General features: G+C 48.0%; 4 protein-coding genes across 4 annotated transcripts; 3 read left to right on the top strand and 1 right to left on the bottom strand.

Moving 5' to 3' along the window:
* The first annotated feature begins 6768 nt into the window (after nucleotides 1-6768).
* Nucleotides 6769-51756, top strand: CERS4 (ceramide synthase 4). Its single transcript, XM_033136773.1, has 11 exons — nucleotides 6769-6837; nucleotides 28217-28390; nucleotides 33454-33571; nucleotides 34345-34463; nucleotides 37133-37190; nucleotides 39128-39178; nucleotides 42508-42600; nucleotides 45328-45456; nucleotides 47676-47782; nucleotides 48644-48800; nucleotides 50861-51756. Exons 1-11 carry the CDS (start codon nucleotides 6782-6784, stop codon nucleotides 51047-51049), a joined length of 1251 nt encoding a protein of 416 aa, XP_032992664.1. The 5' UTR covers nucleotides 6769-6781; the 3' UTR covers nucleotides 51050-51756.
* A 7579-nt stretch (nucleotides 51757-59335) lies between these two features.
* On the top strand, nucleotides 59336-64559 carry LOC117039711 (transmembrane protein 79-like). Its single transcript, XM_033136893.1, has 3 exons — nucleotides 59336-60137; nucleotides 61746-61959; nucleotides 64336-64559. Exons 1-3 carry the CDS (start codon nucleotides 59336-59338, stop codon nucleotides 64535-64537), a joined length of 1218 nt encoding a protein of 405 aa, XP_032992784.1. The 3' UTR covers nucleotides 64538-64559.
* Nucleotides 64560-66370: 1811 nt separating this feature from the next.
* LOC117039636 (proprotein convertase subtilisin/kexin type 4-like) lies at nucleotides 66371-92043 on the bottom strand. Its single transcript, XM_033136814.1, has 14 exons — nucleotides 91867-92043; nucleotides 87648-87752; nucleotides 86312-86407; nucleotides 84385-84513; nucleotides 82441-82517; nucleotides 80268-80356; nucleotides 77513-77685; nucleotides 76117-76329; nucleotides 74692-74792; nucleotides 73350-73453; nucleotides 71115-71232; nucleotides 69382-69567; nucleotides 68488-68732; nucleotides 66371-66918 (listed from the first exon to the last, which is right to left on the bottom strand). The coding sequence occupies exons 1-14, from the start codon at nucleotides 92041-92043 to the stop codon at nucleotides 66437-66439; spliced, it is 2295 nt and encodes a 764-aa protein (XP_032992705.1). The 3' UTR covers nucleotides 66371-66436.
* A 6613-nt stretch (nucleotides 92044-98656) lies between these two features.
* On the top strand, nucleotides 98657-102342 carry GDF15 (growth differentiation factor 15). The gene is made up of 2 exons (XM_033136894.1): nucleotides 98657-98954; nucleotides 101561-102342. Exons 1-2 carry the CDS (start codon nucleotides 98657-98659, stop codon nucleotides 102340-102342), a joined length of 1080 nt encoding a protein of 359 aa, XP_032992785.1.
* The last annotated feature ends 13557 nt before the right edge of the window (nucleotides 102343-115899 follow it).

The following is a 115899-nucleotide window of genomic DNA, read 5'->3' on the forward strand; positions in this document are numbered from 1 at the left end:
GAAATCTCTCACTGCCTCCATTTCTTCCCCTTCTATTTGCCAGGAGGTGATGGGACCAGTGGCCATGATCTTAGTTTTTTTGATGTTGAGCTTCAGACCATATTTTGCGCTCTCCTCTTTCACCCTCATTAAAAGGTTCTTTAATTCCTCCTCACTTTCTGCCATCAAGGTAGTGTCATCAGCATATCTGAGGTTGTTGATATTTTTTCCGGCAATCTTAATTCCGGTTTGGGATTCATCCGGTCCAGCCTTTCGCATGATGAATTCTGCATATAAGAGCTATTGTCTTACTGATAGCAAAACAGGGGTCTTGCCCCGCAGGCATCCGAGACCTAGAGGCATCTGACAGTGCCATTGTGGGAACGGGATGCTGGGCAAAACGGGACGACTGGCCGGCTCCGAGACACCTCTGAAGTTCTTGCGAGTCACAGTGGGAGAAAAGCTCTTGCCCTTCTGCCTGCGGGCTGTTGTTTTTTTCCTGGAGGGACCAGGGAAAAAAAAAACAAGATCCAGGGCTTTCGATGCAGGAGACAGAGCCGCAGGAATCTCCAGGAGTTCCCGCCATCCTGCCAAGAGGACTCAGATGAAACGCTTCTTCTCGTTCCACCCAGCATGCCAGGAGACCTCTGCAGAAAGCTGGCAGGCCATCAGAGGGGCATCTGTATCCGTACCCCTCCCTCCTGGAAGAAGCAAGAGGGAGGTGCAAATCTTTCATTTTTCAGAGTCCCGGGAGGAACGCGCTAACCTTCTTGCAGGCAGGGGGTGGTGCCACAGGAAGAAGGGATGACAGAGGAGCCAACAGCCCCCCCCCCCCGCCCAGAAGTAGAAATAGTCTCTCCCCGCCCCTTACAATAGAGGTTCTCAAATTTATTTGGCCTACCACCCCCTTCTCAGACCAAATAAAAACCCTCCCTGGAAATCCACCTTCTTTAAGCGAACAAGGAAAGAAGCCATGAAAAATTTGCGTTGTTTTTTTCATAGAACCCTAGAGTTGGAAGGGAAACCCAGGGGTCCTGTAGCCCAACCCACTTATCAACGCAGAGAGCCATTGTGGTGTAGTGGTTAAGAGCGGTAGACTCGTAATCTGGGGAACCGGGTTCGCGTTTAATGTTTTATTATGTTTTTATGTCTGTTTGGGAACCGCCCAAAGTGGCTGGGGCAACTCATTTAGATGGGTGGGGAATAAATAAGAATATCATTATTATTATGAGAGCCGGTGTGGTGTAGTGGTTAAGAGCGGTGGACTCGTAATCTGGTGAACCGGGTTGGCGTCTTCACTCTTCCACATGCAGCTGCTGGGTGACCTTGGGCTAGTCACACTCCTCTGAAGTCTCTCGGCCCCACTCACCTCACAGAGTGTTTGTTTGTGGGGAAGGAAGGGAAAGGAGAATGTTAGCCGCTTTGAGACTCCTTCGGGTAGTGATAAAGCGGGATATCAAATCCAAACTCCTCTTCTTCTTCTTCTTCTTCCTCCTCCTCCTCCTCCTCCTCCTCCTCCTCCTCTTCTTCTTCTTCTTCTCCTCCTCCTCCTCCTCCTCTCCTTCAGTCACCCCCCCACCCCCGTTCTCAACCTGCCTTTTGATAATAATAATAATAATTTATTATTTATACCTCGCCCATCTGGCTGGGTCTCCCCATCCACCCTCCCAACAGAATATTAAAAGCACAATAGAACACCAAACATTAAAAACTTCCCTAAACAGGGCTGCCTTCAGAGGTCTTCTAAAAGTCAAATAGTTGTTTATTTCCTTGACATCTGATGGGAGGGTGCCACCACCGAGAAGGCCCTCTACCTGGTTCCCTGCAACCTCGCTTCTCGCAGGGAGGGAACCGCCAGAAGGCTCTTGGAGCTGGACCTCAGTGTCTGGGCTGGACAATGAGGATGGAGACGCTCCTTCGGGTATACTGGGCTGAAGCCTTCTCCCCCCGCTTTTCCTCCCCCCCTTTCCTTCCCAACAAGGTAGATCGCTTAGGGGGAGGGACAGTTGTTTTTTTGTTTTTTTTAAATAATATTTATTGCATTTTTTAATAAACAACAACAGCAAACAAACAAATCACATCGTAGAAACAAAACACAAAAAAATCACAATCCATATCATTGCTATTTTCCATTGTGTGGGGACTTCCCTCAGTTCCCCCCCCCTCTGAGCTGCGCTGTCCAATTATCTCCTATAGCAGGTTCCTCTTCTCTAATCTTAAATTTTAATAAAAAGAAAACCAATCAATTCTGTCCAAAAATTAAATCGTATACAGGTGAAACTCGAAAAATTAGAATATTGTGGAAAGGTTCATTTCTTTCAGCAATTCAACTTAAAAGGTGAGACTAATATATGAGATACCCTCGTGACATGCAAAGCGAGATATGTCAAGCCTTTGTTTGTTATAATTGTGACGATTATGGCGCACAGCTGATGAGAACCCCAAATTAACAATCTCAACTTTGGGGTTTTCATCAGCTGTACGCCACAATCATCACAATTATAACAAGCAAAGGCTTGACACATATCTCGCTTTGCATGTCATGAGTCTATCTCATATATTAGTTTCGCCTTTTAAGTTGAATTACTGAAAGAAATGAACCTTTCCACGATATTCTAATTTTTCGAGTTTCACCTGTATATGAGTCTATCTCATATATTAAACTCCAGTAGCTAATGAAAACAATTGCTTAAATAAATGGGCTTTTTCCACGATATTCTAATTTTTTGAGTTTCACCTGTATATGAGTCTATCTCATATATTAAACTCCAGTAGCTACCGGTAATGAAAACAATTGCTTAAATAAATGGGCTTTTCCACGATATTCTAATTTTTTGAGTTTCACCTGTATATGAGTCTATCTCATATATTAAACTCCAGTAGCTACCGGTAATGAAAACAATTGCTTAAATAAATGGGCTTTTTCCACGATATTCTAATTTTTTGAGTTTCACCTGTATATGAGTCTATCTCATATATTAAACTCCAGTAGCTACCGGTAATGAAAACAATTGCTTAAATAAATGGGCTTTTCCACGATATTCTAATTTTTCGAGTTTCACCTGTATATGAGTCTATCTCACATATTAAACTCCAGTAGCTAATGAAAACAATTGCTTACATAAATGGGCTTTTCCACGATATTCTAATTTTTCGAGTTTCACCTGTATGTTACCGGAATCCTATCTGCACTTCCGTAAAGGGTACATTATATATTGCAATACTTCTTCAAATGCTCCCTGCATTTCTTCCAGTCCTCTTTCACCTTCTCCTCTTCCTGGTCGCGGATCCTTCCAGTCATCTTGGCAAGTTCCCTGTGTTCGAACATCTTCATCTGCCAGTCGTTTATCGTAGGGATCTCCTGCCCACATAAAACAGCTGCGTTCCTCGCCACCCGCTGTTTTTGGGAAGCTCGCATCCTTCTGGGCTCTCCACCGAAACTGTGGTGCAAGGCTTTGCAGGAGGGAGGGAGGGAGGGAATTCTCCCTGGCAAACAGCGAGAGGCAACCTGTCCCAGGTGCGGCAGGGGACTCTGCAATAAATTTTGGAGTGCTGATCCGCAAGCCTGCTTCTGACTCACCCCAACCCGCAAGGGGCAAAGGCAGGCAGCCGTGAGAGAGCTCAAGAAGTGTGTATATCCCTGGAGTGCCGAAAACAGCAAGCTGGCCAGACAGAAGGGCCCAGGTTGGGTACCCAGGGTCCTTTGCACCCTTGGCAAAGCATAATAATCTATATTGTTCCCATTGGGGTGTTGATTTGTTGTTGTTGTTCAGTCGTTCAGTCGTGTCCGACTCTTTGTGACCCCATGGACCAGAGCACACCAGGCACACCTATCCTTCACTGCCTCCCGCAGTTTGGCCAAACTCATGCTAGTAGCTTCGAGAACACTGTCCAACCATCTCATCCTCTGTCGTCCCCTTCTCCTTGTGCCCTCCATCTTTCCCAACATCAGGGTCTTTTCTAGGGAGTCTTCTCTTCTCATGAGGTGGCCAAAGTACTGGAGCCTCAACTTCAGGATCTGTCCTTCTAGTGAGCACTCAGGGCCGATTTCCTTGAGAATGGATAGGTTTGATCTTCTTGCAGTCCATGGGACTCTCAAGAGTCTCCTCCAGCGCTATAATTCAAAAGCATCAATTCTTCGGCGATCAGCCTTCTTTATGGTCCAGCTCTCATTTCCATACATCACTACTGGGAAAACCATAGCTTTAACTATATGGACCTTTGTCGGCAAGGTGACGTCTTTGCTTTTTAAGATGCTGTCTAGGTTTTTCATTGCTTTTCTCCCAAGAAGCAGGCGTCTTCTAATTTCGTGATTGCTGTCACCATCTGCAGTGATCATGGAGCCCAAGAAAGTGAAATCTCTCACTGCCTCCATTTCTGGGGTGTTGATAGGTGGTGGGGAAAGGTAGTAGACGAAAGGATGTAAGGAAGAGTATGATGGAGTGTCTTTTTTTAACATGTCTAGAAAGAATGTCTGTATGTTGTGTATGTCTTGTCTGTAACATGTGAATGTATTATAAACTGTATTGATGAACAATAAAATAAAGTATTTAATGATAATAAAAATGCAGAGAATGTTTTTAAAAAAAATGTTCCCATGGTGTGCGCGGCGGACACCGATGTTCTCTGTAACCGCTGGACCAAAGCCCATCAAATTAGTACAAAGCGTAACACGGCCATCGAGGAAGGATCTGGCAAAATAAAATTTTTAAGAAACCACACCTGTCATGCCTAAAATATAGAACAAAGGCCAAAAAAAATGGCGCGCCTATTATACCTCACCAGCAAAAGGAATGAAGACTCCAACAGCATCCAATAGAAAGGCAGATGGCCCATCGACATCATCAGACCTGGCCAGAGCAACAATGCCTGTGCCCTCACCTAAAATGGCTGCCGCAGCTTCGCATGCTCCGAGGAAAAAAAAAACGGAGCAGGAGGCATGCCTGAGAGGTCGCACTGAGTAAGACCAGCTCTGAGGGGATTGTGTCGCTGGGGTGCGTGATTTTGCGACTAGGTAATTTTGGGACTGGGGTGGGGGGGAATGCTCTTTAAGGTCGCCAGTGCCCTCATCTAAAATGGCCGCCGCAGCTTCGCATGCCTGGCGTTTTTACATGCGTAGAATGTGTTCTTTTATGTAAAATGAATCCCTGGGTTATTTGTGGGGCATAGGAATTAGTTCATTCCCCCCCCAAAAAAAAAAATAGTCCGGCCCACCTTTATTTGTTATAATTGTGATGATTATGGCGTACAGCTGATGAGAACCCCAAATTAACAATCTCAACTTTTGCGGGTTTTCATCAGCTGTACGCCATAATCATCACAATTATAACAAATAAAGGCTTGACATCTCTCGCTTTGCATGTCATGAGTCTATCTCACATATTAAACTCCAGTAGCTAATGAAAACAATTGCTTACATAAATGGACTTTTCCACGATATTCTAATTTTTCGAGTTTCACCTGTATGTTAGAAGCCGCCCAGAGCGTCTGGGGCAACCCAGTTATATGGGTGGGGTACAAATATAATAAACCATCACCGTCGTGGAATAGGGCATCCCTATTTTTATCGGAGGCGTGTTGGAGGGTGTGGAACAGGATTTCTCTATTTTCATCGGAGAAGAAGAGGAAGAGTTTGGATTTGATATCCCGCTTTATCACTACCCGAAGGAGTCTCAAAGCGGCTCACATTCTCCTTTCCCTCCTTCCCCCACAACAAACACTCTATGGGGTGAGTGGGGCTGAGAGACTTCAGAGAAGTGTGACTAGCCCAAGGTCACCCAGCCGCTGCATGTGGAGGAGCGGGGAAGCGAACCCGGTTCACCAGATTACAAGTCTACCGCTCTTAACCGCTACACCACACCGGCTCTCAATGTTGGAGGGGATGACAATTCTCAGATGGCATTGTTATTATTATACAATGATTGTGATGATGATGGAAGAGGACAAGCTTCCTCAACCTCGTCCCTCCAGATATTTTGAGACTACAATTCCCATCACCCCCGACCACTGGTCCTGCTAGCTAGGGATCATGGGAGTTGTAGTCCAAAAAACATGTGGAGGGCCGAGGTTGAGGAAGCCTGGAATAGGACACCAGAGAAATGTAAGAGGGTGCCGAATAAGTCAGCAGATGGCGGGGGGAACCCTTCTGCGCCCCTCGAAAAAGGCTGCTGCCAGCCAGTGCTGTGCACACTAGGCGACATGGGCAAAAGCTAGGGGTCAGTTTGAGGCACCTTCCTGCTGAAGCAGTCTTGGTTTGCGCGTGGGCCGACAGAGAGCAAACATCTGCAGGGGTGCGAGTGCGAGTTTCGGAACACCACGTTCTCCCCATACTCTAGCAACCTTTGAGGTAGAGCTGGGGAAAGGGACCGGCAGCTGCAAAGGTCTGTAGCCTTGCACCAGAAACGAAAAAACAAAACAAAACAAAAAGAGAATGCAAGCCGTGGGTGGAGGCATTCGAGTTAATCTGATAAAACGGGATCCTTAAAGGGAAACGTCGGCCGCCCTCCCTTCCGTAATCTCATTTGCCGCTTCTCCTGCTAAGGCTGGGAACTGCAACGGAGGGAGCTGTTTTGGACCTCATAAAGCGGCTTCTGTGCAAGGTCAGAGCTCGGGGGTGGGTTCTGCGGGGGTGGGGGCTCGGCTTGAGGTCTAGGGGGGGCCAGGCGTGCGGCCCTCTGCGCCTTTCTCCCTGGTTTCCCCCCCCCCAGGGCTCCCCTCAAGCTCCGGCTCCTCCCCAGCCTGCCTCACTTTCTCCGCGAAGGTAGTTCATCGAGTGATTCACCTGCGTGGAGGGTGTCCTTCGATGGCAATGATGCTCTTGGGTTACCTGGATGAAAGATGGAGAAATTTGAGCAGCAGGTGTGTGTGTGTGTGTGTGTGTGTGTGTGTGTATGAGAGAGAGAGAGAGAGACAGAGAGAAGGAGACTGTATCTGCCAGCCAAGTTGGTGCGGCCCCCAGAAAGTTGCCCAAAACGGAATGCGGCCCTTGACAACCCATTCCTGTTGTTGTTGTTGTTGTTGTTGTTGTTGTTGTTGTTGTTGTTGTTGTTGTTGTTGTTACTGCTGCTACTGCTACTATTTCAAATCTGATTTATTGGTTTTTCCCCCAAAAAAAGAGAAAAACTTCGCAAATGTTAACAAATTTACTTTTTATCCACTGACTTCCCGACCTCTCCTTCCATGGTTTCCATATTTACCCTTCTCACGTATGTTTTAAGCTATTTATCTTAAAAGCTAACTCCGTTGCTCATATTTCAAGTCCTGCTCGAATTTTCAAATCCCTATAGGTAAAGGGTAAAGGGACCCCTGACCGTTAGGTCCAGTTGCGGACGACTCTGGGGTTGCGGCGCTCATCTCGCTTTACTGGCCGAGGGAGCCGGCGTACAGCTTCCGGATCATGTGGCCAGCATGACAAAGCCGCTTCTGGCGAACCAGAGCAGCGCACAGAAACGCCGTTTACCTTCCCGCCTGAGTGGTACCTATTTATCTACTTGCACTTTGACGTGCTTTAAAACTGCTAGGTGGGCAGGAGCTGGGACCGAGCAACGGGAGCTCACCCCGTCATTGCGGGGATTCGAACCGCCGACCTTCCGATGGGCAGGCCCTAGGCTCAGTGGTTTAACCCACAGCGCCACCCGCATACCTGGTGGTTCTTTAAATACTCAGTAACAGCTATCCAGTCCTCAATTATTATTTTTGGGGCATTTTGGTCTGCAATCTTGTGCTGTTAATCTTGCCAGTTCCGCGTACTCCATTGTTCTCAAAAGCCATTATTCCTTTGTTTTAAACCTCTCTTTCTTTCCATCTTTGGGCATACAATGTGTGTGTGTGTATGTGTGTGTGTATTAACCAACTCTTTTGGTACATCATTATCTAGAATATTATTATTATTATTATTATTATTATTACCTTGCAGGGAGTCTCAGTTTTGAACCGTTTGCTTGTGGATAGAAATGTAGCTCTCTTTGCCCACGTGGTCCCAGCGGTCTCGTAGGCAGCGTTGTTCAGTGGTTAGAATAAGCAGGCTTTTGAAAGGTTGTGCCCGCCATCTTGATTCAAAATGGCACCTGAGCTGCAAGAAGAGTGGAAGAAACTTAAAGATTATTTGAAACAACGTGAAAAGTTGGACATTTGAAGTGAAATCAGTGTATATAACAGGCGACAGCTAAACAACGTTAGGTGAAAATAGTTTATAAGAAGTTAAGAATTTGTTTTTTATGTTGGAAGTTATGGTTATGAATAAGTTGATAGAGATAAGATAAGATATTATTTGAAGATTAAGAATAATGGTGAATGATTGTTAAATGAGTTACAAAGTTACTAAAGTAAATTAGAATTGAACGCAGAAGAGAGAACGGAGGAAGTCCCCCAAATAAGATTTGAAATAAGATTATAATAAGTAGATTGGTGTGTTCCTGTGTTTTTGTAGGGTGAGAGGTATGTATTAGTTTTCATTTGATTGTTATTTGTATTGTGTGCTGTGTTTGTTTTTATATGTAGAATGTATGTTTCTTATTTGTTGTTTTTATGTGGAAATACCAGTAAATTTTATTTTTTTAAAAAACACAAAATGGCACCTGGGCAATGGCGGAAACCTGCTGCTGATCCTTGGGGGCCGTTCTGCAAATATCGATATCGTTACCCAGAATGCACCGCGAGCAAGCAACTTTCTAAAATACAGAGTTAGGCAGGCATGCACGTTTCGTTCTTTTGTTTTTAATTACTTGTATTTACTTGCTCTTATTGTGTGTTTATTGTGCGAACCGCCCTGGGGTTGAGGGTGGTGCATTTAACAATAATTAAAGCAATACTTAACGGGATAATTACAGGCTCCAGAACGCCTCATAAATTTGGTCATATGCCTTCCTGGCCTGGCTGTTGGTTCTTAGGTGCAATTCTGCAATTCAGCAATTTAAGGAGGATGTTGGCAAGCTGGAAAGTGTGCAGAGGAGGGCAACCGAAATGATCAAGGGGTCTGGAAACTAGGCCTGATGAGGAACGGTTGAAGGAGCTGGGTATGTTTAACCTGGAAAAGAGGAAACAAAATAGAAAATTCTTTCCAGTAGCACCTTAGAGACCAACTGAGTTTGTTCTTGGCATGAGCTTTCGTGTGCATGCACACTTCTTCAGATACACTGAAACAGAAGTCACCAGATCCTTAAATATAGTGAGGGAGTGGGGAGGGGTATTACTCAGAAGGGTGGTGGGAATGGGTGATCAGCTGATAGGTGTGGAAAACCTGTTGACGACTCTTAACGGCTGCAATTAGTCTAGCAGGGAAAGGCAAGGGGTTAGATGGCTAAAGATAGCTTTGTTACGTATAATGAGATAAGAATCCAATGTCTTTGTTCAGACCAGGTCTCTCCATGGTTTTAAGTTTGGTGATTAGTTGCAACTCAGCCACTTCTCTTTCCAGTCTGTTTCTGAAATTCCTTTGTATTAAGACAGCTGCTTTGAGATCTTTTATAGAATGTCCTGGGAGATTGAAGTGTTCTCCTACTGGTTTCTCTGTCTTGGGATTCCTGATATCAGATTTATGTCCATTTATCCTTTGGCGTAGGGTTTGGCCTGTTTGTCCAATATAGAGAGCTGAAGGGCACTGTTGGACACCTATCAGCTGATCACCCATTCCCACCACCCTTCTGAGTAATACCCCTCCCCACTCCCTCACTATATTTAAGGATCTGGTGACTTCTGTTTCAGTGTATCTGAAGAAGTGTGCATGCACACGAAAGCTCATACCAAGAACAAACTCAGTTGGTCTCTAAGGTGCTACTGGAAAGAATTTTCTATTTTGTTTCCACTATGGCAGACCAACACGGCTACCCACCTGTAACTGGAAAAGAGGAGACTGAGATATGAGAGCCATCTTCAAATATCTTAAGGGCTGTCACATGGAAGAGGTTGAGCAAGCTTGCTTTCTCCTGCTCTGGAGGGCAGGATTCGCACCAAGGGCTTCAAGTCACAAGACAGGAGATTCCGACTAAATGTATCGGGAAGAGTAAGAGCCGTCCAGCAGTGGAACGGTTTCCCTCGGAAGATGGTAGACTCTCCTTCCTTGGAGGTTTTTAAGCAGAGGTTGGATGGCCATCTGTCTCGGATGCTTTACTTGAGATTGCAGGGGGTTGGACTAGATGACCCTCGGGGTCCCTTCCAACTCTAAGATTCTATGATTTGCACATTCTTATCTGGGTTTTTTCCCCCATTCCTGCCTGGAGATCCCACGGATTGAGCTTGTCCAAAGCCCTGCAGTGCCTTTCTCTCTTGACTGCAGCACTAATAATAATAATAATAATAATAATAATAATATATTTATACCCCACCCATCTGGCTGAGTTTCCCCAGGCTTCCAACAGAATACAGTGGCACCTTGGTTCTCAAAGTTAATCCGCCCCGGAAGTCCGTTCCAAAACCAAATCGTTCCCAAACCAAGGCGCGCTTTCCCATAGAAAGTCATGCAAAACGGGTTAATCCGTTCCAGGCTTTTCAAAACAACCCTTATAGCAGCAATTGGACATGACTTTTACTATCTAACGGGGCCGTTGATCCATAAAACGAGAGCAATAAACAATGTACTGCAGTCACACAATCGATCAATCAATCAATCCGTAGCTGGACTGGGTTCCACACGGTCACAAAAACAAAACGAAAAAGAGCCGAAGAACCAAAAACGCAAAATAAATTGCAAAAACAGACAGATCTCAGCGTAACACTCGAAACGGAAGCGTAACACTCAAAACGGAGTACATTTGGCTTCCGAAAAAAGTTCAGAAACTGTAACGCTCACCGTATTTTTCGCTCCATAGGGTGCACCGGACCATCGGGCGCACCTTGTTTTTAGAGGAGGAAACCCAGAAAAAAATATTTTTTCTGGATTTCCTCCTCTAAAAGTCCTGTTTTTTTGAGGATCAGCTAAAAGTTTTGCAGCTTTTTTTGCAAAGGGAAAAACCCTGGTTTTTTTGAGGATCAGCTAAAAGTTTTGCAGCTTTTTTTGCAAAGGGGGAAAAGCATAGCTACTTTTGCAAAGGGGGAAAAGCAAAGAGGAAAAGCCCCGTTTTTATGGGGTTCAACTCACATTTCTGAAAAACCTTAAGGAAAGGAAGCCCTTTCTACAGTTTCCAGACAGATAATCTAATCAGCCAGTCACAGTCGCTGGGGAAACAAACAACCTCCCTGTGCAGCACATTCAACAATGGAGGCCTGGGCAAGGGGGCGGACAAAGGGAGCCGGGGACTCTTATTTCTCTCCCGATCTCTTGCTGATCAGCTGCTGAGCGGGGTCCTTTCAACACCCCCTTTTCTCTTTGTAAAATAAAAAGCACGATCCTCTTTTGGCCCCTGGGAAATTCAGCTCCAGGGACCACCATTCGCTCCATAAGACGCACAGATATTTCCCCTTACTTTTTGTTGTTGTTGTTGTTCAGTTGTTCAGTCGTGTCCGACTCTTTGTGACCCCATGGACCAGAGCACGCCAGGCACCCCTATCCTCCACTGCCTCCCGCAGTTTGGCCAAACTCATGCCAGTCGCTTCGAGAACACTGTCCAACCATCTCGTCCTCTGTCGTCCCCTCCTCCTTGTGCCCTCCATCTTCCCAACATCAGGGTCTTTTCCAGGGAGTCTTCTCTTCTCATGAGGTGGCCAAAGTACTGGACCCTCATGGTTCTTACATTCCAGGTTCCTATGCAATACTTTTCTTTACAGCACTGGACTTTCCTTCCGCTTCCAGGCATATCCGCAACTGAGCGACCTTTCGGCTTTGGCCCAGCCGCTTCATCAGCTCTGAATCTACTTGTACTTGTCCTCCGCTCTTCCCCAGTAGCATGTTGGACGCCTTCCGACCTCAGGGGCTCATCTTCCAGCGTCATAACTTTTATATGCCTGTTGTCTTTGTCCATGGAGTTTTCTTGGCAGGGATACCGGAGTGGCTTGCCAGATCCTTCTACAGGTGGATCACGTTTAGTCTAAACTCTCCGCTATGACCTGTCCATCTTGGGTGGCCCTGCATGGCATAGCTCATAGCTTCCCCGAGTTCATAGAATCATAGAATCATAGAATCATCGAGTTGGAAGAGACCACAAGGGCCATCCAGTCCAACCCCCTGCCAAGCAGGAAACACCATCAAAGCATTCCTGACAGATGGCTGTCAAGCCTCTGCTTCAAGACCTCCAAAGAAGGAGACTCCACCACACTCCTTGGCAGCAAATCCCACTGTCCAACAGCTCTTACTGTCAGGAAGTTCTTCCTAGTGTTTAGGTGGAATCTTCTTTCTTGTAGTTTGAATCCATTGCCCCGTGTCCGCTTCTCCGGAGCAGCAGAAAACAACCTTTCTCCCTCCTCTATATGACATCCTTTTATATATTTGAACATGGCTATCATATCACCCCTTAACCTTCTCTTCTCCAGGCTAAACCTACCCAGCTCCCTAAGCCGTTCCTCATAAGGCATCGTTTCCAGGCCTTTGACCATTTTGGTTGTCTTCCTCTGGACACGTTCCAGCTTGTCAGTATCCTTCTTGAACTGTGGTGCCCAGAGCTGGACACAGTATTCCAGGTGAGGTCTGACCAGAGCAGAATATAGTGGTACTATTACCTCCCTTGATCTAGATGCTATACTCCTATTGATGCAGCCCAGAATTGCATTGGTTTTTTTAGCTGCTGCACACTGTTGACTCATGTCAAGTTTGTGGTCTACCAAGACTCCTAGGTCCTTTTCACATGTACTGCTCTCAAGCCAGGTGTCACCCATCCTGTATTTGTGCCTTTCATTTTTTTTGCCCAAGTGTAGTACTTTGCATTTCTCCCTGTTAAAATTCATCTTGTTTGCTCTGGCCCAGTTCTCTAATCTGTTAAGGTCATTTTGAAGTGTGATCCTGTCCTCTGGGGTATTAGCCACCCCTCCTAATTTGGAGTTGTTCAAGCCCCTTCGCCACGACAAGGCAGTGATCCATGAAGGAGCCTTACTTTTTAGGAGGAAAAAAGTGCGTCTTGTGGAGCAAAAAATACACGGCACTTCCGGGTTTGCGGTGTTTGGGTTCCAAGTTGTTTTGAGTACCAGGACGTTTGAGGACCAAAGTACCACTGTGTTAAAGACACGGCAAAACATCTTAACATTAAAAACTTCCCTAAACAGGGTTGCCTACAATTTGGAAATGGTTTGCACGGAGATTTCCAGTGCTGGACCTGCCAGGCTAGGGCAAAATAAACAGCAAAAACAGCGTAACGCTCAAAACGGAAGCGTAACGCTCAAAACGGAGTACGTTCGGCTTCCGAAAAGCGTTTCAGAAACTGGGAACGCTTACTTCCGGATTTGCAGTGTTTGTTTTGAGTACCAGGGCGTTTAAGGACCGAAGCACGACAATATTAAAGACATGTAACATTAAAAACTTCCCTAAACAGGGTTGCCTACAATTTGGAAGTGGTTCGCATGGAGCTTTCCAGCGCTAGAATTGCCAGACTAGGGCATCCATCTCCGGTCCTCGATTTCTGGCAGCAAGTTACCCCTGTTCCTAAAATCCAAGCCCGGCGAGAGAAAAGTCCTCTGGGCTGAAACCGAATCCCCTTTTCGGTGCCCCCCCCCCCGACCCCTCGGAAGCATTAAATAGCTCTTTGCATTCACCAGACGGCGAGGTGACCTTTTCCAGGAGCCGAAAGCGCCCGATTCCACCATGAGTGCAGGCAAAGGGCCTTGTATGCATGTGTGTCAGGAGTTTCGTTTCTATAGCAACCGTCTCCCCAGGATTTCCCTGGCAACGCCAGAGAGTCGCTTGGGCCCCCGTCGGCCAGCTCGGATTTATTTATTTTCAAGCGAATCAGGAGGATTCTGATGAGAGAAATTTTACCACTGGTAGGCCTGTCCATAAGGTGATATCGGGCCATCATTCTTTTTTAAAAAATATTTTATTTGTTGAATATAAGAACTGTTGTAAGAATTTTAAGGTCTTTCATATATATGTTGTTGTTCAGTCGTTCAGATGGACCAGAGCACGCCAGGCACCCCTATCCTCCACTGCCTCTCGCAGTTTGGCCAAACTCATGTTAGTAGCTTCGAGAACACTGTCCAACTATCTCATCCTCTGTCGTCCCCTTCTCCTTGTGCCCTCCATCTTTCCCAACACCAGGGTCTTTCCCAGGGAGTCTTCTCTTCTCATGAGGTGGCCAAAGTACTGGAGCCTCAACTTCAGGATCTGTCCTTCTAGTGAGCACGCAGGGCCGATTTCCTTGAGAATGGATAGGTTTGATCTTCTTGCAGTCCATGGGACTTTCAAGAGTCTCCTCCAGCACCAGAATTCAAAAGCATCAATTCTTTGGCGATCAGCCTTCTTGATGGTCCAGCTCTCACTTCCGTACATTATTACAGGGAAAACCATAGCTTTAATTGTTATTAATTTACCAAACAAATAAGGCCACATGTCTGAAAACAGCACAGAAAGACAGGCCTCACTCCATTTTGACTCCTAGCTGGCCAAGTGTTTTCATCTGCAGGGCGGAGGTGAGAAGTCTCTGCCTGAGGATGGGCCATTTCCCTCACAAAGGACAGCCATTAGCCCTATAATCAAATACAAGCAATCAAAAACAGTGTTCCCCTACCCCCTCCCCACAAAAAAAACAGCCCCAACTATGTCCAGGTAATTGCATTAGTACTATAATCAACAACAACAAAAAATATTTCAAAAGTTGCTGCTTAAAAAAAATATAATTCCACACATTCCCATGTGCTATAGGTGGTTTAAATGCATATTCTTTCTTGGGTGCATATGTAATAAAGGAGGGCCACATTATGTTATAGTTACAGGTAGGTAGCCGTGTTGGTCTGCCATAGTCAAAACAAATTTAAAATTAAAAAATTCCTTCCAGTAGCACCTTAGAGACCAACTAAGTTTGTTCTAGGTATGAGCTTCCGTGTCCATGCACACTTCTTCAGATACACTGAAACGGAAGTCACCAGACCCTTTTATATATAGTAGGAGTGTGGGGAGGGGTACTACTCAGAAGGGGGGTGGGAATGGGGGATTGGCTGATAGGTGTGGAAAACCTGTTAACGACTGCAATCGGTCTTACAGGAAAAAGCAAGGGGCGAGATGGCTAAAGATAGCTTTGTCATGTATAATGAGACAAGAATCCAATATCTCTATTCAGACCAGGTCTCTCCATAGTTTTCAATTTAGTAATAAGTTGCAATTCAGCCACTTCTCTTTCCAGTCTATTTCTGAAATTCCTTTGTATTAAGACAGCTACTTTGAGATCTTGTATAGAACGTCCTGGGAGACTGAAGTGTTCTCCTACTGGTTTCTCTGTCTTGTGATTCCTGATATCAGATTTATGTCCATTTATCCTTTGGCGTAGGGTTTGGCCTGTTTGTCCAATATAGAGAGCTGAAGGGCACTGTTGGCATTTGATTGCATACACAATGTTGGAAGATGAGCAATTAAATAGTCCTGAGATGGTACGTTTGATGTTGTTGGGGCCAGTAATGGTGTTGTCCGGGTTTATGTGGCAGCAAAGTTGGCATCTGGGTTTATTGCAGGCTCCGGTACCAGTGTCCATGTTGGGTCCTGTTGTCGTATTATTGTAGGTGAGGAGCTGTTTAAGATTGGGTGGCTGTCTGTAGGCGATGAAAGGTCTTCCTCCAAGGTCACATATATTCTTATTAGTGACCTACAGCAATTTGCATAAACCCCTTCCAAATGTTGCTAAATTGGTTGCCACCCCCACGGCCTGCCGACAATTGGCAAGAGCCCATGGGTCCTTTGCAGAATTGAGGCCATAAAAATATTTATCCAAACAAATTCTGCGTCCGCATGCAATCTGTTTGTAGAATCTATTTCTGCCGTCTAGTTGTCAACTTCCATACCATGGTGGGTATATAATCCAAAAGTATTTGTTCCTCTGAAAATTGTAACTTTTTTGCGCATAATTGTACTTACATCGTCCAGCACTTTCTCGCGAAGCTTGGTGAATATAGGGCACTGTAAGAATATGTTTAAAAGAGACATTATCCTCATTAAATCTCCAGATAGTCCCTTTTTTTTTTTTACAAACGAGGTGGAATCCAATAGATTCTGAATATTATGTTCTGTTGCGTAAGTTGTGGTTGAAGAGCCGTCGATTCCATTGGTACTGATGCTAAAACACTTTCCTACTGTGTACGTAGCTCAGGGTTTCCCTAACTTGGGTCTCCAGCTGTTTTTTGCACTACAATCCCAATCATCCCTGCTAGCTTTCCTTTTCGGTTTCAGAAGATTTGTCCAATTGTTCCAATATGTCCGGAGGTCAAGCCTTTGGATAGGTCTAAAGGTTAGGGGTGGGGGTGGGGGAAATCTGGCTTGCTTTGAGGGAAGATGCACAACAGGAACTTCTGTGACTCATAGCTCAGCCTTCTAGTGACTAGCCTTTTGCCGAGAAGTGGAGACAGACCATAGGAAATATTCGACACGTCCCGGTATAAAAACAAGCCTAGAGCTGGCTGCAATCTACATATATAGAAAATTCTTTCCAGTAGCACCTTAGAGACCAACTGAGTTTGTTCTTGGTATGAGCTTTCGTGTGCATGCACACTTCTTCAGATACATGCACACGAAAGCTCATTTGTTGTTCTTGTTGTTCAGTCGTTCAGTCGTGTCCGACTCGTCGTGACCCCATGGACCAGAGCACGGCAGGCACGCCTATCCTTCACTGCCTCTCGCAGTTTGGCCAAACTCATGTTAGTAGCTTCGAGAACACTGTCCAACCATCTCATCCTCTGTCGTCCCCTTCTCCTTGTGCCCTCCATCTTTCCCAACATCAGGGTCTTTTCTATGGAGTCTTCTCTTCTCATGAGGTGGCCAAAGTACTGGAGCCTCAACTTCAGGATCTGTCCTTCTAGTGAGCACTCAGGGCCGATTTCCTTGAGAATGGATAGGTTTGATCTTCTTGCAGTCCATGGGACTCTCAAGAGTCTCCTCCAGCACCACAATTCAAAAGCATCAATTCTTCAGCGATCAGCCTTCTTGATGGTCCAGCTCTCACTTCATACCAAAGCTCATACCAAGAACAAACTCAGTTGGTCTCTAAGGTGCTACTGGAAAGAATTTTCTATTTTGTTTCGACTATGGCAGACCAACACGGCTACCCACCTGTAATCTACATATAGTTAGTTGCGAGTTGCACCCGTTCCCTAGCTAATTGCTTAAGCTTTTGCGAAAGTGTGGAATATGCAGAAGCATTCTAACTGCGTAGTGGGGTGTGCCGTTGATAGAGAATTGTTGTTGATTTATCTATTAAGAAATTTATGTGCTTCCCTATGATCTGGGCTGCTTTGGCACCCTAAACAATACAGAGTGTGGGTGTGGGTGGGTGGGTGGAAGTGCAAGATTAGCTGTTGCCTGAAATGAGTAAAGGATCTGCCAGTTCTGGAGAGATTATTGCGGAGATGGTTGCGTATGTCTGGGTGTTCTGGGGGTGGGAAGCAGTGGGAAGAGCTCGGGGCCTCCGTGCCTCGCTGGTGAATCAGAGATATTCAAGGAGGGGCTAACCCTGACGACTGTGCTCTCTGCCCAGTGCCAGATTTACGTGTAAGCTAAACAAGCTATGGCTTAGGGCCCCACTCTCTTGGGGGCCACCCAAAAAAATTAAACAAAAAAAAAAAACCCCACTGGATGTACATTTCCAAAATATAAGATTACACCAGGCATGTCCCAAGTCGGTTTTGGAAGCCTAATCTGGCCCACCGGTTGGCTTAAATCGAACCCTGTGGCGGTTTATTTCCTGGGGTAAAACCCTTAAAAATAAAAACACCCTCAAATACTTCAATCCTTAAAAAAAAAAGGTTTGGGGTAAAATCATAAAAAGGGTCAACAACTTTGGGTGGGCCTTTGGTCGGCCCTCACGGCCCTTCACTTCATCAAATCTGGCCCTCTTTTAAAAAAATGTTTGGGCACCACTGATGTAAGTCATGGGCCCTGCCTGCTAGCCTGCTCCCTCTAATATCACTGGTTTGCTCCTTTCTATATATAGGGTGCCTACATTCTGTATGGACTGGTCGCATTGCAACATAGGCAAATGGCTTGAGATACCTATGAGGTCCATAAATGACCATATAGCATAATCTCGACACAAAAAAACTGTGACACTTTGTTGTTGACAAAGGACAGCTGGACATACAGGTGAAGATAAAAAAATTAGAATATCGTGGAAAGGTTCGTTTCTTTCAGTAATTCAACTTAAAAGGTGAAACTAAACTAAACTCATGGCATGCAAAGCAAGAGATGCCAAGCCTTTGTTTGTTATAATTGTGATGATTGTAGCGTGCAGCTGGTGAGAACCCCAAATTAACAATCTCAACTTTGGGGTTTTCATCAGCTGCGTGCCATAACCATCACAATTATAGCAAGCAAAGGCTTGACATATCAGTTTATAGGGACGCGGGCGGCGCTGTGGGTTAAACCACAGAGCCTAGGGCTTGCTGATCAGAAGGTCTGCAGTTCGAATCCCCGCAATGACGGGGTGAGCTCCCGTTGCTCGGTCCCAGCTCCTGCCCACATAGCAGTTTGAAAGCACGTCAAAGTGCAAGTAGATAAATAGGTACCGCTCTGGCGGGAAGGTAAACGACGTTTCCGTGCGCTGCTCTGGTTCGCCAGAAGCGGCTTAGTCATGCTGGCCACATGACCCGGAAGCTGTACGCCGGCTCCCTCGGCCAGTAATGCAAGATGAGCGCCGCAACCCCAGAGTCGTCCGCAACTGGACCTAACAGTCAGGGGTCCCTTTACCTTTACCTTTAAGTACCATCTGTACTGTACAGATGGTGACAGCAGTCACGAAATTAGAAGACGCCTGCTTCTTGGGAGAAAAGCATTGACAAACCTAGACAGCATCTTAAAAAGCAGAGACATCACCTTGCCGACAAAGGTCCGTATAGTTAAAGCTATGGTTTTCCCAGTAGTGATGTACGGAAGTGAGAGCTGGACCATAAAGAAGGCTGATCGCCGAAGGATTGATGCTTTTGAATTATGGTGCTGGAGGAGACTCTTGAGAGTCCCATGGACTGCAAGAAGATCAAACTTATCCATCCTTAAAGAAATCAGCCCTGAGTGCTCACTAGAAGGACAGATCCTGAAGTTGAGGCTCCAGTACCTTGGCCACCTCATTAGAAGGGAAGACTCCCTGGAAAAGACCCTGATGTTGGGAAAGATGGAGGGCACAAGGAGAAGGGGACGACAGAGGATGAGATGGTTGGACAGTGTTCTCGAAGCTACTAACATGAGTTTGGCCAAACTGCAAGAGGCAGTGAAGGATAGGCGTGCCTGGCGTGCTCCGGTCCACGGGGTCACGGAGAGTCGGACACGACTGACCGACTGAACAACAACAACCATCTGTACATCATTTTCATAACATTTTCTTTAAGTGCACTGCATGCAGTAAAATCGATACCTTCCTTCCACAACCTTCCCCAGGATTCTAACTGAATATTATATCCAAAATCTTTAGCCCACCAACTCGATGATTCTAAGGCAGCCTCCTACAGAAGCAATTTTTTGCTCCTGGCCCCACCCTGGCTGTGGGAGAGGTCTCCGATCTAAATGACCGCAGCTGGGGAAAGATTGTTGAAGGAGATGGATCTTTGGGCAGATTTCTCTCCTGATTCTCCATCCTTTCGGTTCTCTCCTTTGCAAACCTCTCCTCCTTCCCAGACAGAGAGCGCAGCAGCCTTTGCCACCCGCAGGCCCTGCGGACGAGGCTAGAATTTATAGTGGCAAGGGAGCAAAAGAGGGAATCTGGCTGGCTGCCCCAACGAGTTGCTCTCCTTCTCTCTGGTGACAAAGGAAGGCTGAAGGGAGGGAGGGCATAGGCCCACGTCTTTGCTGCAAACAGTTTCTAGCACACAGATCTGTTTCCATGCAAACGCCCAAAGGTTTCCCAGCCGAACATGTTTGCAAAAGAAAAACCGTCCCCGCTTCTGGTGCTCACAAGACGAGCCCTGTCTGTGAGTTTCGCCAATTTCACTTCACTTTAAATTTGTGTGCCGCCTTTCCACAAGGCAAAACAAAATAAAAATGGATCCAATTTTGATCCAATTCTACAGAGGCATCATTGAAACTGTTCGCTGTAATTCTATAACAGCTTGGTACGGTACAGCCTCCAAGAGAGACAAGAAAAGGCTCCAACAAGCTGTAAGAATTGCAGAAAGGGTAATTGGTGTTAGCTTGCCTTCGATAGAGACAATTTATGCTACCCGAGTTAGGAAGAGAGCAGAGGGAATTGTAGCAGATCCTTTACATCCCGGTCATCATCTGCTTGATTCACTTCCATCTGGACGTCGCTACAGGACTTCATATACAAAATCGGCCAGGCACAAGAATAGTTTTTTCCCTTGTGCCATTAAATTGTTAAATTCGTAGTTGTATAGCTGAAGGGGAGGTAAATTATGGGTGGGGTTTCTTTGCTTCTTTGTATTGTGAGAGGAACAAGTGTCTGTATGTTTGCATTGCAATGTAGCCGAAACAAATTCCAAGTATGTTGGAAAATGTACTTGGCCAATAATAAATTATTCCTATTCCTAAAAAATAAAATAAAAAATTTCCTTCCAGTAGCACCTTAGAGACCAACTAAGTTTGTTCTTGGTATGAGCTTTCGTGTGCATGCACACTTCTTCAGATACCAAAGCAGTTGACAAGCTGAAGGAACAGCAAAACGCGCAGCCAGCATCACCACTTAATAACAGCTTGGTCCGATACGAGAAAAATCACGATAAAAACGTAACTTTGAAATTAAAAGCCTAGATCAACTAAAGCAATATTCAATAATCCGTTTGAATATAAAACAATGAAATCGAACCAGCAAGTAATAATTGAGCAGTTTACACTTAACGATTACAATATAGAATCACTAAAATATGATCGATAAAGATAACGTCAAGTCACAATGCATAAATTACCGCGAAGCGTGCAAAAAAAACCATGCCGGAAGGATCAAACTGAGAAACAAGGACACGCAGCTTGCAAAATTGATTTTTTTTAAAAGAAAATATCCCTGAACTCCTGCTATCCCTGAAATGAAGGAGCCTTGTGTCCCTTAAGAAGACACCGCGACCAGCTTGATTGCTTGACGTGCTCATGCAAATCTGAGCAACCTTCCATCGTATTCCTGAATTCGGCATTTGTACGGAGGAGGAGCGCGTTACAATAAGTTGGAGAAGTGAGGATTTCAAAGGCTGCCTGTTTTTCCCCCGGTGTGTGCGTTTTTTGGATGCAAGATAAGTCGGTTCCCCTTTAAACACGAACTGCACCCAATTTCTCCCCTCCAGCCTAATTCATTAGATGTGCGCAATGGAACTTTAGCAAGCAGGTGGTTAAGAAATGAAATTACGGGGTGCTCATGAGAAGCAAAGATTATTGTCTGTGATAAATGGAGTTAAACGTACGTCAAACTGGCACATACTTTTTGGCAGTTTAATGGGCTGTTTCCCAACTCATTGTGCCTCGCACATTTATATCTCAGAGGTCGATCAAGGTAGCCGAACCCCAAGCAGGTTGGTTTGCCTTCTCGTGAGTTGGCATCTCCTGGTGTGACTCAGAATCGTGCTCAAGGATGGGCACAATGAAAGCTCATCAGAATGGAGCCTTGGCAAGGGGTACGCAAGCATAAACGCACAAGCATTTATATCAGGGTCTTGGGTTCGAGTCCCACTCTGGGCAAGAGATTCCTGCATAGAAAGGGTTGGACTAGATGAGTCTTGGGGTCCCATCCAACTCTACAGTTCTGTGATAATGGAGCCTGAAAAATTGGGAATGTGGACACCCCTGAAGTGAGACATGGGCTGTCAATGTGCTGCAAAGTTCCGAAGATTTCAGACCTTCCAAGTGTCCTTATTTTCCAGCCACTGTGGGTGGCTTCCAGCAGAATATTAAAAACACGATAAAACATCAAACATTAAAAACTTCCCTAAACAGGGCTGCCTTCAGACGTCTTCTAAAAGTCAGAAAGTTGTGGGAGGGCGTTCTACAGGACAGGAGCCACCACCGAGAAGGCCCTCTGCCTGGTTCCCTGTAACCTCGCTTCTCGCAGGGAGGGAACCGCCAGGAGGCCCTCGGAGCTGGACTTCAGTGTCTGGGCTGGACGATGGGGAGTGGAGACGCTCCTTCAGATATACTGGGCCGTTTAGGGCTTTCAAGGTCAACACCAACACTTTGAATTGTGCTTGGAAACGTCCTGGGAGCCAATGTAGGTCTTTCAGGACCGGTGTTACATGGTCTCAGCGGCCACACCCAGTCCCCAGTCCAGCTGCCGCCCCGGTTTCTGATATGTCCTCGGAATGTCCCGCTTTTCCTTAGGAAAACATCGGAGAAATGTTGGGAGCGTGTGGAATAGGACGCCCCTATTTTCTTCGGAGAAGCGTTGGCAGGAATGTCTCTGCTTCTATTGGAGAAACGTCGGAGGGGGTGGAACAGGGTGTCCTTGTTTCCACCGGAGAAACGTCGGAGGGTGTTTTGATGGCAAGCGGGAGAAAGGGAAGCGAGTCCTGTACGCGCGTGGCCTTGCGTCAACCGATGCTCTCTGCCGAGTTCCAAAATAACGCTGGAAATTTGGAGCGAGGCCAGATGCGATGACTCAAGGCTCGGAAATCCAACTCAAAGGGAGACAGGCTGGAAACTTGATCCTCCCCCCATTCATGGAGATCAGCCTTCGCTGAGCTTTCGTGGCCCTGCCACCCACCCACCCACTCACCCTTGCCGACTGAATCACAACCGCGGGGGGAAATGTCAGGGGGTTGTGACGAGGAAAGCTTTGCTTTCCTGTCGGTGCAATTCCCAAAGAACGGAGCTGCTTGAGAGGAGCCTCACAGGCTGTTCTTTACTTTTGCATGAGTTGCTAGGCTGGGTGTTCGCTCTGAATGTAAAACAGTCGGGCTGCAGTTGCCTCTCACGCCTCTTCTTCTTTAGCGATCCCTCATAGCCAAGTAAGATTGTCTTCCACGAACACGGTTTTAAAAGTGAGTCCGTAAGCGACTGTGGAGGTCAATTCTGGATCCGCACGTCCTTCCACAGTGGGGACATAGGTTTCTGGGCGGGAGTTGGTCCCGGTGAGGGTTTGCCAAGCGTGCCTTCCTCTTAGCACGTTTCTCCCTCTCGTCCTGAGTTCGAGTGTCTGCAAAGCCCACGACACCTTTGGTAAAGGCTGTTCTCCAACTGGAGCGCTCGCAGACCAGTGTTTCCCAGTTGCCGGCGTTCTTTTTGGTCTCTAAACCTCTTTTGTTGACCACCAGCATTACGCTTTCCATTTTTAAGTTCGGAATAGAGGAGTTGCTTTGGAAGACGGTCATCAGGCATCCGCACAACATGACCAGTCCAACGAAGTTGATGTTGAAGAATCATTGCTTCGACATGGGTGATCTTTGCAGTGTTACCCCGGGTTACGCACTCGATCCGTTCCGGGTTGCGGTACGTAACGCGGGCTTGCGTATCACGAACGCACACAAAAAAACCCGGAAGTAGCACTGTTTGAGCGCTTCTGTGCATGCGCAAAGTGCGCAGAACGCTTCTGTGCATCCAGGGTTCACACGCGCTCCGGAAACACTTCTGGGTTGCGGGTGTTCGCAACTCGAATATCCGCAACATGGGGTGTGTGTAACCCAGGGTATTACTGTACACTGATATTAGTTCGCCTGTCTTCCCAAGTGATGTGTTTTTCGGAGACACCGTTGATGGAATCTTTCGAGGAGTTGGTAGATGGCGTTTATAAGTGGTCCATGTTTCACAAGCATGCAGTAAGGTTGGTGGTACAATACAGGTGAAACTCGAAAATTTAGAATATCGTGGAAAGGTTCGTTTCTTTCAGTAATTCAACTTAAAAGGTGAAACTAATATATGAGATAGATTCGTGACATGCAAAGTGAGGTGTGTCAAGCCTTTGTTTGTTATAATTCTGATGATTACGGCATGCAGCCGATGAGAACCCCAAATTAACAATTTCAACTTTGGGGTTTTCATCAGCTGCACGCCATAACCATCACAATTATAACAAGCGAAGGCTTGACCTATCTCGCTTTGCATGTCGTGAGTCTATCTCATATATTAAACTCCAGTAGCTAATGAAAACAATTGCTTACATAAATGGACTTTTCCGCGATATTCTAATTTTTCGAGTTTCACCTGTAGCTTTGTAAACAAGCATTTTCATTTCCCTGTGAATGTACGGCCAACCTCCTTTGTAGAAGTCTGTATCATGATATCGGTTCCATCTCTGCAAATTGTCCACCGTTTGCAGCTCAGGAAAGCAAGCTTCAGCCGTACCTTGGTCCTCAAACGTAATCCGTTCCAGAAGTCGGTTCGACTTCCGAAAACACTTTCAGAAACCAATGCGCGGCTTCCGGTGGGCTGCAGGAGCCTCATGCACTCAAGCAGAAGCCGCGTCAAGGCGTTCTGCTTCCAAAAAACGTTCGGAAACCGGAACACTTTCGGCGTTTGGGAGCCAAAACGTACAAGTAACAAGGCATTCGAGAACCAAGGTACGACTAAATAAAAAAAAATCCTTCCAGTAGCACCTTAGAGACCAGCTAAGTTTGTTATTGGGGACGCGGGTGGCGCTGTGGTCTAAACCACAGAGCCTAGGGCTTGCTGATCGGAAGGTCGGCGGTTCGAATCCCCGCAATGACGGGGTGAGCTCCCATTGTTCGGTTCCTGCTCCTGCCCACCTAGCAGTTCGAAAGTACGTCAAAGTGCAAGTAGATAGATAGGTACCGCTCCGGCGGGAAGGTAAACGGCGTTTCCGTGCGCTGCTCTGTTTAGCCAGAAGCGGCTTAGTCATGCTGGCCACGTGACCCAGAAGCTGTACGCCGGCTCCCTCGGCCAGCAAAGTGAGATGAGCGCCGCAACCCCAGAGTCATCCGCGACTGGACCTGATGGTCAGGGGTCCCTTTACCTTTAAATTTGTTATTGGTATGAGCTTTCGTTGCATGCACACTTCTTCAGATACCTTTGATTAGTAGCCTGTAGCATGCACACGAAAGCTCATACCAATAACAAACTTAGTTGGTCTCTAAGGTGCTACTGGACGGAATTTTTTTCATTTTGTTTTGACTACGGCAGACCAACACGGCTACCTACCTGTATCAAGGTATGACTGTACATGCTGAATTTTTTTATTTTTTGGTGTGGAGAGTGTTAAGAGATATTCAGGAGTCTTCCGGGAGTGGAAGTGACTGCAGCCGCCATTCATCTTTTCCGCCACCCCATTGATGATAAACGGAAACTTTTACCACCTCAAGGATGATAACCTGAAACAACACCAAGGTCTCAAGTTCAGTCCCCGTGTAGGGCAGCTGTATATTTCTGCATTGCAGGGGGTGGGATTAAATGATCCTCAGCGTCCCTTTAAATTCTATAATTCTGTGATTCCGTTATTCTTTTCCCAAGACTTAATAGCAACAATTCTCCCCGCTCCCGATTCTCTGTTGCAGTCTCCGTATGAAACGTTGTTTGTTGTTTCTCATGCATTGCGGCGTGTGCGTTGCAAACACGTCCGCTGGCGCCCGGAAGCCAGCTTGCAATTATAATTGCATTTAATACCGACAGGTGGGGGGGCCTTAGTTTTGTTTTCAAAGGAATAGCATTCAAATATTTAAATCTCCTGTTACAGGAGCTGGGCTTGTGTACAAACAGACTGCGGTGAAGTAAAGAACACAAGCTGTTTTTGCTATTTCAAATTATCAAGTGGGGGGGGTTGGCGGGGGGGGGGGTTGAAGATAAGAAATACATTAGCCTTTCTGCAAGGCGTTGGAAAGAGAGAGAAAGATGCATGTCTAGACAGAACCAGTGTACCATCCTTTGAAGTTGGGCTGAGGGATGCTTCTCTGAACACCAAACCTGAATTTTGCAGTTCTGGATTTCCTGATCTTGTTCCGATGGTGTTAAAAACCTCCATCGTTCCTCACCTTTTCCCGAGCGAGACTACTAAATGGCTCTTACTGCCATTCTTAAATCACCAGAAAGTTTCCCCCTGATGTTTAGTCGGTATCTCCTTTCACGTAACTCGAAGCCCTTGGTTTGAGTCCTACCTTCCAGGATCTTGCTCCATCTTCCCAAAATTTGGGAACCCCCCCTCCCAACATGTGCCAAACTGTTGCGGTTGTTTTGCAGCGGAAACCCTCCGTTCTGCAGCACCCCACAAACTGAGCAATTGGTACTCGTGCCTCGTAGCTATCACCCCAAACCCCAACATGGTCCAATTCGCTCCAAAACAGGGTCAAAGTGTGGCAACAGTTTTGCAGCCCAAACCAGATATATAGGGGAAACTCGAAAAATTAGAATATTGTGGAAAGGTTCGTTTCTTTCAGTGTTGTTGTTGTTGTTGTTGTTCAGTCGTTCAGTCGTGTCCGACTCTTCGTGACCCCATGGACCAGAGCACGCCAGGCACGCCTATCCTTCACTGCCTCCCGCAGTTTGGCCAAACTCATGTTAGTAGCTTCGAGAACACCGTCCAACCATCTCACCCTCTGTCGTCCCCTTCTCCTTGTGCCCTCCATCTTTCCCAACATCAGGGTCTTTTCCATGGAGTCTTCTCTTCTCATGAGGTGGCCAAAGTACTGGAGCCTCAACTTCAGGATCTGTCCTTCCAGTGAGCACTCAGGGCTGATTTCTTTGAGAATGGATAGGTTTGATCTTCTTGCAGTCCATGGGACTCTCAAGAGTCTCCTCCAGCACCATAATTCAAAAGCATCCATTCTTCGGCGATCGGCCTTCTTGATGGTCCAGCTCTCACTTCCGTACATTACTACTGGGAAAACCATAGCTTTAACTATACGGACCTTTGTCGGCAAGGTGATGTCTTTGCTTTTCAAGATGCTGTCTAGGTTTGTCATTGCTTTCCTCCCAAGAAGCAGGCGTCTTCTAACTTCGTGACTGCTGTCACCATCTGCAGTGATCATGGAACCCAAGAAAGTGAAATCTCTCACTGCCACCATTTCTTCCCCTTCTATTAGCCAGGAGGTGATGGGACCAGTGGCCATGATCTTAGTCTTTTTGATGTTGAGCTTCAGACCTTATTTTTCAGTAATTCAACTTAAAAGGTGAAACTAATATATGAGATAGACTCATGACATGCAAAGTGAGATGTGTCAAGCCTTTATTGGTTATAATTGTGATGATTATGGCGCACAGCTGATGTGAACCCCAAATTAACAATCTCAACTTTGGGGTTTTCATCAGCTGTGCGCCATAATCACCACAATTATAACAAGCAAAGGCTTGACATATCTCGCTTTTCATGCCATGAGTCTATCTCATATATTAAACTCCAGTAGCTAATGAAAACAATTGCTTACAGAAATGGACTTTTCCATGATATTCTAATTTTTTAAGTGTCACCTGCACAGCGGTACCTTGAGTCTCAAACACCTTGGTTCCTGGAAGTAAGTGTTCCGGTTTCCCCAAATGTTTTTCGGAAACCGAACGCCCGATGCAGCTGTCAGCTGTTGTTTCCGGGGCACCTGCACCAATCAGAAGCTGCGCCTCGGTTTCCGAACATTTCGGAAGTGAAACGGACTTCGGGAACGGATTAAGTTTGGCGCTTTTCTTTTTGCTATTTATTTTGTGTTTTTGTGGCTTTTACGGTTCATTTGTTTTTGGGACTGTGTGATTGATTGATTGATTGATTGACTGACTGACTGACTGACTGGTTGATTGTGTGACTGGGGAAATGGATAAAAGCCCCCCATCCAAACAATGACTATCATCAGTGCAGATAAGAAAAAATAATAATTTTAATCTTTATCATCTACAATACTGTGTTACTTATTTTATATTACCGTACATTGATTATTGCTTTCATTTTATGGATCAATGGTTCTCGTTCGATAGTAAAATTCATGTTAAACTGCTGTTTTAGGGCTTGTTTTTAAAAGTCTGGAACGGATTGATCCGTTTTGCGTGACTTTCTATGGGAATGCGTGCCTTGGTTTCGGAACACTTTGGTTTTTTAACAGACTACCAGAACGGATTAAGTTTGAGAACCAAGGTACCACTGTATGTGAAAATATTGACTTTCAAGTTTCCCAATGGGGTGGAGGTATGCCCTGAAGGCATTCAGGAAATATATCAATATATATATTTCCTCTGTAAAGATAAGCAGTGAACTTCGTGGCCAAATGGGGAGTTGAACCCTGCTTTCCCAGATCTGACGCTCTAACCACTACACCACGCTGCCTCGCCACCTATTTTTCCCGTTGTCTCCCTCTCACCTCGTCCTCTTTTTTCCTCTCCTGCCGCCAGGATGGTGCTACCAGTGACCGAATGGATTTGGCGCCACGAATACTGGCTCCCTCCGGGTATTACCTGGGAGGACATGAAGGAGACAGAAGAGATCAGCTACCCTCAGCCCCGACACCTCTTGCTGAGCCTGCCGTTGGCCCTCCTGCTTGTGGTGATCCGCTTCTTCTTCGAAAGGTACGTTAAATCGATGCAAGCTCTGACGAGCCTCCATGTCCAGGGGTAGCCTACCTCTAAATACTGGTTTTTGGGGGTAGAGGGAGAAAACTGGCGGCAGAATATTGTTACCTTTGCACCTTGTTTGTGACATCCAGCTGAAGGTCACTGGGGGGGAAAGGTCCCTGAATCATTTTATTAGGATAAAAAAAAGGTGAAGGTAAAGGACCCCTGACAGTTAAGTCGAGTCGCGAACAACTCTGGGGTTGCGGCGCTCATCTCGCTTTGCTGGCCGAAGGAGCCGACGTATGTCCACAGACAGATTTTCCGGGTCATGTGGCCAGCATGACTAAACCAGAGCAGCGCACGGAAACACCGTTTACCTTCCCGCCATATTGGTACCTATTTATCTACTTGCACTTTGACCTTCCCGCCAGATTGGTACCTATTCATCTACTTGCACTTTGACCTTCCCGCCAGATTGGTACCTGTTTATCTACTTGCACTTTGACCTTCCCGCCAGATTGGTACCTATTCATCTACTTGCACTTTGACCTTCCCGCCAGATTGGTACCTATTCATCTACTTGCACTTTGACCTTCCCGCCAGATTGGTACCTATTTATCTACTTGCACTTCGAACTGCTAGGTTGGCAGGAGCAGGGACCGAGCAACAGGAGCTCACCCCATCGTGGCCCATATGAACCGCCGACCTTCTGATCTAATAATAATAATTTATTTATACCTGCCCATCTGGCTGGGTTTCCCCAGCCACTCTGGGCGGCTTCCAGCCAAATATTAAAATACAGTGATTCATCAAATATTAAAAGCTTCCCTAAACAGGGCTGCCTTCAGATGTCTTCTAAAAGTCAGATAGTTGTTTATTTCCTTGACATCTGATGGGGGAGCGTTCCACAGGGCAGGCACCACCACTGAGAAGGCCCTCTGCCTGGTTCCCTGTAACCTCGCTTCTTGCAGGGAGGGAACCGCCAGAAGGCCCTCGGAGCTGGACCTCAGTGTCCGGGCCGGACAATGGGGGTGGAGACGCTCCTTCAGGTATACTGGGCTGAGGCCGTTTAGGGCTTTAAAGGTCAGCACCAACACTTTGAATTGTGCTGGGAAACGTCCTTGGAGCCAATGTAGGTCTTTCAAGACCGGTGTTATGTGGCCTTGGTGGCTGCTCCCAGGCACCCCCGCGATAAATCTGTAGGACAAGCATGGTCTACACGGGCTGGCAGTGGGTCTTTCGTCCCCCCCCCTTTTTAATTATCTTTATTGTTTTAAAATGAAGACGTTTATAGTAAAGAAAAAAGAAGAAACAAGCAAACGACAAACAAATTACAAACAAACAAACACACAAACACACTAAAAGACTATACAAAATAACTACAATATCAGAATCAGCAAGGTTAATATAACAAACATCATTTATACACCTAACAATACAATTAATTGTGATACTTATGACAAAAAAAATTAAAAACGACTTTCAATTATTCTCACTGTACTTTATCTATTAATTACCTTGAACCGTTGGATACTTTTTGTATATTTTCTTTATATATTCCTGCCAATTCTTATTTATATAATACAAGGGTCAGTCTAGTTCTGCCAAGAGGTTCCCTTTTATACCATAATTTTTTAAATATTCTTTTAAAGTTCTCCATCCCTTACAGACTGTTGGTATTGCTTGCCCCCTCATCCTTCCTGTCGCTTTTGCTAGCTGCAGGTATTCTGCCATCTTTCAGAGCACTTTTTTTAACTTCTGAAGGCCTCTGACGGAGCCCCAAAACACCCCTGCAGGAGTCCCTGTGACAAGCCCTCTTCTTCACGACCCGGTTTTTTATCTCAAGAGTTTGCAAAAGGTGAAATTACGGCTTTTGTGGGCATCCGGATTCCAAAGTGATGCTCGCAGGGATTGCAGAACCTTTGGAGCGAAAGTTTGGTTAACCGACAGCATTCCTGAACATTCCTGGCATATGCGAGGTCGTGCCACAGCTTGCTCTCTGTGACTTCCGCAAGGCACGGATAGCCAAGCGTTCCTGAACTGCTTATCTCCTCCAGCACCTTTACCTTTACCTTTGTTGTTGTTGTTGTTCAGTCGTGTCCGATTCTTCGTGACCCCATGGACCAGAGCACACCAGGCACTCCTGTCTTCCACTGCTTCCTGCAGTTTGGCCAAACTCATGTTAGTAGCTTTGAGAACACCGTCCAACCATCTCGTCCTCTGTGGTCCCCTTCTCCTTGTGCCCTCCATCGTTCCCAACATCAGGGTCTTTTCCAGGGAGTCTTTTCTTCTCATGAGGTGGCCAAAGTACTGGAGCCTCAACTTCAGGATCTGTCCTTCCAGGGAGCACTCAGGGCTGATTTCTTTAAGGATGGAGAAGTTTGATCTTCTTGCAGTCCATGGGACTCTCAAGAGTCTCCTCCAGCACCATAATTCAAAAGCATCAATTCTTCGGCGATCAGCCTTCTTTATGGCCCAGCTCTCACTTCCGTACATCACTACTGGGAAAACCATAGCTTTAACTATACGGACCTTTGTCGGCAAGGTGATGTCTTTGCTTTTTGAGATGCTGTCTAGGTTTGTCATTGCTTTTGTCCCAAGAAGCAGGCATCTTCTAATTCCGTGACTGCTGTCACCATCTGCAGTGATCATGGAGCCCAAGAAAGTGAAATCTCTCCCTGCCTCCATTTCTTCCCCTTCTATTTGCCAGGAGGTGATGGGACCAGTGGCCATGATCTTAGTTTTTTTGATGTTGAGCTTCAGACCATATTTTGCGCTCTCCTCTTTCACCCTCATTAAAAGGTTCTTTAATTCCTCCTCACTTTCTGCCATCAAGGTTGTGTCACCAGCATATCTGAGGCTGTTGATATTTCTTCCGGCAATCTTAATTCCGGTTTGGGATTCATCCAGTCCAGCCTTTCGCATGATGAATTCTGCATATAAGTTAAATAAACAGGGAGACAATATACAGCCTTGTCGTACTCCTTTCCCCAATATTGAACCAATCAGTTATTATATATCCAGTTATAACTTACACACACATACTAATTAAACACCACAAATCCCTATCGAAGTGCAGATCAAGGCAGTCTTTATCTCCCAGTTAAAACAAGTCCTCATTAAACCCTAATCTTACTAAACATTTAATACCTTTGTCTTCATTAGCTACTGGAGTTTAATATATGAGATAGACTCATGACATGCAAAGCGAGATATGTCAAGCCTTTATCTGTTATAATAGTGATGATTATGGCGTACGGCTGATGAGAACCCCAAAGTTGAAATTGTTCCTCACCTGGAGTACTGTGTCCAGTTCTGGGCACCACAGTTCAAGAAGGATACGGACAAGCTGGAAGGTGTCCAGAGGAGGGCAACCAAAATGGTCCAAGGCCTGGAAACGATGCCTTAGGAGGAACGGCTTAGGGATCTGGGTATGTTTAGCCTGGAGAAGAGAAGGTTAAGGGGACAGGATGCTAGACTTAGGTTCTCAAGGGTGGATGGGGATTGGAACCAAGTTCTCTCCAACCCAAGTCTTTCGCTCTAGATTGCCTCTGAGCATCTGCAGAGCGCCTTTTCTCTTTTGCAACTTGTGGGCGCTGGACTGGATCCATCCGGCAACCTCACACCCTCATCTTCTAAGCTGCGACAGCCTGCCTTTAGGCATTGCTAAATTGCTTCTCTGTAAGCACAGCCGGTCTCTGGGGCATCAGGGTTTAAAAGAAGAGCCAAATGAGTATTTATTGATGAGCTGGCTCCAAAAAGGTAGATCTTCGCTCTCGAGAGATAATTGCTCCATTACAGAGCGACTGCTTTACAGGCAAAAACGGGTTTCAGGAGTGAGGAATATCGAGAGTTTTCTGGAAACGGCTTTGGGCATGTGAAAGGGGACAGAATTATAGAGCTGTTAGAGACCCCAAATATCATCGCCCAACGCAGGAGTCTCAGCCAAAGTGTTATGTACTGAGCTGAATAGGATCCAAACTGCAGCAGTCTGATTGGTCCTAGAACAATAGGATTGAGATTGCAGCAGTCTGACTGGTCCCAGAACAATAGGATTGAGATTGCAGCAGTTTGACTGGTCCCAGAACAATAGGATTGAGATTGCAGCAGTCTGATTGGTCTGCAGGAGCCACCCAATCCAGCTCCAGGTGGAAGTGAATCCGCACTCTGATTGGCATACAGGAGTATCCCGGAATTAGCCAATCACGCTATTTTAATTTTTTTTATAAAAAAAAATTTGTGTGTTTTTATACTGTGAACAAGCCCTGTAATCCTCTGGCAGAGGGCAGCATTCCCGTTTAATTAACGGAACGCTGTGGTCTAAACCACCGAGCCTCTTGGGCCTGCCGATCGGAAGGTCGGCAGTTCGAATGCCCACGACGGAGTGAGCTCCCGTTGCTCGGTCCCAGCTCCTGCCAACCTAGCAGTTCGAAAGAACGCTGGCACAAGTAGATAAATAGGTACTGCTGTGGCGGGAAGGTAAACGGCGTTTCCGTGCGCTCTGGCTTCCGTCACGATGTCCCGTTGCGCCAGAAGCGCTTTAGTCCTGCTGGCCGCATGACCCGGAAAGCTGTCTGCGGACAAACGCCGGCTCCCTCGGCCTGAAAGCGAGATGAGCGCCGCAGCCCCCTAGTCACCTTTGACTGGACTTAACCGTCCAGGGGTCCTTTACCTATACTTGTGACGACAGCAAGGAAGCCTCGTTCCACCTGTAGTGGCTCCAGTGGTAAGTGGCTGACAAGCAGTGTTTGACCCCAAGTGGCCTTCTGTTCCTTTTCCTGGCATCTTGTCACCAAACCCAGGCAGAGAACAACCAGCGTGGTGTAGTGGTTAAGAGCGGTGGACTCGTAATCTGGGGAACCGTGTTCGCGTCCCCGCTCCTCCACATGCAGCTGCTGGGTGACCTTGGGCTAGTCACACTTCTCTGAAGTCTCTCAGCCCCACTCACCTCACAGAGTGTTTGTTGTGGGGGGAGGAAGGGAAAAGGAGAATGTGAGCCGCTTTGAGATTCCTTCGGGTAGTGATAAAGCGGGATATCAAATCCAAACTCCTCTTCTTCTTCTTCTTCTCCTCTGCAGGATCGTCGCTCTTCCGCTGAGCAGAAAAATGGGACTGAGGGAGAAAGTACGAAGGAAAGCTCCTCCGAACCCCGTCCTGGAAGCTTTTTACACTGCGCAAGGGAAATGCCCCAAAGAGGTGAGTGGCTCCAGAAGTCTTTGGTACTAGGTCCTGTTGCATCCTAGAGGGAGGGCTGTTTTTCTCCTGCCAGATTTGCTATTCTTCAGCCGCTAAACAAAGTGGAATGTGAATGAACCACACCAGCATTTAGGTTAAACACCTCCCCTCCGAAAAAGAGAAATAATAATAATAATAATAATAATAATAATAATAATAATAATAATTACTTATACCTCGCCCATCTGAATATTTTTCTGGTTTTCCTCTTCTAAAAGCCCTGTTTTTTTGAGGATCAGCTAAAAGTTTTGCAGCTTTTTTGCAAAGGGAAAAGCCCTGTTTTTTTGAGGATCAGCTAAAGGTTTTGCAGCTTTTTTGCAAAGGGAAAAGCCCTGGTTTTTTTGAGGATCAGCTAAAAGTTTTGCAGCTTTTTTGCAAAGGGAAAAACCCTGTTTTTTTTTTTGAGGATCAGCTAAAATTTTTGCAGCTTTTTTTTTTTTGCAAAGCTGCAAAACTTTTAGCTGATCCTCAAAAAAACCAAAGCTTTTAGAGGAGGAAAACCAGAAAAAAATCTTGTTTCCTCCTCTAAAAACGAGGTGCGCCCTATGTAGCGAGAAATGCGGTACATCTATTCCCACTGTAACAAAACTGGCAGTGATCCTCCAGAGCTGTTGAGCATTTTTTAGCAAGCAAAGGTTGAGATTTTTTTATGTTTTTTGTTTTTTTTTAGATGGGGGAGGGGAGGGTTTCCCGTGATCTACTGCGACCTACCTGTTCCCCGGCCTCTTTTTCAGGGTGAGCTCATCGGTCTGGCCAAGCAGTGCGACTTGCAGCCCAGGCAGGTGCAGAGATGGTTTCGATATCGCCGTAACCAGGACCGGCCCAGCTTGACCAAGAAGTTCTGCGAAGCCAGGTGAGGAACATCAAAACGCGCACTCTTGTCTTAGAAGGAATTGTGTTGCTCTTCTTCCACCTTGTGGCTATAAGAACTCCCGCTGCCGCTGTTGCATACAGGGGAAAAAAATCTTTACATTTTTTTGGAATACATTTCCATTTTTGGAAATGGACTTGGAAGAAGAAATACTTGGATTGTTTTTATGATATTGTGTCGGGAAAATACGGTATATCCCCATCACGGGGATTCGAACCGCTGACCTTCTCAGTGGTTCCTGCGCACAATGTCCTTACTATCTGCCAAGGCCACAATAAAAACTAGGTTGTGGGACATCGAGCACCAAGAACTCATAGAGGCTGCAGGCAAAACATGTTCCCCTCTTTATTTTCATCTTCCGTGGGCACACGAAACAAATTGTCATTATCTTGATTTTCTACTGAACCCCCCCCCCCCCCAGAAAGAAGGGCTTTTTCGTTGGCCAGGTTCAATGCAAATCCATCGAACCTCCTATGGGGAAGGTTCTCAGGCAGGGTGGAGGGCGAGAGGATTGGTCCATGCGATGACCACCAGGTGGAAAGCCTTGTTCATATGGTTTTTCACTGCAAACTTTACGACGATCTCCGCCACCAATTACTGGACCAGCTCTGTATCCCTAGAAGGAGACCAGAGCGGGAAGCCTTGCATTTCCTACTAAAGGGGACTGACCAGGAGCTTACCAAATTGGTAGCTCAATACCTGCATTTGCTCTTTTCTCTTCGTAATATTCTGCAGCCGTCTGAGTTATCAGGAGTCCCAGAGATGTGATCGTGGACAGCGGAGTCTTGCCTCTTTTTTTTCTAACATAGTCTGTGCCATTGTGAAAGTATTAATCCGCTTCTGTTTTCTATGTATGTTTGTTTGTTTGATGCCAATAAAAGGTGGATGGATGGATGGTTTAGACCACAGCGCCACCCGCATCCCTATTCTCATTCCTGTGGGAAATCAAAACCCCAAGGGTAAAGTAATTATCCGCTTTAGAAATAAACCCATATTAAAGGGCAGGGATTGGGAACTTTCCTAATCATGCCTTATTTGCATTATTATAATCATTTGGCAGTCCACTTTAAAGCGATTGCTGAAGCGTTCAGATGCTTAAAGAAAAGGGTTTTGGTAACAGACTGTTCTAGGACAGCGTTAGCAATTTTTGCATTTGGTAAGGATGAGATAAAGCACGATTGAAATGTTCCAACGTCTTGGGTCACACGGAAGCAGCACAAACTGTTCAGGAGAACATTTAGCCAAAATATGCATCTGAAGAAGTGCGCGTACACGCGAAAGCTTATACCAAGAACAAACTTAGCTGGTCTCTAAGGTGCTACTGGGACGTGGGTGGCGCTGTGGGTTAAACCACAGAGCCTAGGGCTTGCCGATCAGAAGGTCAGCGGTTCGAATCCCCGCAATGACGGGGTGAGCTCCCGTTGCTCGGTCCCTGCTCCTGCCAACCTAGCAGTTCGAAAGCACGTCAAAGCGCAAGTAGATAAATTGGTCCCGCTCCAGCGGGAAGGTAAATGGCATTTCCGTGCACTGCTCTGGTTCGCCAGAAGCGGCTTAGTCATGCTGGCCACATGACCCGGAAGCTGGACGCCAGCTCCCTCGGCCAGTAAAGCGAGATGAGCGCCGCAACCCCAGAGTCGTCCGCGACTGGGCCTAATGGTCAGGGGTCCCTTTACCTTAAAGCTACTGAAGGTAATGGGGCCCTTTCTATGTCCAGCTGTCCTTTGTCAACAACAAATTGCCGCTGTTTTTTATGTTGAATATATGCTATATGGTAATTTATGGACCTCCTAGGTATCTCAAGCCATTTGCCACTGTTGTTGTATGTAGGTTTTATTTTATATTTTAGAAATGTACATCCAGGTGTTGTTTTTTCCCTTTAATTTTTTTTTTGGGGGGGGCCCAAGGGAGTGGAGCCCTAAGGTATAGCTTGTTTAGCTTAGACCTAAATCCGGCACTGAATGAGACAAAACATGTATCTGAATTAGGAATGTGGGTGAAACTCAATTCAATGCGCATTCTAAGCCCAACCTTTTTAAATATGCACTTTCCCCCCAAAAGATATACGGACTTGAAACGCAGCCGTCTTTCCAAAATTCACGCTTCCCAGAATTTTTGCAGTGCAGATCTCCAGGCAGGTAACCTGCACAAAAGTAATTCTACTACCCTGTTTCTCCTAAAATAAGACATAGCCATAAAATAAGCCATAGCAGGATTTCTATGCATTTGCGAAATATAAGCCGTTCCCCGAAAATAAGCCATACCCCGAAAATAAGCCATAGTGACGTGGTACCTCCCATTAAAACAGCCTGGAGAGGCATGGCTATGCAGCGTACCGATGCGACGTGGTTAAAATAAGACATCCCCTGAAAATAAGCCATACTGTGTTTTGTTGAGGGGGAAAAAATATAAGACGGTGTCTTATTTTAGGAGAAACACGGTAGGAAAAAGTGTGCGTAACAAAACAAAACAAAATCCACACATTAGCCAAGTTAGCATATAAAAATGTGTCCTGTTAGACAAAACTGCTTTGTGGAATTTTGGGAGAACTCAAGTTGTATCCAGTGGACTCTTGTTTGCTTTTAGTCCGACTTTGTCCTGCTCTCGAATCCTGACCTCACACGTCTGCCCTGATTTTTCTTATTCCCTTCCAGCTGGAGGTGTACGTTTTACTACACGGCGTTTTGCACCGGTTTGGCAGTCCTTCACGACGTGAGTTCCAACAACACTACACTTTTCAGTTTCGTAGCTCCTTATACAAAAGGCAGCCTGCTGTCTCCGGTGCCCAAACTGTAGTCGGACCGCAGTGACCCGAAGCTCAGTCCAGACAGTGCCGTCACAACGCACGTGGATGCAAAAAAGGGGGAATTTCCCCCTTTCTGCGGCTTTTTTTCGGCGGGGGGGTGGTGGCCAGCGAGGAGGGGGTGTCATGCCAGTGACAACTGTGACACCCCCCTCGCTGTCCCACACCCCCCCCCCCGAAAAAAGCGGCGGAAAGGGGAAAAAGAGAAGCAGAACAGGCGCTTGGATGCGCCTGCTCTGCTTCCTTCCCCCCCCCAGCAGTTTTTTTCGGCGGGGGGTGGGCCAGCGAAGAGGGGGTGTCATGCCAGTGACAAGTGTGATACCCCCCCTCACTGTCCTGCCCCCTCACCGAAAAAAGCGGCGGAAAGGGGAAAAAGAGAAGCAGAACAGGCGCTTGGATGCCAGCGTGACACCCCCTCCTCGCTGGCCCACCCCCCCGCCGAAAAATAGCCGCTGGAAGGGGGAAAAGGCGACATGCCTCCATTCGGGGCCGCCCGGCAGGGCGGGGTGGGAGGGGCCGGCCAAAGTGTCAACCCCCTCTCCCCTGGAACTACAGGCGGCCCGCCCCCCCTTGCGACGCCCCAGAGTCCAGATAACAAAGAGGCGCTGTGAACGGGCTGCTTTTAAGAAAGAACCCGGGGGAAATTTGCGGAACTCGTGAAGGAAATTTTGTAAAAATATCTTGAAACACTAGCAGATTACAGCAGACGCTCGGGTTGCGAACACGATCCGTGCGGGAGGCGCGTTCTCAACCCGCAGTGTTCGCAACCTGAGCATGACGCAACTCGACGCTTCTGTACATGCGCAAAGCGCGATTTAGTGTTTCTGCGCATGCGCGAGCACCGACACCCGGAAGTAACCCATTCTGTTACTTCCGGATTCGGCGCGTTGTGCAACCCGAAATCGCACAACCTGAAGCGGCCGTAGCCTGAGTTATGACTGTATTAGAATAATCAGAGAAAGATAAATAAAATGAAATAAGACAGAAGGGGGAAATAAAAGCCTAAAGGGATATTTCAGTTATGCAGTCGAATAGGGGGAATTTTAACGAACCACGGAAGGTGGGGGAAGGGAAGTCGCGGATAACGAGGTGATATTAATAATGATGTATTTGTTGTAAAATTGAAAACTATAAATGGAATGTGTTGGACCCCATGGACCAGAGCACGCCAGGCACGCCTATCCTTCACTGCCCCTCGCAGTTTGGCCAATCTCATGTTAGTCGCTTCAAGAACACTGTCCAACCATCTCGTCCTCTGTCGTCCCCTTCTCCTTGTGCCCTCCATCTTTCCCAACATCAGGGTCTTTTCCAGGGAGTCTTCTCTTCTCATGAGGTGGCCAAAGTACTGGAGCCTCAACTTCAGGATCTGTCCTTCTAGTGAGCACTCAGGGCTGATTTCCTTCAGAATGGATAAGTTTGATCTTCTTGCAGTCCATGGGACTCTCAAGAGTCTCCTCCAGCACCACAATTCAAAAGCATCCATTCTTCGGCGATCAGCCTTCTTGATGGTCCAGCTCTCACTTCCATACATTACTACTGGGAAAACCATAGCTTTAACTATACGGACCTTTGTCGGCAAGGTGATGTCTTTGCTTTTTAAGATGCTGTCTAGGTTTGTCATTGCTTTTCTCCCAAGAAGCAGGCGTCTTCTAATTTCCGTACCTATAATACCCAGTAAAAAAGCTTCTGGTTTTTTAACAAATGTATATTTCAACATTTTCCTCACTTCATTATATATCATGTCCCAGTAAGCTTTTACCTTCTTGCTGCCAACCCTTTTCCTATGGGGCATGTGGGACGGTGGAGAGATGTGCAATTGTTCTTACAGGTTTTTGTCTCCTTGCAGAAACCCTGGTTCTGGGACCACCGCGAGTGTTGGGTCAGGTATCCACAGCAGGTAAGCAGCCGGGAAATTCCAACAGCAATCTGTGAGTTTTAATAATAATAATAATAATAATAATAATAATAATAATAATAATAATAATTGTCCGGATGCTACACACACAGATAAGGTGTGCGGAACGACACGAAACTGAAACCCGTTCAGCCTTTCCGAGCGTGAAATTGGCAAGAGACTTGAAACTTGGGGTTTTTTACGCCTGAGGTGCTTGAGAATATTAAGTGGCACTTGCCCAGGACTCTACAATGGGTCTAACCGTGCCAGCCTTACCAGCCCCGAGCGTGGGGCATTCTGCATGTGAGTACTGCAGAGCCTCCTTCGAAAACACAATGAAAACAATGCCTTATGAGGAACGGCTTAGGGAGCTGGGTATGTTTAGCCTAGAGAAGAGAAGGTTAAGGGGTGATATGATAGCCGTGTTCAAATATATCAAAGGATGTCATATAGAGGAGGGAGAAAGGTTGTTTTCTGCTGCTCCAGAGAAGCGGACACGGGGCAATGGATTCAAACTACAAGAAAGAAGGTTCCACCTAAACATTAGGAAGAACTTCCTGACAGTAAGACCTGTTGGACAGTGGGATTTTCTGCCAAGGAGTGTGGTGGAATCTCCTTCTTTGGAGGTTTTTAAGCCGAGGCTTGACAGCCATCTGTCAGGAATGCTTTGATGGTGTTTCCTGCTTGGCAGGGGGTTGGACTGGATGGCCCTTGGGGTCTCTTCCAACTCTAGGATTCTATGATTCTATGAAGGTGTGCGGAACGACACGAAACTGAAACCCGTTCAGCCTTTCCGAGCGTGAAATTGGCAAGAGACTTGAAACTTGGGTTTTTAACGCCCGAGGTGCTTGAGAATATTAAGGGCCACTTGCCCAGGATTCTACAATTCTACCTTGCCAGCCTTACCAGCCCCGAGCGTGGGGCATTCTGCATGCGAGTTCTGCAGAACCTCCTTCGAAAACACAGCAAGGTTCCAGTCCTCATGGTTCCGAATTAAAGGACGTAAAGAACTTGGGAAGCTGTCTTAGACTAAGCCAGGCCACCCAGCTCCGTATAGCCAGCACTGACTGCTGGCGGTTTGTGCAGGTTTCAGGCAAATCTATTATTATTATTATTAGCTACAGGTGAAACTCGAAAAATTAGAATATCGTGGAAAAGTCCATTTATGCAAGCAATTGTTTTCATTAGCTACTGGAGTTTAATATATGAGATAGACTCGTGACATGCAAAGCGAGATACGTCAAGCCTTTGCTTGTTATAATTGTGATGGTTATAGCGTACAGCTGATGAAAACCCCAAAGTTGAGATTGTTAATTTGTCACAAGAGCGCCTGGGCTAGAATTGTCTATCGGACTATCACCACGACAGCGACTCGCTTTGGGTTTTAGTAAAGCAAACAGTCCAATTTGGCAGCGCCTAAATTATATCGAGTGCCAGAACAACGGGGCCACAATAAGGAGATTTTGCCCGTGGTATGACTAATTTCCACCTTCCCATATTGACTTTCTGGCACCCTACCAGGCCAATTTACTTTCTGGTCAGGACGAAAGCTCTCTGTAATAGATTATTGTATTATCTCACAAGAGCTGATTCCCCTGATCAACGAGTTCAGAGTAATTCCAAGATCAGAAAGCGACCATTTACCAATAAGTCTGCAATGCATTTTACCCCAAAGCCAACCTCCCCCACAATCCAGACACGCCTTACGACCGATGCAGGTTACAAAAAAGTCAAATGGAACGGCCAAAGGAATGTCTTTGCAGCTAATTGGTACAAGTCCAAAGAAAGTGAGAATTGGGCACCCTATCTGAATCACATGGCAATTCCAAAATGTAGAGGCGCTTTTACTCTCGCAAGATTGAATGTCTTGCCTTTGGCTGGACTCGAGGGACGATTCCAACAGATTCCACACGAAAAATGTCCCTGTGGAGATGGCAGTCCCAAATCGGTGGCACGTGCCCTTCTGGCTTGCCCTCTTTATAAAGACTTGAGGAATTAGATTATCACCCCTATTTTATTGTCTATTCCGGGTCGCCCAGCCACGGCCACAGTGTCCTTTCTCTTGGCAGATCAAGATGAGCGGTTGACAGATAAGGTGGCAAGGTTTTTAGCTGGGGCAATCAAAATAACGTCCACTATATGACTATGGATTCGAAACCCTAAAATGTATTTTATATAACTGGCTTTTTATTGCTGTTCTTTGCATATCGTGGTGTTGCTTCGCAGGGGTGCCCAAACTTTTTTTCCAAATCGGGCCAGGTTTGATGGAAGTGAACAGGCGTGAGGGCCGACCAAAGTTGCCGAGAATTTTGAAGGCCGAATTAGGCCCCCCGAAAACAGACTTTGGGCACGCCTGCTTTGTCGCTGTGGCCGATGACTGGCACAAATAAAGTTCAATTCGTTTCTGCACTGAGAAATGCAAAATGACTGAGATTCCGGGCCCGAGGGCAGTCCCACGCAAAGCCCACGGCGGTAATCTGAAGATGAATTTTAACAGGGAGAAATGTAAAGTACTACACTTGGGCAAAAAAATGAAAGGCACAAATACAGGATGGGTGACCCCTGGCTTCAGAGCAGTACATGTGAAAAGGATCTAGGAGTCTTGGTAGACCACAAACTTGGCATGAGTCAACAGTGTGATGCAGCAGCTTAAAAAGCCAATGCGATTCTGGGCTGCATCAATAGGAGTATAGCGTCTAGATCGAGGGAAGTAATAGTGCCACTGTATTCCGCTCTGGTCAGACCTCACCTGGAATACTGTGTCCAGTTCTGGGCACCACAGTTCAAGAAGGATATTGACAAGCTGGAACGTGTCCAGAGGAGGGCAACCAAAATGGTCAAAGGCCTGGAAACAATGCCTTATGAGGAACGGCTTAGGGAGCTGGGTATGTTTAGCCTGGAGAAGAGAAGGTGAAGGGGCGATATGATAGCCATGTTCAAATATATCAAAGGATGTCATATAGAGGAGGGAGAAAGGTTGTTTTCTGCTGCTTCAGAGAAGCGGACACGGGGCAATGGATTCAAACTACAAGAAAGAAGATTCCACCTAAACATTAGGAAGAACTTCCTGACAGTAAGACAGTGGGATTTGCTGCCAAGGAGTGTGGCGGAGTCTCCTTCTTTGGAGGTCTTTAAGCGGAGGCTTGACAGCCATCTGTCAGGAATGCTTTGATGGTGTTTCCTGCTTGGCAGGAGGTTGTACTGGATGGCCTTTGGGGTCTCTTCCAACTCTAGGATTCTATAATCTATTCCTGAGATGCGTTTTCAGATTTATCGGAATAACGTTGCTTCTCTCTCTCTCCTTCCCATGCCTCTCGATTTCGGCCCCGCAGCCTCTCCTCCCCTCCATCTTCAGCTACTACATGCTGGAGCTCTCGTTTTATTGCTCGCTGGTTTTCACGCTGCCTTTCGACATCAAGCGGAAGGTGAGTGGAAGCATTGGTGGTGGTGGTGGGGGGCAGTCAGTCAAGACTCGAACAAGATAAGAACTGCCTCTCTCCCTATAAACAGTCCCAGACTCCGTGTTCATCCTCCGAGGCCCTCCTTTGTGTGCCTCCTCCATGAGAGGTCCGGAGAGCGGCAACACGAGAACGGGGCCTTCTCTGCAGTGGCTCCCCGTCTGTGGAATGCTCTCCCCAGGGAGGCTCGCCGGGCGCCTTCCTTGCCTGTCTGTAGGCACCAGGTGAAAACCTCCCCTCCCCCCCAATTAATACAGTGGACGATCGGGTTGCGGACGTAATCCGTGACGGAGGCACGTCCGCAACCCACAGCGTTCGTATCCCACTGCGGCGCATCTGCGCGCACACACAGCGTGATTTAGCACTTCTGCGCAAGCGTGAAGCGCGATTTCGCATTTCTGCGCATGCACGAAGCGTGATTTAGTGTTTCTGCACATGCACGAAGCGCGATTTAGCGTTTCTGCGCATGCACAAAGCGCGGTTTAGCGTTTCTGCGCATGCACGAAGCGCGATTTAGCGTTTCTGTGCATGCACAAAGGGCGATTTAGCGTTTCTGCGCATGCACAAAGGGCGATTTAGCGTTTCTGCGCATGCACGAAGCGCGATTTAGCACTTCTGCACATGTGCAAGCACCGAAACTCGAAGTAACCCGTGCCAGTACTTCCGGGTTCAACGTGGAGCGCAACCCGAAAAAACATAACCCGCATTGTTTGCAACCTGAGGTATGACTGTACCATATTCACTCGAACGCTCGCCTTTTCCGGCCAAATTATGTTCGCGGAAATGAAGGCACGCATTGGCACATTTATATCCGCCAGCAAATACCTTTTTTGGGGGGTGGGGTTTCAAGGAAATTAAGATGCGCATTAGATTTGATGGCGCATTAGACTTGAGTAAATAGGGCAGGTGTGGCCAAACGTGGCCCTCCAGCTGTTTTGGGACTACAATTCCCATCATCCCTGACCACTGGTCCTGTTAGCTAGGGATGATGGGAGTTGTAGTCCCAAAAAAGCTGGAGGGCCAAGTTTGGCCATGCCTGAAATAGGGTAATATTAGTAGATGAACGAATGAGCAAATTAATTTAATTTGGATATGCAGAAGGTATTGAAAATAAATTTAAGGAGCCGCAGAAAGGGGGGGGGGAAGGAAGTCAACTTTTGAAATGTCAAATCGATTGTTAAACTAATGAAATGTATAAGCTTATTTTTATTAGTATTATCTTCTGCATATACACATTCATTTAATATGCTCATTTAAATTAACTATTTTAAATATATACTCTTGTGAAACTGCAGGTTATTAGAACGATCCTGCTAACGTTTTTGCCCGTTTGCAATTTATCTGTAAATATTCAATAAACCATTTCCATTCTTTTATAAAAAAAAGTTTTGTTATTTTGATTTCTTATTCTTCCTGTAAGTTTCACCATTTCTGCATATTCCGGAATTTTATCTATCCATTCTCGCTTTGCTGGGACTTCTGCTTCTTTCCACTTTTGGACAAGTAGCATTTTTGCTGCTGTAGTAGCATCCATGAATAAATTTCTATACAATATAGGTAGCTCTGTCCCTATAATTCCCAAAAGAAAAGCCTCTGTTTGTGTACACACACACACACACACACACACGTGAAACTCGAAAAATTTGAATATCGTGGAAAGGTTCATTTCTTTCAGTAATTCAACATAAAAGGTGAAACTAATATATGAGATAGACTCATGACATGCAAAGCGAGATATGTCAAGCCTTTGCTTGTTATAATTGTGTTGATTGTGGCGTACAGCTGATGAGAACCCCAAATTAACAATTTCAACATATGGTTTTAATTTGAAATTCTCTCCTTCTTGTATCAAAATATCTTTATATTTCGGCCATTGTCTGTCCATATTTGCTCTTTTGTGGGCTTTGGCTTCTAATGGTGATATCCATCTGGGCGTTCTTCTTTCTAATAAATCTTTATATTTCAACCAAACTTTGAACAAAGATTTCCTAATTATATGCGTTTTAAAACCACTGTGTGCTTTGATCTTGTCATACCACAAATATGCATGCCAGCCAAACACATTGTCATGGCCTTCGAAATCTAATACATCAGCATTATCTAAAGTAAACCATTCTTTCAACCAACAAAAAGCAGCTGCTTCATAATAAATTCTTAAATCTGGCAGGGAGAATCCACCTCTATTTTTAGCATCAGTTAAAATCTTATATTTAATTCTTGGTTTCTTCCCCTGCCAGATAAATTTCAATAAATCTTTCTGCCACCTTTTGAAACAATCCATCTTATCAATGATTGGCAATGATTGAAACAAAAATAACATTTTTGGCAACACATTCATTTTTATCACAGAGATTCTGCCTAAAAGTGATAACTTCAATCTAGTCCAACTTTCTAAATCTCTCTTAATCTCATTCCACACTTTCTCATAATTGTCCTTATAAAGATTTAAATTTTTAGAAGTTATATTTATGCCCAGATATTTTACTTTCTTCACAAAACTAAGCCCAGTTCGAGTCTGTAGTCTTGTACACTCCTCCCTTGTCATATTCTTAGTCAATACCTTGGTTTTTGTTTTGTTCAGTTTGAAACCTGCGACTTGCCCAAATTGTTGAATTGTTTCTAGTGCATCAACGATATATCTATGTTGCGTCCTCAGCCGTTTCGTTTCTGTTTCCTCTCCCCCCGCCACTGCAGGACTTCGGCGAGCAGATTGTCCACCACGCAGCCACAATTTTCCTCATCAGCTTCTCCTACTGTGCCAACTACATCCGGATCGGCACCCTCGTCATGATCATCCATGATGCGTCTGACCTCTTCCTGGAGGTAAGCGATGCCCCTAATCCCAGAAGGAGGGAAGACCAGACTGGTGGTTCAATGCATCCAGTGCCGTATTTAGCATATGCGGCGCCAGGGTGCAAAAAAAAACAAAACTGCCCAGCGCCCCTATTTAGGGGAGGGTAGCCTAAAGTTGTTGAGCTTTTTTGGGGGGCACAACTCTCTCCCATGCCGCTGCAGAAGGAGAGTAATAATCGCCACAGAGGTCTGGGAGAGAAGCTGCGTGCCTCTTGGTGCCCTGGGCGGGCCTCTCGACGGGTTGGCTTTCTGGGGAGCGTGCGACAGGTATCTGAGGGTACCCTGAAATTTTTATAACAAGGTGAATGGCAAACCACCCAACAATCACAGCCAGTCCAAGCACCCTGTCTGGTTATGCCAACTGTTGGGTGGCGCTGTGGTCTAAACCACTGAGCCTCTTGGGCTTGCCAATCGGAAGGTTGGCGGCTCGAATCCCCGCGATGGAATAACAACAACAACAACAACAACAACAACAACAATAATAATAATAATAATAATAATAATTAATAATAATAATTTATTATTTGTACCCCACCCATCTGGCTGAGCTTCCCCAGCCACTCTGGGCGGCTCCCAAACGAATGTTAAAACAATACAGCGTTAGATACTAAAAACGTCCCTAAACAGGGCTGCCTTCAGATGTCTCTTAAAAATAGGATAGCTGCTTATTTCCTTGACATCTGATGGAAGGGCGTTCCACAGGGTGGGCGCCACTACCGAAAAGGCCCTCTGCCTGCTTCCCTGCAACCTCGCTTCTCGCAATGAGGGAACCGCCAGAAGGCCCTCGGAGCTGGACCTCAGTGTCCGGGCTGAACGATGGGGGTGGAGACGCTCCTTCAGGTATACGGGACCAAGGCCGTTTAGGGCTTTCAAGGTCAACACCAACACTTTGAATTGTGCTTGGAAACGTACTGGGAGCCAATGTAGATCTCTCAGGACCGGTGTTATGTGGTCTCGGCAGCCACTCCCAGTCACTAGTCTAGCTGCCGCATTCTGGATTAGTTGTAGTTTCCGGGTCACCTTCAAAGGCAGCCCCACGTAGAGCGCATGGCAGTAGTCCAAGCGGGAGATAACCAGAGCATGCACCACTCTGGCGAGACAGTCTGCGGCAGGGAGGGTCTCATCCTGCGTACCAGATGGAGCTGGGAGACAGCCGCCCTGGACACAGGATTAACCTGCACCTCCATGGACAGCTGTGAGTCCAAAATGACTCCCAGGCTGCGCACCTGCTCCTTTAGAGGCTCCCATTGCTCCGTCCCAGCTCCTGCCAACCCAGCAGTTAAAAAGCACACCAGGGCAAGTAGATAAATAGGTACCGCTGTGGCGGGAAGGTAAACGGTGTTTCCGTGCGGTCTGGTTTCCATCACGGTGTCCTGTTGCACCAGAAGCGGATTAGTCCCGCCGGCCACATGACCCGGAAAACTGTCTGCGGACAAACGCCGGCTCCCTCGGCCTTAAAGCAGGATGAGCGCTGCAACCCCCCCAGTCGCCTTTAACTGGACTGAACCATCCAGGGGTCCTTCACCTTTTTTTACCTTTACCTGTAGGGCGCTGTGGGTTAAACCCACAGATTTTCCGCTGTCGTTGTGTTTCGCTGTGGGGTGTAGCCGACCAAGTTCTGCTCCAGAGTAGAAATCCACGGGCCTAAGCTAAGGGACATGGGTGGCACTGTGGGTTAAACCACAGAGCCTAGGGCTTGCCGATCAGAAGGTCGGCAGTTCGAATCCCCACAACAGGGTGAGCTCCCGTTGCTTGGTCCCAGCTCCTGCCCACCTAGCAGTTCGAAAGCACGTCAAAGTGCAAGTAGATAAATAGGTACCGCTCTGGCGGGAAGGTAAACGGCGTTTCCGTGCACTGCTCTGGTTCGCCAGAAGCGGCTTAGTCATGCCGGCCACATGAACCAGAAGCTGTACGCCGGCTCCCTCGGCCAGTAAAGCGAGATGAGCGCCGCAACCCCAGAGTCGTCCGCGACTGGACCTAATGGTCAGGGTGGGGCTCTCTGGTTTCCACCCGCCCCAAAGAACACCACTGCAGTTCACTGTGATCTTTGGAGTTTGCACTTAAAACTCAGAGAAACTTTGCCGTCCAGTCACAAGCTGAACGGTAGTTGCAAAGGAAACCTCACCTGAGCATTTATTTGTGCCCCTCTGTCATTTTCCACCCCTTTCTCTCCCCGCACCCTTCTCCAGCCCACGAAGATATTCAACTATCTGAAATGGCGTCGTCTATGTGACATGCTTTTCCTCACATTCTCTGCTGTTTTCCTTTACACCCGCCTGGTTATTTTCCCCTACAAGTAAGTAAGACATCTTCAAATATCTTAAGGGCTGGAAAATGGAGAAATCTTGGTTTTCACCCTGCTCCGGTGGGTTGGACCTATCTGTTGTTGCTTCGTTTTGGTGTTTGGGGGTTTTTTTTTCCATGCCACTTAGAGACAATCCAGAATGGATAATAAAGTTTATGGAGTACGCAGAATTAGACAAGATAAGATAAAATAAGATTTCTTTATTGTCAATGAAATTGGATGCTTTCCCATAAAAAACAAAACAAAATAAAATAAAATAAAATCCTTCCAGTAGCACCTTAGAGACCAACTAAGTTTGTTCTTGGTATGAGCTTTCGTGTGCATGCACACTTCTTCAGATACACACGAAAGCTCATAGCAAGAACAAACTTTGTTGGTCTCTAAGGTGCTACAGGAAGGAATTTTGTTATTTTTTATTTTGTTTTGACTATGGCAGAGTAACACGGCTACCAACCTGTAAGTGGACTTTGAAGACACTCGAACTCAATTGCATCTCTGGGTTATTTGTGGGGCCTGCCTGGTGTTTTTACATGAGCAGAATGTGCACTTTTATTTAAAATGCATCTCTGGGTTACTTGTGGAGCATAGGAATTCGTTCATTTTTCTCCCTTCAAAATATAGTCCGCCACACACACACACACACACACCCCACAAAGTCTGAGGGACAGTGGACCGGCCCCCTGCTGAAAAAGTTTGCTGACCCCTGACTTAGACGATCAATATGTACATTTTTACGACTCGCTTGTGGTGGAAATTTCTTTTAAACTGTATTGCTGTTTTTTAATTGAGTTCAGAATAAAGGAAGGGGTCTCAGTCCTGTTTTTGTTACTAATCCATGCAATCTCCTCACAGGGTCATCTACAACACGTATTACTACTCAATGGAACTCTACCAGCCTTTCTTTGGCTATTACTTCATGAATTCCCTTTTGATGATTCTCCAACTGCTCCACATCTTCTGGTCTTTCTTAATCATCCACATGGTCTACAAGTTTCTCAAAAGCGGCACGGTAGGGACCGAAATTGGGCGAGGTTCGTGGGCGGGTGCACACGTTAAATTATACAAGTTTTAATTGTTTTTTAATTGTTTTTCATTATAGATTTTCTGCTGTCGTTGTGTTTTGCTCTGGGATGTAGAGCCGTTCCCCTCTCCCCCGCTATGCGGTTCGATTTGGAGCGCTGGCAAGGGGTATTCCTTGACCAGGGCTGGATGAACCATTGAGCAAAATAAGGTTGATACTTAGGCAGAGGGACGCGGGTGGCGCTGTGGTCTAAACCACAGAGCCTAGGGCTTGCCGGTCAGAAGGTCGGCGGTTCGAATCCCCGCAATGACGGGGTGAGCTTGGTCCCTGCTCCTGCCCACCTAGCAGTTCAAAAGCCTGTCAAAGTGCAAGTAGATAAATAGGTACCGCTCCGGCGGGAAGGTCAACGGCGTTTCCGTGCCAGTGTGGTGTAGTGGTTAAGAGTGGTAGACTCGTAATCTGGGGAACCGGGTTCGCTTCCCCACTCCTCCACATGCAGCTGCTGGGTGACCTTGGGCTAGTCACACTTCTTTGAAGTCTCTCAGCCCCACTCACCTCACAGAGTGTTTGTTGTGGGGGAGGAAGGGAAAGGAGAATGTGAGCCGCTTTGAGACTCCTTCGGGTAGGGATAAAGCGGGATACCAAATCCAAACTCTTCTTCTTCTTATGTGTCGGTGCTCTAGTTCCCCAGAAGCGGCTTAGTCCTGCTGGCCACATGACCCGGAAGCTCCCTTGGCCAATAAAGCGAGATGAGCGCCGCAACCCCAGAGTCGTCCGCGACTGGACCTGATGGCCAGGGGTCCCTTTACCTTTAAGCAAGTCGTGCCCATTATTTTCTATGTGCCTTCTCTGAGCAACAGGGGCTACAACCCTTTATAGCTTAATTACAAGTACAGTGGTACCATGGTTCTCAAACTTAATCCGTTCCGGGAGTCCATTCCAAAACCAAAGCGTTCCAAAACCTAGCCGCACTTTCCCATACAAAGCAACGCAAGACGGATTAATCGGTTCCAGACTTTTAAAAACAACCCCTAAAACAGCAATGGAACATGGATTTTACTATCTATCGAGAGCACTGATCCATAAAACGAAAGCAATAAACAATGTACTGCAGTCACACAATCAATCAGTAGCTGAACTGGGTTCCACACAGTCACAAAAACGAAAAAGAGCCGCAAAAACGAAAATGCAAAATAAGTAGCAAGGACATACAGACCTCAGCGTAACACTCAAAACAGAAGTGTGGCACGCAAATCGGAATCATAACACTCAAAACAGAGCACATTCGGCTTCTGAAGAAAGTTCGCAAACCGGAACGCTTACTTTTGGGTTTGCAGTGTTTGGATTCCAAGTTGTTTGAGTACCAAGGTGTTTGAGAATTAAGGTACCACTGTAGGCGGATTTTTTAAATTGGTTTGGTTTTTGTTAATTTTGCGGTCTTGACCTTGGTTTGTGGATTGGCTTGGCATTTGTTCTTGAAAGGAATGCAGTATATACTTTTAAAAAATAATGATTGGAGAGGTAAAGTCCTGACATGGGAAATTCCTGTGGTTCCCTTGATCCCAAGGTAAAGGTAAAGGGACAACTCTGGGGTTGCGGCGCTCATCTCGCTTTACTGGCGGAGGGAGCCAGCGTACAACTTCCGGGTCATGTGGCCAGCATGACTAAGCCGCTTCTGGCGAACCAGAGCAGTGCACGGAAACGCTGTTTACCTTCCCGCCGGAGCGGGACCTATTTATCTACTTGCACTGGCGTGCTTTCGAACTGCTGGGTTGGCAGGAGCAGGGACCGAGCAACGGGAGCTCACCCCGTCATTGCGGGGATTCGAACCGCCGACCTTCTGACCGGCAAGCCCTAGGCTCTGTGGTTTAACCCACAGCGCCACCCACGTCCCTCTGCCTAAGTATCAACCTTATTTTGCTCAATGGTTCATCCAGCCCTGGTCAAGGAATATCCCTTGCCAGCGCTCCAAATCGAACCGCACAGCGGGGGAGAGGGGAACGGGCAACCGCCGGCCGTTGAGCAAAGCTGTGTCTCTCTCCCCGCAGATGGAGAAAGATCTCCGGAGCGACTCAGAAGAAAGCGAGAAGGGCGACGACGAGGCGAGGCAGGTGAAGGAAGCCAAGAGGAATGGTGCCATCCACTCAGAGCCCAGCGGCAACTGTATCGGCAAGGAGCCCCCGCTGCAGCTCAACGGCAGGAGCCCCGCCGCCAACGGAGATGCCAAGACAAGATAACTCATGCCAGGCACCACCGACTGCCCAGCCCCTTAACCAACCCTGCCCCCTGTGTCCATGCCAGCTTGTCTTTCCTTCTTGTAGGCCCGCAAGGGCACGAACGTAGCCTCCTAGCTGAATCTCTGCTCCCTGCAGGAACAACAAACAAACGAACTAAAAGACTGTGCTTCTTTTCGCAATATTATCCTGTTGGCGACGCCGATTGCCGCGAGGTCTGGCCGGGGGTGTGTGTGTGTGTGTGAGGTTGGGTGGTATAAAAGGCAGCCTTCCCCCGTTCTATTCAGCCGGTCCTGAGTACAGCTTGGCGAGGCTGCTTGGAGCCCTGGTTGGGTGGGCGAAGGACCCATCCGGTCGCCACCCAATCGGTTGTTTTCGCCAGCCCGCTCCGGAGAGCTGGGAAGCGGGCGGGTTAAACAGCAAGGGACCCCAGCTCGTGAATCGAAAGGGGTGTTGGCTGGGAGGCGATGACGTCCTCGCGGAAGCCGGGCCGAGCCTCCATCCCGAGGGGACGCAGGTACCAAGTCCTCGGTTTGCCTGGGTTTTTTTTTTTTTGCAGCGTGTTCTGGGGTTAGCCAAGAAGGAAGAGGCAGATCGTCGCTGGTTCGCCGTTGGGACAGAGGATGCTGTCGGAAGGCCTGCGTTTTGAAGCTCCGCTCCGGGAGAGGGAGCGAGAAGGACATTGCAAAGAGATGAAAAAAACGAGACAATGAGGGGGGCTGTGTTGTTGTTGCTGCCGCCGCCGCCGCCACTGCTGCTGCTGCTGCTGCCGCTGCTTGTCTGAGCGTATGCCTGTGTTGAGCGGACCATTGGCTAATCCCAAGGAGAAAAAAGGAGTGTCAGGACTTGATCTCTTCCTGAGCACCGGTTGCGGGGGGGTGGGGGGGTGGTAGCACAGGGGAGGGGGGGTCCCCATTCCAGTGACCTAGACAGGGAGAGGGTGCACTAAATTGCTGGAACCAATAAACTCATTACAGATAAGAAAAGCAAAACAAAACAAAAAACCGCAAACCATTTGCCTCTCTCCGTTTTAATCCGCTCGCTCTCGGCGCATCCCCGTCGGAAACGCGAAGAATCTCCTCCCTCCCACACACACACACAAACACACAATCGCCACTGCAGTTTCGGCTTATGCCCTATGAGAAACGCGGCCCGCGTGTGCTCAGAGGCACTCCAGCCGTTCTCAAACGTATCCGGATTGAATCCCAGTGGGATCTAGAAAAAGCTGGTTTGGAGAGCCAGCGAAGGGTGAGGCGTATGGGTCTGGCCTGACAACACAGCCCACCGCAGGGGTTGGGCAGGGGGGGTCTTTGCTGCACAATTTCCACTGAAGGTAAGATCATGAGAAAGATGTGGCTGGATTTGCCCAAGGGAGGAGGTCCGTCTAGGTTTAAGGATGAGCAAGTTGAGATGCTGTTGGTATCCTACTCGGCTCCATCGTCTCTGACCAGTGCTGACTGAGGCTGATGTCAGAAGTCTCAACCATATCTGAAAGGCACCGGGTTCCCCAGCATACAGTTTCCAACACAGGACAGCCCAATAGGAATCCCTGCAAATAGACTGAGATGAAGACAAACAGCCCTTGTTTGTCCCCAACATATTCATTCATGGGGTAAGAGAGCTGAAATATTTTATTTTTTTCACATCTGGCAACCAATTCATCCCTTTGGTTTCAGATAGTACCATCTGGTTTTTAGATGAGTCTAAAAAAAACCGAGACGCAAATTTTCACGCCTATGGTGTCTCGTTGACCAGACGTAATGTATTTAGCGCCAACTCTGGAAATATATGCTTGATGCTGACCAGACTAAGCCTCCTGGAGCAAAACATGCGTCAGGGGGATTCGTGTGGTCAGAATTAAGTACTGCAGTACCTCAGTTGTCAAACTTGGTCCTTTCCGGAAGTCCGTTCCCAAACCAAAGCGTTCCAAAACCAAGGAGCGCTTTCCCATAGAAAGTAATGCAAAATGGATGAATCCGTTCCAGACAAACAACCCCTCAAGCAGCAGTTGAACATGGATTTTACTATCTAACGAGACCGTCGATCCGTAAAACGAAAGCAATAAACAGTGTACTGCAGTCACACAATCCATCCATGAGTAGCTGAGCTGGGTTCCACGCAGTCGCAAAAACAAAAAAGAGCCGCAACGACGAAAAGGCAAAATAAATAGCGAAAACAGACGGACCTCAGGCTAACACTCGAAACGGAAGCGCGGCACTCGAATCAGAAGCGTCACACTCAAAACGGAGCACGTTCGGCTTCCGGGGAAAGTTCACAAACCGGAACACTTACTTCCGGGTTTGCAGTGTTTGGGTTCCAAGTTGTTTGAGTACCAAGATGTTTGAGAACCAAGGTGCCACTGTAGTCTCTTCCAGAGTTAATGCTAAATACGTTACTTCTGGTCAACGTGCCACCCTAGCCACAAGAGGGCCATGAAAATTGGAATCATAGAATCATGGAGTTGGAAGAGACCCCAAGGGCCATCCAGTCCAACCCCCTGCCAAGCAGGAAACACCATCAAAGCATTCCTGACAGATGGCTGTCAAGCCTCCGCTTCAAGACCTCCAAAGAAGGAGACTCCACCACACTCCTTGTGGTCCAACAGCTCTTACTGTCAGGAAGTTCTTCCTAAGGTTTAGGTGGAATCTTCTTTCTTGTAGTTTGAATCCATTGCCCCGTGTCCGCTTCTCTGGAGCAGCAGAAAACAACCTTTCTCCCTCCTCTAGATGACATCCTTTGATATATTTGAACATGGCTATCATATCACCCCTTAACCTTCTCTTCTCCAGGCTAAACATACCCAGCTCCCTAAGCCATTCCTCATAAGGCATCGTTTCCAGGCCTTGGACCATTTTGGTTGCCCTCCTCTGGACACGCACCAGCTTGTTTCCCAGGTTTCCGAGACTCGTCTGCCTATGTTCTATCTGAAACCCAAGTGTTGTCAGATGTGAAATACGCTGGCATTATTTTCAGATGTCCTACCCGCTTCATCGGTATGTCATCTCTTAAAAAAAAAAAAAAAAGCACCAAGGTTCTCTTTACCTTTGGTCAACAGGTGGCATTTCCATAAGCAAAGCTCTGCTGGAATCGGAGTCAGGGCAGTATCAACCCCTTCCGTTCATTTCAACGGGCCTTTTACAGGAGAATGCCCTGGTGGATTGGGCCCCCAATGAGAGCTGCTATTGGGATCCTGTTCCACTTCCGGGACCAACATATATTGGGGGTTGGGGAGAGACCAGAACGGTTTGGTTAAACAAATCTAGGGACGTCCGTGCAAAAAAAAAAAAAAGTACAAGCAGCTCATTGCGAGCCGTCAAATTCCACCCGCTCCTGCATGCATGCCAGCAATCCAATATGCTGTTAAGTACTAACTACCGCTGCATGTTGGCCGCCGGACACCGCTCCATGTCAGGGAGGGAGGAGCTACCTGTTAACTCTTGGCAAAGGCATGTGTAACCAAACAATGCAAAAGTTACTGTAATTGGGGACCTGGTCAGGGAGGTTGATTCTAGAATTGGATACAGATGCCATCACCTGTCTAGCTGCTTCCTGGGTATGTTTATATATATATATATTGCGAACAGACTAATTTGTGTCTTTCCTAAAAATTACCACTGGGGGGAGCCGCCGATTTTCCATTAAGGCAAGATTAAAAAACTTTCCCCCCCTTCCACCAAGAGGACTCTGATGTCAATCTTATTAAAAGTGCACCAAATGAGGAGTCTTGCTTTTGGGGTTCCCATTGTGGCATCTGGGACGCGGATATATTCACACATATATTTAAAAACATTCTAGGCGCGATTAAAGCTAGAAACATTCTTCCATCCGGGGAACCAGACCCTCTCCGTTTATTGGCCTTTATTCAGCTCGCAACTGGTGCAGAATTGCACCAACTCTGCTTATTCAAATCATTAAAAGGTAAAGGACCCCTGGGCGGTTAAGTCCAGCCAAAGGCGACTATGGGGTCGCGGCGCTCATCTCGCTTTCAGGCCGAGGGAGCCGGCGTTTGTGAGGGTGAGAGAGAGAGAAGGAAGGAAGGAAGGGAGGGAGGGAGGGAGGGAGGGAGGGAGGGAGGGTGAGAGAGAAGGAAGGAAGGAAGGAAGGAAGTGTGTGTGTGTGTGTGTGTGTGTGAGAGAGAGAGAGAGAGAGAGAGAGAAGGAAGGAAGGAAGGAAGGAAGGAAGGAAGGAAGGAAGGAAGGAAGGAACGGCCTCGGTCCAGTATTCCTGAGGGAGCGTCTCCACCCCCATCATCCAGCCCAGACACTGAGGTCCAGCTCCGAGGGCCTTCTGGCGGTTCCCTCGCTGCGAGAAGCCAAGTTTCAGGGAACCAGGCAGAGGGCCTTCTCGGTGGTGGCGCCCGCCCTGTGGAATGCCCTCCCGTCAGATGTCAAAGAGAAAAGCAACTACCAGACTTTTAGAAAATACCTGAAGGCAGCCCTGTTTAGGGAAGCTTTTAATGTTAATAGATTATTGTATTTTAATATTCTGTTGGAAGCCGCCCAGAGTGGCTGGGGAAACCCAGCCAGATGGGCGGGGTATAAATAATAAATTATTTATTTATTTATTTATTTATTTATTATTATTAGAATATTTTATTTGTTGAATATAAGAACAACATATAATCAAAAAAGCTCATAAGGCCCAGAAGATTTGAATTAATTTACTAATTTATTCCTACTGCAGCTCACTCCTTACATCATGTATTCCAGGGGGTAGGCAACCGAAGGCCCGGGGGCCGGATGCAGCCCAATCGCCTTCTCAATCCGGCTCACGGACAGTCCGGGAATCAGCGTGTTTTTACATGAGTAGAATGTGTCCTTTTATTTAAAATGCATCTCTGGGTTATTTGTGGGGCATAGGAATTTGTTAAATTTTTTTTTTCAGAATATAGTCCGGCCCCCCACAAATTCTGATGGACAGTGGACCGGCCCCCTGCTGGAAAAGGTTGCCGACACCTGATTTATTCTGTTATCACCAGGTTGGGCATCACTTTTGCCTTTTAGGTGAAGAGTAGTTAGGTGTTGAGTAGTTCTGCTTTTTCTCTGTCACCCAATAATGTTTCTCCGCGTTCCCCACAAAGGTAAGCCTGGTTGATTTGATCCCCCCCCCACCTTGTTCCAAATCACTCACTCCTTCTTCCTCAGCGGTGGGTGGGGAGGTGGCATGTTGTGGCCAAAAACGACTTGGTCCGGCCCTGCTCTAACCACTACACCGCCCTTTCCCCCAGCCAACCAATAGCATCCTAGAGCTGCAGCCCCCAGCCAATGGATGGGAGCCCCCCAACTCTCCGAGCCAAGGAGGATGCTGCTGGGAGCCACCGAAACGAAGATGCGTCTCTCTCTCTTCCCCCCCCCCCCGCACCCCACACAGCCAAATTTAAGCCCCATTAAGAATAATGAGAGCCAGGTGTGCCAACTTGAATAAAATATTGGGGGGGGGGAGAGGAGAGCAGGTAAGCACCGCCCCACATAACTGATCACATGATGCGGCGCACGCAGGCTATTTGAATGCCAATGCCCATCAAATTTCCCCCCCCCCCAAATATTTTATTATGGGGGGGTGTTGAAGGGATGCTTGCCCCAAGGAGTTTGCTTCTATGATTAGAGCCCGGGGGGGTCAGCAAAGACATCCTTAAAGGAGCCTTTTTGAATGCCAATGCCCATCAAATTTGCCCCCCCCCCTCAAATATTTTATTGGGGGGGGTGTTGAAGGGATGCTTGCCCCAAGGAGTTTGCTTCTATGATTAGAGCCGGGGGGGGGGGTCAGCAAAGACATCCTTAAAGGAGCCTTTTCGAATGCCAATGCCCATCAAATTTGCCCCCCTTCAAATATTTTATTGGGGGGGGGGTGTTGAAGGGATCCTTGCCCCAAGGAGTTTGCTTCTATGATTAGAGCCGGGGGGGGGGCAGCAAAGACATCCTTAAAGGAGCCTTGTAGATTCGCAGAAAGGGAAGGAAACCGCCCGCCCCCCCCCAAAAAAATTGCAATTTAACCCTTGCAAGCCTCCCAGGCTGATGGCGCTGCCTCTTGCGCTCCGCCTCCCTCCCCCCCTCTTTGTGTTAACACCCCATGAATGAAGTTAGTTCCCTCCTCCCCGCCTAGCCCACCCCACTTTCCCACTCCGGGCTCCGAGCCAGAGGGGGGAAGGGGCTTTGGAATGCGTTGATAAAGGGGACCCCCCCCCCCCGCCGCCGCTTGGCGTTTGCGAGCAGCGATTGGCTGGTGGGACGGGTGGGAGGGGACGGGGGCAGGAACAGATGTGCGGGGGGGGGAGGCGGGACAGAGTTGCAAATCAGTGAAAGTTTGTAGCAGGTTTTTTTTTAAAAAAAAGTTTCTAGCGGAACCTGGATGGAGAAGCGCGCGCAGACGGGTAAAGAAAATTGGGGTGGGGGGCTCCCCGTAAAATAAGAGGTAGCGATTGGGGGGGGCAGCATGGTGAAGGAAGAGATCTCAAATAATAGGGGATAATCTGGGGGGGGGGGGAGATCTGGGGTGCCAGGAGAAGCGGTGCTGGGAAGGAATTCAGGATGGAGACGGAGAGAGATGCGCGGGGAAGGATATTTTTGGGGGGGGGCTGGGGGGGGCGTGTTGCATGGGGGAAGATGAAGCTCAGTAAAGAGGGTGGTGTTGGTAAGGTGAATTTGGGGAGGGCTGTTTGTGGAAGTAAAAACGGGGAGGGGGTACCATTGTATGATGGGGGATTTCTGGTGCGGGGGGGGCGAAAGTTGGAGAAGGAATTTATGTTGTTTTCTTAGGGGTTAAGAGGCTGAGATTTGAGGGGCTGGTATGATGGAGATAGGCTGATGGGATGGGGGGAGAATTTTTTCGGGGGGGCAGCACACAGAAAAAGAGCTCGGCTGGGAAGAGAATAATGTTGGGGGTCCTTTGAGGTTTGGGGGTTCAGTGCTCGAGGTCTGCGTGGGTCGCAGAGGTGGGGTTGATTTGGAGAGAGGCGATGTGTGGGGTGGGCTGGATCTGGGGGTGGCGGAAAATGAGGGTGCTGTCTAGCCCAGACGCTGGGGGGGTGGGGGGGTTTAAAAGCAGCAAATCAAACATGGGAGGGTTGTTCTTGGAATGGGGAGTCGGTGACAGATTTGGGGAGCGGGGGTATGTAACCCCCCCCTCCTCACTTTTGCTGTACTTTTAAGCCATCAAACAGGAGTTTTTGCCTTGTTGGGTGTGTGTGTGAGAGAGAGAGATCTCTATTTTTGGCTAGAATCCTTCCTAAATTGAAGGTGGAAGACGGCTGCATTTATGCCATAGGATTATAGTAAAAAGGGGGGGAGGGGGGACTGCTATTAGTAGGGTTGCCAGGTCTGCTTCCAAAAAATAGCGGACCACTATATTCTGCTCTGGTCAGACCTCACCTGTAATACTGTGTCCAGTTCTGGGCACCACAGTTCAAGAAGGATACTGACAAGCTGGAACGTGTCCAGAGGAGGGCAACCAAAATGGTCCAAGGCCTGGAAACGATGCCTTAGGAGGAACGGCTTAGGGAGCTGGGTATGTTTAGCCTGGAGAAGAGAAGGTTAAGGGGTGATATGATAGCCATGTTCAAATATATCAAAGGATGTCATATAAAGGAGGGTGAAAGGTTGTTTTCTGCTGCTCCAGAGAAGCAGACACGGAGCAATGGATTCAAACTGCAAGAAAGAAGATTCCACCTAAACATTAGGAAGAACTTCCTGACAGTAAGAGCTGTTCGACAGTGGGATTTGCTGCCAAGGAGTGTGGTGGAGTCTCCTTCTTTGGAGGTCTTTAAGCAGAGGCTTGACAGCCATCTGTCAGGAATGCTTTGATGGTGTTTCCTGCTTGGCAGGGGGTTGGACTGGATGGCCCTTGGGGTCTGTTCCAACTCTATCTAGGATTCTGTGATTCTAAGGGGGGGGGGTAGATTAAATTAAATTATATATTTTCTTACAAACATTTTAACACATATTAAAATACCATTTCATCATAAAGCTTTTGAATTAAAAAAAAGTCCACTATTTTGTGGGGGGGAAATAGTGAACATAATGTGAAAAAAGTGGACTGTCCACTCAAATAGTGGACACCTGGCAACCCTAGCTATTAGGCACCTGTCAATCTGGCCATTGGAGAGACGGTGGGGAGCGTCACGGAATGCTCACAAACATTTCGTGCGCCGAAAGGGCAAACTGTCCATCAGGGTGGAATGTCAGGAAACGGTAGCATCGGGGAAGAGGCCAGCCAACTACCCAAGGGTGCTAGGTGACGCCTGCCGTCTTCTTTCCAGACACCCTCGCCCGTTGCTCACCCTCCCTCCCTACAATGGCGACCACAAGGAGCCCCGTCAGCCCGCACCAGCTAAAGGAGTTCGACAGCGTCCGAGACTCCCTCGCCGACATCATCGGCCAGCTCCGTGACATCGACCCGAGCCACTTGTCCTTCTCGCCGTTCCTGGACCTCGACACCCAGATTTCCCTGGCGCCCGTCTCCGACAGCCCCGAATCGTCTCTCGAGGAGCTGCATTCTACTGAAGCAGAAGAAGAAGAAGAGGAAGAAGAGGAGGAGGAAGAAGGGATGCCCTCTCCCAGCCCTCTCCCTGGGCAAGCCTTCCCAGACCCCCTGGGTCAACCCAGTCTTCCTCCGCTGCAGGAGGCAGCACAGGCCCCAGAAGGGAGCGGCGTGGGGCAGCCCCCCATGCCTGGGGCCGACACTGCGGCCACCCGCTTGCCCAAAGAGACGTCTTTTTTGGACTCCGTCCAAGTCGTGCCACGGTGCCCCCTTCCCGATCCAGAGCAAAGGTCAGAAGGCGGCCAAACCGGGACCCTCGCACCGACCCTCGAGCGCCAGCCCTGGCCGGAAGCGGGAGACGGCTCCTGCCCGGTTTTGCGCCACGGCTCGGGGGAGCTGACCTCCTGCTCGGGGGGCAGCGGGGGTTGCCAGGCCTGCTCCGGCGAGCACATGAGAGCCGTGGCCTCGGCCTTTGTTGCCCTCCTCCTGGCTCCGTGGTTCCTCTATATAAGCTACTACTTCCTTCCGCTGCCGGACCCTGCCTGCCCGGATCTTGCAAGCCGGGTCGCCTTGGCTCTACGTTGCCTGCCGGTCGCTGGGCTGCCTATCCTCCTCGGTAAAAGATGCGTGTTTTGGGGGGTTTGGGGGAACAGAAAACAGAAGGTGCAGACCGTCCCCAAGTGTCCTCGTTTTGCAGGGACGGTCTCAGGTTTACAGAAGCCGTCCCGGTTTCCTGTTTTGATCTTGAGGACGTCCCTATTTTCATCGGGGAAATGTTGGAGGGGATAATAATAATAATAATAATAATAATAATAATAATAATAATAATACCCCGCCCAACTGGCTGGGTTTCCCCAGCCACTCTGGGCGGCTCCCAAACAGAATATTAAAAACACGGCAAAACGTCAAACATTAAAATCTCCCCTAAACAGGGCTGCCTTCAGATGTCTTCTAAAAGTCAGATAGTTGTTTATTTCCTTGACATCTGATGGGAGGGCGCCACCACCAAGAAGGCCCTCTGCCTGGTTCCCTGTAACCTCGCTTCTCGCAGGGAGGGAACCGCCAGAAGACCCTCGGAACTGGACCTCAGTGTCCAGGCTGAACGATGGGGGTGGAGACGCTCCTTCAGGTATACTGGACCGAGGCCGTTTAGGGCTTTCAAGGTCACCACCAACACTTTGAATTGTGCACAGAAACGTACACCGGTCATTCGCCAACCCAATGAGTCACGATTCTCGTCCACCCCATCACCTTTCCCTTCTCTGTTTCCATTAAGGCAGAAAGAGAAAAACCTATTCCAGCCACCTGCTGTTATTTCTGCAAACAGAGGACAGCGTGTGAGTTGCGGGGGTCCAAACACAGATATTTTCTTCCCAAGCCGAGCATTCCTGCCTTAATGGGACGTTTGGGGGAGCGGACAGAAACATTTGCAGAGTGGGCAGCTTTCAAGCCGCGATTCCTCCAAACGTTGCAAAAAGCAACGAGAGTTAATTATCTTGGAGGCCGAAAGTTCCTGGTTGCAGGCAGCACTGGCCCTACTCAGAATAGACCCATTGGAATGCATGCGCAAGGCTGGGGTTAATGCAGTCTTGTGCCACTTTGAACAGCTGAACGAACGAAAGAATGAATCTTTATTGCTAATAGCTAGGGTGGCGCTGTGGGTTAAACCACTGAGCCTAGGGCTCGCCGATCAGAAGGTCAGCAGTTCGAATCCCCGCAATGACGGGGTGAGCTCCCGTTGCTCGGTCCCTGCTCCTGCCCACCTAGCAGTTCGAAAGCACATCAAAGTGCAAGTAGATAAATAGGTACCGCTCCGGCGGGAAGGTAAATGGCGTTTTCGTGCACTGCTCTGGTTCGCCAGAAGCGGCTTAGTCATGCTGGCCACATGACCCGGAAGCTGTACGCTGGCTCCCTCGGCCTATAGAGCGAGATGAGCGCCGCAAACCCAGAGTCGTCCGCGACTGGACCTTACAGTCAGGGGTACCTTTACCTTTAACATAACATCAGTACATTGCTTTCATGTAATTTTTCTTCCAATGTATAACATGCCGTGAACTTCAAATCCCAATTCCATTAATTTCTCCCGACCTGTAAGCTGTATATTAAACCCAAAGTCTCTCGCCTAGTGTATCATTATAGTCTGAGATATTCCCATTTCACCCCGTTGCTGCTGAACTGGAAACAAAAACCCTCACCCTGCCCTCCTTCCTCCACCTGGCTGCAGGCATTGTTCTGAGAGCCTTTTCTGCCTTGTGCCTGGACAACCTCGGCCCCCTGGGAACTCGCTCCCGGCCCGTCCTGCTCCACCAGCTTTTCGTCGTGGGCTCCGTGGACCAGCTCTCCGTTTTTGCCCTCAACGTGGTGGTGACGGCGACTTTCCTCCCCCAGGAGCACCTGCGTCTCATCCCGATCCTCGTGGGGCTCTTTGCTGTTGGAAGGTGAGGTGCTGGCTCAGGGACTGCGGCCCCCTAGGCATCTCTGCCCGGCCCTTGGGACCTTTCTCGAGCCAAGGCCCTCAAATCTCCAGGCTAGGCAACCTCCGACAATCCTGCTCTACACCTTTCGTCCAGGGGTTTTACCCGACAGGGACGTACCTCTCAAAGAGTTGCTCCGTCGCTGAGATTGCAGCCCGCCCTCTAAAAACAAAACCCAAGTTCCCAGACCTCATTGTTCTGGAAGCAGTCCTGCCTTTATGAGCAACAAAGGAAGATGAATTTTGACCATCTTAGGTATGGCCTATGGCTAGTAAACACAGTGCCTTCTACAGGTGAAACTCGAAAAATTAGAATATCGTTGAAAGGTTCATTTCTTTCAGTAATTCAACTTAAAAGGTGAAACTAATATATGAGATAGACTCATGACATGCAAAGCGAGATACGTCAAGCCTTTATTTGTTATAATTGCGATGATTATGGCATACAGCTGATGAGAATCCCAAATTAACAATCTCATTATACAGGTGAAAATCAAAAAATTAGAATATCGTGGAAAGGTTCGTTTCTTTCAGTAATTCGAAACTAATATATGAGATAGACTCACGACATGCAAAGCGAGATATTTCAAGCCTTTATTTGTTATAATTGTGATGATTATGGCGTCCAGCTGATAGAGAACCCCAAATTAACAATCTCAACTTTGGGGTTTTCATCAGCTGTACACCATAATCATCACAATTATAACAAAGGCTTGACATATCTCGCTTTGCATGTCATGAGTCTATCTCATATATTAAACTCCAGTAGCTAATGAAGAGAATTGCTTACATAAATGGACTTTTCCACGATATTCTATTTTTTCGAGTTTCACCTGTAGATGTTGCTGGCTCTCATTGCCTGGGGTTGGACTAGATGACCGTTGGGGGTCCCAGCTCTACAACTCTATGGTTCTGCGAGTGGGGTAGGGTGGGAAGGAGAGGAATATGAAAACCAGCCAAGGCAAACACACAGCCAAGGCGACTTCACGGGTTAGTCAATTTCTAACCTGTGTCAGTTTTGCATTTATTTGTAAGTGCACTTATTCACTCCTGTTTCCATATTACAGGAGCAGAAGCAGCACCAAATGTTTAGAACGTATAACCCAAATACAGCCGTACTTTGGTTTTCGAATTTAATCCGTCCCGGGACAGTTCGAAAACCAAGGTGCAGCTTCCGATTGGCTGCAGGAGTGTCCTGCAGCCAATCGGAAGCCGCGCCGGACGTCCGGCTTCCGAAAATCATTCGAAAACCGGAACAGCCACTTCGGGTTTCGATCGTTCGGGAGTCAAAACGTTTGAGTTCAAAGACGTTCGGCTACCGGGGTTCCACTGTAAGCAGCCTTGTTTGATTTCGCTAATGGCGACATGCCGCGTTTAACGGATGCCGCTAATTCAGTGCTAATTTTCTACAAAAAGAGGTGCTGGAACTCACCATGAACGGCTCCATTGCTCTCTTAGAATGGCAAAGGCGCTCATCCGAAAGTTCCGGCTGGGGGGAAAAAGCCCTGAATATGAACAAACCGTTTCAGTTTATCGAAGTTCGCCGATCCGGTTCAGAAATCTCCGAACTTCTCCCGAAAGGTGCTGGGTGAACTGAACGTGAGCAAAGTTTGTTTGGGGGAGTAGCATCCTGAATGACTTCAAGTTATCCTCAAGTTCGGTTCTCTTTTTGACCCTTGGGAGCAGGGTTTCCCAAACTTGGGTCTCCAGCTGTTTGGGGACTACAACGCCCATCATCCCTAGCTAAACCACCCCTAAACCACCCCTAGTTAAACCACAGAGCCTAGGGCTTGCCGAGCAGAAGGTCGGCGGTTCGAATCCCCACGACGGGGTGAGCTCCCGTTGCTCGGTCCCAGCTCCTGCCAACCTAGCAGTTTGAAAGCACGTCAAAGTGCAAGTAGATAAATAGGTACCGCTCCAGGCGGGAAGGTAAACGGTGTTTCCGTGCGCTGCTCTGGTTCGCCAGAAGCGGCTTAGTCATGCTGGCCACATGACCCGGAAGCTGTACGCCGGCTCCCTCGGCCAGTAACATGAGATGAGCGCCGCAACCCCAGAGTCGTCCGCGACTGGACCTAGCGGTCAGGGGTCCCTTTACCTTTACCTTTACCTTTTAATCTGAATGACTTCTAGTTACCTTCGAGTTCGGTTCTCTTTTTGACCCTTTGGAGCAGGGTTTCCCAAACTTGGGTCTCCAGCTGTTTGGGGACTACAACGCCCATCATCCCTAGACAGCAAGACCAGCAGCCGTGGATGATGGGAATTGTATTCCCCAAACTACTGGAGACCCAAGTTTGGGAAACGCTGATCCAGAGGCTATTCTTCGCTCTGCTTTGCTTCGCAGGTGCTGCTACTGGGCCTGCCTGCACCTCTGCAGCAATTACCGTGGATTCGGGTTCGGCCTCTCCTTCTTCCCGACAGTCGCCATGAGCATCTACAACCTCTTCTGCCTCTACCACCTGGGCTTGGGGTTCCTGTTCGCAGCCTTGCCCGACGTCCGCAACACATCCGCTCCGACGCTCGAACTGACGATGCCCAAGAGATGAGGGACGAGATGCCTACAAAACTGTCTCCGTGCCCCCGCGCCTGGCTCACTTCTCAAGCTCCCCGCCCCCGCAAAAACCAGCAACTCTGCAACACCCCTCTTAAGTTTATGGGTCAGCTTAAAAGAGACCAGCCATCTGCTTCGAAACACGGGTTTTCTTTGCAAAAACCCCGGTGACTTTGCAAGAAAGGACTAAATTTGCAGGCAGGGTCGAATGCTCCTCCTTTAGAAAGGCAAGCGATAGTGTGTCAGAAGGAAGCTAGGCTGGAGCTTCCCCCCCTGACATGCTGAATTTCCACATGCAGGGGATTAATCGACACTTCCCGGTATGCGCAAGGTACCGTGGTATCTGCCAACTGAGCGTGGAAAGCTCAGTTGGTTTAGAGCGTGGCGCTGATAACGCCAAGGTCGCAGGTTCGATCCCCGTGTGGGGCAGCTGCGTATTCCTGCATTTCAAAGGGGTTGGACTAGATTGTCCTCAGGGTCCCTTCCAACTCTACGATCCTATGAAATTTCTCTTTGCGAAAAGGTTCCTGCATTGCAAAGGGGTTGGATCAGATGAACTTTGGGGGACACCTCCGACTCTACGCTTCTGCGATCCTATGGAACATCTGGTGTCATAAGGGGGGGGGAATGTCTTCCATAAATAAGAAGGGATTTAAATCGAGCCTCTGGGGAACGTGCAGAGAGAAGTATTTAATTTTCCGCACTCGGGTGTCCTGTATTGGTAATGGGTTGGACTCTATGACGTATGAAGTCCCCTTCCAGCGATGTGATTGTTCATAGTGCTTTTGAGTATATGCATAGTATTGCTGTCCCCCCCCCCATATTGAAAACTGGAAGACCAAGGGAAGCTCCCAAGTCAAGGTAGACCACAAACTTGACATGAGTCAACAGTGTGATGCAGCAGCGAAAAAAGCCAATCCAATTCTGGGCTGCATCAATAAGAGTATAGCATCTAGATCAAGGGAGGTAATAGTACCACTGTATTCCGCTCTGGTCAGACCTCACCTGGAATACTGTGTCCAGTTCTGGGCACCACAGTTCAAGATGGATACTGACAAGCTGGAACGTGTCCAGAGGAGGGCAACCAAAATGGTCAAAGGCCTGGAAACGATGCCTTAGGAGGAACGGCTTAGGGAGCTGGGTATGTTTAGCCTGGAGAAGAGAAGGTTAAGGGGCGATATGATAGCCATGTTCAAATATATAAAAGGATGTCATATAGAGGAGGGTGAAAGGTTGTTTTCTGCTGCTCCAGAGAAGCGGACACGGGGCAATGGATTCAAACTACAAGAAAGAAGATTCCACCTAAACATTAGGAAGAACTTCCTGACAGTGAGAGCTGTTCGGCAGTGGAATTTGCTGCCAAGGAGTGTGGTGGAGTCTCCTTCTTTGGAGGTCTTGAAGCGGAGGCTTGACAGCCATCTGTCAGGAATGCTTTGATGGTGTTTCCTGCTTGGCAGGGGGTTGGACTGGATGGCCCCTGGGGTCTCTTCCAACTCTAGGATTCTATGATTCTAAGGAAGGGTGAACCTAGAGGCTTTTTCCATTTTCAGAAAGGGGCCATCAAAGCAAGGACTTGAGGAATACTAGAAGCCTTGGCCTGCAGCAGGCAGGGACAGTAGTAAAAAAAAAAAAGTCACCGAGCATGTGCAGAGCGCAGTTCCCTTTGGTGTGCTCCAGTACGAACGATAAACGCAATAATAAACCACCCGCAAAACTTAAAAATACACAAACCGCACCCCTAAATCACAAACACACAATGCACAGGGTGAGATTGTATTGCATTCAAGAAAAATCAGGGTTTGGTGTTTTTTTTTGGGGGGGAGAGGGAGAGGGAGAGTAAAAAAAAAACAAGGCATCAATGCAGAGCCGGGTTCGAGTCCTCCAGCTTTCGTTCTCACGGGAAAGGCTTCCGCAGCGGCTCCTTTAAACATTCCTCTGCCTGGTCCAGGCACAGCGGCTCCGACCCGGGTTCGGCCCGGGCCCCTGCCCCCTTCTGCCCCTTGCCCCTCCGGGAGGCCAGGCGGTAAGCCCCGTAAAGGAGGGCGAAGACGGCGGGTCCCACGAACAGCAGGGCCGCCGCAAGCAGGAGGGGAAGGTGCCCGTGCCCCCGAGCCGCCTCCCCTCCGCGGGACGTGAAGAACGGGTGCTGCGAACAGCGGTGGGCGGGCTCTTGGAAGCTACTGAAAGGCGGGCAGGCGGTGCAGTTGTCCGCCGTGCCCCCGCGGCAGGTGTAGCAGGACGGGTGGCAGGCGGCGCAAGACCGGGCGGAGCGGGGCGTCCCGTCGGGAGCCAGGGAGGGCCGGTCGAGGGCGTAATACCTGGGGGGGCAGTAGGAGACACATCGGCGCTGGAGAGCATAGAAGAGGCCGTGGCATTCTGAAAAGAGAAAGAGAGGGTGAGCGACACAGAAGAGGCACCGGAGGGGAAGCGGAGGGCAATGGTCCCCAAGTTTTGTTTTGTTTTTTAATATCAAAAAAACCTTTATTGATTAAAACACAATACATCCAATACATTCTCACAATAACATACAATATCATTTTTATCACACACTTCCCGTTTTTCCATCCTCACACCAAACTCCCCTCTGACTTCCCTCCGTCACTCTTTCGACTTCCATTATAAACTATTTGTTCACTATTTGTACAATCTTAATTTCTATATATTTCCATAATCATCTTTAATTCTTTATATTAATTCATTGTTCTACAATTCCTTCATACCTCTTACTCCAAGCATATTAGCACTTCCTTTCTTTGAGCAATGTTTCTCCATGTACTCTTCATAACGTTTCCATTGTTCCTTCAAATTTTTATTTTGTTTGGTTTCTTATTGCTGCTGTCAGTTTTGCCATTAACAAATACTCGTTTAACTTATCCACTCATCCTTTGTTGGGACCTGTTGTGTTTTCCATTTAGCTGCTATCACCATTCTGGTGGCCGTGCTAGCATACAAAAATACACTTTTCTTTCCACTAGGTATTTGCTCCTCTAATAGACCTAGCAAATATGCCTCCCGTTTCTTTACTATTGATTTTTTCATCGTTTTTGTCATTTCTGTATGTACCATTAACCAAAAAAATTTTATATCCTCGCATAGCCAAATTTTGTTGCAACGCCCGCAGGGTTCCACGAACCCATTCCCAGGCACAGCCTCGGAAGCTGAACGCCTTATGACTCAAAACGCTCTAGCTCCCAAACGCCGCAAAGCCGGAAGCGAGTGTTCCGGTTTGCGGGCGTTCTTTGGAACCCGGAAGTTCCGGCGCCATAGCTCTCAACTTTCCCTCTTTTTTTTGCAGGAAATTCCCTTATTCCAGCGCCGTTTCCCACTGCAAAAAAAAGGGGAATGTTGACAGCTATGGCCGTTTCCCAACGCAAAAAAAGAAGGGAGGTTGACAGCTCCGACCCAGCTTCCGCAGCTTCCAGTTGGCTGCAGGAGCGCCTTGGTTTCTGAACATTTTGGAAGGAGGACGGACTTCCGGATCGGATTCCGAGGTACAGCGGTATTCAGAATTGTTGGCAACTGCCCCTCTCGAGAGACAAACGGCATGAACAGTAGCGGAGGTTTCGCAGCTTGGATTTAACTGTATTACTCATTGCACTTTTGTTCCAAACCCAGAACACTCGAGGCAAATTTGATGCACTTGATCCGGCGGCGCCAGCTTTCCAAAGTCTGATCGCCGCCAGCACCTGCTGGGCGCTGCATTTCCTGGCGGGGAAGATGTCAGGCGCACGTGGGTCCGCCGCGACCAGGCGGTTCGGACTCTCCCGCCTGTCAATCACCTGCCAAAATCTGCCTGGGGTACGGGAGATCCCTCCCGCCAAACCAAAAGAGGCCCCCCCCCATTTCCAACGGTCCATTTCTTTTGTTACTGGAATCCAGTGGCAAGGAGTTCCGCAGGCTCCGCGGCTTGCCAGCAGGGGTAAGGAGGGATGGGACGCAGCTTACCCAGGCATGCTCCATCAGCGCTCCGCATAGCACAGCTGCCCACCATCGAGGCTGCGGCTGGTCTTGCCCTCATATCTTCCTCTGTGCCGTATAGTTTTAACACGAAGCTGTCGAGGGACCCCGTGTTGTACGCATCGCCTTTGTTCTCCAACAGAAGGGACCAGACGCCCCGCGGATTTTCGTCCCAGTAGTGTGTGGACATGAAAGACCAGTCCCTGTACCCTTCGCGGCTGGTGTCGTGAGGCCTGGCGGGCAAAAGAGAGAAACCGCTAGGGCTCACAGTCGACATGAGCCAACGGTGTGATGCAGCAGCAAATAAAGCTAATGCTCTTCTGGGCCGCATCCACAGAATTACATAGTGTCCAAAACAAGGTTGATAATATTCTGCTTTGATCTGGCGCCACCTGCGTGCGGTTCTGGGCACCCCAGTTTAAGAAGGATGTCGACAAGCTGGAAGGTGAACAATAGGATCGAGGCTCTGGAAACCAAGCCTTATGAGGAATGGTTGAAGGACTTGGGGTTGTTCAGCCTGTAGAAGCAACAAACACTCTTGTGAGGTGAGTAGGGCTGAGAGACTTCAGAGAAGCGTGACTAGCCCAAGGTCACCCAGCAGCTGCATGTGGAGGAGCGGAGACGCGAACCCGGTTCACCAGATTACGAGTCCACCGCTCTTAACCACTACACCACACTGTATTGGGAAATGTTTGACTAACTGTATTTTATTTGGGGGGAATTTATAATGATTTATATCGTAACATGGGCTTGAAACCGGTTTTGGGGCAAAATATCGCCTATCACGATTCGCGAAATATAGCCCGGTCAGAAACGATGAAGCCGACAACATGATACGGACTTCGGTTTGGGACGATGTATCAATGTATCGCCCGGCCTTACCTGACAGCCACCAGAGTGGATTTTGTCCCCATGGGGCTGGTCAGAGAGATGGCTAAATCTCCTCGGCGGCTGTAGCGGAGAGAGATCTGGACCTGCACGTGCTCCAGGGAGCGGATGCTCTGGTCGTTCCCCAGGCAGGAGGAGGAGGTAATGTTTTTCGCGATGGAGAGCCTTGAACCGATCAGCCTGCCAGAAAGCCAAAGGAGAGGGAGAGGAAGAAGAGGCAGAGTTATTTGCAGTGGGCTTAGAACATGTCCGGCCCCTTCCAGGAGGAGATACCTTTGAAGAAGAAGAGTTTTGGATTTGATATCCCGCTTTATCACTACCCGAAGGAGTCTCAAAGCGGCTCACATTCTCCTTTCCCTTCCTCCCCCACAACAAACACTCTGTGAGGTGAGTGGGGCTGAGAGACTTCAAGGAAGTGTGGCTAGCCCAAGGTCACCCAGCAGCTGCATGTGGAGGAGTGGAGACACGAACCCGGTTCACCAGATTACAAGTCTACCGCTCTTAAACACTACACCACACTGGCTCTTTGGATTTCAGCCTTACCAAACCAAACAGTCTACAGTGATACCTTGGGTTACAAACCCTTCGGGTTACGTGTTTTCAGGTTGCCTGTCTGGGGCCCCTCTTCATGTACAAAATGAACAAAATTAACTTTGGGATACATTGGCACCTGTCCCCAAAGTTGTTCATCTTGTGTAAGCCTAAACTCTGTTCCCCTCATTCCTCGCTGTAGTCAAATCCAGTTGCAAGTAACAGCCTCAATTCTCAAGATCTCTTAAGCACGAAAGTGCCTTTTTTATAGCTAGGACATTACAGTGGCACCTCGGGTTAAGAACTTAATTTGTTCTGGAGGTCCGTTCTTAACCTGAAACTGTTCTTAACCTGAAGCACCACTTTAGCTAATGGGGCCTCCTGCTGCCGCTGCGCCACCAGAGCACGATTTCTGTTCTCATCCTGAAGCAAAGTTCTTAACCCGAGGTACTATTTCTGGGTTAGCGGAGTCTGTAACCTGAAGCGTATTTAACCTGAAGTACCACTGTAGTTGCCAACCTGCTTGGAAGATATGATAATAATAATAATAATAATAATAATAATAATAATAATAATAATAATAATAATAATAATAATAATTTATTTATACCCTGTCCATCTGGCTGGGTTTCCCCAGACACTCTGGGCGGCTCCCAACAGAATATTAAAAACACGATAAAACATCAGACATTAAGAACCTCCCTAAGCAGGGCTGCTGCATTCAGGTGCCTTCTAAAAGACAGACAGTTATTTACAGGTGAAACTCGAAAAATTAGAATATCGTGGAAAAGTCCATTTAGGTAAGCAATTGTTTTCATTAGCTACTGGAGTTTAATATATGAGATAGACTCATGACACGCAAAGCGAGATACGTCAAGCCTTTGCTTAGTATAATTGTGATGATTATGGCGTCCAGCTGATAGAGAACCCCAAATTAACAACCTCAACTTTGGGGTTTTCATCAGCTGTACGCCATAATCATCACAATTATAACAAATAAAGGCTTGACATATCTCGCTTTGCGTGTCATTAGTCTATCTCATCTATTAGTTTCACCTTTTAAGCTGAATTACTGAAAGAAATGAACCTTTCCACGATATTCTAATTTTTTGAGTTTCACCTGTATTTCCTTGACATCTGGTGGGAGGGTGCCGCTACCGAGAAGGCCCTCTGCCTGTTGAGGGTCTGTCCCTTACAATGGCTTGTAGACAATCCTGATGGAGCATCTCCTCTGGGGCCCAGTCGTATTCCACCTCTTGGCCAGATCCACCAGGCGTCCAGCGTCTAAGAGCCCGTATCCGTAATAGTGACTCACTGAAAGGAGAGGGGGGGGAGAAACAAGAAAAACAATGGTGAGATCCTGCTCCCTCGGAGGAATTAGAGCAGTGTTTCCCCAAACTTGGACTACCTTCACCAAGTACTCCGTCCGAGTGAGGGCAAAATACCTCCATGAAGTTTCATAGAATCATAGAATCCTAGAGTTGGAAGAGACCCCAAGGGCCATCCAGTCCAACCCCCTGCCAAGCAGGAAACACCATCAAAGCATTCCTGACAGATGGCTGTCAAGCCTCTGCTTAAAGACCCCCAAAGGAGAATCCACCACACTCCTTGGCAGCAAATCCCACTGTCCAACAGCTCTTACTGTCAGGAAGTTCTTCCTAATGTTTAGGTGGAATCTTCTTTCTTGTAGTTTGAATCCATTGCCCCGTGTCCGCTTCTCTGGAGCAGCAGAAAACAACCTTTCTCCCTCCTCTATATGATATCCTTTTATATATTTGAACACGGCTATCATATCACCCCTTAACCTTCTCTTCTCCAGGCTAAACATACCCAGCTCCCTAAGCCGTTCCTCATAAGGCATCGTTTCCAGGCCTTGGACCATTTTGGTTGCCCTCCTCTGGACACGTTCCAGCTTGTCAGTATCCTTCTTGAACTGTGGTGCCCAGAACTGGACACAGTATTCCTGTTGAGGTCTGACCAGATTAGCGGAATACAGTGGTGCTATTACTTCCCTTGATCTAGATGCTATACTCCTATTGATGCAGCCCAGAATTGCATTGGCTCTTTTAGCTGCTGCATCACACTGTTGACTCATGTCAAGTTTATGGTCTACCAAGACTCCTAGATCCTTTTCACATGTACTGTGAGGAGCAGGAAGAGGAAGAAGAAGAAGAAGAAGAAGAAGAAGAAGAAGAGGAGGAGGAGGAGGAGGAGGAGGAGGAGGAGGAGGAGGAAGAGGAGGAGGAGTTTCCACGAAGTTTCCTTTGCCATCAGTGACGGGCGTCCATTCTGTTGTGACTGGAGCCATGAGAGATTTGTGAGGACCCTGACTGAAGGTAAGGTGATCTCTGCTGTGCTTAGAGGCGAAGCTGCATCACAGGGGGTTGGCCTAGATGACCCTTGGAGTCCCTCCCTCCTCTACAATCCTATGATTCTACAACACAGGCGCTCAGATGCTCGCAAGGATGGGGGGTCAATTGTGCCTCAATTCAGACATGGCCAAACTCGGCGCTCCAGCTGTTTTGGGACTACAACGCTGGACCTCAGTGTCCGGGCTGGACGATGGGATGTGGAGACGCTCCTTCAGGTGTACTGGGCCAAGGCCGTTTAGGGTTTCAAGGTCAGCACCAGCCCAGGGGTCTAGAGTTCGAATCCCCACTCGGCTTCGTGACGTTGGGCCAGGCATTGCCTCTCGGTCTAAATCTACCTCGCAGGGTTGTTTTGAGGATAAAATGGGGAGAGGTGGAGCCATGAGTGCTTTGGGGGGAAAGGTGTGATTATGAATTTATTGGCAATGATAGGGAGAGGATAATCAAATGCCCACGTAACTAAAACCGAACCCTAAAAGGGTGTCTTCTCAGGGGAGACGTCCACTTTTAACAGTGTCATCAAGCATTTTAACTTCCATTACTCCGGGGAGGGAGAGAAAACCAAACAGACTTAGGTTGTGGAATCATCACTTTCACCTTAAATTGTTTTTATTTTTAAAAATCCGACTCTTATTCCAAGGATTTCAGATTCTTACCACTGAATCATTCCAACAGCCTAAGTTAGGTTCCTGCGCATTCTCAATCCTCCCCGGGTCCCTAGTTTTCATGGAGGAAGAAAAATTAGAAGCCATCCTACCTGACCGTTTTTTGCGCATCTCTGAAAGCCTTTGTGCCACCTCGCAGTGAGGAGTTAATACGCCTCGAACAGAGTTTCCCAAACTTGGGTCTCCTGCTGTTTTGGGACTACAATTCCCATCATCCCTGACCACTGGTCCTGCTAGCTAGGGAGGATGGGAGTTGTGGTCCCCAAACAGCTGGAGGGCCAGGTTTGGGAAATGCTGAATTGCAGACTTGCAAAGACAGAGGAGGGGGGAACCTGCAGCGCTCCAGATGTGGCAGCCTTCCAGATGTTGCCTCGACCCCAGCTCTCCCCAGCCTCACCTTTGCGCCCCACGCCATTCGTAGCCCAGTCGTCCGCCTGGAGGTGGGCCGGCCTGGAGGCTCTCACGACGAGGTGCTGCATGTCGCGCCAGGTCAGGGCTGGGCTACAAAGACGGAGAAGGGCGTGAGAAACATAAAAGGGTTGCAACGCAGGAATGTGCAGGTGGCCTGTACGGAGATCAAGCCCCCAACCTTGGCGTTATCAGCACCATGCGCTAATCCAGGGGTAGGCAACCTAAGGCCCGTGGGTCGGATGCGGCCCAATCGCCTTCTCAATCCAGCCCGCGGACGGTCCGGGAATGAGCGTGTTTTTACATGAGCCAGTGTGGTGTAGTGGTTAAGAGTGGTGGACTTGTAATCTGGGGAACCGGGTTCGCGTCTCCGCTCCTCCACATGCAGCTGCTGGGTGACCTTGGGCTAGTCACACTTCTCTGAAGTCTCTCAGCCCCACTCACCCCACAGAGTGTTTGTTGCGGGGGAGGAAGGGAAAGGAGAATGTGAGCCGCTTTGAGACTCCTTCAGGTAGTGATAAAGCGGGATATCAAATCCAAACTCCTCTTCTTCTATGAGTAGATTGTGTCCTTTTATTCAAAATGCATCTCTGGGTTATTTGTGGGGCCTGCCTGGTGTTTTTACATGAGCAGAATGTGTCCTTTTATTCAAAATGCACCTCTGGGTTATTTGTAGGGCCTGCCTGGTGTTTTTACATGAGTAGAATGTGTCCTTTTATTCAAAATGCACCTCTGGGTTATTTGTAGGGCCTGCCTGGTGTTTTTACATGAGTAGATTGTGTCCTTTTATTCAAAATGCACCTCTGGGTTATTTGTGGGGCCTGCCTGGTGTTTTTACATGAGCAGAATGTGTCCTTTTATTCAAAATGCACCTCTGGGTTATTTGTAGGGCCTGCCTGGTGTTTTTACATGAGCAGAATGTGTGCTTTTATTTAATATGCATCTCTGGGTTATTTGTGGGGCATAGGAATTCGTTCATCCCCCCCCCCCCAAAAATAGTCCAGCCCATCACATGGTCTGAGGGGCCGGCCCACGGCTGATAATGGTTGCTGACCCCTGCTTTAGAGTTATAGCCCCTTTCCCCTAAAAAAAAAAATCTTTGATTGTTCAGTTTACCCTTAATGGTTCCCAGCCGTTTTATTCTTTCATTTCGGCACAGCAAGCTGCCCTGACGATATTTTGCGCCGCGGTTTTTATCGGGATACCTTTACCGACAAATATATTTAATCCCGAGGTCCCTGGCACTCTCAAACTGCCCCATCCCCTCTGAAAGATTTGCTGTGGGGCCCTTGGACCCCAAAGAGGGTTAGCCGACTCTCCCCCCTTCTTACTTGGCTTCCAAAGCGAGCGAAATCATGCCGGCCGCGAGGGGGGCGGAAGCAGATGTTCCCGTGTGGCCGCTGGTGCAGGTGTGGCGCAGGTCTGTGGTCACCTGCGAGGGGAAAGAGCATCACCAAAAATGAAATAAAAAGTACAGGTTGCTACCGTCTTCTCCCATTGTTTATAAGAGTTCTAAGGTGCCGTCAATAAAACGAATGTTTGTGTGCAAGGTACATAGACCACAGGTCCGAAATAGTACAGGAGAGAGCTATCCTGCAATTCTATGATTCTCAATGACAACCCCCCCCCCCCATATTTCCTCTGCAGAAGGAAAAATACAGTATATTGGGGGAAAACCTCTCCCAATCATTCTTTTCACTCACAGAGCCTTCAAATACAATTGAAAGGGCATGTTTGTGTATGGGGCCAGTGTGGTGTAGTGGTTAAGAGCGGCAGACTCGTAATCTGGTGAACCGGGTTCGCGTCTCCGCTCCTCCACATGCAGGGATCAACTCCCGCCCGGAAACCTCTGTCCCCACTGTGGAAGGACGTGTGGGTCCAGAATTGGCCTCCACGGTCACTTACGGACTCACTGTTAAAACCGTGTTTGTGGAAGGCAATCTTACTCGGCCACGAGGGATCGCCAAAGAAGATATATGTATTCTAAAAACAGCCTTTTTACCAGGCAGTGCATGCGTGAGATTGGCTGGATCCCCTGCCTGCAGAGCCGTCTTTCCCATAGGGCTTAGCGGTAGAAGAAGAAGAAGAGTTTGGATTTGATATCCCGCTTTATCACTACCCGAAGGAGTCTCAAAGCGGCTAACATTCTCCTTTCCCTTCCTCCCCCACAACAAACACTCTGTGAGGTGAGTGGGGCTGAGAGACTTCAGAGAAGTGTGACTAGCCCAAGGTCACCCAGCAGCTGCATGGGGAGGAGTGGAGACGCGAACCCGGTTCACCAGATTACGAGTCTACCGCTCTTAACCACTACACCACACTGGCTCTCCACACTGGTCGCACCAGGGTGCTGGCCTCTCAGGGACGCCCCGGCAAATGGGGGAGCCGCGCGGCTTTGCCAGGGGCCTCCCCTTTTCCTGCATGCCCGCCAGCTGCGCCCCTCCAACCATAAGGCTGGCGGGCGTGCAGCTTCCCTCCCAAGCCTCCTCGGGAGGAGAGCAATACCTGTAGAGGCTTGGGAGGGGCACAACTTCCCTCCCAAGCCTCTGCGGGGATCGCTCTCTCGCTGCGGCATGGGGGAGAGTTGCGCGGGCCCCCCCCATGGCAGGCAGTGTGCAGATGCAGCCACCACAACACTATCCGTGGTAATTTGGGGGCGCTGGGCAGATATTTGCACCCCGGCAGCCCTGCCTGCCTGCCTGCCCTCCGATTGCGCCCCGCCCTCGTCAAGAGAACCGCGAGCAAAAAGGGGACCTCACAATCTGCTTCTCCCCTTTCGCCCCGCTGCTGTAGGTGGTGGTGAGGGTCGAGGCACAGGCCTCGTTGTACCAGGGCACCCGGCCACTCTCGGTCGTGCTGCCCACCGACAAGGTGTAGATGCTGTTGGTGTAGCCGTCGCAGTTGCAGTTGTCGCCGCGGAGCCCGCCGTTCCCCGAGGCCCAGACGAAGAGGGAGCCCAGCCCCCGGCGGCCCTGAAAACAGAATGAGAAAATCTCTTGGGTGGGGGGAATAATTCCATAAAACTGCATCATTCTGATGGTTCCGTTTCCTGTATGCGGATTGTTACGGAAATTATGGGGGGGGGGGGTCACCTAAGCAAAGTCTCCTCCTGAGTAAACTCATTTGGGGTATGGAGTGATGCCCTTAAGGGAACCCATCTCTCCGCCATGATCCAGTAGGTGAGAGACCATGTGCAAAGGGAAATGCCTCAGCAGGTAATCTCTGGGTGCTTCAGGAAGCCACTGGGCTAATATCCCTCAGCTGGAACCCCATTGTTCTCTCCCAGATAGGTGCTCAAGGTATCCTTGCCAATACTTAACACCCATTCACATTGGCCCAGGGCTATCTCCCTGATATTGCTCTGTTTTCCCCATATGCTAATCTTGTTTTTCCTATATGTTAATCATGTATAACCCTTCCCTTTCGTGATGTAGTGATGATGTTTCCAAACTGTATTCTGGGATATGATAGGAGTTTTTAAAAGTTTTTGTAACGCTGCTCTGGGGGTGCAGTTTGACTGTAACCTATTGCGCAATAAACCCTGTCTTGTCCTTGCTCCAGTGGCTGGACTTCTTTTATTTAACTCCGCAGAAACCAGTGGGCTTATCCCCAAGGGCCAGGTGCCTGGGCCGTTCCACACCTGGGATTTTTCCATTACAGGATATGCATAGATAAAACAGACTTTTTAATATTAAATTTCAGAAATTTTCAACCGATTAATTTCAACATTAAAAAAGGTAAAGGGACCCCTGACAGTTAAGTCCAGTCGCAGACGACTCTGGTGTTGCGGCGCTCATCTCGCTTTACTGGCCGAGGGAGCCGGCGTTTGTCCGCAGACAGTTTTTCCGGGTCATGTGGCCGGCATGACTAAGCCGCTTCTAGCGAAACCAGAGCAGCGCACGGAAACGCCGTTTGCCTTCCCGCCAGAGCGGTCCCTATTTATCTACTCACGCTTTGACGTGCTTTCGAACTGCTAGGTGGGCAGGAGCTGGGACCGAGCAACAGGAGCTCACCCCGTCATTGCGGGGATTCGAACCGCCGACCTTCCGATCGGCAAGCCCAAGAAGAGGCTATACTTCAGCCCAGCAGCTTGCAGCACTCCGAACGCTGTAAACAATTTGCCGGGGACCGTTTGGGGCAGATGCGAATTCTTACATTAATTATGCCGTTGCGGAAGGCTTCCGTGGCCAGAATGCCGGGACCGTCCACCGTTTTCCCATCATCTTCTGGGCCCCAACTAGCACTGTAGATATCAATGTGCTGAGGGTGGAAACTCAAGGACTGAGCCTCGACAATGTCCGTCACGGTGCCGTCCAACATCCTCACCCCTGAGAGGGGGGGAAAAGGGGTGGGGTGCTCTGTCAATTTTCCCAGGCTGCAGTCTCCATTATTTTATTAAACATATAGGAATAGGAATAGGAATAATTTATTATTGGCCAAGTACATTTTCAAACATACTTGGAATTTGTTTCGGCTACATTGCAATGTAAACATACAGACACTGTTCCTCTCACAATACAAAGAAGCAAAGAAACCCCACCCGTATTTTACCTCCCCTTCAGCTATACAACTATGAATTTAATAATTTAATGGCACAAGGGAAAAAACTATTCTTGTGCCTTGCCGATTTTGTATATGAAGTCCTGTAGCGACGTCCAGATGGAAGTAAATCAAGCAGATGATGACCGGGATGTAAAGGATCTGCTACAATTCTTTCTGCTCTCTTCCTAACTCGGGTAGCATAAATTGTCTCTATTGAAGGCAAGCTAACACCAATTACCCTTTCTGCAATTCTTACAGCTCGTTGGATCCTTTTCTTGTCTCTCTTGGAGGCTGTACCGTACCAAGCTGTTATAGAATTACAGAGAACAGTTTCAATGATGCCTCTGTAGAATTGGATCAACACTTCCTGGGACAATTTAAATTTCCTTAGTTGACGCAGGAAATACAGCCTCTGGTGGACCTTTTTAATACTATTGATGTTGCTTGACCAATTTAAGTTATCAGAAATTATAGAGCCCAGGAACTTAAAGGACTCTACTACTAGAACCATGTTACCAAGAATGGAAATTGGTGGCAGAACGGAAGAGTGCCTTCTGAAATCAATTACCATTTCTACTGTCTTTTGGGTATTTAGTACCAAATTATTTTCGGTGCACCACGAAACAAGATGGTCTACTTCCCTCCTATACACAGATTCATCGTCCTCCTGGATAAGCCCAATAACTGTTGTGTCATCAGCAAATTTCAAGATCTTAACCGATGGATCAGTTGAGGTACATTCATTTGTGTAGAGAGAGAAAAGCAGTGGGGAAAGCACACACCCCTGGGGAGCTCCTATATGTTTAGTTATTTTATTAAACATATACCTATATGTTTAGTTATTTTCCATACAGCTTAATACCTTTAAAATATATATCTTAAACCTGAAGCCACAACAGACAAATATTTCCCCCCCAAAATTCACGGCTGTGTATACAAGGAGCTACATTAATACCAGGTTGCTGATATCTATAAATCAATTATCAATTCATTTCCCTCCCTCTCAGCCTCCTGGTTCTCCCCCAGCAATTTCTCAGCATCATGCACAAATGTCTCACAACAAAGAAAGTTCCTGGCAACAGCAGGCACCATTCTAGTCTCTCTCTCTGGGCCTTTTATGGACGGGTGCCAAGGCGGATGGTAGCTCCTCAGGCTGCCCACAGCTGCGTCCCGTTCAGCTTCCCTCAACCACACCCGGTTCCAGGGGCAGCAGGTTTGCTGACACGACACAAAAGGAAAAAGCGGTGGGGAGGGAGGAGGAAAGCACGCAGCTCACTCCTTCTCTGGGCTATGGGGAAGCCCGGGTTGGTCTCCCCATTCCCATGACGGTTCTTCCTGCAAGATACTGAATGCAGTCTCCTAGGGTTCCTGGGGCCACCTGGCTTCCTTTCAAGCTCTATAATCCCGGGAAACAGGCCAGAAGATCAGAATACCCTCTTTTTGCTCTCAGGTGTCTTTAAATGCTGGAGAATAGGTAACCCGTGTAAGCAGAGTCCAAACATGCAATCTGATGCTGTTTGCAGCACGGGCTCCATACAACCTGAGGAAGGGCTTAGGGAGCTGGGTATGTTTAGCCTGGAGAAGAGAAGGTTAAGGGGTGATATGATAGCCATGCTCAAATATATCAAAGGGTGTCATATAGAGGAGGGTGAAAGGTTGTTTTCTGCTGCTCCACAGAAGCGGACACGGGGCAATGGATTCAAACTGCAAGAAAGAAGATTCCACCTAAACATTAGGAAGAACTTCCTGACAGTGAGAGCTGTTGGACAGTGGGATTTGCTGCCAAGGAGTGTGGTGGAGTCTCCTTCTTTGGAGGTCTTGAAGCGGAGGCTTGACAGCCACCTGTCAAGAATGCTTTGATGGTGTTTCCTGCTTGGCAGGGGGTTGGACTGGGTGGCCCTTGGGGTCTCTTCCAACTCGATGATTCTATGAACCTGTACCTTTAAATTTCATTTTTACCACCCCACAAAAAAGCGGGAATTGTAGTTTAAGGATGCTGGGAATTGCAGCTCAGAGAGGATTCTTGGAGGTGTGTGGGCTTTGGGTGTACTTTAAATAATAATAATAATAATAATAATAATAATAATAATAATAATAGTATTTATTATTTGTACCCCGCCTATCTGGCTGAATTGCCCCAGCCACTCTGGGCGGCTTCCAACAAAAATCAGATACTTTAAAGGTATCGGGTGCATGCAGACAAAAACGCCAGTCATATAATCTGGAATCTTTTGGCCCCTTACTTGTAGCATCCACCTGGGGACAGAACCTGGGCCGTTTCCTCCACAGCCATCCTCTTGCAATTGACCCGAAACCCCAGACCCCCTCCCTTTCCCCCAAATCATCCCAGAAACAAGGGTTCACTTGCCCCCGATCTTTGCCCGGTAAGCGATGCCGACTCCGCAAACGTCGTTGTCGGCCGTGGCTGCCACCTCCCCGGCGCAACGTGTCCCGTGCCTGCCATTAGAAGACGCAAACAGTTAGACTGAGAGTGAACTAGATTGGAAATTACAAAAAAATAAACTGTATGGAGTTGAAATAAGATTTGGATTGATTTAATAGCAATGGAGGATCCTCGGCTGGTAGTGACGCAGCAAGAATTATTTACGGATTGTTGACGAGAACTTGTGGAGCTGAACACCACTTCAAAGGGAGAAGCCAGCTCTGATGGACGATTGATAGTGGAACTTACGAGGTGTCTGGCTCTCCTGGAAAGGAGTGGAGGAAGGCACGCAGGGGGCGAGATTGTGATATTTGGAGGAGAACGGTTTTATCCATACAGAGACATTATTTATTATAATCGTGTCTGCTTGCTGGCATTTATCAGAGGCTGTGAAAATACTGGACTTTGAAAGCAACTGGAAGAGATTGGAAAAGCGCTCCGGAGTCTGAGACATGGGGAACTCACAAATTAAAAATTTGGTATAATTGGAATTGTTATAATTGGAATTGTATAATTAATTTGGATTGTAATTTGATTGGTAATTGGAAATATATATTGGAAAATCAATAAATATGATTTAAAAAAATAGAAGACGCAAACAGCAGTTAAGGACAGGGGAGCAGTCCAGTTCTGTTCCGCGTTTAAAGACGAACCTACAGAAAACCGACACGCTCCAAAAACAACTCGCGGACCAAAACATCTTGAAATTTGCGCTTCTCTGAGTTTTGCAGTGTGTTTCTCCAGCCAATGAATGGATCGGAAATGCGCACCAATTAGGAGCTGCGCCTGAAAATATTGTGCATAATATTATGGGAAATAGCTGCAGAAAACTCATGGGCAGGAGGCGAAATGGCGTACACACGTGTACATTAAGGGAAATTCACACTAAAACGCTGGTGAATTTTCATGGTGAAATTTTTTTTTTAATTGCAAACTATTGAGGAAATGCAGAGTACAGTGTACATTGGTTCCCAAACGCCAAAAACCCGGAAGTGTGTGTTCCGGTTTTCGAACATTTTCGGGAAGCCGAATGTCCAATGCGGCTATTGTTTCTGGGGCGCCTGCACCAATCAGAAGCTGCGGCTTGGTTTTCGAACATTTCGAAAGTCAAACGGACTTCCGGAATGGATTAAGTTTGGCGCTTTTGTTTTGGCTATTTATTTTCTGTTTTTGTTTTTGAGGCTTTTTCGGCTCATTTGTTTCTGTGACTGTGTGGAACCCAGTTAAGCTACTGATTGATTGATTGATTGATTGACTGCCGAAATGGATAAAAGCCCCCCATCCAAACAATGACTATCATCAGTGCAGGTAAGGGAAAAAAATTAATTTCAATTTTTATCACCTACAATACTGTCTTAATTATTTTACAGTATCTTACATTGATTATCGCTTTCATTTTATGGATCAATGGTCTCGTTAGAGAGGAAAATTCATGTTCAATTGCTGCTTCAGGGGTTGTTTTTAAAAGTCTGGGACGGATTAACCCGTTTTGCATTGCTTTCTATGGGAAGGCGAGCCTTGGTTTTGGAACGCTTTGGTTTTTGGAACGGACTTCCGGAACGGGTTAAGTTTGAGAACCAAGATACCATTGTAGTGAATTTAGAATTGAAATAATCTTTTTCAAATAATTCCTTTGTGTTCCTCAGTCTGGTTGTGGCCACTCCAATATGGATTGCCCTTGCCTGCCTGTCTAAAACAAATCTGGCTCCTAATAATAATAATAATAATAATAATTTGTCATTATTTGTACCCCGCCCATCTGGCTGGGTTTCCCCAGACACTCTGGGCGGCTTCCAACAAAGATTAAAATACCGGTACATGAAAATATCCCACATTAAAAACTTCCCTGAACATTCAGATGTCTTCTGAATGTCAGGTAGTTGTTTATCTCTTTGACACCTGATTGGAGGGCATTCCACAGGGTGGGTGCCACCACCGAGAAGGCCCTCTGCCTGGTTCCCTGTAGCTTTGCTTCTCGCAGGGAGGGAACCGCCAGAAGGCCCTCGGAGCTGGACCTCAGTGTCCGGGCAGAACGATGGGGGTGGAGACGCTCCTTCAGGTATACTGGGCCGAGACTCTGGCAGAAGAATAAACTCACCGATTCTCATCCCAAGCATTGTATCGAGGCTGTGGGTCAGGGTCGTCGTCATTGAAATCGTAACTGGCCTCGGGGTCCTAAAAGAAAAAGCCAAGATCGATGAAGCTCCAGTTTCCAAGAAACAAGGAGCAAAATCAGTTAATAGTAGTCCGGTGAGAGTGGAATATGGATATAAATTTTACAGCATGTTATGCTTTAAGAGAAAATCATATGAAAATGATGTATCGTTGGTATTTCCACTAATATAAGCCTGCTTCTTGGGAGCAAAGCAAAAAGAAGTGACCAGAGGAGGAATGGCCGCAGGGATGAGCGCAGAGAGAAAAAACGCCCTGGTGCATCTGCAGCGGCACAACCAGACGCCTTCACCTGCCCCTGCTGCAACAAAACATGTCTCTCAATTATCGGTTTCTGCAGCCACAGCAGGCGCTGCGACCGTCCGTCAGTTTGACATCACCCCAAAAGGCACTCTCCTCTTGTTTCCTGAGACAGATGGATGCCAGCAGACAGTCACTGATGCAATAATAGGGGATTGATGGTGGATTTATACTGGACTAGCCATGCATCGGTGACAGCAGTCACGAAATTAAAAGACGCCTGCTCCTTGGGAGAAAAGCAATGACAAACCTAGATAGCATCTTAAAAAGCAGAGACGCCACCTTGCCGACAAAGGTCCGTATAGTTAAAGCTATGGTTTTCCCAGTAGTGATGTATGGAAGTGAGAGCTGGACCATAAAGAAGGCTGATCGCCGAAGAATGGATGCTTTTGAATTATGGTGCTGGAGGAGACTCTTGAGAGTCCCATGGACTGCAAGAAGATCAAACCTTTCCATTCTGAAGGAAATCAGCCCTGAGTGCTCACTGGAAGGAAAGATCCTGAAGCTGAGGCTCCAAGACTTTGGCCACCTCATGAGAAGAGAAGACTCCCTGGAAAAGACCCTGATGTTGGGAAAGATGGAGGGCACAAGGAGAAGGGGGTGACAGAGGATGAGATGGTTGGACAGAATTCTCGAAGCTACCAACATGAGTCTGACCAAACTGCAGGAGGCAGTGGAAGACAGGAGTGCCTGGCATGCTCTGGTCTATGGGGTCACGAAGAGTCGGACACGACTAAACGACTGAACAACAACAACAATGCATTGATCTGTTCACTTTTCTCCAATACTTCCTTTCTGTACACATCACTCAGCCGGAGAGTTTTATTGCAAACACGTGAGAGCAATGTGAATGGTAAAGGATTTCGTTAGATTTATACCCTGCCCTTCATCCGCAGCTCTCAGGGAGGTTCACAACGTGAAAATGCAATATAAAAGCAGAAAGCGTACCATAATTGAAATATATATATATATATTTATATATATATATATCCCACAAACCAGTAACCCAAACCCACAAACACATTTAAAAGGGAGAGCCAGTGTGGTGTAGTGGTTAAGAGTGGCAGACTCGTAATCTGGGGAACTGGGTTCGCGTCCCCGCTCCTCCACATGCAGCTGCTGGGTGACCTTGGGCTAGTCACACTTCTCTGAAGTCTCTCAGCCCCACTCACCCCACAGAGTGTTTGTTGTGGGGGAGGAAAGGGAAAGGAGAATGTGAGCCGCTTTGAGACTCCTTCTGGTAGTGAAAAACGGGATATCAAATCCAAACTCTTCTTCTTCTTAATCAGCCCAAGCCTGGTTGTAGAGGAACGTTTTCGCTTGGTGCCAAAAGCTGTATAATGAAGGCTCCATGCAAACCACCTTGGGGAGAGCATTCCACAAATGGGGAGCCACCACAGAAAAGGCCCTGTTCTTGCATTGCCACCCTCTGGACGTCTCATGGAGGAGGCACACAAAGAAGAAAGGCTGTTGGTTTCAGTTCGTTTATCGTTTCAGAAAACGCGGATTAAAATATGAGCTGAACTGTGTCTCCCCCCACCCCTAGACAAGAGACCCCGATTCTACCTACGTAGTTTGCTACGAGGTCGGGGTGGTCTTTCTCGATACCATCATCCAAGATGCTCACCACCACCCCTGAGCCCGTATAGCCCTGGCTCCAGGCTGTGAGGACGTTGAGGTCCGGAAAAACATCGCTGTTCTGAAACGGAAGAGCGCAAAAGACGGCAGGAAATGAGGTCAGACTTTGCTGTTCTGCTTTGCTCTCTCAACCCATCTTTTCAAAGGAGCAGGGTAGATAAAAAAATCAATGGTGTTTTTTTTTTTAAATCGGATTTTTAAAATTCAAATCAGATTTTTTAAAAAAATTTAAATCAGATTTTTTAAAAATTTATTTCCCCCCCCCCAAAAAAAAATTATTGGTGTTTCCACATAAAAACAGAAATAACAACAAATAAAGACATTCAATCAACATATAAAACAAAACAAATACAATAAATACTAATGACAAAAAAAGAAAAAGAAAAACATACATACCTCAACACCACAGAAACACAGGAAACTATTAATTAAATTCTTATTTCGAATCTTATTTAGGGGGACTTCCCCCGTTCTCTCTTCTGCGTTCTATTTCTAATCTACTTTAGTAACTTTGTAACTAATTTAACAATCATTCACCATACCTTAATCTTCAAATAAACATCTTATATACCTTGTATCATTCAACTTGTTTCAATCTCATAAATTCATATTTCAAATCTTAACTTTTTATATCCTATTTTCTCTTAACTTAGTAAAGCTATTGCTGTTATTACTTCTAATTCCTACCTTAATAAAATTATATTCAAAACCTTATCATCAAAAGCCTAAATATTTCTTCCCTTGTCCAAATCGCTTGTTTCCCTCTGGCGTAGGAGTTTTTTTTTAATTTAAATTGGATTTTTAAAATAAAATGCTTTTGGAGGAAAAATCTTTCCAAAGATAGTTTTCTATTTAAGTTACATTACAGTCCAAAGGCTTTTCACCGGGAAATAAGGATTTGTTTTAAGTTTTTCCATGTGTGCTAAAACTCAGTCTAAGTCCCCCCCCCCCCAATTGTTTAACCACATCAGCTAACAAACATGGATACATATGCTATAATTACAGGTAGGTAGCAGTGTTGGTCTGCCATAGTCAAAACAAAATATGCTATAATGTTATTGTTTTCGTTAGATAAGTTGTTTAAATTGTTATTAAGGAAATGACTATTTTCCTCCTTCCAATAAAGTACAGCAGAAAGGTCGTCCAAACAGTTAACTTATTAAACCTCGCGATAATTTCATAATTATCTGTCTTATGTATTTCTAACGGTATAACCAAATCAGTCGTTTTTGATATAACTGTAAAAAACCACTCTGAAAATTTATTATTCCGAAAATGAAACCTTCATCCGGTTGCAAATATTAAGATCACGTATACCAGGGAGAAGGAGTCTTTCTGTTAAAAAAAAATGATTTAAATCAAGTCCTTTATTTATTTATATTATATTTTATTGATTGATTTATATATACAGTGGTACCTCGCTAGACGAATGCCTCACTAGACGAAAAACTCGCTAGACGACAGGCATTCGCTAGCGAAAGGGTGATTCGCAAGACGAGTTTCCCTATGGCCGCGACGCGCAAAACGAAAACGTTTTGCGATTCCCACCCCCCCCGTAAAGCCGCGCTTCCTCCGACCGTGCTTCGCGAGACGAAATTTCCGCTATACGGCGGCACTCGCGGAACGAATTAATTTCGTCTCGCGAGGAACCACTGTACCGCCCTATACACGGAGGTCTCGGGGAGGTTCGCTGAAAAGATCACTATATATAAAATCAAAATCGAAACAATAATAAAAAAATACATTTGCCCCATTTCTCCCAGCAACCTCTCGGACCATTCCCAGAGCCTCTCCGAGCTCCTTGCCTCCCCTCCACCGGATCCTTGCCCGTTCCCCCGGCCGTTTCTGATGACACTGACCATGTACCACTGCTTGTAAAACCACGGATCGGTGGGGACGACTGTGACGGTTCTCCTTGCTCGCCTCTTCGCTGTTTGCTGTTCAAACCAGGGGACCTACAGGCAAAAATGACGGGCAGTTTAAAAAGCGTTTCCCTCCTTGCTGGCCACCCCAATGATGCCAGTATGATCTTACGGGCTGCCTGAAATTTACTGCCGACAAAGGTCCGCATAGTTAAAGCTATGGTTTTCCCAGTAGTCATGTATGGAAGTGAGAGCTGGACCATAAAGAAGGCTGATCGCCGTAGAATTGATGCTTTTGAATTATGGTGCTGGAGGAGACTCTTGAGAGTCCCATGGACTGCAAGAAGATCAAACCTATCCATTCTCAAAGAAATCAGCCCTGAGTGCTCACTAGAAGGAGAGATCCTGAAGTTGAGGCTCCAGTACTTTGGCCACCTCATGAGAAGAGAAGACTCCCTGGAAAAGACCCTGATGTTGGGAAAGATGGAGGGCACAAGGAGAAGGGGACGACAGAGGACGAGATGGTTGGACAGTGTTCTCGAAGCGATTCTGAAGTAAATCAGTCCTGTGTGCTCAGTGGAAAGACAGATCCTGAAGCTGAGGCTCCAGTACTTTGGCCACTTCATGAGAAGAGAAGACTCCCTGGGAAAGACCCTGATGTTGGGAAATATGGAGGGCGCAAGGAGAAGGGGACGACAGAGGATGAGATGGTTGGACAGGCTTCTCCAAGCGACTAGCATGAGTTTGGCGAAACTGTGGGAGGCAGTGAAGGATAGGCGTGCCTAGCGTGCTCTGGTCCATGGGGTCACGAAGAGTCGGACACGACTGAACGACTGAACAACAACATACATTAAAAGAAAATGATATACAGGTGGTAAAGGTAAAGGTAAAGGGACCCCTGACTGTTAGGTCCAGTCGTGGACGACTCTGGGGTTGTACCGGTATAGTTGGAATCCCCACGACAGGGTGAGCTCCCCATTGCTCGGTCCCAGCTCCTGCCCACCTAGCAGTTCGAAAGCATGTCAAAGTGCAAATAGATAAATAGGTACCACTCCGGCGGGAAGGTAAATGGCATTTCCGTGCGCTGCTCTGGTTCTCCAGAAGCGGCTTAGTCCTGCTGGCCACATGACCCGGAAGCTGTACGCCGGCTCCCTCGGCCAGTAAAGCGAGATGAGCGCTGCAACCCCAGAGTCGTCCGCGACTGGACCTAATGGTCAGGGGTCCCTTTACCTTTAGTGGGTAGAGACAAGGTCAAAGGAGGCGAGGTCCGTCCCCCCTTTCTCTCTGTTCCTGCAGTTCCCTTCTGCGCCCGTCCACAATTTGCTCGGCTTACCAGAGGCTCTTTCTTCAGACGGATGTGCCAGCCCCAGTGTCGAGTCAGTGACCTCTGCGCGATGCCTCTGTGCTTAAGGTGATAATAAGGTTCTCCCTCGATCACCTGCCGGAACAGAAAGGAGAATCGAGAAGTCTTAGGGTGAGCTTTCCCCTCCTCCTTGACCAACGGGACGGAAAAAGGCAAGGGGGAAAGGCAGCATTTTTAAGACACAGGAGGAGGGCAGTGGCAAAAAGGAAGACCTATCCCATGAGTAGGAAAACTAAGGCCTGGGGGCCGGATCCGGCCCAATCGCCTTCTAAAAGTGTGTTTTTATACAGGAGTAGATTGTGTCCTTTTATTTAAAATGCATCTGTGGGTTATTTGTGGGGCCTGCCTGGTGTTTTTACATGAGTAGAATGTGTGCTTTTATTTTAAAATGCACCTCTGGGTTACTTGTGGGGCCTGCCTGGTGTTTTTACATGAGTAGAATGTGTGCTTTTATTTAAAATGCACCTCTGGGTTATTTGTGGGGCCTGCCTGGTGTTTTTACATGAGTAGAATGTGTGCTTTTATTTAAAATGCACCTCTGGGTTATTTGTGGGGCCTGCCTGGTGTTTTTACATGGGTAGAATGTGTGCTTTTATTTTAAAATGCACCTCTGGGTTACTTGTGGGGCCTGCCTGGTGTTTTTACATGAGTAGAATGTGTGCTTTTATTTAAAATGCATCTCTGGGTTATTTGTGGGGCCTTCCTGGTGTTTTTACATGAGTAGACTGTGTGCTTTTATTTAAAATGCACCTCTGGGTTATTTGTGGGGCCTGCCTGGTGTTTTTACGTGAGTAGAATGTGTGCTTTTATTTAAAATGCACCTCTGGGTTATTTGTGGGGCCTGCTTGGTGTTTTTACATGAATAGAATGTGTGCTTTTATTTAAAATCTGGGTTATTTGTGGGGCATAGGAATTCGTTCTCCCCCCCTTTTTTTCAAAATATAGTCCAGCCCCCCACAAGGTCTGAGGAGCAGTGGACTGGTCCCCTGCTGAAAAAGTTTGCTGACCCCTAACCTATCCAGCCATTGGAGATGTGCTGATACCCCCATGGATAGAATTCGTTTTGCATTTCCAGAGCAGTTGTTCCTGCCTGGTGTCTTGTCCTACTGCCCTGGGATTGCTATAAAAATCAGAAAAGGCGATTTCTGCAAAAATAAATCCTAACTCCAAGGACAACCGGCTCCCTATTTCTCCACACACAACAGCTGATCAAAAAGAATTATTTTATTTAACATCCGTAGCAAAGTCCCTGGACATTGACAAGGGAGTAGATTTTGCTTTCCCAATTAGGAGACAGCACTGCTTTGGGTTTTGTTTTTAGTCTTATTGGCATGTTAAAAACAAATATGTATGTGTTTTTAATAACCAGAAGCCACTCTGATTCAAGAGCATGATATAAATATTTTAAAGGAATAAAGCAACTGTTTTGTCACGTTACGAGATAAATTGAGTCATTCCCCATCCTATGGGCTGCTGCATTCATTCAACTATTAAAAGATCCAGGAAGGAAGGGTTTCTGGGAATCTGATTTTGCCGGATGACAATTCTCATCCACCCTGACCATTGGCACTCTCCCCTCAATGGAAAGAGGCAGGATAATTATCCACCTTTATAAGGAGTCTACCTACTGGTCTCTGTAGGAGTCTCTGTTCTTTGCAGGTTTCGTTCCAGAGAGGAACACACCCGAGATCAGCAACTGAGGCAGACAAACAGGCGAGACTCTACCGGGGTTTGTGTGTGTGTGTGTGTGTCATAGAATCCTAGAGTTGGAAGAGACCCCAAGGGCCATCCAGTCCAACCCCCTGCCAAGCAGGAAACACCATCAAAGCATTCCTGACAGATGGCTGTCAAGCCTCCGCTTAAAGACCTCCAAAGAAGGAGACTCCACCACACTCCTTGGTAGCAAATCCCACTGCCGAACAGCTCTCACTGTCAGGAAGTTCTTCCTAATGTTTAGGTGGAATCTTCTTTCTTGTAGTTTGAATCCATTGCCCAGTGTCCGCTTCTCTGGAGCAGCAGAAAACAACCTTTCTCCCTCCTCTATGTGACACCCTTTGATATATTTGAACATGGCTATCATATCACCCCTTAACCTTCTCTTCTCCAGGCTAAACATACCCAGTTCCCTAAGCCGTTCCTCATAAGGCATCGTTTCCAGGCCTTTGACCATTTTGGTTGCCCTCCTCTGGACACGTTCCAGCTTGTCAGTATCCTTCTTGAACTGTGGTGCCCAGAACTGGACACAGTATTCCAGGTGAGGTCTGACCAGAGCAGAATACAGTGGTACTATTACTTCCCTTGATCTAGATGTGTGTGGATGCACTAAAAATAAAACCTTTCTGGGTATACACATGTAACTTTTTGAGATTCAGAATGCTGCTTATGGAATCAGAGAGTTTGCAGGAAGATCTAGCCACACCCAACCAGAGCGGCTTGGAGGTTAGTGTGTCAGATTAGTACCTGGGGTACAAGTCCCCACTCAGTAATGAAGCTCACTGGGTGGCCTGGCTGTCCTTGCCTCTCGGCTTAGACTACCTCACAGGGTTGTTGAGAAGATACAACGGGGAGGTGGAACAACGCCTACCACCCTGAGCTCCTCGGAGGAAATTTGCGATATTAAATGCAATGAATAAATAAACCTATTTTTGCATGCAAAGGCAGGCTCCTGGAGATGGTGCGGGTGAGAACGAAGGATGGGTACAACAGTCAAGAAGGTGTTTGGGGTTTTTTTTTTGCCCCTAAGCCTCCACGGCTTTGTGGGGATATCTTTGGGAGAAGAAAAAGCACAGGAGGAAACCCTACACAGATCCAGAGACGGTTGAATAGCCTCCTTCCGGCAACTCCTGCAGCCAAGATGGTGCCAAACGTCTTGCTCTGCTTTCCTTTGGACCCCATTTTTGAGGCCAAGACGTCTTGCCGTCTGGGCAGCCCGGGGACCTCCAGACACACGGCCCAGGCTTGCACTTCGGTGCTGCCAACCCAGCGGTTCGACTTCACCGCCAGAAGCGCACTCCATTGTCTCTCGAGACAGATGCCAACAACGGTGCTGTGGATTGGTTTGGGGGCACGACTGGGGTGGGTGGGTGAAAGACTACCATTTGGAAGGAAACCTCAAAAATTGAAGGGTATGCCGACTCTGGCGGATGTGGCCCGTATTTCTTACCGTTCTCAACAGCCACCCTGTGTTGAATTTTCCTTTGGAAGCTCCCTTGGGCAGGGACCTATTTCGTTTTGCTCGCGTGGCTGAGTACAGCAATATCCCCAAGCTGATGGGCCCTGGATGCTAAGATTCCTGCATTGCAGGGGGGTTGGACTAGATGATCCCTGGGGTCCCTTCCAACTCTACACTTCTGATTCTCTCTGTGTGTGTTTTCACAGAAGAGTTGTTAGCTGCTACAGTTATGGCATTCTGCATAGGTCCAGAGGCACGTTGCCCACAACCCTATTCTAAACAAAACACACAAAAAGGAACGCATAGTTTTCCTGCCGCTTAAAGGCAACTACACTACCACAAGACACAACAGCAACAAATGCACTGAGATGCCCCACCCGAGCTATCAGGCACTCCACATATTCTCAGAGGCCATGCTCGACCCAGCCTAGGAGGGCAGAGCTTCGGAACGGCTTGTGGGACGCCCAAATCACACCAACTTGGCTCAATCAAACCTCCATGTCCGAGAGCAGCCTATCGGGGCGGCTCGCAAAACCTATCGGCTCGCAAAACCTGGACGCAGGTCCAGGTGGGCGTCGGGTCCGGGTACGGCAAGTCTTTCTGTGCAAAAGCACTCCACACGCGCTCAGAGGCCACACTCGACCCGACCTAGGAGGGCAGAACCTTGAGACTGCCTGTGGGTAGCCCCGATCCCGTCAACCCGGCTCAATCAAACCTCCATATCCGGGAACAGCCTATCGGGGCAACAACCCACCGCTCGCACCAAGTCTTCCGGTGGAGAATGCACTCCAGACGCGCTCAGAGGCCACACTCGAACCGACTCCTTCCCTTCCAGGAAGAGGGAAAGAAATTGGCCCCATCTTTCCTATCCTTTCTCATCCCTGGGGAAGGGCAGTCAGATTGGTGGGGGACACTAATTATTATTATTATTATTATTCCCACCCACCCACCCACTGGGGAGAAGGATGGCTGCTGCTCTCCTTTTTTCTTGCCCAGGTAGATGCAGGCCACCCTCACCTGTCCCAGGTAAAGCATCCCATGCCTGCGCGCCAGGCGCTGCGCCACCTGGGCTCCCGCGGGGACGCGCACCGCCCAGCTGCTCAGGTAGACGCGCGGAACCGCGCGCCCTAAGAAGAACCGGCCCCAGAGGAGCAAGAGGCACAGCACCAGCCCCGCAGCCACCACCCGCTTCATGACTTCCAGGAAAAGGAAGACCTGCCCCAGGTGGCTTTTATATCGGGGTGCGGCCTAGCACGCCCCGCCGAAGCCTGGGCCTCGATTTTCACTCCACGCCCGCCGCCAGGAGACCAAGGGCGGGCTCGTCAAGCTCCACGTGTTCGGAGGCGCTCGGTCGCCATGGCGACGGGAAGCCGGAACAGGAGGGTGCGGGAACTACGAGTCCCGTGGGGCCTTGCGTTCGTTTGCAAAGCGAAAGGAAAGGGGTGGGGTGGCCGCAAGTTCTGCTGGGAGTTGAAGTTTTTTTATTTTCTTAAAGCAAGGGGTTCATCGGAGGAAGGGCGCGCCCTCTTGTGAATAAATTGCTTGTTTGCGTTTGTAAACGGCGCAGATGTGCTTAAAAAAAGCACACACCCACAATCTACCTGTTTTTATCTATGTGCAGTATTTATTCCTTTTATATGCTTTTACTGGCATCAGAATCAGATGCAGCCCAAATATTCTTAACAACACTATAAAGTACCACACTTCCATTTTTTAAAATGCAAAAATAGGAGAGAGAAAGCGTGCCTCTGCCCATCTGCAGAGTACCTGGGCACTCATCAATGGAGAGAATCATAGAATCTTAGAATCGGGACCCAAGGGTCATCTAGTCCAACCCCCTGCAATGCAGGTATCTCAGCTAAAGCATCCATGACAGGGAACCACCTGACCCTGGGTGGGGAAGTTTTTAAATGTTTAATGTTTTATTATGTTTTTCTATATGTTGGAAGCCGCCCAGAGTGGCTGGGGCAACCCAGCCAGATGGGCTGTATCTAAATAATAAAATTATTATTATGTTGGAGGGGTATGTTGGGATCGCATTCTCCCATATATAAATGTTTTGGTTTTTTGGCATTGCCATCCAGAGAAGGGGGTTCATCAGCTCTTCCATGGTTGGGTGGGATGCAGGTCAAAACTGGCCTTTTGGTCCTCTACTCGCCTCCATCAATGATGACGATGGATTTGTGGAATGGCAAGAATCCCTGTCCAGCTGCAGCGGCTGGATGGAACTCCTCTTGGAGTTTGACTTTTGCCTGGAAGCAGCTTCGATAAATTCTTCTGCTGTGGAATCTCAACACATTTTGGGCGTCTCGCTGACACCTCCCGGGCTGTTTCCACTGCCCTTTTAGGGGACCCTGAAATGACGTGCTTTCTTTGTGGGAAGGCCGCAGACTCCCGGGAAAAGCATCTGCTTTTGCACGCAGAAGGTCTCAAAAGCTTCCAATTCTCCAGGGACGGCTGAGCCTGAGAGAAAACAGTTGCAGCCCGTGTAGACGGAACTGAGCTCAGAGAAGCAGGAGGACACCCTGCTGCATTGCCGACCTGATTGGGTTTCCGAAAACAGGTGCATTCGAAACCCGGAAGGGCTTTTCCTTTAAGACATGCGCCTGAGGCTCCAGCGACATGCTCCTATCTCTGCAACCCCGCATGGTGTCAGCATAACACCCGTTGGAAAAAGCTCAACGCCAGCAGGGAAATGTTGGGAGAGGACCACTTTTTTCCAACGTGGGTTATGCAAAGGCCTTTCTCTTGCGATGGGTTGTGGAACTCAAAGCAACCAAGAACCCCGAACAAAAGACACCCCCCAGCCGGGCCTGGGAGCCACGGCGGCCGTTTCTCTGCTTCCATTGCCCAGCGAGCCCAGAAACGTTTGCCGTCTCCAGCAGTGAAGGGAGAACACAACCGCCCTGGGCCGTCTTGCAATTGTCTAACTTTCTTCCGAATCCATCCAAGCTGCTTCTTGTGGTGTCCAGCCCAGCAGCACATCTTCATTGATCACTGAACTGCTCCATGCCAGTTCAGCCCACACAAACACCCAACATATCTGGAGAAAGTCGTCTTGAATCTCCAAGTGTCCCTATTTGCTAGGGACAGTCCTGGGCTTACAGAAGCCTGCCCGGTTTCTGATTTGATCCCGGAATGTCCCGCTTTTTCTTTAGGATGTCCCTATTTTCATCAGAGAAATGTTGGGCTTACCCCTGAGCCAAAGAGATAAGTAACTATGCAACCTTTAGAAGACACCTGAAAGCAGACCCCTATGTTGTTGTTGTTCAGTCGTTCAGTCGTGTCCAACTCTTCGTGACCCCATGGATCAGAGCATGCCAGGCACGCCTATCCTTCACTGCCTCTCGCAGTTTGGCCAAACTCATGTTAGTAGCTTCGAGAACACTGTCCAACCATCTCATCCTCTGTCGTCCCCTTCTTGTGCCCTCCATCTTTTCTAGGGAGTCTTCTCATGAGGTGGCCAAAGTACTGGAGCCTCAACTTCAGGATCTGTCCTTCTAGTGAGCACTCAGGGCCGATTTCTTTAAGGATGGGTAAGTTTGATCTTCTTGCAGTCCATGGGACTCTCAAGAGTCTCCTCCAGCACCAGAATTCAAAAGCATCAATTCTTCGGCGATCAGCCTTCTTTATGGTCCAGCTCTCACTTCCATACATCACTACTGGGAAAACCATAGCTTTAACTATACGGACCTTTGTCGGCAAGGTGATGTCTTTGCTTTTTAAGATGCTATCTAGGTTTGTCATTGCTTTTCTCCCAAGAAGCAGGCGTCTTCTAATTTCGTGACTGCTGTCACCATCTGCAGTGATCATGGAACCCAAGAAAGTGAAATCTCTCACTGCCTCCATTTCAACTATGCAACCTTTAGAAGACACCTGAAAGCAGACCCCTATAGGGTAGTTCTTTTAATAGTTAATGTTTTATTGTGGTTTTATATACAGCCGCCCAAAGTGGCTGGGGCAAACCAGTCAGATTGGCTGGGTATAAATAATAAAGTTGATGTTGTTGTTGTTGTTGTTGTTGTTGAATAAAGGTAAAGGTAAAGGGACCCCTGACCATTAAGTCCAGTCGCAGACGACTCTGGGGTTGCGGCTCTATAGGCCGAGGGAGCCGGCGTTTGTCCACAGACAGCTTCCGGATAATGTGGCCAGCATGACTAAGCCGCTTCTGGCGAACCAGAGCAGCGCATGGAAATGCCGTTTACCTTCCCGCCGGTGTGGTACCTGTTTATCTACTTGCCCTGGTGTGCTTTCGAACTGCTAGGTGGGCAGGAGCTGGGACCGAGCAACGGGAGCTCACCCCGTCATTGCGGGGATTCGAACTGCCGACCTTCTGACCGGCAGCCTTAGGCTCAGTGGTTTAGACCACAGCGCCACCTGCGTCCCTTGTTGTTGAATAGGACGTCCCTATTTTCATCAGAGAAATGTTGGAGGTTATGCTTAAGATATCCCCCCCAAAAAACTAATATCCCGCACAGCAACCCTGATCATCCCCTATTCAGACTCCCCCCTCTACATCCATTGCCTGAACAGGACCACTCAGGTCATTTAAAAAAAAAAAGATTTGGGGACCTGGGCCACGCCGTGTGAGGCCCTGCTCCCCCCAAACCAGCCCCCTCACATAGCTGTCAACCCTTCCTGCTGCTCCCCACTGCTATATACAGGTGAAACTCAAAAAATTAGAATATCGTGGAAATGTTCGTTTCTTTCAGTAGTTCAACTTAAAAGGTGAGACTAATATATGAGGTAGACTCATGACATGCAAAGAGAGATATGTCAAGCCTTTATTTGTTATAATTGTGATGATTATGGCGTGCAGCTGATGAGAACCCCAAATTAACAATATCAACTTTGGGGTTTTCCATCAGCTGTACGCCATAATCATCACAATTATAACAAACAAAGGCTTGACATATCTCGCTTTGCATGCAATGAGTCTATCTCATATATTAAACTCCAGTAGCTAATGAAAACAATTGCTTACATAAATGGACTCTTCCACGATATTCTAATTTTTCGAGTTTCACCTGTACATAGCTGTCAACCCTCCCTGCTGTTTCCCAATGCTATAATAAGGGAATTTCCCGCAAAAAAAGGGAAAGGTTGACACTATGGACCCCAGCATGGCTGTCTAGTCTCCCTTTTTTTGCGGGAAACTCCCTTCTTCCAAGCCGTTTCCCGCTGCTATCCCTTATTGTTGATATCCCTTAAATTTCCCTTATTTCCGGGAAGGAGAGTTGGAGTCCGGGGACTCCTTGGGTCCCTGCCTTTCTCTGCCCTGCCTCCCTGCCTACCTCACAGGACTGTTGTGGGGGTTAAATGAGGACTAGGGCCAAGGAGCTCCTTGGAGAAAAAGGTGGAATATAAATACCTAATAACAAACAGACAGACAGACAGGTATATAAAGAAGAAGATAAAATAGACGAATGTTTCACAGCAACAAGTGCTCAGATTAAGCATTGCTGCCCCTAACTGGAGGCAGAGCAGAGCCAACCTGGCCAGAAGCCATCAGCGGTCCTCTCCTCCTGCATGAATTTGCCTAATCCTTTTCTAAAAGCCATCCAAGTTGGTGGCCATAGATGCTCCCTGTGGCAGGGAGTTCCAGAGGTTAACCGTGTGCTGCGTGAATAAGTGCTTTCTTTTCTCTGCCCTGATTTCTCTTTCCTGGGAGCTCTTTCCTGGTGTAAATTAATTTGTAGCCTGGGGGGAGGATTACTGCGGCGTGGACTGTCCCTGAGAACCATAGACTGTCCCCGGGACAGGTGAGGGTGCTGATCCCTTATCTTCAATTCCGAAACTTGACAGCTATGGCCCCCAGCACCCCATAAAACTAATCCCCACCCTATAAGGAACAGCTCTCTGGTCTCATAGAGGTGAAACATTTGCAAACAGCTCCAAAGCCGTGCTTTCAGCGAAGGTTCCCCAACAGAATTGGCTCGCGGCTTCTCAAATATGGTGAGGAATTTGTTCGTAGCCCAAGAGGGGGAGGTTGTGAAATAATCGTGAGAGTCTTGTTTCCCTTCAGGGAAGGGTTTTTGGGTTGCAGGTCCCCTGGTGATGGGGGGGGGGTTGCGTGTATGTGAAGCAGCGGCAATGACGCCCTCGTGAATCAACATCCCTCGCAACTCCAATGTTTGGACGGGTTTCATTCCACACGGATCACCGGGGCCTGTTTTATGGCTTCCGCTGCCTTGTAAATCGCCCGGCCGGCATTTTCGGAACGAAGGCTCTGCGGCTTACCGATAGCTCACCACCGACTGACCCAATAACGGAAGGCGCCGAATCACCGCAAAAATATTTGGATGGAAAGGAGGCCCAGATCCACCCCCACCCCCCCAAAAAATGCCACTTGACGTTCCAGCCCCTTGGAGAGGGTGCAATCCGGTTTGCGCCGGGGGTTCTGAAAGGAAGGCTCGCATCAAAGGAAGGGAACATCAGAATCATGCAATTGCAGAGTTGGAAGGGACCCAGGGGTCATCTAGTCCAACCCCGGGCAGTGTAATGTTGGTAGGCTCTCCCATCATTCCTGACCATTCTTGACCGATTCAGCCGAGGCTGGTGGGATTTGGGAGGCCAAACACATATGGAGGGGGGGGCACAGGTGAATCCTAGTCTTTTGCCTTAGTTGGACATACAAAACGGCCAGGTTTGGAGGCTAATTGGAACCCGCCTCTGGCTGATGTTTTGTGTTGCCAGGAAGGTAAAAGCCAAAGGCTCGTTTGGAGAAGGAGCAAACTCATAAAGATAGCCTTCCTGGATCAGGCTGAAAGCCCGATTTGAACTCTAGACCCGTCGCTTTGCAAGCCTGAGCTCTGGAGGGCAGGACTCGAACCCACCGTTGGCTTCAAGTTACGAGAAAGGAGATTCCAGCTAAACATGAAGAAGAACTTTCTGGTGGTAGGAGCTGTTCGACAGTGGAACGTTCTCTCTCGGGAGGTGGTGGGCTCTCCTTCCTTGGTGAGAGAGCCAGTGTGGTGTAGTGGTTAAGAGCGGTGGACTCGTAATCTGGGGAACCGGGTTCGCGTCCCCGCTCCTCCACATGCAGCTGCTGGGTGACCTTGGGCTAGTCACACTTCTTTGAAGTCTCTCAGCCCCACTCACCCCACAGAGTGTTTGTTGTGGGGGAGGAAGGGAAAAGGAGAATGTGAGCCGCTTTGAGACTCCTTCCGGTAGTGATAAAGCGGGATATCAAATCCAAACTCTTCTTCTTCTCTTCTTCCTGGAGGATTTTCAGCAGAGGCTGGATGGTCATGTGTCCTGGACGCTAGAGCCGAGAGTATGCCTCTGAGCCCCAGCAGCTGGAAACCACAGATAAAATCATAGAACTAGAGTTGGGTGGGACCCCCAAGGGTCATCCAGTCCAACCCCTGGCAATGCAGGAATCTGACCCCCCCACCTCTGCTGAAAAACCCCCAAGGGAGGAGATGCAAGTGTTGCTGCTGTCCCGCTCTGTTCCCACTTTGCGGCTTCCCAAAAATCGGTGTCCGGTTGCACACTGCCGCAGAGAACAGCAGCCCTGGCCTTTGCCCCCCACCCCAAGCATCTTCGAGTTATTACAAACCTTTCTGCAACAGCTTCAAGGAAGAAGAAAAAGGGGGGGGGGAACCACACACAGCCAACTGTCAAAATCTTTTTCTTTTTTTTCTTTTTTCCTTTTCTCTGTTTACTTCCACGTCACTGATGACTTAAGTTCGCCTCGGGTATAAAGCCAAAGGTCTGGGCTAGCTTCGCCAGCCAAGCGAAGGGAAGCCAAGCACAGCTCTCTGGAGAAATCCGCCAACCCCGAGGTCTCTGACTTGACTCCACGATGCCCGGAGCCACTCGCCTTGCCACCATCCTCCGGGTGCTATTCCTTCAGTCTCTCCTGTCCGGCGTGGTTGACCTGCGACCCCACGGCCCCCAAGAAACCTGCCCGCAACTGGAAGCTGTCAAACAAACCATCCTGGACCGGCTTGGGATGGAGAAGCCTCCCAGCGTCCGAGGGGCGTTGGGTCAAGGTGGGCTGCAAGAGGCTCACCGGGTCTACCGGGAGACGCTGGCACAACTCAGAGCGAACCAGACTTTGCCGCCGGCAGCGAAAACTGTTCATACCCTGAGGGCAAAAGGTAAGGAGCCACTGCCTTCATTGCATCCATAATTGTATATAAAGCTTTTTGCACAAAATCTGACACCGTCCAGTTCACTTTCAGTCTCATAATTTCTTACGTTTCGACTTCCCAGCTGTGTGCCCACGATGCTCCTGTCGTATTCCTTTATCTGCCGTTTATTTTCTTTGTTATTAAGTCATTTAGTCAGGTCCAACTTACCTATATCTGCGAGGAGATAAAGAATCATGTCAGAAGGATTCTGGCCAGGGGACCTTGTCATTGTTGTTGTTGTTCAGTTGTTCAGTCGTGTCCGACTCTTCGTGACCCCATGGACAGAGCACGGCAGGCACTCCTGTCTTCCACTGCCTCCCGCAGTTTGGTCAAACTCATGTTGGCAGCTTCGAGAACACTGTCCAACCATCCCTTCCTCTGTCGTCCCCTTCTCCTTGTGCCCTCCACCTTTCCCAACACCAGGGTCTTTTCCAGGGAGTCTTCTCTTCTCATGAGGTGGCCAAAGTCTTGGACCCTAAACTTCAGGATCTGTCCCACATGTCTGAAATAGTTGTTGTTTAGTCGTGTCCGACTCTTCGTGACCCCATGGACCAGAGCATGCCAGGCACTCCTGTCTTCCGCTGCCTCCCGCAGTTTGGCCAGACTCATTTTGGTAGCTTTGAGAACACTGTCCCACCATCTCGTCCTCTGTCGTCCCCTTCTCCTTGTGCCCTCCATCTTTCCCAACATCAGGATCTTTTCCAGGGAGTCTTCTCTTCTCACGAGGTGGCCAAAGTCTTGGAGCCTCAGCTTCAGGATCTGTCTGGGCTGCTGCAACAAACACCCTTGCAAGACTTTGGGAGGCAGAGATGCAAGAAGGCATCAGAGGAGGGAGGAGAGGAAAGAGGGACAGAGGCCAGGGTTGCCCGTAACACCCCAGGGTGCCACAGCACAATGGTCGAAAACCATTGACATAGCTCATTACTTTTCCTGATCCGTTCTTCTTTAGTAGGAACTTCTTCATCTTCCCATTTCCGAGCATAAAGAATCCCAGCGGCAGTAGTTAAACAACTTTCAACATCCTTTTTGGATTTTTTTTTTTTATCCTAGCAGTAAAGCTTTCTGTTTCGTTTCGTAAACTCACTTTGAACATCTTTTTTTTGTTAAAATCTCATCGTATATCCTATCCCAAATTACCCCAGCTTTTTTTTTTTTTACAAGCCCACCACATAATTTTTTAAAAAAGAACCCCCTCTTTGTTTATACTTCCAGCAGTTATAGGGGACCTTCTTATAATTCCCCTCCACACACACACACAAATACTCTGAAAAGAACTTCCACTCTTCGGCAAAGTTCTCCTCGCCATTTCGGTCTCTCATTTCCCCCACCATATTTTCCATCCCTGCCTAGTCCATCAATTTTAAAATCCATTCTTTCGTTGGGACTTCTCCATCTTTCCCCTTCTGCGTATACAGGATTCTGGTTGAGGTAGTAACACAGATAAACGACTTAACCTCTGTCCCTATCATCCCCAGAGGAAATACTACAGAGCTCTTGGGAATGGCTATTTCAAACATATTTAAAAACATGTGTTGTGTTACGTGTAGCAGCCGCCAGCTTCTTGGGGTGTCCCAAGTGAGATAGATAGATAGAAATGAGATAGAATCCTAGAGTTGGAAGAGACCCCAAGGGCCATCCAGTCCAACCCCCTGCCAAGCAGGAAACACCATCAAAGCATTCCTGACAGGTGGCTGTCAAGCCTCCGCTTCAAGACCTCCAAAGAAGGAGACTCCACCACACTCCTTGGCAGCAAATCCCACTGTCGAACAGCTCTTACCGTCAGGAAGTTCTTCCTAATGTTCAGGTGGAATCTTCATTCTTGTAGTTTGAATCCATTGCCCCGTGTCCGCTTCTCTGGAGCAGCAGAAAACAACCTTTCTCCCTCCTCTAGATGACATCCTTTGATATATTTGAACATGGCTATCCTATCACCCCTTAACCTTCTCTTCTCCAGGCTAAACATACCCAGCTCCCTAAGCCGTTCCTCATAAGGCATCGTTTCCAGGCCTTTGACCATTTTGGTTGCCCTCTTCTGGACATGTTCCAGCTTGTCAGTATGCTTCCTGAACTGTGGTGCCCAGAACTGTGGGACTAGTGGTCAGAGGGAGAAGACTGGGAAGAGGCAACAGGGCTTAGTGAGCGGGGAGAGTCTGTGGCAGAGAGAAGTCCAGACTCAGAGGCAGAAGCTGAGGCAAGAGGGGAGGGGGGCCCAAGAGGCAGAGAAGATTCTGGCTGGTGAAGAGTCACGGATGCCTCCCCCTCCTCCTGCAAAAAGCTCCCCTCTCCCCTTGTCTCCCAGAACCAGGAGAGGCACGAACCATCCCTGATTGCTTGGAAAACACCCAGGAGAGGAAGAGACCTAGATGTCTATGGGGAAGACGGGGGCCTTCAGCCTCAGCAACTGATCCATGGGGCAAGACCTACCAGGGATGAGCTTCTGTGCTCATGAGGGCTGACACCCCACCAAGTCTGTGCAGATTGTGTTCTTGCTAATAAAGAGTTAACATCGCCTGCTCTGTGTGATTTATTGCTGGCTCGCTCCTGACATCTTCCTCTCTTCATTCTCTCCACAGTTAAGCTTCTGGGCCAAGGATTGGCTGCAGGTCCAGGGGACACCAGCGGCCTGCTCAGGCCCCTATACAGTCTGGAAGTCTCCAGGACGGCAGCGCTCAGCCGGGGCCTCCATGTCGTTCGGGCCGAGCTGTCTCTGCCCAAGAAGTTCCCGGATGTCCCCGGCATCTCCCAGCTCAACTCGACCGGGTTGGCTCGCGTCAACATCTACAGGCTGGCCGGTGGGGATGGAGAAACCTCCACGCTCCTGGCCTCCCAGGTGGTCTCGAAGACCACACCTGTCCTTGATCTCGGAGACGCCGTGGGGCAGTGGCTAGCCGGGCCCGACCCGAGGCTCCGTGTGGGTCTGGAGTTCCCCATGGATGTGGCTGCCTCCACCCTGGAAGGGAGAGAGTGGCTCGCCCTGGAGGTCGAGACGCAGGGGCGCAGGCGGGTCCGGAAGCCGAGGCAGCTGGACGACGAGGAGTGCGGCAAAGGCGACACCAAGTGCTGCCTCCGCTCGCTCAAGGTCTCCTTCGCCGACATCGGGTGGTCCGACTGGGTGCTGGCGCCCAGCAGCTACTCCATGAGCTTCTGCGAGGGTTCGTGCCCCCACAACTACAAGCCGGCCAGCATGCACGCCCAGATCAAGGCCAGGCTCCATAGCCTGTCCGGGGAGACGCCGGCCCCCTGCTGCGTGCCCGCCGCCTACGAACCCATGGTCCTCATGCATTACGCCAGCGACGGGAAGGTGGTCACGCAGCTCTTTGACGACATGATCGTCACACGTTGCCACTGTGCGTAGCAGCCAAGGGTGGGCGGAGAGAGGGGCTCTGCGGGAAGCGGCGTCCCGTCTGTCTGGAGCAAGAGGACAATAGGAACAGCCCAGGGCGGTGCCGTCTCTGGTGCAAAACAGCACTTTTCGGGAGGATGTGTGTGTTCTGAACAGCGTCTCTTCTTGCCAGCTGTGTACCTGTTCCATGGCAGTGCATTGCCCAACCGGCAGCTCCTTTTTACTACTAGGTCATCTTTTCTCAAACGTCTGTCCTAAACATCCAGGGACCTCTTTTATCAAAAGCCCGTCCCAACCCATCAGGGACCTCATTTCCTAAAAGACCACCCCAACCAATCAGGGACCTATTTGCACGAAAGCCCATCCCAACCAATCAGGGATCAAGGACTTATCTTATCTAGGTCATATTTTCTCATAAGTCTGTCCTAGCCAACCAGGGACCTCTTTGATCAAAAAGCCCATCCGAATCGGGGCCTCTTTTTACAAATCCCTGTCCCAGCCAAAGACCTCTTATCTCAAAAGCCCATCCCAACCAATCAGGAACCTCATTTCACTCAAGCCCATCCCAACCAACCTAGGACCTCTTATCTCAAAAGCCCGTCCCAACCAATCAGGGACCTCATTTCACTCAAGCCCATCCCAACCAACCAAGGACCTCTTATCTCAAAAGTCCGTCCCAACCAATCAGGGACCCCTTCCCCTAAAAACCCAACCAATGGGGGATCGCAGCGTCAGTGAAACACCATTATAGGTTACAAGCACTTTAATGCAGCAAACAATTAGTTTTATTTATAAGTGGGTGATATTAAATATAGAAGATAACTAGTAATTCTGGGGTTCTTTTGGGGCGTATTTGTTCAAAAGCAGGGTCTTGCGGGATGTGTGTGTGTGTAAAAGAGAGAGACAAGATTGATCATGTCCCCCTGTTCTCTGAGGACCTGTCAAAAAACCTCAACCTGTTTTGTGGTTCTAACTGTGTGTGTGTGTGTGTGTGTGTGTGCGCGCGCGCATTTAAAACCCGGTCCTCTTATTTATTATTAAATTATTCTCATTTGTGTCGCCAGTGTTTTGGGCGTGTTTTTGGTTTGTATTATTTATATAAGATTTATCTGGAGACGGGTGGGGAGCAATGAACAGAAAAATAAAAAATTTCTCCAAATAGGTCTTGTCTGTGTCTGTATGTTCTTCATTCCAAAGGTAACGATTAGGGGCTGCGAACAGCCTCTCCGCTATCCTGTACCCAGCACGGAGAACGCCCACCCCACCCTAGATCTGTCCCCAAATCCATTGGAGGAGGGGGCCACATTTCTAATGTTTCATCCAGCTGTTCTGAATTTATTCTATAAAATCCTGGGGAAACTTGAGTCTTTTGCCCAACGCGGGACTCGAACTCACGACCCCCAGATTAAGAGTCTCACGCTGTACCGACTGAGCTATCTCAGTCAGGAGGAGTTTTATTCCCCCCCCCTCTCTCTTACGACTGCCCACACCAGAATGGTTTGTTTGTTGTGAATCTCTCCCCACTGGAATATCTCAAAGGACTTTCTCAGTCAAAACATCTGGAATAAGGAAACAGTTCGAAATGATTAGTGTGAACGTAAAAGCAATTATATATATATATATATATATATGCATACACGGACGAACTGCTTTGGGAACAGGACTAAGGGAACTTACAAAAGGGGGGAGGAAGAGTGAGAGAGAGAAACTGGAGTTGACAGATGACCTGAAAAGCTGTCTGCGGACAAACGCCGGATCCCTCGGCCTGAAAGCGAGATGAGCGCCGCAACCCCATAGTCGCCTTGGACTGGACTTAACACTCCTCTGCCCCTAGTTCATCCTCGCCCAAACACTTCTCCTGGCCCGGCCTGTGTGACTGAACCCCGTACTGGAAACCTGGGTGAATTTTCCCCCTGAGCCAACCTCGCTCTGCTGGCCAGCCAAGCAGGAGGAATAGCAGTGTCAACATTGCAAGGTGGGTTGGTCTAGATGACCCATGGGGTCCCCTTCCGGCTCTCCATTTCTGTGGTTCCAAGTTCACAAGCTCACCCTCCGCCGAGGGCTCTCCGAAGCCTTTGCCTCGTCGGCAACCTTGGAATAAGCGCTCTGTGTCTCTCCCCGGCCTTGAGGCTATCAGCGACGGGCATAAACTCCGGGCTTCCCGCCAGCCCGGCAAAGAAGCTGTAGTCTGACAGAATGCCAGCCCAGAAGGCAAGGCATATGGCCTCACCCTGCACCTTGCAAACGGGAGCTTCCCCCTCCGATTTCCTTTCTGGAGCTGAGTTGTCACAAGGAACCAGGGATCGGTCAATTTCTCTCCCTCCCCTCCTCCACTTCTCCCCATCTCACTTAGCAATTGCACACACACATACACAAAAACTTATTTTAGTTTATCTCTTATTTGTTGCATTTTTACACCCTCACTTCCTCCCCCCTTCCAAAGGAGCTTGAATTGCTGTACATGGTTCTAAGTCTCTGGTTCTATCTATTCCCCAAAGAGCTGAAGATGGCATACCGTATTTTTCCATCTATAAGACGCCCCCATGTATAAGATGCCTCTTATTTTGGGGGGCTCCAAATTAAGAAAACATCCCTCAGCACTACCCATGTACAAGACGAGCCCCAATTTTAAACATAATATTTTGGTAAAACAACAACAACAACAACTAGTCTTATACACGGGAAAATACAGTACTTAGTTCTTCCTCCTTCTCTCTCTCTCTCTCTGTGTGTGTGTGTGTGTGTGTGTGTTAATATAACGTTATACAGATAAGTGATGAAATATCCAACCCTATCCCAAAAGATCGCCGAAGAATTGATGCTTTTGAATTGTGGTGCTGGAGGAGACTCTTGAGAGTCCCATGGACTGCAAGAAGATCAAACCTATCCATTCTCAAAGAAATCGGCCCTGAGTGCTCACTGGAAGGACAGATCCTGAAGCTGAGGCTCCAGTACTTTGGCCACCTCATGAGAAGAGAAGACTCCCTGGAAAAGACCCTGATGTTGGGAAAGATGGAGGGCACAAGGAGAAGGGGACGACAGAGGATGAGATGGTTGGACAGTGTTCTTGAAGCTACTAACATGAGTTTGGCCAAACTGCGAGAGGCAGTGAAGGATAGGCGTGCCTGGCGTGCTCTGGTCCATGGGGTCACGAAGAGTCGGACACGACTGAACGACTGAACAACAACAACAATCCCAAAAGCCAGTATTTAGGCAATACAAACAAATTTACAACCGGATATCGCAAGTTCTTGATCTGATATATGATCTTGGCAACTCAAGTTGGAATTGCCGCTCAACAGAAAGCAACCCAAAATCCGACGCTGGGCACTTGGTATCAGGAATATGAAGAAAATGGCACATAATTTGAGATTTGATTGAGGGTTAGAGTCTTCAGACGCGCTTTATTTCGTACACAGAACAGCAGATGCTTCATTCTCAAGGCAAACCACGCCCGGCAAATCTAGAATTGAACTCAATAATCAGATAACGCCGATGGTCTTGGACTTTGCTATTTTATCCCCGGTGCAATTGGGAATCCCGAGGCGTTTTATAGTTTTGTTTTCCACCTTCTAATGTCCATCTGTTGTCGCCACGGTTCCTCTCTGCAAAATGATTTTTTTTTTTTATAAAAGCAAAACACCCTTGCCAAAAAAACAACTTCTTGTCCCAGGCTCCTATTTGTATAAAGTCAATAGACAGTGAGCCGAAAAGTTTCACAATGTGAGGGGAATACTCCTCTCGCTTTCATTTTTAGCCATGGATGTAATAAAAAAAAAAACTGCCAATCAGTTGAGAAAATGTCCGGTTTCAATGACTCCTTTGACTGGACCGTGACTTAGCTTAGCAGCACAATGAACAGAGGAGGACCAAAATAGCGCCCATCTCCCCTAGGTAAAGGGACCCCTGACCGTTAGGTCCAGTCGTGTCCGACTCTGGGGTTGTGGTGCTCATCTCGCTTTACTGGCCGAGGGAGCCGGCGTACAGCTTCCGGGTCATGTGGCCAGCAGGACTAAGCCGCTTCTGGCGAAATGGCTCCTTTATCTAGAACCGTGAGGAATCTTGGTTTGGCACAGCAGCCCCGCAGCACAACGCACCCCCGGCGTGCGGAAAGTCCCAAGTTCAAATCCTGGCGAGATCCCCGGTTTAAAAGGATCTGGTTAAAAGTTAAAAGTGCTCTCCTTCCTTGGAGGTTTTTAAGCTGGGCGGCCACCTGTCAGAGATGCTTGAGCGGAGATTCCTGCATTGCAGGGGGTTGGACTAGATGACCGCTGGGGGACCCCTTCCAACTCTACGCTTCTATGATTCAATCTCCTTCTATGATACCCGGCTCCTTCGACCGTTCCTCATAAGGCATAAGCAGATGATGGGGAGAGCTCTCTTTGCTGAAACTCTTACAAGCTTCTGGTCTGTATCTGACTAAGGGCTGCACAGACACTATAAAGCACATTTCTGCCCCCGCAAAAAGAAAAAAAAGAATACTGGTAACTGAAGTTTGTTAATGGTGCTGGGAATTGTAGCACTGTGGTGGGCAAACTACAGTTCCCAGGAGGTCTTTGCATGCTTTAGACGTATGGTGTGTGCATGTAAAAGGTAAACGTAATGGGACCCCTGACCGTTAGGTCCAGTCGCGGATGACTCTGGGGTTGCGGTGCTCATCTCGCTTTACTGGCCGAGGGAGCCGGCGTACAGCTTCCGGGTCATGTGGCCGGCATGACAAAGCCGCTTCTGGCGAACCAGAGCAGCGCACGGAAACGAAATTCATGGGGAATTTTGTGGGTGCCCCTGGGAGTTGGCACCTATGATCTGAAGGCAGACCTGTACAGTGGCACCTCGGTTGTCGAACGTAATCCGTCCCGGAAGACCCTCCGACTTCCGAAACGTTCGATGGCCAAGGTGCAAAGAAAGGGCAGTCTCCAAAGTCGACGGAGAAAATTGAAAAGCACGCAGCGGAAGCCGTTCGAAGATAAAAAAGCAATTACTTCCGGGGTTTCCGGCGTCCGAAAACCAAAGCGTTTGGCTTCCGAGATGCTCAAAAACCGAGGGAAGGTTTAAAAAAATGTTTAATGTTTTTACTTTGTGTTTCATGTTGTGAAACTGCACCGTGGTCTTTGGGCGAAAAGTGGCGTACAAATTTAATTCGCAAACAAACATACGCTGGCTCCGAGGAGCAGCTCCCCTAGACCAGAATTTTGTTCTCACATAGCCAACCAGGTGCCCCCAAGGGGAAACTTCAGCCACCTTGCCTCCATATGGACTAGGATCTTGAATGCGCCATCCCATGGCCGGTCACCAGGGTTCGGCATGGGATGATCCCCGGAGATGATCCCTGATCCCTTCCAGCTAAACATCCCGGCTGGCTGTTTCGCTGAGTCAGAGACCAAGGAGCATCTTCAGAACGCCACTTTTCTTGGAGTCAAGGCCTTGCCCTCCTGAGCCCCAGTCAGCTTCCGGGCACAATTTTCTCGCCTGCTGAGCTCAAGGGGTCAAGAAACCCGAGGTTAGGAGGAAGGGGAGTGCTTTTCAGGGAGAGCAGATGTGTTTTTGCAAGAGCGAACCTGGGGAGGCACCGAGAGGCGCGGGAACTGTTTATGACAAGGCAACTAAGAGTTTGGATTTGATATCCCGCTTTATCACTACCCGAAGGAGTCTCAAAGCGGCTCACATTCTCCTTTCCCTTCCTCCCCCAACAACAAACACTCTGTGAGGTGAGTGGGGCTGAGAGACTTCAGAGAAGTGTGACTAGCCCAAGGTCACCCAGCAGCTGCATGTGGAGGAGCGGGGACGCAAACCCGGTTCACCAGATTATGAGTCCACCGCTCTTAACCACTACACCACACTGACTAGCAATGGCATAGCCGGGGAGGGGCATGGGGGCAGTGGCCCCACCCCTCAAGTAAATAAATAAAAATAAAAGCAGAAATAATCAGCGTACCCTTCAACATTTCTCCGATGAAAATAGTAGGGTTGCCCTATTTCAAAAAGTAAAAACCAAGACGCCCCAAAAGGTAAAGGGACCCCTGACGGTTAGGTCCAGTCGCGGACGACTCTGGGGTTGCGGCGCTCATCTCGCTTCACTGGCCGAGGGAGCCGGCGTACAGCTTCCAGGTCATGTGGCCAGCATGACTAAGCCGCTTCTGGCGAACCAGAGCAGCGCACGGAAACACCGTTTACCTTCCCACCAGAGCGGTACCTATTTATCTACTTGCAGTTTGACGTGCTTTGTATATTAAAGTGTTTCCATAGCTTTGTACTAATTGGGTCATGTTTTGATAATGCACCGGTAAATGTTCTAAGTTTTTGTATCAAATTAGTAGGGACGCACGGGGGTGGCGCTGTGGGTTAAACCACAAAGCCTAGGGCTTGCTGATTAGAAGGTCAGCGGTTCGAATCCCTGCAATGACGGGGTGAGCTCCCGTTGCTCGGTCCCAGCTCCTGCCAACCTAGCAGTTCGAAATCACGTCAAAGTGCAAGTAGATAAATAGGTACCGCTCCGGCGGGAAGGTAAAAGGCGTTTCCGTGCGCTGCTCTGGCTCGCCAGAAGCGGCTTTGTCATGCTGGCCACATGACCCAGAAGCTGTACGCCGGCTCCCTCAGCCAGTAAAGCGAGATGAGCGCCACAACTCCAGAGTCGTCTGCGACTGGACCTAATGGTCAGAGGTCCCTTTACCTAGTATATATTTTACCATTGCAGCAGCCTTTGCCTATAAGCAATAAACTTGATACCGGTGTATCCCATGTTGGAGCAGACATGTGGAACTGGATTAAAATTAAATCTCTTCATCTGAAATTCCTGCATGGCAGGGGTTGGGCTAGATGAATCTTGGGGTCCCTTCGAACCCTATGGTTTTTGTTTGTTTTTTTAATTCGTGGAAATGGCTCACCTGGATATATTTAGTTCAACAGTTCTTCTAAGGAGAATTATTTCTGAAATCCTGAGGGTCAGGTCGACACCTTCCCCAAAATGGGCTGGCTCACATGCTTCGAATGGCTAGACCAGAGTTGACTCCGGCTGACTGACAGCAGGTTAGGCCATGCAAGCTCCTAGTCCATATGGAGGTGCAAACAACCTCCTGCCTCCGTGGGGCAGGGAGGGACAAAGCAGGGGTCAATACTTCGGCCAGAGAGTTGTGAAAAAGGAAAACGCCTCGGAGATTTCCAGGAGGGGCGTGGCGGTCATTTCAGGAGGCCTCTTCAAGGAAGGCATGAGCACTTTCCGAAAACAGAAGACGAAAGGTGGAGTTTATGAGCCGTGGGAAAATGCATGCTCTCAGTGGCCATTTCCTTTATGTATTTACAGTGGTACCTTGGTTCTCAAACTTGCAGGTGAAACTCGAAAAATTAGAATATCATGGAAAAGTCCATTTATGTAAGCAATTGTTTTCATTGGCTACTGGAGTTTAATATATGAGATAGACTCATGACACGCAAAGTGAGATATGTCAAGCCTTTGCTTGTTATAATTGTGATGATTATGGCGTGCAGCTGATGAAAACCCCAAAGTTGAGATTGTTAATTTGGGGTTCTCATCAGCCGTATGCCATAATCATCACAATTGTAACAAATAAAGGCTTGATGTATCTCGCTTTGCATGTCATGAGTCGATCTCATATATTAGTTTCACCTTTTAAGTTGAATTACTGAAAGAAACGAACCTTTCCACGATATTCTAATTTTTCGAGTTTCACCTGTAATCCGTTCCGGAAGTCCGCTCCAAAACCAAAGCGTTCCAAAACCAAGGAGCGCCTTCCCATAGAAAGTAATGCGGAACGGATTAATCCGTTCCAGACTTTTAAAAACAGCCCCTAAAACAGCAGTTGAACACGAATTTTACTATCTAAGGATCCATAAAACGAAAGCAATAAACTATGTACTGCAGTCACACAATCGATCCATCAGTAGCTGGACCGCGTTCCACGCGGTCACAAAAACAGAAAGAAAACAAAATAAAAATTTCTTTCCAGTAGCACCTTAGAGACCAACTAAGTTTGTTCTTGGTATGAGCTTTCGTGTGCATGCACACTTCTTCAGATACACTGAAACATACCAAGAACAAACTTAGCTGGTCTCTAAGGTGCTACTGGAAAGAAATTTTTATTTTGTTTTGACTATGGCAGACCAACACGGCCACCCGCCTGTAACAGAAACAAAAGAACCGCAAAAACAAAAACGCCAAATAAATAGCGGAAACAGACGGACCTCGGCGTAACACTCAAAATGGAGCACGTTCGGCTTCCAAAAAAAGTTCGCAAACCAGAACACTTACTGCCAGGTTTGCAGTGTTTGGCTTCCAGAGTACCGTTATAAGATATATAATAAATGTTCATAATGTACCAAGCAAACACGTGCAAAAATATATAAACCACATGTCTGAAACCCCACCGAAAATTTGTAATTTCTCTTTGAGTCTGTAATCTCTGTTTGAATATATGTATTTGAATGGATTGGTTTTTGTCATAATTTACTGTACTATTGATTTGGGACTATTCCCACTATTGAAACGTATATTGGCCAGAGTTCTTGGTGTGTTTTTTTTCTTGGTAAAAGGTAAGGTAAAGGGACCCCTGACCATTAGGTCCAGTCGTGTCCGACTCTGGGGTTGTGGCGCTCATCTCGCTCTATAGGCCAAGGGAGCCGGTGTTTGTCCGCAGACAGCTTCCGGGTCATGTGGCCAGCATGACAAAGCCGCTTTCTGGCGAACCAGAGCAGCGCACGGAAACGCCGTTTACCTTCCGGCGGGAGCGGTACCTATTTATCTACTTGCACTTTGATGTGCTTTCGAACTGCTAGGTGGGCAGGAGCTGGGACCGAGCAACGGGAGCTCACCCCGTCACAGGGATTCGAACCGCCGAACTTCTGATCGGCAAGCCCTAGACTCTGTGGTTTAACCCACAGCGCCACCTGGGTCCCTACTAATTTGATACAAAAACTTAGAACATTTACCGGTACATTATCAAAACATGACCCAATTAGCACAAAGCTATGGAAACACTTTAATATGCAAAGCATGTCAAAGTGCAAGTAGATAAATAGGTACAGCTCCGGCGGGAAGGTAAACAGCGTTTCCGTGTGCTGCTCTGGTACCTGTATATAAGGGCAGGCACACCTTGGTTCTGGGTCCTCCTCCGCTCTCCTGTGTGTGAACAGTTTAATAAAGATCTGGCTTACTAGCTGCTTTGCTTCTCAATATTCTCTGGTTGGAATAAGGGCAGATTTTGTTTACAACAGTACCAAGGCGTTTAAGAACCAAGGTACTACTGTAATCCTTTTATAAGTCCGCCTTTCCTCATGGAGCTCAAGGGAGGTGTCCACTGTTCTCCTCACCCCCCCATGTATCCTCACAACGACCCTGCAAAGAAGGACAAGTGGGCAGAGGTCGACGGCCCCCCAAGGTCTCCCAGAGAGCGTCATGACATCCAAACCCTGATTTTCCAGCCCTGCCTTTCAGTCTTCCGAGAGGGTCTCGGAAAAAAACGGACCCTCCGAACCCATCGCCCCGGTTTGTTTTTCTCCAAACCGCTGCTAATGGGATGGGGGAGAGTGCCCTCTGCCCCACACCTGCGAGAAATTATAGGTTCAGCAGGGCAAAGATCGCTGGAGGGTGTTTCTGCGGAAAGAAACACACTGCAGGGAGCCTGGATTTCTAGGAACTGGGCCTGCGATGGGAAGATAAATAAGGGCCGTGTCTAACCACTTCTCATATTTGGGGAAGGTATGGAATGTTGCCTCCGGCAGGCCAGGTAAGAAAGTGAGACACCTGTTGTGTGAGCCCCGCCGCACACACCCAATTCTTCAGTTGCCATTCCGAGGAGTCTTGTTTTGACTGTGTGCATTTGTGGGCGGGAGACAGCATTCCGGCTTCGTTTCGTTGTAAGAAAAATACTGCTCCCTTTCCCTTATCGGGTATCTAAGAGCCCATATAGGAGTCTTGGTAGACCATCAACTTGACATGAGTCAACAGTGTGATGCAGCAGCTAAAAAAGCCAATGCAATTCTGGGCTGCATCAATAGGAGTATAGCGTCTAGATCAAGGGAAGTAATAGTACCACTGTATTCCGCTCTGGTCAGACCTCACCTGGAATACTGTGTCCAGTTCTGGGCACCACAGTTCAAGAAGGATACTGACAAGCTGGAACATGTCCAGAGGAGGGCAACCAAAATGGTCCAAGGCCTGGAAACGATGCCTTATGAGGAACGGCTTAGGGAGCTGGGTATGTTTAGCCTGGAGAAGAGAAGGTTAAGGGGTGATATGATAGCCATGTTCAAATATATCAAAGGATGTCATATAGAGGAGGGAGAAAGGTTGTTTTCTGCTGCTCCAGAGAAGCGGACACGGGGCAATGGATTCAAACTACAAGAAAGAAGATTCCACCTAAACATTAGGAAGAACTTCCTGACAGTAAGAGCTGTTGGACAGTGGGATTTGCTGCCAAGGAGTGTGGTGGAGTCTCCTTCTTTGGAGGTCTTGAAGCGGAGGCTTGACAGCCATCTGTCAGGAATGCTTTGATGGTGTTTCCTGCTTGGCAGGGGGTTGGACTGGATGGCCCTTGGGGTCTCTTCCAACTCTAGGATTCTATGATTCTATATGTGGTTTATATATTTATGCCTATCGACACAAAGGGAGGAAGAATCGGTTTTATCGAATGCCTTCAGAGTAGACTCTCGAAACAAATGAGCCTAAGTACTCAGCTATACAGAGGCAAATAAAACTTTACAACACACTTAAGTGTACTTTCTTGGGCTCCATGATCACTGCAGATGGTAACGGCAGTCACGAAATTAAAAGATGCCTGCTTCTTGGGAGGAAAGCGATGACAAACCTAAACAGCATCTTAAAAAGCAGAGACACCACCTTGCCGACAAAGGTCTGTATAGTTAAAGCTATGGTTTTCCCAGTAGTGATGTATGGAAGTGAGAGCTGGACCATAAAGAAGGCTGATTGACGAAGAATTGATGCTTTTGAATTCTGGTGCTGGAGGAGACTCTTGAGAGTCCCATGGACTGCAAAAAGATCAAACCGATCCATTCTGAAGGAAATCAGCCCTGAGTGATCACTGGAAGGACAGATCCTGAAGCTGAGGCTCCAAGACTTCGGCCACTTCATGAGAAGAGAAGACTCCCTGGAAAAGACCCTGATGTTGGGAAAGATGGAGGGCACAAGGAGAAGGGGACGACAGAGGACGAGGTGGTGGGACAGTGTTCTCGAAGCTACCAACATGAGTTTGGCCAAACTGCGGGAGGCAGTGGAAGACAGGAGTGGCTGGCGTGCTCTGGTCCACGGGGTCACGAAGAGTCGGACACGACTGAAGGACTAAACAACAACAAGTGCATTATACAAATGTGACACTAGATGGTGATTGTGAGCTACGGCAAATTCAATATATTTTCCAAAACTTTTATACGTGTCTAGATTCACAACCCAGTTGCTGGGGTTGAGGAACCACTTTTCAGATTGAGATTCAACCCTGCGCAATGGTCTCAGGGGCCGAAGTGGGTCGTGCCATGTACTGCACTCGACATAATTTTTCATATGTTTTCCCTGCACATTTCCAGCATTTTATGCACGTACATTTGGCACAATTAGCAGTCAATTTCCACTGGAATAGGATAAGACCGCTTTAAGCCCCTTGATATAAATGGGTCTACTCTGAGTAGGACTTAATCGGCTAGTATAACCTATAATTCTTTATTATTTCCATATTCTTATAACACGTTCGTGCGCTGAGGCTGTGGCCTGTTGCCTCTCTCCTGCCTGCCTTGCCCCGAGTTCATGGCATAACAACAACCCTGTAAAGCAGGCCAGTCTTATTGTCCGGATTTTGCCAACAGGGGACGCGAAGCTCAGACGTGCTGAGCAGGCAAAAGAAGGATTCAAATCGGGGCGCTTCCAGATCCCCAGCTACGCATGTCAGCTTCGGATACACATCTAGGACGCAACAAACGAGGGAGGCAATTGTGTTTGTGTTTCAGAGGAACGCTGCTTCCAGCCTCGAATTTCCAGTCGAGCCAGAATAGGTGCCGGAGCAAAAACACCATTGAAACACCAGAAGGCAGTGACCCCAGTTTCTGGGGTCGAACGGCACAGTTACATCACAGCCGCGTGGTTTAGGAATTACATGTCTATGTATTTATGTTTGGGCGCCTCTCTACAAATTCAGGGCGTTGTCTTCCCTCGAGTGGTGTAAACACCAGGCCAGATCCTAACACCTATTTTTGCGCACCCAGCTAAACCAGGGGAGGGGAGCCCATGGGTCTGAAACCCTCGGTGGGTCAGGGACTTCCCCTGCATCCGGAGACAGGCTCCAGCAGCTGCTCGAATGGTACACCTTGTTTCTCAAACTTAATCCGCTCTGGACGTCCGCTCCAAAACCGAAAGCGTTCCAAAACCAAGGTGCGCTTTCCCATAGAAAGTAATGTAAAATGGATTAATCCGCCCCAGACTTTTAAAAACAGCCCCTCAAACAGCAATTGAACATGGATTTTACTATCTAGCAAGGTGAAAGCAATAAACAATGTACTGCAGGAGAGCCCTGCAGCTGGATCCTGAGTTATGGAATCTCTCCCTCAGATTCCCTAAAATTAGATCAAATTACTGCTCAAAGACTGATCCGCCAAAGACTGGATGACATCGATCTACAGCGAAATTATATGCTGGGGGGAGGTGTTTGTTCGCCCCAGAACATCGGTATCACCTTAACTTACTGCGTTCCATCATACCTCTCCTCCCTTTCGACTGTTGTCCATAGACTGGCCTTCACCAAAGCGAGGTTCAATGTTTTTCCCTCCAACGTCCTGAGACATAGATTCTCAAAGGGCCAAGCCTCCGCCATGTGCGAATGTGACAAGGAGACACTGGAGTCTCTCCAGCACATTATGTTCGCTTGCCCCTTGTTTAACGTGCCACGGGCAAATTTGCTGGGATCAATCATACAGAAACTAGAGGGCACCCCACCAGAATTCCACCTCGCCCAAATTTTGCAGGATAAGGATACTCATACAACCCTGAAAGTGGCAAGGATCCTGGTCGCTGTCCTTACCCAAAAGCGACGCCAAGGAGCACTACAAGCTAGCTAAGGCTTAGTATGCCATTCTATTTTATTGTATTTTATTGTTACTGCGGTGTTTTAGCGGCTGTTGTTCCCACTTGCATAAGTTGTTATCTATGTGTTTTTTACTTGTATGGGCCTATGGCCGTAAATAAAATTCAATTCAATGGATCAGGCCATAGAGGGCCCATCAGGTCTGGCATCTTGTCCTGGAAGTGGCCTGACTGATGTCCCCAAACTCTCCCTATTCCTGATTCCAAAAAAACAACACCGAAAAAACTTGGAACCGGAGGCCCACTTCCTCCAACAGCGGAGGTGCAATGTTTCCGTCGATAGCAATCTCTCTCCTCCGTGAATCTGTCCGGTCCTCAAGCAGGAAATGAGAGCGGCAGCCTCCTCCTTCCTTTGCTCTATTCTAAGGTAGACTGGACCTATCCATGGAGGTTCCACTGAGGGATCGTAAGGGGGCAGGGACCTTACAGTCCTACCTGGGGATGCTGCCGAGGATCAAATTGGGGACTTT

This window comes from Lacerta agilis, chromosome 18 (assembly GCF_009819535.1).
Source record: "Lacerta agilis isolate rLacAgi1 chromosome 18, rLacAgi1.pri, whole genome shotgun sequence".
NCBI lineage: Eukaryota > Metazoa > Chordata > Lepidosauria > Squamata > Lacertidae > Lacerta > Lacerta agilis.

What these genes read in the sequence shown, in the direction of transcription:
- CERS4 (XM_033136773.1), top strand. Translation starts at nt 6,782, where the DNA reads ATGGCAATGATGCTCTTGGGTTACCTGGATGAAAGATGGAGAAATTTG. An exon ending in AAGAAGTTCTGCGAAGCCAG is followed by an intron (nt 34,464 to 37,132) that starts GTGAGGAACATC and finishes ATTCCCTTCCAG; the next exon opens with CTGGAGGTGTACGTTTTACT. An exon ending in GTTTGGCAGTCCTTCACGAC is followed by an intron (nt 37,191 to 39,127) that starts GTGAGTTCCAAC and finishes GTCTCCTTGCAG; the next exon opens with AAACCCTGGTTCTGGGACCA.
- LOC117039711 (XM_033136893.1), top strand. Translation starts at nt 59,336, where the DNA reads ATGGCGACCACAAGGAGCCCCGTCAGCCCGCACCAGCTAAAGGAGTTC. An exon ending in TGGGCTGCCTATCCTCCTCG is followed by an intron (nt 60,138 to 61,745) that starts GTAAAAGATGCG and finishes ACCTGGCTGCAG; the next exon opens with GCATTGTTCTGAGAGCCTTT. An exon ending in GGGCTCTTTGCTGTTGGAAG is followed by an intron (nt 61,960 to 64,335) that starts GTGAGGTGCTGG and finishes TTTGCTTCGCAG; the next exon opens with GTGCTGCTACTGGGCCTGCC.
- LOC117039636 (XM_033136814.1), bottom strand. Translation starts at nt 92,043, where the DNA reads ATGAAGCGGGTGGTGGCTGCGGGGCTGGTGCTGTGCCTCTTGCTCCTC. An exon ending in TTACCGGGCAAAGATCGGGG is followed by an intron (nt 77,686 to 80,267) that starts GCAAGTGAACCC and finishes CCCCCCTCTCAG; the next exon opens with GGGTGAGGATGTTGGACGGC. An exon ending in GAATGGCGTGGGGCGCAAAG is followed by an intron (nt 71,233 to 73,349) that starts GTGAGGCTGGGG and finishes CTCTCCTTTCAG; the next exon opens with TGAGTCACTATTACGGATAC.
- GDF15 (XM_033136894.1), top strand. Translation starts at nt 98,657, where the DNA reads ATGCCCGGAGCCACTCGCCTTGCCACCATCCTCCGGGTGCTATTCCTT. An exon ending in TCATACCCTGAGGGCAAAAG is followed by an intron (nt 98,955 to 101,560) that starts GTAAGGAGCCAC and finishes TTCTCTCCACAG; the next exon opens with TTAAGCTTCTGGGCCAAGGA.